General features: G+C 47.1%; 1 protein-coding gene across 1 annotated transcript; it reads left to right on the forward strand.

Annotated features, from left to right (window-relative positions):
- Positions 1-1,562: 1,562 nt before the first annotated feature.
- Positions 1,563-104,063, forward strand: HSF2BP (heat shock transcription factor 2 binding protein; the record flags this gene model as incomplete). Its single annotated transcript, XM_080696193.1, has 8 exons — positions 1,563-1,598; positions 2,761-2,911; positions 17,166-17,269; positions 28,874-29,023; positions 33,205-33,337; positions 41,264-41,381; positions 65,284-65,387; positions 103,855-104,063. 8 exons carry the CDS (start codon positions 1,563-1,565, stop codon positions 104,061-104,063), a joined length of 1,005 nt encoding a protein of 334 aa, XP_080552319.1.
- Positions 104,064-143,317: the final 39,254 nt, after the last annotated feature.

The raw sequence follows: 143,317 nt of genomic DNA on the forward strand, positions 1-143,317 counted from the left end.
GGTCTCGAGTCTCTAAGCGCGCGTCGCAGCGCTCTCGGGTCCCCGCGCACCGCGTTTCTGCGGAGTTAGACGGGAGGGAAGGCTCCGGTGGGGGTGCGCTGACCAGGTGGCAGGGCAGCCCTCCCGGCCGCCGGCTGCCGTCCGCCACTACCCCAGTGCCCAGTGTCCCGATGCAGGATGCGGGGTGCGCAGTGCTGAGCACCCCGGGACCGGCGGAGGGGTGTGCCAGGGCCCGCCCTGTTCCTCCAGCCGCAGGGCTCGGAGACGCGCAGTGTGGCGTGCAGAGGGAACTGCCCCGCCCCCAAGCGTCCTGGAGCATCCGGAGCGGGTACCGGGCGCCCGGGTCCCCAGCATCCCGGGGCATCGGGGCGGGTACCGGGCGCCCGGATCCCCAGCATCATCCCGGGCACCGGGGCGGGTACCGGGCGTCCGGGTCCCCAGCATCCCGGGGCATCGGGGCGGGTACCGGGCGCCCGGATCCCCAGCATCATCCCGGGCACCGGGGCGGGTACCGGGCGTCCGGGTCCCCAGCATCATCCCGGGCACCGGGGTGGGTACCGGGCGTCCAGGTCCCCAGCATCATCCCGGGCACCGGGGCGGGTACCGGGCGTCCGGATCCCCAGCATCCCGGGGCATCGGGGCGGGTACCGGGCACCCGGGTCCCCAGCATCATCCCGGGCACCGGGGCGGGTACCGGGCGTCCGGGTCCCCAGCATCCCGGGGCATCGGGGCGGGTACCGGGCGCCCGGGTCCCCAGCATCATCCCGGGCACCGGGGCGGGTACCGGGCGTCCGGGTCCCCAGCATCATCCCGGGCACCGGGGCGGGTACCGGGCGCCCGGGTCCCCAGCATCATCCCGGGCACCGGGGCGGGTACCGGGCGTCCGGGTCCCCAGCATCCCGGGGCATCGGGGCGGGTACCGGGCGCCCGGGTCCCCAGCATCATCCCGGGCACCGGGGCGGGTACCGGGCGTCCGGGTCCCCAGCATCATCCCGGGCACCGGGGCGGGTACCGGGCGCCCGGGTCCCTAGCATCATCCCGGGCACCGGGGCGGGTACCGGGCGTCCGGGTCCCCAGCATCATCCCGGGCACCGGGGCGGGTACCGGGCGCCCGGGTCCCTAGCATCATCCCGGGCACCGGGGCGGGTACCGGGCGTCCGGGTCCCCAGCATCATCCCGGGCACCGGGGCGGGTACCGGGCGCCCGGGTCCCCGGCATCCCGGGGCAGGCTCAGGTACCCAGGGGCGGGAGCAGGCCTGGCCCCGCAGGCCCTCGAGCCCGCGAAGCCGGTGCACCAGGAGGCCCGGCCGGGAACATCGTGTTGCTTGCTGGTCCCTGCGGGGAGTCTGTGCCACGTGCTGACTTCGACGTCCTCTAAGACCACGCGGCGCGCACGTTGGGAGGAGTTTCTGAAGTAGACATCTCCCCGAACGTCTGCGCGCCGCGGGAGTTCCGAGCCTCGCGCCTCGGGTCGGCCCCGCGGGCGCGTTCCCGCCTTTTCGCGCGCGGGGTCAGAGGGCGCGGCGCAGGCGCACGGAGCCGAGCCGGAGCCAGCCGCGGCCATGGGCGAGGCGGGCGGCGCTGAGGAGGCGGGCCGGGTCCGTGAGGGCGGCTTCCCGGCCCCCGGGGCGGGCGCGGGAGCGCGGCGCGGGCCTGTGCCGGGGGGGCGGCGGCCGTTGCCGAGCCAGCCCCTGCCCCGGGGCGCGGCGGGCGCGGTGGGCGGCGGAGGCCGGGCCGCGCGTCAGGTCGCAGGCTAGGTTCAGGGACGGGGCTCTCGGTGCGGTCTCCCCTTCCTTCAGCGTGCGGCTCCCGGCCCCCAACACTGTTTTGAACCGGCCCCGCTCTGGTGGCCGGGCTGGCTTTGAACTCGCGGGCGCAGCGGACGGCCTCCCTCTGGGCTCGCCGCGCTCGGGCTGTCTCGTCTCCCATCTGAGGGCTGGAGCTTCAGCGCCGGCAGGGGTTTATCTCTGTACACACGTGCACGTGTGTGTGTGTAAAATGGGTGTCTCCAACGCACATGCGTGTGTGCCTTTCTACACACACACATGTTTCTTACACATGGCCATCTACACACATACGTGTGTGTGTAAAATGGATATCCTCAAGTGGTTTATCTCTTGACACATATGCAAAAGTGTGTGTAGAATGGATATTCCTGATCCGGGCGTGGTGGCGCACGCTTGTAATCCCCGCGCTTGGGAGGCTGACACAGGAGGATCCCACAGGTTCGAAGCCAGCCTCAGCTACTTAGTGAGGCTCTCAGCAACTTAGACCGTTTCCAAATAAAGGATAAAATAGGTCTGGGAGGATAGCCCGGAGGTAGAAAGCCCTGGGTTCCACCCCAGTACCACAAAAAAGAATGGATATCCCCAAGTGGTTTATCTCTACACACATGCGTGTGTGTGTGTGTGTGTGTGTGTGTGTGTGTGTGTGTGTGTAAAATGGATATCCCCAAGTGGTTTATCTCTACACACATGCATGTTTGTGTGTGTGTGTGTGTGTGCAAAATGGATATCCCCAAGTGGTTTCTCTACACATATCACATGCGCGCGCGCGTGTGTGTGCGTGTGTGTGTGTGTGTGTGTGTGTGTGTGTGTGTAAAATGGATATCTCCATATTTCTATGAAAAGGCACATTAGGGAAAGACATGCTTTTGAAACAGTTCTGAACGTAAATGTGAAAGAGAAGGGTGACATGCGTTGCTGGTTTAAGTCGTCAGAAGAGAACTATAATACTCTTAAGATTTGCTTGTTCTTTTAGCACATGGAAACTAAAGAAGAATTTGTTAAAGTCAGAAAGAAGGACCTGGAGCGGCTGACAACAGAGGTGATGCAGATACGGGACTTCTTACCTCGAGTCCTCAGTGGGGAGGTGCTGGGAAGCTTCCAGAAGTTAAAGACTGTAGAAAAGAGTGAGTTTCACTTCATTTTTAGCAGTCATTGGTAATGTGACTAATAGTAGTAATTTGTTCCAGCTGATTTACCTTAGGTGAGTAAGTGTAAAGTAATTGCAAGTAAGTTTTTTTTTTTTTTTTTTGGTGGTATTGGGGGTGGAACCCAGAGGCTTTCTACCTCCAGGCTATACTCCCAGACCTATTTTATCCTTTATTTGGAAACAGGGTCTCACTAAGTTGCTGAGAGCCTCAGTAGCTGAGGCTGGCTTCGAACCCGTGCGATCCTCCTATCTCAGCCTCCCAAGCGCGGGGATTACAGGTATGCGCCACCACGCCTGGCTGCAAATAAGTTTTAAGGTGGTGTTGTAGTCCTAATAATTCTATTAGGGCTTGGAGATGCCCTCAATTAGCAACTTGCACAGAGTAGATTTCTGTTGGAAGAAAGGTTGCCAGTTCTTGGGAGCATATATTACTACTCTTTTTCATTCTCTTTCATGGCAGAAGAATTTTATGCTTTTAATATCTGAAAAGCAAGTTCTACTCTAAAAATTAAGGCTTTCCTTGTGTAAGTTAAAGATCCTGCCACGTGGAAGTTTCACATGGTGTTAACGGAGTCTGTAGAGGCAGCTGGGTTTGTGTTCACTTGTGTCTGATTTAAATCCAGGATTTCTAGGGCTCGTCCATTCCGACTTGAGAGCTGAGCTACCGGGTCGAGTACTGGTCTGGCCTCCTGTTAACGTTCTTAGCGGTATTTTGAGATTGAGTCAGCACTTGCCTGACTGAAGCTGAATTACAGTTAAGTCAGCATGTGGTGGTCCAGGCTAATTCCCTATATCACATCTCACTTAGTCATCACAGTGTGGCCTCTGAAAAGATGCGGCTGCTGACCCAGGTAATGTTTCTAGCACTAGTCCCGACAAGAAAGTAGCCCCACTCAAGAAGATAAGCTTCTGGTTTGTGGCAGTGTACCTGGTTGATGGGCCAGCCTATCCCATTAGAAGGGAGAATGCTCATGGTTGCCACTGAGCTCTTCTCTTGGGAGTCCTTAGATCCCTCTTTTCCCCTGCCCTGTGCTGTGCCTGGAAGGTGGATCTCTGCAGACTGGGGGCTGGCAGGGCTCAGTATGAAGGCATTGCTGGGCAGAGAGGAGGATGTTGGGGCATCTCCTCCCCCCTGCCCCATTCTCTGGGGTGACTGCATCCCTCTTCAAGGAGGATACCTGCCTTGAGGCCTCGGTGGTCCAGCTCTCACTGGGCTCCAGTAATGCTGTTGTCTCCTCTGGCCCCTTTAGCTGTCGGTTATTGCTACTCTCTGGTTGTCTCACCCTCATCGCCCCTTGTTGAGTCCCTCTTCCCTGCTCTCATCTCTGTAAGTAGTCCTTTTCCCTTTGGGATCCTGCTGGGTAAGGTCCAGGTTCTTGACTTCCTGGCTTGCTTCATTCTCATCCAGCAGCTCCTGAGAGTAAGCAGTCCTTCCTTGTGCACTTGTCTCCAGGAAAGGAGAATGCCACCTGGTAGCAGAGTATGTCAGCCTGCCGGTTCCTTAGGTTTCACTGGAAAGTCATGAACTGGCATTCTGAAAAACGTTCTCATGAGCCAGTGTTTGGAGTTCAGACCCCTTGCACAAATCAAGCTATGTAGGAGCTACACACAAGTCTGGGTGTCGTGATCAAAGTCGGATTCTGGGAGACCTTAGCTCAGTCCTTTGGCTTTTCTCAGGCTGTTTAGTCAGCTCTTTTTTATTTTCTTCTGGTGCTGGAGACTGAACCCAAGGGCACTCTACCTCCAAGCCACCCCCAGCCCTTTTTAATGTCAAGTAGGGTCTCACTGGATTGCGGAGGGTCTTGCTGAGTTGTTCTACCTCAAACCTATGATCCTTTTGTCTTAGCCTCCCAGGTTGCGAGATCATAGCGTCGGGCCCCTGATCCTGACCTGTGTGGTCATCTCTCTTCCCACTGGTCTTTCTCAGTTTCCTTTGCTCATGTATCCTTTTCTGTGTGGCAGCCTTCAGATAGTGCAGTTGCTTGATACTTAGGCCTGGGCCCCTCTGACCTAGGCAGCCTCACATATACACATAGCTTCAGATTCTGAGGGCCTCACTAAGTTCCTGAGGCTGGCTGCAAATCTGTGATTCTCCTGTGTCAACCTTCCAAATACTGGGATTACAGCGTGCAACACCCTGCCCAGCTTTAGTTACCATCTTTTTTCCCCCCCCAGTCCTGGAGATTGAACCCAGGGGTGTTCTACCTTTGAGCCATACCCCCAGACCTATTTTTTTCTTTCATTTTGAAACAGGGTCTCACTAAGTTGCAGAGGGCCTAAGTAGCTGAGGCTGGCCGAGAACCTGCCGTCCCAGCCTCCCAAGACCTGGGATTACAGGTGTGTGCCACCACGCTCGGCTTTCAGTTAACATTTTGACGCCAGTGGCTGCTGGATTTGTCTCTAGCTCTAACCTCCTCTCCAAGCTGAGGGACCTGAGTCTGATTCATACTATCATTTCTTTCTGCCTGTTTCATGATTACTTCAGATTCTAAATGGATCTCAGCCTAATTAGTCTGAGACCACTGGGAACACGTGTGCAGTCTGCTAAGCCTGCCTTATGGCTCAGGGCAACACAGGAGACCACCTAGCAGAGGAAGTGGGAGGCATCTTGCCAAAGAGAGGAGGGTACAGTTGCTGGAGCACTTGGGAGCAGGTGGGGTTCGGGAGGTGTGGAAAAGCAGCAGTATTTTGATGTTTTAAGGTAACATAGAGCTGTGTATGAAGAGGCAGTGCATGTTGGACTGAAGTGGGTCCAGGTCCCGTTTGCTGAAAAACCGCAAAGTTCAGACGGATGTGGAACCCTGTTTAGAAACCCCTACTTGAGCCGGGCGTGGTGGCGCACGCTTGTAATCCCCGCGCTTGGGAGGCAGAGACAGGAGGATCGCGCAGGTTCGAAGCCAGCCGCGCGCGCTGGCTTAGGAGACCCTGTTTCCAAATAAAAATGTAAAAGTAGGTCTGGGTGTGTAGCCCGGAGATAGAAGGGCTTCCAGGAACCCCAGTACAAAAAAAAAAAAAAAAAAAAGAAACCCCTACTTGAAACTCTGTGGCTGCTAGGGAGTCAAGGCTGCTTCTCTGTGTCACGGTGGCTGAAGGCAAGGGTGGGGTGTCTCCTTCTGACTGAAAGGACTCTGACAGCAACGTTTCTGAGTAGGATTTCTCCAGAGTGACCTTTCTCAGCGAAGAGAAGTTAGCAGTCACTCAAATGGTCATTGTGACAATTCTCATTTCCAGTGTCCTTGGGAGACGCGGTGTTTCCCCTTAGCTTGGCAGCTCGCATTATCTGTGTACGCCATTCCAGCCTGACAAATAGTAGGATGGAGTTTCACTTTCTCAGCCAGGGAAATCCGGTTTCCTCACGTCTGACTCATGGTAACTGTCCACATCCTACACTGGCCCTTCTCGCGCTCCTCCGAGGACCCCAGCCCAGCTGAGACCTCCCTCTTCTCCTCACTGCTAGCCTGAAAGCTGCCCACCAGTGAGTCCTGAACATTTGCCTTGGCGATGCTTTGTGACTTCGCCTGCCTGCTCCCTCTGCACTGTCATACTTTGCCTAAATACCCATGCTTGCTTCTTCCTCACAGTATGGACCCGTCGTCACCTAGTGATTTCTGGCAGTTGAGTGTGCTCACACTAGTCCCCTGCTCACACCTTCAACAGTTGCTCAGACCAACCATCTGGCTCACACCACCACCACACCCCAGAACCTGAACTAGCTCATACCAGGGCTTTATGTTACTGGACAGTGTTGGCCCAAAGTCACTCCACCCTGCCTGCCTGGCAGAGATCCTCCCTGTTGATGTCACAGGCCCCGGTGCTGCTGCTGACTGTGGTTTTGTTGCCATCGTATTGTGGGAGTTGGTGGGAGGGCAGGCCCCCTGGCTTCGTCAGTTGTCTCTGCTGGCCTGCAAATTTGGTCTTGAAGGGTTGCCTTCCCTTCTTCATGGCCCTTTTTCTGAGTTGCAGTATTATGAGGCTCATATATGCTATGGGAAACCTGGTGTTCATCGAACGGCAGGACCAGAGTGGTGTGGGCATTGTAGGAGAGCTCACTGGGAGCTTTCATCTTGAGCTGACTTGAAGGATTTCTACCTTTCTGACCTGAGGCCTGACCCAAAAATGGCCTTCATCTAAGTTACGCTCTTAAGTTCTTACCATTTGGGAAATGTGTGAAGGAACCAGAAATTTCCCCCCTTCTTATAAGGCCTATTGCTAATAGCCCTGGGCCTTCCCACAGGCCTTTTTTCCCAGATGAATGACCCAGAATGTGGCTCTGAGAATGGAGAACCACAAAGGAAACCCAGAGATCACATCGTGTCAACAAGGACAGTTTGGCACATTGACTCTTCCTCTCCCCCATTCCTGTGGCCAGTAGGTTCTTGGGGCTGACTGGTATCTGCTTCTTCTGCTTCTAGAGGTTGGTGTGAGCTTCTGGTCTTCAGCAAGGATGAGGGGGAGCCTGAAGGTGAGGACCAACAAGGCAGGGAGAGGTGGAGGGGAGCCGGAGGCCTGATTTGAGGAGAAGCTCCCTTCATTGTGGAGGTGGGGTTCCCTCTGCATGGCTTGGGTGGGCTTAGGTTGGCGCAGAACTTGCGAGCTGGCGGATCGCTGAGTTGACAGGATGCCAGCTGAGTGGGAGTGGGCCTTGATTTTGGTGCTAGCACAGTACCTGTCTTTGGGAAGCTTGTCAAGGTTAAGGGGTTTGGATAACACTGCTGAGGGGGTTGCCTCAGCATCTTTAGGGACGTAAGGGGCACCGAGGAGAGAGTTGTGATCTTTTAGAAAGAAAAGGGAGGATGTTGAGGCGAGGGCGGTGGCTTGTGTGGAAGTCCCAGGTGGGAGTGAGAGGGTCCTGTGGGTGCATCATTTGGCATTTCTGCTCAGTGAGAAGGATGGGGATTTAGCAGAACTGAGGACAGGTCATGTGAGCAGCTCTAGAAGATCACTACTCATGGGGTTTTTGTGTGTGGGGGGGAGAAACACTTGGAAGTTTCCCCTTATTATAACATCAGAATGGTGACTTGAGTGCCATTTCCAGGGGTCTGGTTTTTGCCGTGAGCATAGGCTAGGTTGGAGGGCTGGGTGAGAGATGGAGGGACGTAGTGATGGAGCGTTCCTCAGGAAGGTCCTGGGCCGTTAGCCTCTCGCTGTGCAGATGGAGCGGCAGAATGTGAGCAGCAGCAGTGACCCTGGTGAACTGAGGATGCGGGTCATGATTTGGGATCATTAGTGGAAATGTGGAGCAGGGGAGCCATCCCTGTCCTCTTGCTGACTGGTACTTGAGTGTTTCCCTGTCTATTAAAAGGGGACAGTGATGCTTACTTCAGAGCATGCAGCCAGGTTAAGATGAGTACAGCTCAGTGCCTGCTCATGGGAGTTCTCAGTAAATGGTGTCTCCCAGCCAGAGTGAAGCCACCTGAGCTCCTGGTACAAAGGAGAGAGCGCAGTCTGATTCACACCTGCCAGCTTCAGAAGGCTCTAACACTGTTGCGTGCTGAGTTTGGGGAAGGTGTTGAGGTTTGAATAAGATACCTAGGTTTGAGTTCTAGCTCTGTCTTTATTGTGTGTAGTCCTCAGCAGGGCTTCTGCCTGTGAAGTGGGGATGCTGGGAGCCCTCACAGGCTCTCCTGAGGATAGAGCCACGACATGTAGGTACTCAGGAACAGTTCACTCCCGCTCCTCTCTCATCCCTTCTCCATCCAGCAGCAGGTGTGAGAATTTTTTTTTTTTTCCGCTTGTAATCCCCGCTCTTGGGAGGCGGAGACAGGAGGATCACGCAGGTTTGAAGCCAGCTGTGCTGGCATAAGAGACCCTGTTTCAAAAATATAAAAAATAGGTCTGGGAGTGTAGCCCGGAGGTAGAAGGGCTTCCAGGAACCCCAGTACCACCAAAAAAAAAAAAAACCACATTTTTTTTTTTGGTGGTACTGGGGGTGGAATCCAGAGGTTTTCTACCTCCAGGCTATACTCCCAGACCTATTTTATATTTTATTTGGAAACAGGGTCTTACTAAGTTGCCGAGAGCCTCACTAAGTAGCTGAGGGTGGTTTCGAACCAGTGTGATCCTCCTATCTCAGCCTCCCAAGCGCGGGGATTATAAGTGTGCGCCACCACACCAGGCTGTTAGAAATGTTTTAAAGCTGTGTGTGGTGGCATATGCCTGTAATCCCAGTGCTAGGGAGGCTGAGACAGGAGGGCTGCAGGTTTGAGGACAGCCTCAGCAATTTAGTGAGACCCTGTTTCAAAAAGAGCTAGGGTATGTGCAGCTTGGATGTACAAATCCTCTGGTTTCAATCCTAAGTACCAAAGGGGAAAAAAAAGAAAGAAAGAAAAAAGAAATTGTAGTGTTATAATAGAAAAGACAGGCTATAGAGATGTTCCAGATAAAGGGGACTAAAGATACATGACAGCTCAGTGCAATATCTAACCCTGCAATGGATTTTGTACTTGAAGGAAGAACTGCTGTTAAGGGCATTGTGGGCCAAGATATATCTTTTTTTTTTTTTTTTTTTTTTTGGTACTTGAGATTTAACCAAGGGGAATTGTACCTCTGAGCTACACCCCCAGCCCTTTTTATTTTTTATTTTGAAACAGGATCTTGCTAAGTTACTGGGGCTGGCCTTGAATCTATAATCTTCCTGTCCCAGCCTCCCAGGTACGAGGATTATAGGCATTTGCCATTTTACCTGGCTTACTATAAAATAGTTGAATGTCAGTGGTAGATTAGATGAAGGTGTCACATTAATATTAACTTTTCTAAAGTCAGTAACTGTATTTTATGGATGTCTAAGCATTTTCCTTAGTTTTGGGAAATTTTTGCTGAAAAATTTAGGAGCAAAAGACCCTAGTATACATAATTAATCCTCAAATGACTCAGGGGGGGGGGAGGAAGCTTTTTTTTGTTTGTTTTGTTTTTTGTTTTTTGTTTGGTGGTACTGGGGTTCCTGGAAACCCTTTTACCTCTGGGCTACACTCCCAGACCGATTTTGTATTTTTTATTTGGAAACAGGGTCTCTTAAGCCAGTGTGGCTGGCTTCGAACCTGCACAATCCTCCTGTCTCAGCCTCCCAAGTACTGGGATTACAAGTGTGTGCCACCACACCCAGTTTAACAATTTGTTTTTAAAAAGTGAATCCTGGGCCTGGTGTGGTGGCACACACTTTTAATCCCAGCATTTGAGAGGCTGAGACAAGAGGATCTTTGTTCGTGGACAGCCTTAGCTACTTAGTGAGGCCCTTTGCGACTCAGATCCTGTTTCAAAATAAAGAATAAAAAATCAGGCTGGGGGTGTTGCTTGGAGGTAGAATGCCCCTGGGTTCCATCTCTAGTACCACACACACACACACACACACAATCCTGGAATATTCTCATTTTTCACTTTTTCAACATTTTTTTTCATGGTACTGGGATTTGACTCAGGGGCATTTAGCTGCTGAGCTTACCCCCAGCCCTATTTTATCTTTTATTTTGAAACAGGGTTTCAGTGGATTTCAGAGGCTGGCTGTGAACCTGTAGTCCTCCTGTCTCAGCCTCCCAAGTACTGGGATTACAAGTACATGCCACCATGCTGGGCTCAGCATTTTTTAAACCTATGAAGAGTATACCAAGGAGTTCATTGAGGCTTACCAGTTGGAAGGTCTGCTTAAATATGAATCAGTTCATGAAAACATCAGTGTCAGTAGTCCTTCAGTAGGTTTAAGTGTCAGGAAGAGAGGTCATTGTGGAGGAAGGCCCTACATCATTGTTTATAGCTTAGATCTCTTAGCTGAGAGTAGGGAAGAGGGGAGGGGAAGGATGCGCAACCATAAGAGGATAGTCCAGGTTAACCAGTCAGACTCCATGGCTTGAAACATCTGGGTTGTTGCAGCAGGAAAGGGAACTTTTGACCTCATCCACATCTGAGCCAGCCTCAGAAAGTAGAGCTCTGGCGAGGCATGGTGGTGCCAGTACTTGGGAGGCCGAGATAGGAAGTCGTATGTTTGAGAACAGCCTCAACAACTTGGTGAGGTTCTCAGCAACCTAGCAAGACTCTGTTTAGAAATAGAAATTACAAAGGGCTGAGGGTATATTCTGGAGATAGCATGCTCTTGGGTTCCATCTCAACTACTGGGGGTGGGGGGTGGGGGTGGGTGGGAGGCAGAGCCCCAAGAGAGGACTTGAAGCAGAGGGAGCCGGGTACCACTAGAGGATGTTGTGAAACTCGGATATAAGATGACCTGTATGATGTCCCTGGGCTTAACCAGACCTCAGCTGGTTGCTTGAAGGAACCTACAAGTATACATGAGAAGATTGGAATTCTTAAGGAACATAGCAGCAGGGAGGGTTAAAACATATCCAAGGAATGGTGATGTAGAAAATCCTATCATAGATGCCACGTGGCTGGAAAAGGCTGTCAATTCAAGGACAGAAAGCTCAAAGGAGGCCATAAGGAGGCTTGGGGTTTGGGAATGGTTACGGGGCAGCCTGGGTAGGAGTGGTTTGTCCACATGAAAAGGGGGGGGACAGCTCTTCATGTATGTTGGGCAATGGAGAATCACTTTGTTGTATGCTGGAGAATGCTGGTTCTGCAGCTCAGAAACAGCCCATTCTGCTGTTGTGGGGTATGTTGGAGTCTTCAGAAGATGCTCATCGTGCGTATTGGAGCTTATGTGATGGCCTTCTAGGGACTTGAATTGTTCCCATAAACCTTGGCATGCATAACAGCCTGGCTTCTAGTTATTTTTAACAAAAATATTCATATTAAAAGAAGACAGTGATTTTTTTGGGGGTGTACAGAGGCCAGATGATAAAGAAAGTGAAAGAAGCCAGGTGTGGTGGTGAATATTTATAATCCCAGTACTTGGGAGGCTGAGAAGGAGGATTACAGGTTTGAGGCTAGCCTCAGCATCTTAGTGAGACCCTGTTTCAAAGCTTAAAATAGCTGGGCATGGTGGCGCACACTTGTAATCCCAGTACTTGCGACTCTGAGACAGCAGGATCATAGGTTCAAAGTCAGCCTCGGCAACCTATTGAGGCCTGTTTCCAAATAGGAAATAAAATCAGGCTGGTGGTGTAGCTCAGAGATAGAATGTTCCTGGGTCCAATCCCCAGCACCAAACAAAAACAAAAACAAAAACAAAAACAAACAAAAAACCCCCACAAAAAACAAACAAAAAAATTAAAAATAGAGCTGGGAGTGTAGCTTGGAGGTAGGATGCCTCTGGGTTCAGTCCCCACTAACACACACACACACACACACACACACACACACACACACACGAGAAATTGATCCCTCTGTATGGTCTTACTTTATTTGATTAGTGTTTAGAAGCCCCGTTTTTCATTTATGACACCTGCTCTCCCCGTGAATAAGTTGAGCAGTAAGAGTTATTTTCATTAAAGCTCTTATCCAGCTGGGAGATGTGTGACTGCCTGTGATGGCAGCTACTTGGGCTGAGGCAGGAGGATTGCAAGTTTGGGACCAGCTTGGGCAACTTAATGAGACCCTGTTTCAAAATAAAAATGAAAGGCGGGGGCTGAGGATGTGGCCCAGTGGCAGACTGCTTGTCTTGTATGCACAAGGCCCTGGTCTCCATCCCCAGTATGCAAGAAACTTAACCTGTATCAAGACAGGCATATAGTTTTAGAGATATGTTGATGTTGAAGTGGTCTGTGGTTTCTCTTTGTTGTAATTCTGTCTAGGCCTTGCCACCCTTCAGTTAACAAAATCTGATTGAAATTTCACCTGGTTTGTGTGGTGTAGGGCATTCTACCTCCAAGGTATACCCCCAGCCCTAATTAAAAAAAATTGAAACAGAATCTTGCTAAGTTGCTGAGGCTTATCTTGAACCTGTGATCCTTCTGCCTCAGTCTCCCAAATATTAGAATTACAGTCCTGTGCCACCATGCCTGGCTAGAATTCACCTTTATTTTATTTATTTATTTATTTTTTTGGTGGTACTGGGGTTCCTGGAAGCCCTTCTACCTCCGGGCTACACTCCCAGACCTATTTTAACATTTTTATTTGGAAACAGGGTCTCCTAAGGCAGCGCACGCGGCTGGCTTCAAACCTGCGCAATCCTCCTGTCTCTGCCTCCCAAGCACGGGGATTACAAGCGTGTGCCACCATGCCCGGCAAGAATTCACCTTTATTTTGAATGCTAAGAACTCACAGTCCAAATACAGTTGAGTCCAGATGGCAGGCCCTTTTCCTAGTTTTAATACCAAGCCTGGGTTAGATAATATTCCCCCCATTTTTTTTCAGTTTTGGAGATTGAACCCAGGGCACATGGGTAAGTGTTCTACCATTTAGCTCCATCTCCGACCCCTTATTTTGGTACTGGAGATCGAATCTGGGGGGCATTCTACCTCCAAGCTACATCCCCATCCCTATTTTTTTTTTTCGGGTCTGGGGATGGAACCCAGGGGCATTCGACCTCTGAGCTACACCCCCTGCCCTATGTTTTATTCTTTATTTTGAAACGGGGTCTCACTAAGTTGCAGAGGGCCTAAGTCGTAGCTGAGGCTGTCTGCGAACCGCAATCCTCCGGTCTCAGCCTTATGCAGGGATTACAAGCATGTGCCACCACGCCCAGCTCCCATCCCTATTTTTGAAATAGGGACTCACTAATTTGCTGGGGCTGGTTTTGAATGTGTAATGCTCCTGTCTCAGTCTCCCAAGTAGCGGGATTATAGATACCAGCCACCTCACTGAGCTATTCTCAACCTGTTTATAAAAAAAAAGTGTGTGTGTGTGTGTGTGTGTGTGTGTGTGTGTATGTGTGTGTGTGTATACTAATATGTATATATATTTTTTCTCAAAATATATTTCCATATATATTTTTTGAGATAGGCTCTTGCTAAGTTGCTCAGGTTGACCTTGAAATTGCAATCTTCCTGCTTCATCCTCCCAAACAGCTAGGATTATAGGCATGTTCCACCATGTCTTGCTAGGGTAATGTCTTAACAGTAATGTGCCATTGACTGCCCTTATTTCTGTCTCTAGGTGTGTGTATGTATGTATGTATGTATGTATGTATGTATGTATGTATGTATGTATTTGTGGTACTAGAGATTGAACCCAGGGAATTCTACCTCCAAGCTATGCTTCCAGCCTTATTTTTTATTCTTTCTTTTGAAACAGGGTCTCACTAAGTAGCTCAGACTGGCTTTGGACCTGTGATCCTCCTGTCTTAGCCTCAAAATACTGGGATTACAAGCATGCACTACCATGCCCGGCTTATCCCTGGGTTTTAAAAAAATTGCAAAAGTGCCGGGCGTGGTGGCGCATGCTTGTAATCCCCGCGCTTGGGAGGCGGAGACAGGAGGGTCGTACAGGTTCGAAGCCCGCAGTGCTGACTTAAGAGACCCTGTTTCCAAATAAAAAAGTATAAAATAGGTCTGGGAGTGTAGCCTGGAGGTAGAAGAGCTTCTAGAAACCCCAGTACCACACACATAAAAAAAAAATTGCAAAAGCAAGCCAGGTGTGGTGGTGCTTGGGCATACTTGGGTACTTGGGAGGAGGAGATAGGAGGACCAACTGCTAGTTTGCAGCCAGCCTCAGCAACTTAGGCCCTCTGCAACTTAGACCCTGTTTCAAAATAAAATAGGTCCGCCGGGCGGGGTGGTGCACGCTTGTAATCCCTGCGCTTGGGAGGTAGAGACAGGAGGATCACGCAGGTTTGAAGCCAGCCATGCGTGGCTGGCTTAGGAAACCCTGTTTCCAAATAAAAATGTAAAAATAGGTCTGGGAGTGTAGCCTGGAGGTAGAAGGGCTTCCAGGAACCCCAGTACCACCAAAATAAATAAATAAATAAAATAAAAAATAAATAAGATAGGGCTGGAGGTGTAGTTCAGAGGTAGAATGCCCCTAGGTTCCATTCTAGTATCATCAAAAAACAAAAAAATTCAAATACTTAAAAAAATTTTTTTAAGCAGTGTATTTCAAATTTAGACATGCATTTTTCTTTGTTCAAGACAAAGAGGAGGAATATGTATAAAGAAGTGAGATTTATCCATATAATAGATATTTAGGTCGTTCTTACTATATTCCATATATTTTCTAGGCAGTTGGGGATTATCTAAACGAAACTTGTAAAAATCCTTGCCCTGTGGTGAGGGTGGTAAGCCTTGGGCCAGGTTGAACACAGGAGGGAAGTAGAAGGGTTAGGTGGCAGCGTCAATGCTCCGTATGGCCACAAGGTGGCAGCCTCACACAGCACAAAGGCCCGGGTGCCTCTGGCCTGGGCCAGTGACCTGGAATTTTGTGGGGTCCATGTTGTAGCGCGGGCCTTTTTTCGCTGTTGCTTTGTGTGTTTATCTACAGTGGGGTCACATACAGCTATATAGAGCAAGAGGTCATGAAGTCATCATAATCAAAGAAGTCCTTTTTTCCTACTGTGTGTGTGTGTTTGTGTGTGTGTGTGTGTGTGTGTGTGTGTGTTGCTGCCTTCAACCCAGGGACTTTCTACCTCTGAAATACACTCCCAGCCATATTTTATTAATCTTTTATTTATTTATTTAATTTATTTTATTATCTTATATTTAGAAAGGGTCTAGCTAGGTTGTATGAGCCTCTTGAGTTGATGAGGCTAGTTTCAAACCTACAATCCTCCTGTTTCAGTTTCCCAAGTACTGGGATTATAGGCATGAGCCACCATGCCTGGCCCTCCTTTTTTTTTTTTTTTAAACAGAGTCTCACTAAGTGGCTGAGGCTGGACTGAGCCTGAGATCATCCTGTCTCAGCCTCCCAAGTGCTAGGATTACAGGTGTGCACCACCATGCCCGGCTGACAATGCAGTTGATTTCTTGGGAGGCCAGAATTACTGGGACAAAATAAAGAATTCCAGTAAAATCATGTCATAGGACCACATATTTTATGAAAGCAGAAAAGCCCAAAGTGATGTCTCCTTAGTCTCTAAGAGACACTTTGAGAGAAGCTTTGTCAGCCGGTTTTATAGTTTCTAGCTGGTGTGCATATTGCCCTTAGCCTCCAGTCTTCCTTCTGTGGTGGGTCTCTAGAGCCTGTGTTTCTTTTCTCTAGAGCTTTGGGGATGCCGTGTGATGTCAGGTGTTCCCCACAGTGTTTTATTTGGGCTTTCTCTTGCCTTCTCAGACCACTCGTTATAAAACCCTGTCCTCCTCCCCCTTTTTATTTGCAGTACTGGGGACTGAACCCAGGAGCACGCTCCCACTGAGCTATACCCCCAGCCCTTTTTGTTTTAATTTGAGAAAGAGTTCCACTAAGTTGCCCAGGCTGGCCTTGCATTTGCCCTCCTCCTGCCTCAGCCTCCTGAGTCACTGGAATTACAGGTGAATGCCACTGCGCCCAACAGCTTGTCCCTTCTCTTTGCCAGAGCTTAGTGAGGTTGTGGGATTCCAAGCGTGTGCCACCATGCCTGGCTTTTGAGTAAAAATTTAAGAAAGGGCTGGGTTGTGGGTCAGTGGTAGAGTGATTGCCTAGTATGCACCAGGTCCTGAGTTCAATCCCTAGCACTGTCTCCCTCTCCCCCAAAACAACACCCCAAAACCAGAAAACATGATTTCTCAGCCCTCGAGATCAAGCTCTTAAAATTGGAATTTCTTGATTTGCCTGAAAGTTGGTGTTTCTGCAGCACAGTAATATTTAAAGTTGCTAATACTTCTGGTCGATGTATTGGCACGGTTGCTTTGGGGGATTGTTGCTGGCCATTTGACTCATCAGCTGAATGAGTACGGTTGAGAGGAAGTGTGACGGAGTTCCCACCCGCTACCGTGTGCTCCTCTGGCTCTCTGTCCTGTCCCCCTCCATTGACTGCTGCTGCAGTTGATCCCATTGAGTCAGCCTGCCAGTTGGCGGGACTGGCTTGTGAATCAGCCTGTGCTGGCACCGTCTACCCACAGAGCTGCCTTCTGCTTTTTATGGAGCAGATGCAAGTCTGAGCCATGAGACAGACAGTCGGGCTTCTCAGCTCCGCCCGCAGTCCTTGAAATAACACTTTCTTGAAACCTTGAGTACATGTCTGGCAGTAAAGTGAGGCCTTAAAAGCACAAAACAGAACAACCAAAGAAGCCCTTGCGCCTCCTGGCTGGGCTGAAGGCCGAGAAGAACTTAGCTGGCTTTGAGCACATCGATTACTCTTCTGGTTGGCAGTGAGGAATGGGAAGATTGTGACTTAGAAACCAGCACAGGCTTTACTGGGGGGATTGGGCAAGTACGTGCTTGGGAGAGGTTGGCGACTGACATGGTTTGAATATTCTTATGTCTCTTTCTTCTAGACCTTGAAAGGAAAGAGCAAGAATTAGAGCAGCTGAAACTGGACTGTGAGCATTTCAAAGCCCGCCTGGAGACCATGCAGGCCAACAGCGGGAGGGAGAAGAAGGTAGGCCTGGGCCGGCTCCCCAGCCTCAGACCCAGATGTGTTGTTACCTGCCCCTTTCGCTCACAGTGAGCAGCGGTTCTTGAGTTTTCTCTCTTAATTCCAAGAGAGGGTATTTATTTATTTATTTATTTATTTTGCAGTACTGGGGATGGAACCCAGGGGCATTCTACCTCTAAGCTACATGCCCAGCCTGATTTTTTATTCTTTACTTTGAAACAGGGTCTCACTGAGTTGCGGAGGTCCTTACTAAGTAGCTGAGTCTGGCTGCAAACTGCGATGCTCCTGTCTCAGCCTCCTGAAGGCTGGGATTACAAGCCTGCTTGTAAAGAACACAAATAAAAAACCCAAGAGTCACAGTTGTCTGTCTTGTGTGTCTCTAAGCATAGGTATATCGGCAAGTACTACTACCTCACAGAAGGTAGCCCAAGGTCATTCTGCCTGTGTGCTAGCCTGTGTTCCATACCACTTCCTGATGCAAAGGAATTCTCGATGTTTGTGGTTGTAATAGAGCTTTCCAAAGCTAATCGATTTTGTCCATATTTTAATAAGAGCAAGCAGAACAAGATAGAAGATTTATTTATTTTGCTTCTGAGCCGTACCCCATGCCCTGTTTTATTTTTTATTTTGAAACAGGGTCTTGCTAAGTTGCTGAAGTTCTCACAACTGCCATCCTCCTGTCTCAGATGCACCACTGTGCCTGGCTAGGAGATATATTTATTTATTTATTTTGGTGGTACTGGGGTTCCTGGAAACCCTTCTGCCTCCGGGCTACACTCCCAGACCTATTTTATATTTTTATTTGGAAACAGGGTCTCTTAAGCCAGTGCGGCTGGCTTCGAACCTGCGTGATCCTCCTGTCTCCGCCTCCCAAGTGCAGGGATTACAAGCGTGCACCACCACGCCCGGCTTTGGCTAGGAGTTTTATTTTTTTTATTTTTATTTTTTTTGGTACTGGGGATTGAACCCAGGGGCATTCTACCTCCGAGCTATACCCTCAGCCCACTTTTTTATTCTTTATTTTGAAACAGAGTCTCACTAAGTTGCAGAGGGCCTCAATAAGTAGCTGAGGCTGGCTATAACCTTGTGATCCTCCTGTCTCAGCCTCCCAAGTACTGGGATTACAAGTGTGCACCACTATGCCCATATTTGAGTTTTATTCTTAAATCTCTACCAGGTTGAATAAGTATCTTATACTTAAAGTTGAGGTTTTGGTTTTGTTGTACTCTGTTAAATAATGATAAACTAAAATGTCATTCAGTCTCAATAACACACACACACACACACACACACACACACACACACACACACACACACATTCATGTTCTGAAATAAGTTGACCAAAAGACAAAGAATTTTATTTATTTAGATACTGGGGATTCAACGAAACAGGGCCATTCTACCTCAGAGCTATACCCCAGCCCTATTTTATTTTGAAACGGGGTCTTGCTAAGTTATTGAAGGTCTCACAAAATTGCTGAGGCTGGCCATCAACCTGTGATCTTCTTGTCTCAGCCTCTCAAGTACTGGGATTACAGACATGTGCCACCATACCCAGTTGAAAGACTTTGATTAAAGTGAAAATTTCAACCCATTGGCTCTATCCTTAAATAGCTGAGATATCTTTGTTGAGGTTGAAACTTACATTGAACAAAATCTTGGATTTCCTTATTTATTTTTGATACTGGGGCAGTCTACCTCTGAGCTATACTTTCAGCCCTTTTTATTATTTATTTTGAAACAGGGTCTTGCTAAGTTGCTGAAGGTCTTGCTAAATTGTTAAGGCTGGTCTTGAACCTGTGATTTTCTATCTCCCAAGGACTAGCATGTTCCACCATATTGGCTTAGCTAGCTAGCTTTCTTTCTTTCTTTCTTTCTTTCTTTCTTTCTTCCTTTCTTTCTTTCTTTTTTGTGGTACCAGGGATGGAACCCAGTGGCATTCTACCTTCAAGCTACACTACCAGTCCTAATTTTTATTCTTTATTTTGAAATTGGGTTTCACCGAGTTGCAAAGGGCCTCACTAAGTAGTAGCTGAGGCTGTCCATGAACTGCGCTCCTCCTGTCTCAGCCTCCCAAATGTTGGGATTACAGGCATGCACCACCATGCCCAGCTTAGATTTCCTTTTTTTGAAAAGTTAAAAAGCATAGGAGAAATGGATTTGTTGCTGGCCATTTAGATGTAATGCTTAAAAATGAGCCATTCCAGTGAATGCCAGTATTGAAGGAAGAAATGACTGTAATAAGGTACTTTCAAATCACCAGGGTATTAATGTTGCCCTGATACTCATGCCTGTTAAATATGGGAACATTTCAGCTTAAAATATTTTCCATTTCTAGTCAAGTTTCTTGTTGACTGGTCCCACTAGTTTAATACTGATGGAAGCCCCTCTAAGTTGGCTATAAAGGCCATTTCTCTTCGGCAGCTGTCTTTTCTGTACACTCGTCTCTGATCCCTGTCCAGGCCTGTACAGATCATGAGGCAGGACTCTGGATACTTATTTTAGAGTTGAGGAACCAGGAAGGAATCCAGGGACTAGGGTCCTAAATTAGATTATTGTCAGTAAGTACCTCAGCATGGGTAAAAGCCATTAGGAAAAGGCAGTATTGTCAGAGTTCAGTATGTAAGGAAAGGTCAGAAACAAAGTCCGGAGTTAGTCCTGCAGAGGTGCCCTGTGAGGGCGGCTCCTGCCCTGGAGGGAGGGGGCTCCTGCCCAGGCTTCGGTGGCAGTGGGGCTCTCCTTTCTACCCTCTCTGCCTCTGTTGCTTGGAGCGGTGCAGCGGGGAGTTGGGCCTGGATCTGTGATGCGTGGCTGCAGTCGCAGCCTTGAACTCTGCGAGGAAAGGCCTTGCCTTGGGGTGCAGGCACACACTGGGGAGCTGAGTTACCTGGCAGACTGGCTTCTCTCAGTGTTTGCTCCAGGAGCCGTCAGCATGGGCCTGGTTCCCCGTGTGACATGATCACAGGTGAAGTGGGGTGCTGTTTCCTCTTTGGGGAGTGCGCACTTGTGGTTCTGGCCTCTCACCTGTTCTTTTTTTTCTTTTTCTTTTTTTGGTGCTGGGGATGAAATTCAGGGGCTTTCTACTTCTGGGTTACACCACTCCCAGACTTATTTTATACTTTATTGGGAAACAGGGTCTCACTAAGTTGCTAAGAGCCTAAGTAGTTGAGGCTGGCTTCAAACCTGTGTGATCCTCCTGTCTCAGCCTCCCAAGTGCAGGGATTATAAGCGTGCGCCACCATGCCTGGCTACACCTGTTCTTTTTGGATGCTGTGCGCCATTCACAGGCTGCAAACCAATTGGGATAGAGCTTTTTGTTATTATTTGTTTGTAGGGAAAGAGTTGCTACTTTTATGATAACAAAAGGGAAGTTCTTGTAAACAGTGTAATGTTTCAACAACCTTTTTTTTTTAATGGTGGTACTGGGGTTCCTGGAAACCCTTCTACCTCTGGGCTACACTCCCAGACATCTATTTTTTAATATTTTTATTTGAAAACAGGGTCTCCTAAGTCAGTGCAGCTGGCTTCAAACCTGTGCCATCCTCCTGTCTCCGCCTCCCAAGCGCGGGGATTACAAGCGTGCACCACCATGCCTGGTTTCAACAAACTTTTTAAAGTAAAAATAACTAATAGTATAGTTGAGCTAAAATCAGAAAATAACTATGAAAATATTTTGAAAGAGCTGGGTGTGATGGTGCACACTTGTAATCCCAGTACTTGGGAAACTGAGACAGGAGGATTGCAGGTTCAAGGACAGCCCTAGTAACTTAGGCAGACTCTCAGCAACCTAGTGAGACCCTGTTTCAAATGAAAATATATATATATATATATAAGAATAAAAAGGGCTGGGGGTGAGCTTGAAGGCAGGATTCCCCTTGACTCATTCCTCAGAAGCATCCCCCAAAGCAATTAAAAAATGTTTTTTTGAGGTATATTTTATATACTGCTGAGTTTGGTTGTAAAAGTATATTGTTTAATAATTTTTAGTAAATTTATATGATTCTACTGCTATTATTTCAATAGAAATTTTGCCTTTTTCTTGTTAAGAAATTTTGGGTCAGCCGGTCGTGGTGGCATACACTTGTAATCCCAGCATTTGGGAGACTGAGACAGGAGTATCCAGGTTCACAGCCAGCCTCAGCTATTTTGTGAGGCCCTCTGCAACTTAGTGATACCCTGTTTCAAAGTAAAGAATAAAAACTAGGGTTGGGTGTGTAGCTTGAAGCTAGAATGTCTCTGGGTTCCATCTCCAGTACTGCAAAAAAATAAAAAAAATTTTTTTGGGTCAGGTGTGGTGGTGCACACTTGTAATCAGAGTACTTGGAAGACTGAGACAGGAGGATTGCAGGTTCACCTCCAGCCTCAGGCTTACTCCCTGTTTTAAAATAAAGAATAAAAATAGGGCTAGGGGGTGTATCTCAAAGGTAGAATGCCTTGTTCAATAATTCCCAGTATTGAACAAATAAAAAAAAAAGAAAGAAATTTTGAGGAATACTAGTGGATTCACAGGCAGTTGCAGAAAGTTCAAGTTCTCTGTACTCTTCATGCAGTCCTTGCATTGACTCATGCATAACTGACAGGTAGATAGCATCGGTACAATCCACGGAGCTTACCCAAGCTCACAAGTTTTACTGGCCTCTGCTTTCCCACTTTTATATTTGTGTGCACACGTGTTCATAGTGCTGCACAATCTTGGACATCTGCAGTTTTGTGACCATCACTGCGCTTGATGTATGACTGCACCTTCATCATGTTCCCCTGGTACTACCCCTTGTAGCTACATCCATTGCTATGCTTTGAATTTGGAGCGTCCCCCAAAAGCTCACATGTTAGGAGAAAGCGGAGCCTTGTTCAGGGGGGAAAAGAGTGAATCATGAGAGTTCTGACCTCATCGGTGGATTAATCCATTGGATGGAGTAATAATTCAAATGGATTTACTGGGAGGTGTTGAAAACTGTAGACAGGCGGCACAGGACTGAAGAGAGTACATCACTGGGGTGTCAGTCTCTCTGTCTCCTTGACTGCAAGCTGAACCCCTCCTATGCCACGCTCTTCCGCCATGGTGTTTCCTGCCTTGGAGCCAGCAGACTGTGGACTGACCTCTGAAACTGCGAGCCCTTATAACCTTTCCTCGGCGAGGTTGTTGCTGTCAGGTTCTCGGTGACAGCAGCACAGAGGTGCCCAGCACACCCGCCCATCCTCTGTGCCCAGACCCCTAGTCACCAGTGCCTTCTCTATCTCTGCTTTTGTCATTTCAAGAATGTCGTGAAAGTGGAGTGATACGGTAGGTAGGGTTTTCACTTACATCATCCATGCAGTGGCATGTATCAGTAGTTTTCTTCTTTTTATTTCTACAGAGTATGCCATGGTATCGATATGTCACAGTTTGCTTAATCATCCCCCAACTGAAGGGCATCCAGGGATTGTTTCCATTTTTTTTGCTATCAATAATAAAGGTGTTATGAAGTCCATCTGTAGTTTTTGTGTGAATGTATGTTTTTATTTCTTTGGATAAATGTCTGAGAGTACAATTGCGGATTGTATGATAGCACATGGATTAGTGTTATAAGAAATGGCCACATTGCTTCCCAGAGTGGCTGCACCATTCCCACCAGTAGTGTATGGATGAGCCACATTTTCTACATTCCCAAGCAGCATTTGGTGCTACCACTGTTTTTTATTTAGTCACTCTGTGTGTGTGTGTGTGAGTATGTGTATGTGATGCTGTGTTACCCCGGGCTGATGTTGGATCCCTGGGTTTAGGATCTTCCTTCCTCAGTCTCCCAGCTAGCTAGGACTATAAACACATGCTACTATACCTGGCTTTTTATATTAGATATAGTGACAAATGTGTGGAGGTTTTAATTTGCATCCCCCTAATGGCAAAAGATACCACATGTTTTTTCATGTGCTTACTACTGTCTGTGTATCCTCTTATGCAAAATGTCTCTTTATGTCTTTTGCTCATTTTTCCCCCCTGTGGTACCAGGGGTTGAGCCCAGGGACATCCTACTTCTGAAATACACCCCTGGCCCTACTTTATTTTTATTTTGAAACAGAGTCTTAATAGGTTGATGGGAGTCTCACTACTTTCTGAAGCCGCCCTTGAACCTGTGATCCTCTTGTTTCAGTCTCCCAACTACTGAGATGATAGGTCTGCACCACACACCTGGCTTTCCAGGTTCTTAATTGGATTTTTTTTTTTTTTAGTTTGAGTTATTTCTTTCTGTCTTTGCAGCACTGAGGACTAAACCCAGGGCTGGAATGTGTTAGGCAGGTGTTCTACCACTTGTAGCAGGCTACACGCCCAGTCCTTTAGTGTTTTTTTTTTTTTGCGGGTCTGGGGCTGGAACTCAGAGGCATTTGACCTCAGAGCTACAACCCCTGCCCAATTTTTTATTCTTTATTTTGAAACAGGGTCTCACTGAGTTGCGAAGGGCCTCACTAAATAGCTGAGGCTGTCCGCGAACCGTGATCCTCCAGTCTCAGCCTCCTGAATGCTGGGATTACAAGCATGCGCCACCACGCCCGGCTAGTTTTTGTTTTGAGATACAGTCTTGCTAAATTGCCCAGGCTGGCCCCCATCTTGCAATCCTCCTGCCTCAGCCTCCCACGTAGTTGAGATTACAGGTGTGTGCCACCACACAGAGCTTGAGTTCTTGATATATTCTTGTGTGTGTGTGTGTGTGTGTGTGTGTGTGTGTGTGTGTGTGTGTGTATGTGTGTTTGGTACTGGGTATGGAACCCAGGGGAATTCTATCTCTGAGATACACCCCCAGCCTTATTTTATTTTATTTTATTTTATTTTTTTGGTGGTGGTACTAGGGATGGAACCCAGGGGCCTTCTACCTCTGGGCTACACTCCCAGACCTATTTTATATTTCATTTGGAAACAGGGTCTCTTAAACCAGCTGAGCCTGGCTTTGAACCTGCGATATCCTCCTGTCTCAGCCTCCCAAGCGCGCAGGGATTACAAGTGTGTGCCACCATACCCGGCTATTTTTTTTTTTTTTTTTTTTTTTTTTTAGAAACAAAGTCTCACTAAGTTGCTGAGGCTGGCCACAAACCTGTCTCAGCCTCCCAAGTACTGGGATTACAGGCCGGCACCAGGCCTGGCTAGTTATTTTTATTTATTTATTTTTTTATGGTACTGGGGTTCCTGGAAACCCTTCTACCTCTGGGCTACACTCTCAGACCTATTTTTTATATTTTTGAGTAGCCAGCCTCAGCAACTTAATGAGGCCAACCGTGAATTAGCAAGACCATGTTTCAAAATAAAAGAATAAAATAAGGGTGGGGGTATAGCTTGGAAATAGAATGCCCCCGGGTTCTATTCACAGTACTACACACACACACACACACACACACACACACACACACACCTGAGACATAAGTACTTGGGAGGCTGAGACAGGAAGGATTGCAGGTTCAGAGCCAGTCTTGGCAATTTAGCAAGGCCCTCTGTAACTTAGTGAGACCCTGTTTCCAAATAAAAAATAAAATCAGGCTGGGGTATAGGTCAGAGGTAGAATGCCGTGGGTTCATTCCCCAGTGCCATATACTCACAGAATAGACAGACATAAATTTTGGTATTTCACTGATTGATACATCTGTCCTAATGCCAACAGCATTCTGGTTCAGTTTCTGTAACTTTATAAATAATAAGCTTTTTAAAAAATCATGCACTGTTAATTCTCTAACATTGTTATTCTTCAAACATTTTCTTTTGAGTATTCTAAATATTTTGCATTTCCATATGAATTTTATTTTATTTTTTTGTGTGGTACTGGGGAATGGAACCCAGGGGCATTCTAACTCTGAGCGAAACCCCCAGCCCTATGTTTTATTCTTTATTTTGAATCAAGGTGTCACTAAGTTGGGGAGAGCCTAAGTAGCTGAGGCTGTCCTTGAACCATGATCTTCCTGTCTCAGCCTTTCAAGTACTGGGATTACAAGTGTACACCACCACACCTGACTTCCATATGAATTTTAGGAGTCAGATTATTATATTGCTTTTTTGCAAAAAAGCTGTTTAAGATTTTGACAGGGACTGACTATATTGGATTTATAGATCAATTTGGGGATAATTGCCATTTTACCAGTACTCAGTCTTCCAAATCCATCGAGTACGTCTCCATTTACTTAGCTCTTCTTTATCTCAGCAATGATTTATAGTTTTTCTTTTTTTGTGGGTGGTATTGGGATTGAACCCAAGGGCATTCTACCTCTGAGCTAAACCCTCATCCCTACTTTTTCATATATATATATGAAAGTATTTATTATAAAAAAGTAAATAATTACTTATGTATTATGTATTTATTTAATTTTTTTGCGGTACTGGGAATGGAACCTTGGGGCATTCTAACTCTGAGAGACATCCCCAGCCCTAATCTGTCTATCCATCCTTCCTTCCTTCCTTCCTTTTTTTGGTGGTACTGGAGATGGTACCCTTCTACCTCCAGGCTATACTCCCAGACCTATTTTATATTTTATTTGGAAACAGGGTCTCTTAAGCCAGTGAGGCTGGCTTCGAACCTGCGCGATCCTCCTGTCTCAGCCTCCCAAGTGTGGGGATGACAAGCGTGCGCCACCACTCCCGGCTTATTTATTTTTCAAACAGGGTCTCACTGAGTTGCAGAGGCCCTCACTAAGTAGCTGAGGCTGTCCGTGAACTGCAATCCTCCACTCTGCCTCCTGAATGCTGGGATTACAAGCGTGCGCCACCACACCCAGCTCTTTTTTTGTATTTTTGAAACAGGGTTCACTCGGTTGCTGAGGCTGGCTGTGAACCTGTGATCTTCAGTCCCCAAGTCTTGAGGTGGCCGCTCTCCACTTCACTGCACACACCCACTTCAGCTCGCTTCTGTTCCCGCTCTTTGGAGTTGCTCTGGATGGATGGTCTTCTCAGAGCCTTTTGCACTTGTCGCACTGTGTGCAGCTCAGTGCTGGGTCGGACTCTAGTGCAACTATCACTGTGGCCTTGGGGACAGCCTTGCCTGGTCATTCTCAGAAGTTCTTTTGTGGTCTTGCAGAAGAACCACCTAGCCAGACTAATTAGAATGCGGACTGCTTTAGATGTGAGAAAAGCTACAATTCTGAAAGGAAATGCTGTGATAGATTTTTTTGCATGTGTCTCTGTGACTTGAATAAGTTCAGCTACACATGCCTGAAGATAAGTCTGAAAGTCCTGACTGCTTTATCATGAAGTCCAACATGAAAATCTCACAGTTTATAAATCATATTAAGCAGTATTACCATGTGTCAGTTTTCACCTAAAATAAAAATACTTAATTGTATGAGTATGTATGAAGCTCCTTATAACAGATGCACGGCCTCAGGGTAAACATGAACGGGCCACCTGTGCGGAGTTGGGATGTCACTGAAGCCTGACCCACAGCTCCAAGGCTCCCTCTTCTCTCTGTGGTGAAAATCTTCTCTCTTTAATTGTCCTGTACTCACTTTGTAAGAGAAAAACCTTAAACATCTAGTATACTTTAACTTCATGATTTGTGTAAATAACTGTATTTGGTATAAATGAATTTTCAGTGTACTTTTCTCTCTTTTTGTTGGGGATTGAACCTAGGGCTCATATATGCTAGGTAGGCATACCACTGAGCTACATCCCTAGCCCAGTTAATTCACCTACCTTCTCTTTTCTTTTGTACTGGGGATTCTACTTCCAAGTTATACCCCAGTCCAATTTTATTTATTTTTATTCTTTTGGTGGTACTGGGGTTCCTGGAAACCCTTCTACCTCCGGGATACACTCCCAGACTCTCTATTTTATACTTTTTTATTTGGAAACAGGGTTTCTTAAGCCAGCGAGGCTGGCTTCGAACCTGTGCGATCCTCCTGTCTCTGCCTCCCAAACGCCAGGATTACAAGCGTGTGCCACCACGCCCGGCCTCAGTTTTATTTTTTATTTGGAAACAGTCTCATTAAGTTGTGGAGGACATTGTTGTTGAGGCTGGCTTCCATACTGTGATCTTCCTGTCTCAGCTTCCCTAGTACTGGGATAATAAATGTGCACCACCATGCCTGGCTTTTCCGTTTATCGAGTCACCTCTTGAATGAATAAAGAAAGTAAGGACCTGGTGCTAGTGGTGGGGAGGGTAGGAAACTTGGTATAGGTTCAGGTTCCTTGTTTACATGTACAGATATATATTTTGTATTTACCAGTACCTTTGACAATATCCTCAAGAGGACTTGAGGACATGTTTTTCTAGAAGGTCTCTCTCTACCCCTGCCCCTTTCTCCTTCTTTCTCCCCTTTCTGGTTATTGAACTCTGAGTTCTATGAACTTGGAGCTATGTCCTTGGTCTTTTTGTTACAGTTGTAATGGCACTGTGGGCTCTTTTTCCTCTCTTCAACTAAGATTGGTTGAATAGGGAAATTAATAGGTGGCTTGGTGCAGCTTTAACAAGTCTTTATTACAAATCAGTAGGAAATAGAGAAGAGAAAAAAAGCAACATGCCTGGGACACGCTGGAGAGCCCGAGAGTGGAGCTCTGCCCCTCTGCATCTCCGTCCTTTACACAGATTTTGTATTGCTATGTTCTGATCAGCGTCACCAAGGCGATGGGCCGGTAACTTATTCCTTAGGCAGGTGGTGCCTCTTTGCCGTGGACAGCGCACTTACTAAGTGCGGGTCAATAATCCACCTTGTTTTCCCGCCATTGTATTGGGCAGCATTGGCTGCTCATCAACTGTGGGTGCTTCAAAGCAGCACACGGAGTTTGCCTTCCTACGCCCAGGCCGGGTCACCGAGCAGAGGAGGAAACCGAGGCACGGATGGCCTCTACGTATTTTTAGGGCCAAAGGCTTCCATTGTCTCTAGGGCTTTAAGGCTGAAGGCCTTAATTTCCTTTACATCCTTACTGTAGGTTAGTCATTAGGACAAGGGGCAGAGAGAGGGGAGCCCTGCGTGGAACAGCTGCCGCCCTCCCTGCCTGGGTGCGTGCCTGCTTTGTACATTTTGTAAATTAATACCGAAGCGGTTCCCCAGTGCTGGCACACTTCTTTTAATTTTGAAACCTCTCCTTAAACGCTGAGCGTCTCTCAGTTGCTCAGGTCGACTTGGGATCTGTGCCTTCCAGCCTCAGCCTCCCAGTCACTGGGAGCACAGGAGCGGAGCGCTGCGCCCCACTAGAAGGCTTGCTACAGTGCTTGTGTTTTCCAAGTCCCGTTGGTGTCTGAGCACCTCAGGTTGCCTTTGGACCCTGGAGTGGACATTTGAAGGCACAGGTGCTCTCGCTGGAAGTGCTGCTCTGCGTGCTAGGGTGCTCCTTTGCTCAGGAGTCCCACTTGCCGCTGTTCAGGGCTTGGGGTTTGAGATGCCTACTGTTTTCACTTTATTTAAAACAGATAATTAAATTTGGGGGTTTATTCATAAATTATAATGGAGTAGTATGTTCTTTTCTAAGACTCTTGAGTTTACTTTTTAGTTACGGATATGGTTCTTAAGGATGTTTTTCATTTGCATCCTTTTTCTCTAATTCTTTATGCTTTTCCTTAATAAGTGTCTTTGTGAAAGTGGAAACATAATAGAGATACTTTGAAGCTGAATGCTAGTGTCTTTTTGTCTGATTTTATCTTGTTGTGAATATAGGAGAAGCTGGCTCTTCGACAACAGCTGAATGAAGCGAAACAACAGCTCCAGCAGCAGGCAGAGTACTGCACGGAGATGGGAGCAGCCGCCTGCACCCTGCTGTGGGGCGTCTCAGGCAGCGAGGACGTCGTCAAAGCCATTCTGGGAGGGGTAGGTGTGGCTAGTGGCTGTCGGGTGTTGCTGATGTTCTGTGTGACTAGGAGGGCGTCAAGCCTGCTGAGACGTTTGGGGACTGAATCCATGTCTTGCTGTCCATTGGCTTTAGCCCGTTCCACCAGCCTCGATACCTACTGTGATGGCACTTGTCACTTGCTGCTCTGGGGATATATCAAGTGGATGAAACACAATCCCTTGTGGATCACCACTGCAGTATTACTACTTATATGTAAAACATTTATCAAGGTTAAAGTGCTTTTATGTATTTTTATCTCATGGGTAATTATAATACTTAAGTTTTTGAATGCTATATGTTATTTAGTGTGTGTGTGTGTGTGTGTGTATGTGTGTGTGTGTGTGTGTGTGAACTTCCTAGAGAGGAGGCCTTTAAAGTGGGCCTTGATGAATAGGTAGAAATGGCAGAAAACGGGGAGGGCAGCTCAAGAAGACAGCCAGTATAATCAGAGGCATGGGTCAGAGTCTGTGTACTTGGGGTAGTGAGGAGGTGAGTTGACAGAGGGAGGGCTCAGGGACAGGAGCCGGAGACAAGGCTTCCAGGGCAGGCTGGGACCTCCCATGGGTAGGAGGACTAGATTCCGTAGTAAAGGGTTTGGTAGGACGGAGCAAGTGAGGCAGGGTCAGAAGATAGGCCTGGGAGGCCAAGCATGGTGGACACGCTTGTAATCCCCGCGCTTGGGAGGCTGAGACAGGAGGATTGCTCAGGTTCGAAGACAGCCGTGCTGGCTTTAAGAGACCCTGTTTCCAAATAAAAATATAAAATAGGCCTGGGATGGTAGTCCAGAGGTAGAAGGGTTCCATCCCCACTTCCACCAAAAAAAAAAAAAGAAAAAAAAAGAAAAAAGAAAATAGGCCCGGGGACTGCACAGGGAGACTGGCCGGCTCTTCATGGGGGGAGGAGAGGAGCCACCACCACCTGGGACTAGCCTTGGGAGACTAGCATGCTCATGGAGGGAACAGAGCTAGCGAGGGCATGCTTGGCAGGAGACCAGCAGACTGTGTTTTAGCACTTAGAAAAATAGTCCTGTTTGACTTTAGGTAGAAAGACTAAATGTATTTTTAAAAGTTTGTTGAGCTTAGCTGGGTGTGGTGGCGCACGCTTGTAATCCCCGCGCTTGGGAGGTGGAGACAGGAGGATCACGCAGGTTCGAAGCCAGCCGTGCTGGTGTAAGAGACCCTGTTTCAAAAATATAAAATAGGTCTGGGAGTGTAGCCCGGAGGTAGAAGGGCTTCCAGGAACCCCAGTACCACCAAACAAAACAAAACAAAACAAAAGTTTGTTGAGCTTTATTGCGGTGTAGTTTCCATACTGTGGTTTGTAACAAATTTCTGGAGGTGTGAAACCATCACCACCATACAGTCTTATGGTAATGGGGATTGATCCCAGGGACATTCTACTTCCAAGCTATACACTTATCTCTTTTTATTTTTTTGTTTTGAAACAGGGTCTTGCTAGGTTGCTGAGCATGGCCTCAAACCTATGATCCTCCTGTCTCAGCCTCACAAGAACTAGGTTTATAGGCTTGTGCCACCACTCCAGGCAGAATATTTCTACTAATCACTTAGGAGGTTCCCTATGCCCTTTGTAAATGTGTACTTTTTTATATTTTACCACTTTTTTCTTTCATGCTAAAACATGCCTTGGTTTTAAAGTTATTCTTCAGAACACTAGTTACCCAAGGAAGTTATGCAGAGGTTATGCAAGTATGGGAAGTTTTTATTTTTTTGCCAGATAATGAGGAGTTAAACTGCAGGATGAGCTGCTCACTGTGTCTGTCTTTCTTACTGAGATTTCGGTTAATACTGTCTTGAAAAAAGTTCTGCTAAAGGTTTGAAAACCTCTGGAACAAACAAACCAACATATTTCTGTCTGTCTGTCTGTCTCTCTCTGTGTGTGTGTGTGTGTGTGTGTGTGTGTGTGTGAGAGAGAGAGAGAGAGAGAGAGAGAGAGAGAGAGAGAGAGAGAGAAGAGTGTGTGTGTGTGTGTGTGTGTGTGTGTGTGTGTGTGCTGGGCAACATGATGACTTCTGTAGGTTCTTGGCTTCTGTGGTGAATATAATTTCAACATGTGTCAGTCAGAGGTAAAGGCAGAGGTTTTATTTCAAGTAAAGTAAGGATACACGTTCAGGGGAAATGCGGGCCATCTTGAAAGCATGAGAGCGGCCCAGGGAGAGAGGGGCAGAGGTGCTAAAGCTGCCTCAGAGCTACCTAAAATGATTCCAAAATGGCTCAGAGTGGCCAAGAGCTCTTCAGAGCTCTCCCTTTTTATAAGGCTCACCCCCAAAGGTGAGAATTCCATAATTCCATTTAAATAAGAATCCCAGAGCCTGGTGAGATGGCCCACACTAGTAATCCCAGCATTTGGGAGGCTGAGACCTGAGGATCAGAGGATCGAGGCTCACGAGGGCCTCAGGCCTAAGCTACTTAGTGAGACCCTCCGCAACTTAGTGAGACCCTGTTTCAAAATTAAGACAAAAAAAATAGGGCAGGGGGTGTAGCTCGGAGGTCAAATGCCCCTGGGTTCCATCCTCAGACCCCCACACACAAAAAATCCCAGGGAGCAGAGACTTGAAGCTCAGGTGGGGTGCCAGGCTAAACAAAAAGTGTAACCTTCTTGAGGATCTTCCTGGAGGGGAACAGAACTTTTGACAAAAGGTAAAGCTCTCAGGCTTATTGCCTCAGGAATTTCCTGGGCCAGCCCATTATAATTTAAAAGCATGGTCCTGGCTTTTTAAAGAATAATCAAGCCTCTGTTAAACTGAAGATTTCAGATTTGATAACCCTATTTTTCCTTTCCTTCCCAATGCATCTCCTTTCTACCTAAAATTTATTTCTGCTACTGGGGATTGAACCTTTGTCCTTGTGCATGGTAGACTTTAATACTTCAATGCTGAGCTACTTTCCAGCCCTTTTATTTTGAGACAAGGCCTTGTAGTGTTGCCCTCCAACTTGTGATCCTCCTGCAGCTTCCTGAGTAGTTGGGGTTCTAGGCACGTGCCACCAAGCCCATCTTCCATTGTGCTTTGGAGTCAGTTCATCTTCGTAGTTCTCCCAGTACTGTGTACATTTGTCCTGTCCATATATATATATATCAGTTTTCAGAGTAATTTTTATTGATCTTACATCACCCAAGCTCTTTTCTCTGATCTTTCAATGGGAACTTTTTTTTTTTTTCTTTTTCAGTACTGGGGGTGGAACCCAGAGACATTCTACTTCCAAGCTATATCTCCAGTCCATTTTTTATTTTTTACTTTGAAACAAGGTCTCACTAAGTTACTGAGGGCCTCACTAAGTAGCTGAGGCTGGCAGAGAACCTGTGATCCTCTGTCTCAGCCTCCCAAGTGCTAGGATTACAAGTGACTACTACTAGGCCTGGCTCAGCCAGGTATGGTGGCACACACTTTTTGTAATCCCAGTAATTGGCTGAGATAGGAGGATCACAGGTTCGAAGCCAGCTCTGGCAACTTAGTGAGAACCTGTTTCCAAATAAGAAATAAAAAGCCAGGTTTGGTGACTCAAGCTTGTAATCCCACTACTTGGGAGGCTGAAGTCCTATACTGCAAAAAAAAAAAAAAAACAAAAAAAAACAAAAACCCAAACTAACTAAACAAAAAACAAACAAATAAAAAATAAAATTGGGCTGAGGGTGTAACTTGGGAATAGACTGCCTCTGGGTTCATTTGTCGGTTACCAAGAAAAAAAAAAGTAATTTCTTTCTTTCTACTGGGGGTGGAACCCAGGGGCATTCTACCTCCAGGCTACATCACTAGCCCCCCTTTTTTTTGTGGTACTGGGGGTGGAACCCAGGGGCTTTCTATCTCCGGGCTACACTCCCAGATCTATTTTATATTTTATTTGGAAACAGGGTCTCACTACGTTGCTGAGCCTCACTAAGTAGCTGAGGCTGGCTACAAGTGTGTGCCACCATGCCCGGCTCATCCCCAGCCCTTTTATTTATTTATTTTTTAAACTTTAAACAAGGTTTCTCTAAGTTGCTAAGGGTCTCACTAGGTTGCCCAGACTGGCCCCCAACATGTGGAACTCCTGTTTCAGCCTCCCAAGTCCTGGGATAACAAGCATACACCACTTTGCCCAGTTTTAAAATGTTTTACACCGATTTGTGAAAAAGTGTGACACTTCTGTTTCCAAATGTTCAGGATAAAGCTTTGAAGTTTTTCCGAATCACTGGCCAAACGATGGAGAGCTTTGTGAGGTCACTGGATGGGGACGTCAAGGAGCTCGATTCGGATGAAAATCAGTTTGTTTTTGCTCTGGCTGGAATTGTGACAAGTAAGTGATTTTCTCAGTCTTAGTGACTCCTATATGGAACAGTGATTACAGTTGGGTGTGTGGAAACATCTCTCAAGGACGTTTTCAGATGCCCTCATTGGGCTTCACCCAGGAGAGCCTGTCCCTGTACCTGGGAGAGACACCAGGTGTGTGTCTCTTGGAAAACCACCCAGGGGGTCTGGTAAGTATCAGTTACTGAGAATGGCGAATCCAAAGGGAAGGAACAGGTTAGTTTGCGTGTTCTGTTTAGTTACGCATATCAAAAAAAGTAAAATAACAAAACTAAATTTAGCTGCTTGTTATTTGGAATCATCATATTAATGTCTGGTTAAAATAAAAGGCTTAAGCTAAGATTGACATGAGCTCTTAAATGAAAGCATTGTGAGAACTTAAATGTTTTTTTTTTTTTTTTTTTGCTTTACTAGGGATAGAACCCAGGAGAATTCTACTTCAAAGCTGCACCCCCAGCCCTTTTTTTTTTTTTTTTTCCGGTACTGGAGATGGAACCCAGGGGCATTCTATCTCCCATCTGCAACCCCAGCCTTATTTTTTATTCTTTATTTTGAAACAGGGTCTCATTGAGTTGCAAAGGGCCTCACTAAGTAGCTGAGGCTGTTTGTGAACAGTGATCCTCCTGTCTCAGCCTCCCGAATGCTGGGATGATAAGTGTGGGCTACCACCCCTGGCTCCCTGAGAGTTTGATACAGCTTCATAGTAGAACTGTGAGAAGCACCAAAGGGCAGGGCCAGGGCATCTTAGTGAAGGAGGAGGAGGCGCCTGTTCTGAGGCCTCTACCTGTGGCGGGGTGTTGCTGGCTTCTTCACATTGGTGTTTTGCATGCTGTATCCCACACTGCTCTCAGGGCAACGTTCTGCCATTAGAGAGGGAACACTGCTTTCTTCATGGCTTTCTTTTTTCTGGAATCCTGACAAGGTGGCCCTTGTAGACTTATTTGTTAATAATCCCTTACAAATCGGTTGCAGTTCTTGTGGGCCTGTGCAGAGATTGTGGTGGTCTCTGGCTGTCCCCACGGGGCTTGGTGCTTTGTGCAGAACAGGCAGCTTTCTGTGTGCTTGGCACAGTCCTGTGCTTGGCCAGGTTGAAGTGCTTCCATTTTTGTTTGAGGCTGCTTTTTATTTTTTACGATATTGAGGATGAAACTGAAAGCTGCCCGGCATTCGGGCTCAACTTGGCTTTGTTTTTCTCTCCTGAGGGTGGCTTGCATCTGAACTCTCGTGAAGAGTTGGAAAGTGGCTTCGATCCTCTGTCTTCCTATCTCAGCCTCCCAAGTTTCAGGCTTCCAGGCATGCGCCGCCACACTGGCATTGTGGGATATAGTATTCACTGCAGTGAGCTTATACAGAGTCGAGTGTTTCCCCGCACTATGGTGGGTGATGCCACCTGGGAAGGGGGTGCTCTTCAGTGTAGAAATGTGATTGTTCACAATAGCGTGGAGGACAGAAAAGACAGTAAATTTTTCAGTCCTGTGAAGAGTAACTTGTTTAGCTTGCAAATGGGAAACTTTTGTTTCTAACTGCTTTTTGGACTCTTTTGGACTGTTTCTGCCTTCTAGCTATAATGGGCCATGCTGCTATGAACATTCATGTCCAAGTGTCTGCATGGGTGTGTTTTCAGTTCTCTTGAGTATGTATCTGGGGTGAAATAGCAAGGCCCTATGGTAACTGGGTTTCGCTTCTTGTGGAACTGCTAGGCTGTTCTGCTCAGCTGTTCTGAGGTGGTGGCACCACCTTTCAACCTTCTGGTTATTTCTGTGTCTTCAGAACAGGCAGCCTTTTTTCAGGCAGAGGGGCATCTTTGTTTTTGTTGGTTCTTTGAACACTCACATAGTTTTCATGGAGCTGGAACTCCAGGGAGATGATCAGGGCCATCAGGGTCTTTGGCACTGTTGTGGATCCTCCTGAAATTGAGGCAGGTTTGCAGAAAGCTAATTTCAGTTTGAACCTGGGTCAGCATGGTTTCCTTCTGTTTTTGTGTTCGAATCTGTTTGACAACAGCTGAGCAGAAGCATTTTAGACTCTATACAACTGGAGGGAGCACGTGCACTGTGAGACGTGGAAAGGAAGGTGCTCTGTAGCCTTGGCCTAGGCAACTTCACGGCTAGCCTGTTGCTGCCCTAAGATGAGGCCCCTCTGCAGACAGCATGACACCAGGTATTGATATGGGAGTTTCCCTTGCAAGGTCTCTTGGGCACACATGCTTGTCGAGCTGAGGAGACCCCTGCGAGGTGCTTTGTCACAGGCAGGTGTGGTGGCACAAGGTGAGGGGCTGCACTGCTATGCTCCCAGGAGACAGGCCAAGAGCAGTAGTTGACCTTCATCAGCTGGCTTGCAGGTACAGGCCTGGGTATTTCCAGTCAGTGTGACCACGCTGCTCACATCGCCATCAGCTCACGAGTGAGCCTAGTGTGTGGACTGAGACTGCGCTGAGCTCAGCCAAGTTGCTGCTGCTCTGATACCAGGGGCTATAGGCCTGTTCTCCTGGGTAAGGGGCCAGGCTCTGGTATGCAGTGGGTCTTCCAGTGTGCCATGTCCTTTAGTGGCTGGTTTCTCCTCAGCACTCTATTTCTCTGTTGTGGGGACTGTTCTGGGCACTGGAGGATGTTTAGCAATACTCTTGGCTTCTACCCATTAGAGGCCAGCAGTAACCTCCAAGTGCAACAGCCCAAAACATCTGCAGCTATTGCTGGAGGCAAAGTCATCCCCACCCCACCCACATCACTTTGAGAAGCATTGCCTAGAGCCTCTCCTCACCTTTCATGAATGCAGATGGAAAAATTAGGATAATCTGGGATCTTAGGGGTGGTTGTTGAGAGACATCTTAAGTTTCCTGAAGACTTTTGGTTTCTCTGTTCCATAGACATAGTTCCATAGACAAGTTGTGATGTTTGATTGAATCCAATCATATACATATTATTGCTAATCAAGAAAATTTTGGCATCTGTTATCTAGGTTTCAGTTAATGACAGAGTTCTCTTGTCTTTCAGTGATGGGCTTGGATAGTTTATAATCTACCCTCAGATAATGCCCTTCTTTCAGTGGACAGAGTGTGGCCTAGCTAATGATCTGCTTGTCCTGTGGAACTGGAGTTTTTCCTTGGGAACTTGTGTCTCCTTTGTATCTTAGTGAAGAGGCAGGTGTAGTCAGTCTTCGAGTTCTCCAGATTAGTGATGTGTCAGAGGAGTTTAGATACATATTGGCTCAGAGTGACCCTGTCGGGCTGTGTGTCTCCTTTACATGGGTACATCCAGCTTAAAGACTTGAGAAAAGGTGTCTTGGAATTTCTGTAAGTCCTGGTGGATGGAACTTTCTGGGAATACTGATTTTTCCAAGTGAAGAAAGGTACATTTCCCATCTTTATAGAATGGAGCATTAAAGATACCTGAGCACCGTGCTGCCCTTGTAAGGAGTTAAGCTTCTGTAGACTGAGAAGAAAATGGCATTTGAGTCAAGTCCTCTAGTGAAATGGGGAATAATGATTTTGTTACTTATTCATAGATCTTGGAAAAATCCATATCCTCAACTATTTTTTAAAATTTTATTTTACTACTGGAGGTTGAACCCAGAGGCATTCTACCTCCAAGCTATACTGCCAGCCCTATTTTTTTAAACTCTGTATTTTGAAATAGAGTCGCACTAAGTTGCGGTAGAACCACACTAAGTAGCTGAGGTTGGCCCCAAACCCGCGATTTTCCTGTCTCAGCCTCTTGAGTACTGAGATTACAGGCCCAGCAACCATTAGGTTTTTTAAGCAGGTAATGTTAGATGATTGCAGGGGCTGGAACAAGGAGTTACCAGTTCTTTAAGCTGGTCAAAATTGGCCTTGTATGCCTTCAGTGCCAGAGGGTATTTGAGAGAGGGTATTTGAGAAGTTCAAATAAAGATCTAGAAGAGCCTATCTGGAGCCAGATGTGGTGGTGCCCACTTGTAATCCCAGCATTTGGGAGGCTGAGACAGGAGGATCACGGTTCATTGACAGCCTCAGCTACTTAGTGAGGCCCTCTACAACTTAGTGAGACCCTGTTTCAAAGTAAAGAATAAAAAATAGGGCAGGGGTGTCACTTGGAGGTAGAATGCCTCTGGGTTTCATCTCCAGTACCACAAAAGAAGAAAAAAAAGAAGATCCCATCTGGACACTTTAGATTTTTGCTTCATTTATTTTTCTCTATGTCTATAGAATGTTTCCCGGTAGGGATTCTGGGGCCATGGATAATTCTTTGGTCATTTCTTCACTCATACTTAATATTCAGATCACCTATACGATGTAGATTTGAGAATCTTTTGAACATTCTGTACTTTTTTTTTTTTTAAGAAGATGCGGGGTATCCCTATGTTAGCAGGCTGGTATTGAATTCCTGGGTTCGAGCAGTCTTCTACTTTGGTCTCCTGCGTGGCTGAGACTAGAGACTATAGGTGCACACCACCACGATGTGCTCTGCAGTACCTTTTTTTTTTTTTTTTTTTTGGTGGTACTGGGGTTCCTGGAAGCCCTTCTACCTCCGGGCTACACTCCCAGACCTATTTTTATATTTTTATTTGGAAAGGAGGCTGGCTTCGAACCTGCACAACCCTCCTGTCTCCGCCTCCCAAAAGCGGGGATTACAAGCGTGCGCCACCACTCCTGGCGTACCCTTTTTTTTGTGTGTGGTACTGGAGATTAAACCCATAATCTCTCTCGCTCTGCATGCCGTCTCAGGGCTTCACCCCTGTCTTCTCTCTTCATCATGGCAGCCCCAAGAGTGCAGGCTCCTAGCAGGAAGCAAGTGCCTAGGGTGCGAACAGGAGCCTCTTCCTGCTTAGTGTTGGTGTCGCTTCTGCTGTTCTGGTGCTTACAAATGAGTCACTGAGAGGGACACCTTGGTCTTCACTTGCAGGACGTGGCTCCCTGCCGAGGACTCCCTGGGGAACTTCCGGAGTCACAGCCAGCTGTTGGTCCTGGTGGGTTCTGGTGGAGGTTTCCAGTGCTTACTCCTGCAAAACATCCTTAGATTTCCTTTCTATGTTTTTTTCTTGTGTGTATGTGTGTGTGTGGGGGGGTCTGGAGATAAAACCAGGGGCATTTGACCTCCATACTACACCCCCTGTCCTATTTTTTATTCTTTATTTGGAAACAGGGTCTCACTAAGTTGCGGAGGGCCTCACTAAGTAGCTGAGGCTGTCCGCGAATCACGAACCTCTGGTCTCAGCCTCCCGAATGCTGGGATTATAAACTTGCGCCACCACGCCTGGCCTTTCTATGTGTTTATGATGCCTAATGTTTAATTGCTTCATTTACCTCTAAAACATTCCTTTCTTTAGTAAAACGGAATGTATCATTTGCTGGAGAATGTAGTTATCAGGTTACAGGTCACTAAATGAGGCAGGTTTGTGTAGAGGACGATGGTCCATCCTCAGTGAAGTTAGAGGTGTCATGAAATTGTGCATCAAACGATACAGTACCAATTCTGAGGCCAAACCCTTGAGATATAGGAGATGTGGGAGTTCATTAGGCTTTGCAGGCGTTAGTAACTTACTTAGTCCATCTCGGCTGGGCTAAAGAAAAACGGGAATGTGGAAGATCCAGTTCCATAAAGTTGTTCTGATAAGTGTCTGATCAGATGTCTAGAGGATCCAGGCCAGACAAGGATTGGGAAGCAACATTTGATTACGACATCAGCAAGCAGACAGGCTGGAACCAAAACGGTGCCACCCTGGAGGATGGGGCGAAAGGTCGGGGAGGGAGGGGAGCCAGTGCTGCGCAGCACAGGCTTATTGAGATAAAACCTGGGGCCAGGGGTCTCCAGCAGAGGACGGAGCCCTCCCCGCTTGCAGGCTGAGGGTTCATCTGGGTTACTTTGGAAGAAGTTCAGATTGTGGCAGGTAGTCCTTAAGGCCGGCAAGGGGTTATCTAACCCTCCCAGTTTGTGCCAGCCGAGGTCTGGGGGCGGTGCGGTAAGCCTCCACAAAAGGGAGCTGCTTTCACTCTGGCTAGCAGCTTAGCAGGTGGGGGGTACTGTTGACAGGGAAGGGTCTGCAAAGCTTGCAAAGACCTCACTAAGCTGGCTTTGTGAAGCCTGAGGGGTCAGTTCCAGGGAAACCAGGTGAGGTCAGCTAGTGAAACTGGGTAGGGTCAGCTTGTGAAACCAGGTGAGGTCAGCTTGTCTCGGCCACTAGGTTATCTTTAGCACAGCACAGCCTCTGCAAAGAAGCAGACCAGAGAGTGGCCAAGGGTAGCTGCCCCGGCGAGGGGTGGGGAGCTGCTGGTCACTGTGACTGGCCTTCACTTGATTGGATTATACTGTCCTAACAGTGAGCATTGATGAAATTTTATATTTTGCAATCAGATTACAATTAACCAAAGGCAGAACAATTTAATATTCATTTTCCATTTTTGATAATCCTTAGTGAACTAAAAATAGAAGAGAAAACTTAAACTGGTAAAGGCTATCTGCCAGAAACAGAGGAGACATCACACTTGGCTGAGGATTCCTGGGGCATTCTGTTTGCTGCTGCCCTGCTGCGCTCAGTGCTACTGTCTGGGTGTGCTTGTTTCACATTGGACTCTTAGGCACTGTGTGTGGGAGTCTGGGGATTGCACTTGGGTGCTCTACACTGAACTGCACCCTCAATGCCTTTTTATTTTGTTTTTATTTATTTATTTATTATTTAGTTATTTATATATTTTTTGGTGGTACTGGGGTTCCTGGAAGCCCTTCTACCTCCGGGCTACCCTCCCAAACCTATTTTATACTTTTAAAAAAAAATTTGGAAACAGGGTTTCTTAAGCCAGCGCAGCTGGCTTCGAACCTGCGCGATCCTTCTGTCTCCGCCTCCCAAGCGTGGGGATTACAAGCGTGCGCCACCACGCCCGGCGTTATTTTGTATTTTTTGAGATATGGTCTCACCTGAATTGCTTGGGCTGGTATCAAACTTTCAATCCTCCTGTTTCAGCCTCCCAAGTACTGGGATTACAGGTGTGTGCCATCATGTCCAGCTAGGACTTCTTTATAGGCATATCTCTCTCTCTCTCTCTCTCTCTCTCTCTCTCTCTCTCTATATATATATATATATATATATATATATATATATATATATATATATATTAATGGTACTTGAATTGAACCCCGAGGCATCCTACCTCTGAGCTATGCTCCTAGCCCTATTTTGTTTTATTTTAAAGCAGGGTCTAAGTTAGGGAGGTTGACTTTGCACTTTCCATCCTCCTGTTTCAGCCTCCCAAGGCCTGGGATTAACTTTCAGGCCTTTGAGTCATGCTTTATTGTTGGAACTAACTGAAGAAAACTTTCACAAACAGGCACTTGCAGTTACTTGGGGCACTGATGTATCTATCCTAAAGGGTATTTGGGGATGTTGAAAAGGCCGGCCGGCATTAGCTGCAGCACCAGCCACTGGGATGTAATGACTTGGTCATGCTGATTTACAGGGCTTTAGGCATGAAGAAACACACTTGCTGATTGCACTAGGAGATAACATTAGAAAAATGTATTTTCAGAATTTTTTGGTACTCTTTGACCTCGTATGATTTTAGTTTCATGTCATAGCTACAAGTTACTAGAGAATACAGTCCAGATGAGGTAGGTCATCAGCCTGTACCTTCTGTTTGGATCTGATGGCCGTTGGACTGGTGCTCTGGGCGCGGTGCTGCAGACAGCTGGGCCTCAGGGCTCTGGTCCATAGCAGAGGTGTTTGCTGTGCACACTGTGCGCACGTACGCCCCGCTTCAGTAGCCTTTGCGGTTATCAGTTCCTCTTCTGGATGGCAGCTCAGTAAACAGCAGTGTTTTTAATGCCTTGTCAGCTATTCTCCTTAGGTGTGGTAGGAGAAAAACAGCCAGATTCTTGTCCTTAGTGGAATCTCCCCGATTTTGAAGTCTCTGTCATCCTGACACTTTGTTTCATCTCTGTTGCAGATGTTGCAGCCATAGCCTGTGGCCGGGAGTTCTTGGTGAATTCCAGCCGGGTGCTCTTGGACACCATGTTGCAGCTGCTGGGGGACTTGAAACCAGGACAGTGCACCAAACTCAAAGTGTACGTGGGTAACGGTGCAGTGCACCCTTCTCCTCCATTACATATCACTTAAAATATGATGATTGAGCCTCTCTCCAAGTAAACACAGTTGATTTGGCAGTATTTCTAAAAAACAAGAAAAAATTGCCTGGAGAATTTAAGGGGTTCACTGTCTCTAAGTGGTGTTTTAGAAAAGTAAGAAAAGGCATGCTCTCACCTTAGAGAAATCAGTGCGTTCCAGATACTCTTGTGTGACATTTTAGAGTTAATGGTTTCAGAATGAACTTCAATAGATGCTTGTTATGGCAGTACCCCACTTCCAGGTACCAAAATCTGCATCTGTTTTCTGTTGTCATGTAACAAATGATGAGAAACCTAATTTGTCATAATTAAGCTTATTTAGCACTAATTAGGCTAAAGTGACACTATCCATTATCTCACAGCTCCGTAGGTCAGAAATCTGAGGGTCTTGGCTGGATTCTCTGCTTGGAGCCTCATGAGGCCAAAGTGCAGGTGGTGCCCGGCTGGGCTCTTCTTGGAGCTGGGGAAGAATCGGTGTGGGCACTGGCAGGCTGCTGGCGGGGTCCCGGCCAGGGAGGGCAGCCTTTTTGTGTGGGGCCCCAGCTTCTGGCCCTGCAGCTCCCTGATCTTCCTGCTGAGTTCCCAGACCACCTCTTCCCCAGGTGATGCTCTCCTTTCATGCACTTACGTGTTTAGTTTGCACATACCTGGATAAACCTCTTTAATTAACTCAGTGCTGATTGGGAACCTTGATACACCTGTAGAATCCTCATTTCCAGGTAGTTTGACATTATCGGGATGTGACATATTCAAATCTGGGGAGGAAGGGGATCTTGGGGCCCTCTTAGGGGTTTGGTCACACCATTCATTCTGACTATGGTCTTTCACCCATTGGACCCCTGCTTTTTTTTTTTTATAACATCTTTAAAGTCTGTTCCAGATACTTCCAGTTCTGTGTCATCATGGCTTTGGTGTCTCTTGTCTTTTTCTCATGTGAGTTGATTCGTGTTTTAGTGTATGCTGAGTAATTTGGGGTTTGTGCTGAGCATTTAGGATTTTATGTTAGGAGACCTGGAGTCTTGTTAAACCTTTTGGAAAATGCAGTCATCCTTGTGGGTCTGAATTGTGAGTTCCAGTGAAAACCTTTTCCGTGTTGTGTGTCATTGTCATTCCTGTTTCCAAAAGCCTTGAACTAGTCATAGCACCCAAACAAATCAGAACAAAGCACCTTTCGGGGGCCCTTGGATTTGCCCTCATGTGTGTTCCAGGAAGACCCAGCTGATGGTCTCTCTTCTCCAGTCCTGAATCTTCTAGGTCCTTTTGATGACGAGATCCACACAAGCACAGCGTGGGGCACGGCCATGAGTTTCCACCTCTGTGAGGTCGACTCCTGAGCCCCTAACCTGGTCAGTGCCCTAAAATGCTGTAGTTCCCAAGAGCTCCATCCTTCAGTCCCCACCTGGGATGCGGGGGCCCGGTGTGCCCTGGAGTTCTGTCCCTTCTGCTGCTGCTGCAGCTGCTTTACCCACAGCCCACCTCTCAGGGGGCTAAGAGGCTAACAGAGCTGGTGCCGCAAGCCTGGAATCCCAGTGCTCCGGAGGCTGAGAAGTAGGATTTCAGGGTCCAGGCCAGCCGCAGTGACCTAGTGACACCCTGTTTCAAAACAAAAAGTAAAATAGGGCTGGGGTGTAGCTTAGTAAGCCCCCCCAAAAGAAAAGAAAAGAAAAGAAAGGCTCATGGACTCCTCGAGGGTGGGGAGAACACTCTCCTACATGGTCTGAGTTTCTTGGGCTTCTCAGGGTCACCACACACTCCTTCCCTCCTTGAGGCTGAGCCAGAGGTCTCTGCTGCCCTCTGTGCAGTGCCACTGCTGGGTTTGGGGCTCAGTCCATGCCAGGGGAGCTGCTGGTTTGGTGGTTCTTAAAATTCTGCCTTTCTCCAGTCTGCCTGCAGTTGTGCCGTTGGAGACCTCAGATAGCTGTCCAGGTGTAGAATTTGTTGCACATTCAGTGCAGCAAATGGGATGTGCTTACACCATCCATCTGGACCAGACTCCAGGCTGTTTTAGTAGCTTGTGTGAAAACATCTATGTACAGGAGTTATATATATATTACAATGTAGTACACACACATATCACACACACATACACGCACACATATCTATAATACATATAGTTTGTTTTGGGTAAAGTTTTACAAATTGCCTATGAATCTAGTTAGTTCATTTAAGTATCTCACATCAAAGCAGATGTGATGTTTGGGTCATTCTTTCCATGACTGATAGGCATTTCAGTTAATTTCAGTTTTTATACCACAAATATAACGCAAGAGTGAACGTTCTTGGCTAACCTGTGTGAGAGTTCTCAGAGGTGGAATGTTGGAGAAATAGTTTTACAAGATAGGCCACAGTGAACACTTCCTCTTGCACGGCGTATTTCCTACATACCTGTTAGCACTTTATTATTACATCATCTATCTGAGACATGGGTCAGAAAGGGAAGACAAAGGGTGGACAGACTCTCAGCCCTCTCATTTATATCTGTTGCTAAAAGGCTTCTCTCTGCCAGGCGTGGTGGCGCACGCTTGTAATCCCCGCGTGTGGGAGGCTGAGACAGAAGGATCACACAGGTTCGAAGCCAGCCTCAGCTACTTAGTGAGGCTCTCAGTAACTTAGTGAGACCCTGTTTCCAAATAAAATATAAAAACAGGTCTGGGAGTATAGCCTGGAGGTAGAAAAGCCCTAGGTTCCATCCCCAGTAACACACAACACACACACACACACACACACACACACACACACACGCACGCACACAAAAGGCTTCTCTCCTCCCTGTTATTGTAATCGTATCACCATAAATACCAGGTATAGGCTGGCATCAGGGGATATCATAAGCTCTTGTTACCCACTAAAATTATTTCACTCCTGGGCTTTAATTCATAATCAATTACCTGGTAAAATCTTTTACTCTCTAGCCTTAATTCATCTTTACCTGCTAAGTCTTTTTCTACTTCCTCACTCTGACAGTGTATAAATTGTACCTTTTTGTATTCTTCCATTCTAAATCAAATCAACCATAAAGACTAGGTGTAGGATGATGCCAAGAGATACTGTAAGAGTCTCTTCCTAAAGAAACCCCTTAGAGAAATTATCGTAGAACTACTGGACCCTTCTAGTCTCAGTCACTCAATGAAAGGCTGGGCCATTCTTGTCGCCCTTGCACTTTAGACTCCTTGTTCCTTCTGAGCTGTCTCCATCACTCCCCCAACCCCAGCTCTGTCTGTATTCGTGCTCACTTGACTTGAAGTTGAACCCCAAGTCAAGAGCTCCCCGCTCCCACACCACGGGATCTGTCGCCTGCCTCCCTCCCTCCCCTCCCCGTGTGGAGTGCCAGTGAGGATGGGGCTCTCTTCACGTGTTGTACTGCTTAGGTTTTCCCAAAGGCTTCTCGTTCCATTCTTTGTCCACTTCTGTTGTGCTGCTTTCACCGAGACATGCTGCCGTTCTTGGTACTGCATGCTAATCTGTGGCCTTTGCTGTGTGGTCACTACAGGGTCAGTGTTTTGGGGCCACCTGAAACTAATCCCCTCCTCCAGCTTGAAGGCGAGGCTTGGTGTGCATGCGGGCTGGGCCTGCATCCCTGAGACCTCTGTGACTTGGGTCCGAGTGCCCTCCTGTCAGCCGTACTGGGGCAGGAGGAGCTGCTGGCAGCCATCCTCTGCTTTCTCACCGGTCTCTCAGTTTTGCATAGACTAAGGCATCTTCCCCACGGTGCTTGACTCCACGCTGCCTCCTCTGCTGCTGGCTTCCAGTGTTGAGCCCTCCCAGGCAGGACCTTTGCTGTGCTGTCATTAAGCCTCTTCTCTTCTTGGCCTCTCCTGCTTGGACGAGCTCTCCTGGTGAGTGTACTTCCCTTCACTTTGCAGCTGGTACCTCACACTGAGATGGAGTTACCTTTTTTCTGGTTCCCTTCTATTCAAGCAAAAGAGAGCAGGAACATGCCAGTTGTTAATTATCTCCACCCCACCCTTCCCATCTCTGGTCACTGCCCTTGTCCGTGAGGCACTCTGGCCTTGCTAAGGACTGGCTGTTGGCTGCCCCTTCCCTGCTTGCCTCTCCAGTGACCTGAACATCGCTGTGCACGATTCACTCGGCAGCCTGATTTCAAGGTCCTTGTCTTCCTTAGCTCCCAGGATTCACTGTGCTGCTCAGTGTGGTAATTGTCTGCGCCGGTGGCCTTCCCTGCCTTGTCTCAGGTGAACTGCCCTGCCCTCTGGTGGCCTATACTCCTGTGTGCTCGGCCTGCCTGGCCAAGTCCAGACACCGTTCAGTCTGCCTGCCTCCCAACCATGCCACCCACCCCACAGCTTCCTGCCTTCTCCTGGGCAGGTGCCATGCTTCTTCCCATGTTTTCCAGCTTGCCATACACTGTCTCCCGGTGTTCTTTGAAGGTTCCCAAATGCAGGGCTCAAGTAACTGCACCCTCTCCCAGTCCTGAGCGCCCCTTGGGGCCTCCTCTGTGTCCCCTCTTTGATTCTGACTCTTGCCAGTGTTGAGGGCAGACTCAGCACTCCAGCGGATCCCCGTCACCCCTGCTGTGCCTTCTCCACTGGTGGGTGCTGACTCCAGGTGGAGAAGGAGGTGTGAGTGTGCTGACTCAGCCCGGTGGCCCTCATTTGTACCCGCCCACCCTCCTCTTCCTCCTCTCCTGTGTGTGTCTTGTCTGTGTGAGTAATCCTCCCACCCTGCTTTTGACTCACTGTCCTCTGGGGTTTGGCTCAGCTGGTTGTCAGCCCTTCTTTCATCATGTTAAATTCTCCTCCTCAGCCTGTTTTCTTCTGGTCGTGCTATGACAGCCCTTCAGCAGGGCCTTGGGGTTCATAGCAAACTATTTGCTAGCCCTACTGGAATTTGAGTGGCCTTGGCCTTACCCTGACTCAACACATTTTCCCAGAATAAAGGGCTAGCTCAGGATGCCCTATTGCTTTTACTTCCCCTTGATGTCTCTGTGGGCCTGGTGGGTTAGTACTGAAACAGACTTGATTCTACATGGAGCCTCATGTCTGTGGGACGTAGTTGGTTCTAGGCCTCTGTGAGTTAGTTCAGTGTCATGGCCTCCCAGGCCATATAACTTCTGGCAAGCCTTAGTTTACTCACTTTGTATTGGAAGACCTTCTTTTTGACTCTGTAAATCTAGAAACTTCCAGCATCTGTTGGCCAGACATACCAGTTGAACCTGGAGCGTTCTGTGAGATGCTTGGTGTCCCCAGCAGGAGAGCTGTCTTAGTGCCCCATCTCTTATGCCTTGACATCCTACCCAGCTGGTAACTTCACAGTCATGTGAGCCTTTCAGGTGTGCACCACAAATGGCCACTCAGTGAAATTGTACGCACCAGCAGGGCATAGTGGTGCATGCCCGCAACCCCAGTACTTGGGAGATTGAGACAGGACGATGGCAAGTTGCAGGTCAGCCTGGGTAACTTCACAAGACCCTGTTTCAAAGTAAAAAATAAAAAGGGCCTGGGGATATATCACAGTGGTGGCAGATGGTCTTACTGAGCTCAGTCCTCAGTCCTCTCAACCCCCACAGAGATTCATGGGACTTGGGCTCTCAGCTATTAACTGCTCTTCTCCATGCCTTCTTAGTCCTTCATGTGTGGAAGGGCAAGCTTTCCCCATCATTGTTCCTTCAGATCTTTCCCTCCATCTCCAGCCACTGGTGACCTAGGCTTGTGTCCACTGTGCCCAGCATGGCTGGGGCTGGGCTGTGTCTGGGGTCCCACTGTGACCTTGAGGTTGTGGGCAGAACCCTGAGCAGAACCTGGTTTTGAGCCAGGCACAGTGTGTCCTGACACTTTGTAGTGGCTCATCTTTTCTCCATTGCTGGAACAGGACACTGGCATTTCTATCTGAACCTTGATAAAAGCCAAGTAACTAGTTTTTTACTTTTCTACATTGTTCTTTATTTTGAAACAGGGTCTCACTAAGTTGCAGAGGGCCTCACAAGTTGCTGAGGCTGGCCATGAATATATGATCCTCCTGTCTCAGCCTCCCAAGTCCTGGGATTACAAGCATGTGCCACCATGCCTGGCATTTTTTCCACATTATACATAAGGATTTATTCTGCCTTTTAAAGGTTTCCCCCTGTTTTTACTTCTTCACTGCATCCAGGTAATGCTTTTCTCAGTGCTTGTGCTTCATATGATTTTACCAGTCCTTGTTGACTAGACCACAGAGGCCTTTTAGCATCTTGTGCTTGCTGCCCCTCAGGTCAGCACTGGGGCCAGACTTGCTGGAGCTGTCACTGAGAGGTTGGCTAAGGGCTGAGTTGACAGTTTGCTGTGGTAAGACATAGAATGTCCTTTGTCAATGCTGAGTCGATGTAATGAAGTCACGAGGGCTCTAACCTCATCAGTGGATACATCCATTGTGATGGGTTTACTGGGCAGTAGCCTAGGCAGGTGGGGTGTGGCTGGAGAAGGCGGGTCCCGGGGGTGAGCCTTGGGGATTGTGCTTTTGTCTTTGAACCCTCTTGCTTGTGTGCTCTCTTGCTTTTGGGCTCCATAACGTGAGAGCAGATCAGTTGCTCTCTTCCCCCTCTGCCTCTCGCCCCATGCCCTGAGCACTACAGACCCAGCTTCGAATGGACCGAACCCTAAAATCTCCAGAAATGTGAGAAAATAAATATTTCTTTCTCTAATTTGTGAGGTGGTCTGGTATATTGGGTCACAGTAGTGAGAATGATGCCCAACACAAGGTGGATCTTTGCCTGGAGGGAGGAGACCCCCAGCAGGTGAGAAATAGGAGAGCCCCAGGGAGGGAGTTATCCACATTACTGAACAGCCACTTGGTTCTTAGTAGAATGTTCTCCTCACATTTGGGATTAGGTTGTAGGCTCTTGGAGGGAAGCAGCTTAGCCTTGTACCAAGCCTAGGTAGCTAGCAGTCCATTTTTACTGTCAGAGGACCTAGGATGAACATATATGCCCCCAGGGAGGGACAGGAAGGGACAGCAGTGGCTCTGCAAGGCCATTTCGAGCTCAGGACTGGAGGGTTATGAAATGATTCTCCGAGTTGGGGCTCTATCTGGTCCTTTCTCCTTGATGTTTCTATTGGTTGATACCCCATGGATGGCTCCCAGGGTCTCCATTGGGGTGGAGTTGGTGGAGGTGCTGCTGCTGGGAAGTCTTCAGGTTCTCTGTGCACTCCACTTCAGAACCAGCTGCGAGCCCACAGGGAAGCCAGCCAGCCCACCTTCAGGAGCCCATGTCTGGACCCTGTGGCCTCCTTGCCACATGGCCCAGACCACAGGCTGGCTCTGTAGACCCGACCCTTCTGCAAGTTCCCATCTTTCAGAGACAGCTTGACTAGGCTATCAGAGCACATAATGTATTTTTTGAAGATGCTTCTAGATGTGTTTCCACAAAATGTCTTAAGACAGTGGCAGTATTTATAGCCAAGCATGGAGAAGGGGCTACAGAGCCCACTCTCACTGTGGGTGCATGGTTCTCAGGCCTGTTGTTCTCAGCAGCACACACCGTCCCAGGCCTGGTCCCAGAGAGTGCTGGGGAAGTGTTATGACTGTGTGAGAGAGACACAGGGGTTTACTTCCTTGGTTGTGATCACCCTCACTTGTAAAAAATCATACCTTAAGCCAGGAGTGGTGACACATGCTTGTAATTCCAGCATTTGGGAGGCTTCAATAGGAGGATCCAGGGTCACGGTAAGCCTCAGCTAATTAGTGAGGCCCTCTGCAACTTAGTGAGGCCCTGTTTCAAAATAAAGAATAAAAAATAAGGCTGGGGGTGCAGGTCGGAGGTAGAATGCCCCTGGGTTCAATCCCCAGTACCCCCCCCCCCCCACACAAATTATACCTTAAAGTGTCACTGTGCCTTTTGGTGGCCTGACTCCTCCTTTATATAAAGATTCTTTTTAATCAACATTAAACTAGTCTTTATGTAAAGGAGGAGCCAGGCCACCAAAAGGCAAATCCTGGCTATTATTCAAATTCTGAAAGTTGAGAGTCCTCAGATTTCTACATATCAACAACTGTCAAACATGCTTCTATAATATCTATCTGGGCCTGTGAACTGATTTGTATTGTTTGTATATACTAGTATGTATGTACATATGTAAGTATCTATATGCATGTATACACACACGCACACACACATTTTCAAGTGGTAGAGCTTTCAACCACTCAGCTGCTTAGCATCACTGTTGGTCTAGTATTAGTGATAAATTGGTAGATGGTGCTGTGAACTTTAGTTTTGTGAAAGGCATTTTAAGGGTTTGGTTATTCTATATGTATTTATAAAACCCTATAACTGTCTGATTTTTCAGCTTTCTCAATAAGAAAAAGGTAAATAATACACAAATAGCAAAAAGTATAGTCAGGCATTTCACAGAAGAAGCAAACAGAAGCATAAGTTTTAAACCTGGGTAAGATTTGTGACTTCCGTAGTAATCAGGGCTATGCGCATGGTGTCATGCCGAGAGGCCTGTTAGTCTGCATCCTGGGAGACAGTCTGAGAGCACCACTTCGGTAAAGCTTGCCCTTCCCACCCTGCTGGGGAGGGCACATGGAGACAGCTGGAGCGTCCACTGCGGAGTGTGTGTCCGAGTGGGAGGCGGTGACTGCCCCTGAAAGTTTATGTAGGAATGCCATGGTGCTGTATAGAAGACATTATTGTAGGACGTGTGATAACATAAACTAGGGAATTACCTAAGTTTCTATGGGCTGGTAAATAGACGAAGAAATTGTAATTAAGCGGTGAGACACATGGGGGAATAGAGCCCAGTTGTAGACTGTTTATCTAGCATGTACAGTGCCTTGCGTTTAGTCCCTACCACTGCAAAAAAAAAAAAAAATCATTTAATGTACCTGTTTTTAGCTGGGTGTGGTAGCACATTCCTGGGAGGCTGAGACAGGAGGATTGCAAGTTTCAGAAATTTATCAAGATGTTCAGCAACTTAGACCCTGTTTCAAAAGATAAAGGACAGGAGGTGTAACTTGGAGGTAGAATGCCCCTGGGTTCAATCCCCAGTACCCCGCTCCCTTACACACATAAAAAAGAACTGTGACACATCATTGACACTAAGTCAGAGATAAACAAGTCAGCATAGGCACGTCTCACCCTGTGTGAAGTTATATGCGGCATTTTGCTATTGATACAGGCATGCAGAGCACAATTAAAAGGTATGTACACAGAGTAGTTAAAATATAAGAAATACTTGTCTAATATAGCTGGGGTTATTACATGTACAGTTGGAGTTCATAAAGTGGATCAGCTATGGTTTAAATATGCATAGAAGCCAGGCGTGGTGGCGCATGCTTGTAATCCCAGCATTAGGGAGGCTGAGACCAGAGAATCAGGGTTCACAGCCAGCCTCAGCTACTTAGTGAGGCCCTCTGCAACTCAGTGAGACTCTTTCAAAATAAAGAATAAAAATATAGGGCTGGGAGCCAGGCATGGCGGTGCATGCTTGTAATCCCAGCATTTGGGAGGTTGAGACAGGAGGATCGTGGTTCAGTGCCAGCCTCAACTACTTGGTGAGGCCCTTTGTAACTCAGTGAGAACCTGTTTCAAAATAAAGAATAAAAAAATAGGGCTGGGGGTATAGCTTGGAGGTAAAATGCCCCTGGGTTCCACACCCCACTACCAAAAAAAAAAAAAAAAAAAAGTATAGAATGACCAAACTAGATAGGGTAGAAACCTTAAAATACCTTTCAGAGAATTGATGTTCCCAACACCATCTACCAATTTATAGCCAGGGAGGTAGCTGTTGTACTCTTATTTATATCTTTGTGAGTGTGTGTGTGTGTGTTTATTTTTAATGTATATAATAGAAAATACACAGATATTTGCTTAGGATTACATATGTTATATACTACAGATTTTTAGGTTCTAATGTAACTGGGGATGATACAAAAATCTGAACAAGCAGGTTAAGTAGTCAATTATTTTACTCCTCATTGAAAATTAGAAGATTTTTTTTTCTGGTACTGGGATTCCTGGAAACCCTTCTACCTCCGGGCTACACTCCCAGACCTATTTTTGTTTTTATTTGGAAACAGGGTCTCTTAAGCCAGTGAGGCTGGCTTTGAACCTGCACGATCCTCCTGTCTCCACCTCCCAAGCACAGTGATTACAAGCCATCTTTTTATGAGGAATTCATTTCTTGTGCCTTAGGGTAACCTGATGGTGTTAACTTGGCAATTTAGGGTTTGGTCATCTTAGGATGCCTGCTTTCTAGTTTTTGTTTCTGGGCAGTGGGTACCACAGTCATTCTGTTTTCTTATTTATTCTTTTTACCGATTTGGTTCAAATACTGGAGATGTTAATTTTTTTTATTTCTAGGTTCAAATTTATTTTAAGATAAAGAACAGCATAAATTATTGCATCACTTTCACTTCCAGGGACTCCCAGTCCAGCCTGTCAGGGAATGCTTTCTGTCCACCTCCCAGGTACTAACTGCTAAGGGAGGAGGAGAGCTTCCTTTTTGTTGCAGGAGAGTTGCTTGGGCAGCATTTCAAGATCACCAGGGTCTTTTTAACCTTTTTTCATTCTTACACTGTAGATGTCAGTTGCATCAAAGGTGACCAGGACAGGAAATTCAGAGGACCATTAGAAGAACTACTTTGAAAACTCATATTCCAATAAGTCAGAAAACCTAGAAGTAATTGAAAAATTTCTAGACTCACACAACCTACCTAAGTTGAACCAAGATGATAGAGAAAACCTAAACAGACCACCACCACCAACAACAACAACAAAGAGATCGAAGAAGTAATAAAAAGCTAAAAAACCTTCCAACAAAGAATAGCGCACGCTTGTAATCCCAGCATTCAGGAGGCCGAGACCAGAGGATCGTGGTTCAGGGACAGCCTCAGCTACTTAGGCCCTCTGCAACTCAGTGATACCCAGTTTCAAAATAAAGAATTAAAAAAAAACACACAAAAAAGCAGGGAGCTGGGCGTGGTGGTGCATGCTTTTAATCCCAGAATTTGGGAGGCTGAGACCAGAGGGTTGCGGTTTGCAGACAGCCTCAGCTACTTAGGCCCTTTGCAACTTAGTGAGACCAGTTTCAAAATAAAGAATAAAAAATAGGGCAGGGGGTGTAGCTCGGAGGTCGAATCCCCCTGGGTTCCATCCCCAGACCTGCAAAAACAAAAACAAAAACAAAAAGAAAAGCAAAAACAAACAAAAACAAACAAACAAAAAAACCAGGGCACAGGGTGTAGCTTGGAGGTCCAATGCCCCTAGGTTCCCTCCCCAGACCTGCAACAGCAACAGAAATCCAGCCGAGTCTTTAAGATTTTTAAAGAGGAACTAAGGCCAGTGTTCCTCAAATTATTTCAGGAAATAGAAGGAGATGTAATACTTCCAAATTTATTCTATGAAGCCAGGATCACCTTGATACCAAATCTATTGAATAAAGAAGGCTTGAGGAAAGAAAATTATAAACCATTATTCTTTTTTTTTCAGTGCATATTTTATTTTATTTTATTTATTTTTTTTCATATTTATTTTTAATTGGTGCACTGTATTCATACATCATAGTGGGATACATACTTTTGTAGACATACATGCACACATTGCCCAGTCAGCCCCCACCCGATCCCCACCCCGTTCTCTCCCTATCCCCCCCTCCTATGCTTGGCTTAGTAGTTGACATCTAGTATTATAGCAATTTATCCAAAATTAAAAATGATAATCTCTCATAACAGTTTCATTTGTCTGATACCAAGCTTTTGATGACTTAAAGATAACATTTCAATATTTCTTTTTGCTTTCTTTCTTACCAGAGAATCTATTTTTTTCTATTTTTTAGGTGAAACTATCATATATTTATATATTTATTTTTCAGAAAAAAAACTATCCTAATATGGAATATGGACTCTAGGTACCCACATCGATCTTGAAAAAGAACAAAGCTAGAAGATATATATTTTCTGATTTCAAACCATATAAAGCTACAATAATTGAAACAGTGTAGTACTATTCTAAAGGCAGATATATAGACCATTGGAGTTAAATAAAAGCCTAGAGCTAAATTCTTCCCTATATTGTCAAGTTATTTTTGACAAGGTTTCCACGAACATTTGGTGGTGGAAATAATAATCTTTTAACTAAATATTGTTGAAACATAATAATTACATGGAAAAGAATAAAATTGGACCCTTACCTAATCCCATATACAAGTATTAACTCAAAATAGATAAAAGACCTAAATATAAATCTTAAGACTATAAACTTTTAGGAGAAAATCTGGGTCATAAAACCTCACAACATTGAAATTGGCAGTGATTTCTTGGTTATGATTTCAATGGCACAGGCAACAGAAGAGTATACAAACTCCCTAAAAAATAAAAAACACATTGTATATCCAAAGACAATGTAAACAGAGTAAAGAGTTACTAATAGAATGGGATAAAATATTTCCAAATGCTATATCTGAAGGTATATTAATATTCCAACTAGAAATCCTAAAAATTAACAACAATAAAGGCAAACAATACCCTTTAGAGATAGGTAACAGACTAACATAAATAATGAATCTCCACAGATAACCAATCTTAGCTGTCTGTTGGATGGAAAATCTTGTTTCTCTAGTTCTGATGTGTGTTACCTATTTCTTCTTTGTAGTTAATCTCTTTGAGTATTTTCTCTAGTGCTGGTTTTGAAGACATAAATTCCTTCAGTTTCTGTTTGTCATGGAAGCTTCTTATTTCTCCATCTAATTTGATAGAAAGTTTTGCTGGGTAGGAAATTTTTGGCTGGAAGTTGTTTTCTTTCAAAATTGGGAATATGTTACTCCAAGCCCTTCTGGCTCTCATAATTTGGTTTGGGAAGTCTGGAGTGATTCTAATTGGTTTGCCTCTGAATGTCACTTGGCCCTTTGCTTTTGTTGCCTTTAAGATTCTCTGCTTGGCTTCCACATTGGTCATTTTGACAATAATGTGGCGTGGGGATCCTCTTCTCCGATCCTGTCTAAAGGGAGTTCTATAAGTTTCCTGGACCTTTGTATCAACCTCTTGCTCTATGTTTGGAAAATTTTCTGCTATTACTTCCTTGAAGAGATTGTTGATCCCTTTAGTTTCACTTTCTTTTCCCTCCTCTATTCCAATTATTCTTAGGTTAGCTCTCTTAAAATGGACCCATATTTCTTCAATATCAGATTCCTGCTGTCGGATATTTTTTCCTAGATTAGAAACTATGCGTTCATTTTTGGAATGATCATCTTCTAAGAGCGAGATTCTGTTCTCCATGTGTTCTAATCGGTTGTTTGTGCTTTGAATTGATGCCTTTACTTCATTAATTGCATCCTTTATCTCTTTTTGGCTCTCTCTGAGTTCTTTTCGAAGCACCTCTATTATTTCTACAGTTATTTTCCTGATTTGATCTTCTAGAAATCTCTGATTTTCTGTTGTATCGGGTTCTGATGTTGTGGGGTTGTGAGCATTAATTGCTCCAGTATTATTCCTCTTTCCCATGATTTCGGAAGTTTGTGCCTTCTCTGGGTTCTTCCCTTGGGTCACTATGACTTCACTTAAGGTGCTCTGGATCTCGAGTCAGTAGTATCTCAGACCCCACTACTCCTTTACTGGGTTTTATCACAGAGTCTCCGACCCAGAGAGTCGATAGAGGCTGCTTTAGACCGTGGGGGGTGCCAGGTTGCACATTCTCCTATGGTGTGATATCACTGCTACCGCCCCTCTCCCACTGGGTCAAGTCCCAGTGAGTACAGTACTGGGATTTCTCCGCTGTGGCCCGCAATTTGACTCACTGTTCTTGAGTACGCAGATGTAGCTGTAGTGAGTTCCGTGCTGCTGCCGCCGGTGGCAATATGGCGCCGCTGCTACGCCCTCGGCTGTTGGGCTGGTGTTTTTTTTTTTTTTCTTGGTTTTGATTTCTACTCTGAATCCCTGCAGCGTGTGCTGAGCTCAGACACTGGGAGCTTTAGATGTCCTCTGCGCCGAGAAATCCCGCCTGGCTGTTCCACAGCGGCTCCCCTCGGCTTGCTGTGGCTGTCCCGTGAATTCGCCGGCAGTATGGAGCTGCTGCCGCGTCTGCCGCGTCCTCGGGCGTGAGGATATCCTCTGTGGCTCTGTTCTCAGTCCGCTTTTTCTCTGGAGCCTGGTGATTTTTTTTGTTTCTCTGGTGATGTTGTTTTCTGGCTTTGAAAGGCGCTGATTTTGTGGTAATGGATATTTGTTGTTAGCGGGGCTCTTAAGCCCCGCTTTTCTCGGTCGCCATCTTCCCGGAAGTCTAAACCATTATTCTTGATGAATACAATTGCAAAGTTCTTAATACTAGCAATTCACATTGAAACCTACGTCACGAAAATCATGTACCACAACCAAGTTGGTTTCATTCCAACATATGATTCAACATATGTAAGTCAATAAATGTAATTCATCACATAAGCAGAACCAGTGACAAAATTTATAAGATCATCTCAATAGATGCGGAGAAAGCACTTTACAAAACCCAGTGCACATTTATGTTAAAAACACAGAAGCTGGGCATGGTGGCGCACGCTTGTAATCCCAGTCTGTGGGGCTGAGACAGGAAGATCACACAGGTTTGAAGCCAGCATCAGCTGGCTTAGTGAGGCTCTCAGCAAGTTAGTGAGACGCTGTTTCCAAATAAAATGTAAAATAGGTCTGGGAATGTAGCGTGGAGGTAGGAAGCCCCTGGGTTCCATCACCAGTACCACAAAAACGACAATAAACACACACACACACACCCCCCGCCAGAGAGAGAGAGAGAGAGAGAGAGAGAGAGAGAGAGAGAGAGAGAGAGAGAGAGGAGAAATTAGGTTAGGAATAGAAGAAATTTACCTTAATGTTATAAAGGCAATTTATGATAAATCCAATGCTGTAATCATCCTGAATGAGAAAACCTGAAAGCATTTCCTCTAAAATCATGAACAAGGAAAGGATGCCCACTATCAACATTATATTTCAATACAGTTCTTGAAATCTTAGCCAGAGCAATTTTTCAAGAGAAGGAAATTAAAGGGGATACAAATAGGGAAAGAGGAAACAAACTTATCTATTTACAGATGATGTGATACTATATTTATTATTTATTTATTTTTGCAGACTGGGGATGGAACCCAGGGACATTCTACCTCCAAGCTATATCCTCAGCCCTATTTTTTATTCTTTATTTTGAAAGAGGGTCTCACTGAGTTGCAAAGGGCCTCACTAAGTAGTAGCTGAGGCTGTCTGCGAACCACAATCCTCCTGTCTCAGCCTCCCAAATGCTGCGATTATGAGTGTACGCCACCATGCCTGGCAGCATGATACTATATTTAGAAGACCCATAAAATCCAAACAATTCTAGAGCTAACACACAAAGTTATCAGAGAACTAGGTACAAAATCAACAAAAATCAATAACTTTTCTATATACTAACCACAAATCCACTGAAAAAGAAATCTGTAAAACCCATTCATAATAGCCTCAAAAAACAAAACAAATAAACAAACAAAAACTTAGGAATAAATCTAACCAAGGAGGTAAATGACTTATACAATAAAAATTATAGAACACTAAAGAAGAAATTGAAGACAACCTTAGAAGATGGAAAGATGTCCCCTGTTATTGAATAGATAGAATAAATATTGTCAAGATGGACATACTACCAAAAGAAATCTACAGATTCAATGCAATCTCTATTAAAATACTAATGTTCTTCACAGAGCTAGAAAATATGGTCCTTAAATTCATATGGAAGGAAAAAAGACATGGAATAGCCAAAGCAATCCTGATCAATAAGAACCATGCAAGAGATATCACAATACCTTACTTCAAATTATACTACAGAGCTATAATAATGAAAATCGCATGGCATTGGCATAAAAACAGACACATAGACCAATGTAATAGAAGATACAGACACAATTCCTTACACTTATAGTAGTTGATTTTTGACAAAAGTACAAAAATATATGCTGGAGGAAAGACAGCCTTTTCAACAAATGGTTTTTGGAAAATTAGATATCCACATGTAAAAAAGTGAAATAAATCCTATCCTGACCATGCATAACAGTCAACTCAAGATGGATCAAAGACATAGAAATTAAACAGAAACTTCACAATTACTAGAAGGCGGCATTGGGCCAACTTTCCAACATATAGGTAACTGTAGGACTGAGACGGACGTGATACCCAGGGCCTGCAGCAAGTTCATTGCAGCCTCCGGGTCCCTGATCTGATTCCAGTAAAGTGAGCATGTCACCTTCGCGCACCGGGCCTTTCATGTTGCGGATGATGGAGCCCCTTGTGTCGTCTATAAATTCCATGCGCACCTGTGTGCGCTGTCCCTGGGAGCCGGTCCTGCCCAGCACCTTGGTGACCCTGGCCAGCTTGACGGGCTGCACACGACTTGTGTCCATGATTGTGGTGTGGCAGCGGCAGTGGCTGCGGCGGCGGAGGGTAGAGACAACAAGACCCCTAAAGCTCACGAAATCAAGAATCAATAACTGGGATGCAGTGAAATTCAAAAGCTCCTGTGTAGAGAAGGATACTATGAAGAGTCTAGAGAGCCTACAGATTGGGAGAAAATCTTTGCCACATACTCTTCTGCTAAAAGACTAATACCTAGAATGTATAAACTAAAAATAATTAACACCAAAAAACCAAATAACCCAGTTAAAAAGTGGGCTATTGAATGAGATACTTCTCAAAAGAAGAAATACAAATGGCCAACTAATATATGAAAAATATTCAATAGCATTAGTAATCAGGGAAATGCAAATAAAAACTACTGTAGGATTTCATTTAATTTCAGAAGAAGAGTACAAACAACAGTAAGTGCTGGTGAGGGTGTGGGGAGTAGGAGCCGCTAGGATTGTAATTTGGTACAACCATTAGTGAGTCGGTTTGGCGGTTCCTCAAAAGACTCTGAGTGGAACCACCATATGACCTAGCCATATTACTCCTTGGTATTTTTCCAGAAGAATTGAAATTAGAATACTATAGTGATACATGCTCACTCAAGTTATAGCAGCATAATTCACCATAGCCAAATTATAGAACCAACCTGGGTGCCCATCAACAGATAAATGGAAAATGGGAATGTGATATGTACATTTTAATTAAGATAATTAAATTTGAATCAGCCAGAAAGAACAGAATTATGTCATTTTTAGAAAAGTGAATGGAACTAGAAAATATTATGCTGAATGAGATCAGCCAGTCTCAGGAAGCCAAGGATCCTTTGTTTTCTCTCATTTAGAAGCCAGAATGAAAATAGGAAGCAAAAATGGCTTTCTAATGAGAGAAACCATAGGGTAGTGGAAGGGGACTGGAGGGAGGAAGGGAGGGGAAAGCAGATTGAGGACGGGAGCAGGTCAGATAAGGCCATGGCCGTACAAGAAGCTTTCAGTGCTGAGCTCGTGTGGAGTGGGGAGGGGCAGGATGTGGAGGGATGTTGAGTGGTGTGTCCATGGTGTTTGTATCACTTTGAGTCACTCTGATATGCATCATACGGATATAATATATATGTTGCAACCATAAACAATTAAAAAAGACCAAGACAGTAGAGACTGGGGAAGTTGCTCTACAGGATTCTGTTAATCCCACTTAAAACATTGTTTTTGCCTGGTTGTGGTAGCAACCAGAAATTGCCTACTCTTTTTGTCATTGGGAGAAAAAGTTTGACTCCCTCGTGTACTAGTTTGAGAGATGACATCTACTTTTAATATCTCAACACTAGAACAGTGAATGGAGTGGCAGTCTCTGTTGACTTTCCAATTGGAAACTTGATGCATTATTTAGGAACAGTTTTTGGTTGAAATAGAAATGTCTAGAGAAAGCAGTCCTTCCAGGTTTGTGTTCTGATAGCTGCTATGTGACCTGGAGGTCAGGGTCTGGGAGGGATGTGTGGTCTCAGGTGACACCATGTTTGCTCTTATTGTTTTTGTTTCATTTTAGCTTCTTGAAGATGACAGATTTTGACCAAATATGAAAATTTAAAGACACTTGTCAATTGTGAGTTGTTTTTGTCTCCTTAAAAAATGGAAATGGAGCCGGGCGTGGTGGCGCACGCTTGTAATCCCAGCATTCGGGAGGCTGAGACCCAGAGGATTGCGGTGCGTGGACAGCCTCAGCTACTTAGTGAGGCCCTCTGCAACTCAGTGAGATCCGGTTTCAAAAATAAAAAGAATAAGAAATAGGGCAGGGGGTGTAGCTCGGAGGTCAAATGCCCCTGGGTTCCATCCCCAGACCCGCAAAAAAAAAAAAAAAAAAAAAAAAGGAAATGGAGAATTTGAATTGAACATACTTTCTGAGGTTTGCTACATATTGTAGTTATTGCCAGATGGTAGCTTTGACTTTGACATCTACAGAAGATTGATGGTCTGTTTCCATACTGTAAAGCAAAAGTGGATACATCTTTTTTCTGTAAATTACTTTGGGCTTTGTGGACTGCATGGTCCCTGTGGCAGTGATTTGGTCCTGCTGCTGTTATGGTGACGTGGACTCTGCACTACCGAGTTGTGATCTGAAGTAGGGACTTTCCCTTGGAATATGAAGAGACCAGGAAATCTAGTCATAGTGCCACATTCTTCTCATGCCACTGTATTTTTTTTTTTTTTTTGATGGTACTTTCTCACTAAGTTGCTGAGAGCTTCACTAAATAGCTGAGGCTGGCTTCAAACCTGTGTGATCCTCCTGTCTCAGCCTCTACAAGCGTGCGCCACCACGCCCTGCTCATGCCACTGTATTTGAGCAGCCCTTAATGCTGCATTGAGTGGATTACTAGGAATAGGTATAAAATTTGCTGGTGAAACTTGAAAGCACCTGTTTGGAGGCTGAGAGTCATAATTGGAGGATTGGGAATCCCCGCCCTTGAGGGCACTGCTGTAGCTTTGTCTTCTCTGGTTCCATGACATTGCCATTGACTTTGAAAATGGAAACCTGGGGGAAAAGGGAGACCTTGTCTACGCATTGCATGATTTTCTGTCTGATACATGCTGGGCATTTCTATTTTTTGAGATGGTAAAGACAAGGCAAAGTGCTTGCTTCTGATACTAAGTTTAGTGGGGAAACCAGATATGTTAGCACAACAAAACAAAACAAAAACCTTAAGTTTTCTGTGGCATGCATGTGTGATGTCCTGTAGTTTGCTTAATTAGTCTCTTACTAATGAACTGGAACAATATTACTGATTTCCTTTTGCCTAAGGCTCCAGTATGTCTTGGCAGCATGTTACCAATTCCATCTTTATTTAAAATTTTGTAATACTACTTATTTTGGAATTTGTGTATTAATTTCTATTTAAACTATTGAATTATATTTTAAAAATTATGGCCAATTCAACATGTTATTTATTTATTTATTTATTTATTTATTTATTTATTTATTTATTGGTGGTACTGGGGTTCCTGGAAACCCTTCTACCTCCAGGCTACACTCCCAGACCTATTTTTTATATTTTAATTTGTAAATAGGGTTTCTTAAGCCAGTGAGACTGGCTTCGAACCTGCGCGATCCTTCTGTCTCCGCCTCCCAAGTGCTGGGATTACAAGTGTGCGCCACCACGCCTGGCTTTATTTATTTATTTATGTTTGCAGAACTGGGTGTTGAACTGAGGGGCATTTTACCTCTGAGCTATACCCTCAGTCCTATTTTTCATTCTTTATTTTGAAATTGGGTCTCACTGAGTAGCTGAGGCGGACTGTGAACCTGTGATCCTCCTGTCTCAGTCTCCTAATACTGGAATTATAAGCGTACACCAGCACACCTGGCCTTCAGTCCTTTAATTTTTTTTTGCATAGTATAGGGATTGAACTCAGGAGCATTCTGCCTCCGAGCTATACCCCCAGTCCTATTTTATTCTTTATTTTGAAACAGGGTCTCACTAAGTTGCTGAGGGCCTCACTAAGTAGCTGAGGCTGGCTGTGAACCTGTGATCCTCTTGTCTCAGCCTCCCAATACTGTTATTACAAGCATACACCAGCATACCCAGCCTTCAGTCTTTTAAATTTGTGCCCAAAGAAAGTGCCTTCCTCGCTACATCCTAGCCATCACTGTCAGTTAAATATCTGATGGTCTGTGTATTGGACATGCAGAAGGTTTGTGGTGGGGACACTGGGCTCTGTCATCTTTTCCTGAAGGTACTGATGCTTGCCTAGTGGGCCACTGGATTTGCCTGGCTCCTGCCAACTCCTGCTCCCTGGGGTGGTCCGCAGCGGTTCCTGAGCCTTGCGTGTCAGTGTGCAGCTCTCCCTCCCGCTGTCAGTGCCGAGCACAGCCTCATGCTTCTGCGGCTCTGAGGCCAGCCAAAGACCCAGGGCTGCCCCTGTGCTGAGCCCTCCTTTCTGGTCCTCTTCCCTCCTGGCACTGTGGGAGCCCGGCTCCACCTTCTTGCCCAGGGGCCTGCCGGAGCCTGGCCAGGGTTGTCCTCTATGGTGACTGACCTTCTCTCCTTGCGGCGCCGCTCTCCAGGTTCCACTGGCCTGTGGCCGCTCGCCAGTCTTCTTAAGTGGGTTCCTTTATTTTGTCCAGCGATTATCACTGTCAGTGGGAGGGTTAGTCTGATGCAGGTTACTCCCAACTACTGTAGCTCATTACTTTTTTAGACATTTTCCCTAAAATAAGCACTTAAGGCTATATGTAATGTGTGCTTTACTTTACACATTTTATATAACATTTATTTAAAAATTTTAAATATTGTCTAATTTTCATCATAATTTCTTATTATATTTCATCATAATTTCTCATTTCTTAGCTTTTTATAGAGAGGTGTGTGTGAGCATACGCATGTGTGTGGCTGGAGATCACACCCAGGGACTCATGCATGCTAGACATGTGCCCTCCCACTGAGCTAAACTCCCATCTTGGAGAGCTGTGCTTTCAGTTTTCCAAATGTTGCTTGGAGGTTAAAAACTTATTTTAAAAATGAAATTTAACTTAGTTGCACAGAGGGTGAAGCACTGTGAAAGAAGTCTTGAAACCCGCCATTATGGTGGGCCGGTCTCCTTTGGGTTCTGTTAGCTTGCTCTGCGTATCTTGAGGCGTAGTATTCGCGCGCTGTGTGGAAGAACGTCAGGCGGCTGCGCTGCTGCCCACCAGGCTCGCCTCTCTGTGCCCACAGCGTCCCTCCGCCTTCCTCCTTCCAGCTCAGAGTTCCTAGGGATCATTTTCCTTGCTTCTCAAGTCTGTCCTTCAAATTCTTTTATTCAGGTTTGTTTGTGGAGAAATCTCTGAGGTTTTCCTTGAAATACTTGTACTTAATTGAAAACATTTTTGGTGGGTTAATATTCTGAGTCCCGTTGTCTCCTCTGGCCGTGGAAGGCGTGCTTTCTCTGTCTTGCGCTCCGGCCCCTTTGTGGGTGATGTGTCTTCTCTGGCTGCTTATAAAATTATCCTTCTGCCTTTGGTGGATTATGATGTGTTAGGTGTGTGTTTGTGTTTGCTTTTCTTGAGCTGTTGTGTGTCTCCTGGACCTGAGGGTTGTATTTCCTCCTTTCTGGATGTGCCTTAGCCTTTGTCTCTTTGAAACACACTTTCCCCCATTCTTTCAGCTCTTTCTTTATGGAATCCGAACTGGCTTTCTTACTCTGGGCTCTCTCATTCTTTTTTTTTTTGCGGGTCTGGGGATGGAACCCAGGGGCATTTGACCCCTAAGCTACACCCCCTGCCCTATATTTTATTCTTTATTTTGAAACCGGGTCTCACTGAGTTGCAGAGGGCCCCACTAAGTAGCTGAGGCTGTCTGCGAACCGCGATCTTTTGATCTCAGCCTCCCGAATGCTGGGATTACAAGTGTGTGCCACCACGCCCGGCTCTCATTCATTTTTGTTTGTTTCATTTTCTGTTCAGTATTTCTCTTTTTCCATGTGTCCAGTTACCCTTGAGTTTTACATATTGGTTATTATCGCTTTCCTTCTTGTGAGTTCTGTTATTTTGCATTGCCGGTCATTAATAATAGTAGCCTGGCTTCCCGGCTGCATTTTGATCTCCCGTTGCGCTCACCTGTTGGGCACGGCTGCCTTCTCTTCTGTGGCTGCTGCTCTGGTGCCTGAGAACAGCTCTGGTTCTGGCTCCATCCCCAGTCTCTTATGCCTACTACTTATACGCTCTTGTTTTTTACTATTTATTTTTGTGGTACTGGGGATGGAACTCCAGGGCATTCTACCTCCAAGCTACACTATTTTTTATTCTTTCTTTTGAAACAGGGTCTCACTAAGTTGCACAGGGCCTCACTAAGTAGCTGAGGCTGTCTGAGAACCTGCGGTCCTCCTGCCTCAGCCTCCAGAGTACTAGCATTACAGACATGCACCACCACACCTGGCTACGCTCTTGATTTTTTTCCTACGAGTTTTACCGTGGTCCTGTTATGAACTCACATTTGTTAGTACTGTATCTGCGGGGATTCTTTGAAGACTGAGAGGAGGATTCTTCCTTTCGGCTTGCAGGAAGCCGGGGAGCCCCAGTCCACTCTGCTTTAGAGTTGAGCTGCTGGCTGTGGGCTCCTCAGGCCTGCCGCAGCTGGACTCAGGCCACGCGTGAGCGTTCACGCTCTTCCTGCTCTCCTGCAGGGCCTGTGGTGAGGTGCTTCTCTGCTGCTCCACGTGCAGCCACTCTGATGGAAGCTGCAGGCTTTGGAACCTGTCACCCTCTGCACTCGCCTCGGGCTTTGTTCCTGGTCAGGGATGTTGCCTTTAGTTTCTTGCAAGGTTTCACAAAATACTTGTCTAGCTTTTTTTTTCCTTTTCTTTGTGGTATGAGGGGCCTGGGATCTCTGAATTCTGCAGCATATTCAGAAATAGAAGTCCTGGAGTTTCCAGCTTCTATTGGTTTCTGCATTGCCTGTTGTATTGCCATTTCCTCAGTGTGTGGAATCTGTGCTGGGGGCCGGGGTGGTAGCTCATGCCTATAATCCTGGTACTTGGGAAGCTGAGACAGGAGGATTGCAGGTTTGAGGCCAGCAATATAGGAAGACTCTGAGCAACCTAGTGTGACCCTGCCTCAAATTAAGACATTTTTTTAAAAAAGGTCTAGGGTGTAGCTCAGTGGAACAATGTCCTTGAGTTCAGTCTCCAGTACTGAAAAAATTTTTCCCGTTTCAGAGGATGCCGCTTTGTTGTTTGGGGTAGTGGGGGTAGTGGGGGTTGTGGTAGTTGTATCTTTGTGGCTGTAGGTTAAGCAGTCTTGTATGGCCTGATTCATATATCACATTCATTGAACAAAAAGGTGCCAGTAGATTCTGGATTGCTACACGGGACTTTGAAAGCACAGTCCACTTATGAACTGAGGGTTTATATGTATATACATGTTTATAATTTATATATAATGAATATGATATATATGTATATAAATGCAGACGGTACTACAGAATATGACTAATCAATAAATACAGTGAATACAGTGTGTGAGCTTTCCTGTGGGACACTTTATATCTTTATGTCTTGATTATATAAGTCTATAAAAGGTGGCATTGGTGCCAGGTGTGGTTGCAAACATCTGTAATCCCAGTATTTGGGAAGCTGAGTCAGGAGGATTGAAGGTTCAAGGACAGGTTTAGCAAGTAGTGAGACTCTAATCAATCCAGAGAGACCCTGTTTCAAAAATAAAAATAAAATAAAAATAAAAAGGGCTTGGAGGTAGAGTTTCTGGGCCCAATCCCCAGTACCACACAAACACAAAAAAGGTGGCATCCTAATGCCATTGGTGAAGTTTCTTTTCTGTTCTTTGTAGCCTCACACAGATGCACACTGCTTTCACGTGCCTTTTGCATAATCTGTGTCCTGTTGAGCTGGCAGAGTTGGATGTCAGATGGGAGGAGGCCTCTAGATGCAGTTAGCATCCTTCAGGGTAGGCATGGAGATAGGGTAAAACACAGTAGGTGGCCTGTGTGTCAGCACCGTTTTCTTTTGTATTTCAGGTTAATGCTGATGTCCCTGTACAACGTGAGCATCAATTTGAAAGGCTTGAAGTACATCAGCGAGAGCCCTGGGTTCATCCCGTTGCTCTGGTGGCTTTTGAGCGGTAAGGGCTACACAGCTGTGCACGGTGCCTCTCAGGAGGAGGAAGTGTTGATGTATTAGGAAATAGAGTGGTCAGCTCACGATACCAGTCTTTAAAAAGTAACTTCAAATTGAGACAGTTCATCGCTATGCTAAGTGGTTCTGATCCTCAAGAATTGTCCCCCCCTTTTTTGTGATAGTAAGGAACAGACTCAGGAGCATTCTACCTCTGAGCTACAGCCCCAGCCCTTTTCCGTTTTTTGTTTTGAATCAGGTTCCCGCAAGGTTACTGAGAGTCTTGCTATGTTGCTAAGGCCGACTCGCAATCTGCATTCCTCCGTCTCAGCCTCCAAAGTCCTGGGACTGCAGACTTTATACCCCACACCTGGCAAGTATCTTTTGATTTATTTATGATTTACAGTGAGCTACGACATAGAAAAGGCTGTGGAAGGGCATCAAGCTGGGCATGGTGGTGCATGCCTATTGTCCTAGTTCTAGGGAGGTTGAGATGGGAGGGTCTCAGGTATGAGGCCAGGCTCAGCAACTGAGGGAGACTCAGCAACGTAGACCTGTTTCAGAATAAGCAAAACAGGGTGTGGCTCGGAGGTAGAAGGCCCTGGTCTCAACTCCTACAACACACACACACTCACAAAACAGCATCACCTGACCATTCCCTGTAATACAACAGTACTGTATGCTGGATATGTAAGAGAAGAACCATCATTAAGATTTTGGGTAAAAATTTGGAGGAAATTGTAGTTCTGAAGTTATATCTGTGTGTGTGTGTGTGTGTGTGTGTTTGTGTGTGTGTGTTTTAAAAATTTCATTTAAAAATTTTCATTTTTTTATGGTACTGGGGATTGAACTCATGGGGATTCTACTTCCGAGCTATACCCTCAGTTCTATTTTCTTTCTTTCTTTCTTTCTTTCTTTCTTTCTTTCTTTCTTTCTTTCTTTCTATCTATCTATCTATCTATCTATCTATCTATTTTTGTGTTACTGGGGATGGAACCCAGGGGCATTCTATAACCTCCAAGCTACACCCCCAGCCCTATTTTTTTATTCTTTATTTTGAAACAGGTCTCACTGAGTTGCAAAGGGCCTCACTAAGTAGTAGTTGAGTCTGTCTGCGAATAGCGATTCTTCTGTCTCAGCCTCCCAAATGCTGGGTTATTATTTATTTTGAAACAGATCTCACTAAGTAGCTGAGGCTGGCAGTGAGCCTGCAACCCTCCTGTCTCAGCCTCCCAAGTATTGGGATTGCAAGCGTGTGCCCCCATGCATAGCTAAAAAGAAAGAAAGAAAGAAAGAAAGAAAGAAAGAAAGAAAGAAAGAAAGAAAGAAGTTAAAACAAAAATTCATCTTAGCCGGGAGTAGTGGCACACGCTTGTAATCCCAGCATTTGGAAAGCTGAGATTGGAGGATCACTTTGGACAGCCTCATGTACATAGCGAGGCCCTTTGCAATTCAGTGAGACCCTGTTTCAAAAGTAAGAAGACTAAAAAATAGGGCTGAGGGTGTAGCTCAGAGGTACAGTGCCCCTGGGTTCCATCCCCAGTACTGCAAAAGAAAAAAAAAAATTTTTACTACCTCTGTTCCACTTTCTCCTTATTATCAACTAGCCTAAAATTTCATCCCAATTTCAAATGTGCAAAGAATTTGATTTGCCTTGTTTTTCAGATTTCGAGTCTCTACTTTTGAGCTTCAGTTTTACTTGGTGGTGTGAATACTTATGTTTCTAGTAGTTTTGTCAAGATATGATTGATATGTAAAAAGCTGCATATGTTAATATAAAAATGAGAAAGCTTTGATAGAAATATCTACATGACTAGGATAATAAATCCATTATTTTGTAACTCCTCTGTGGTCCCCCTCCTACTCTCTCATCCCTGCTTTCCAGAGAGCTATTTGTTTCCTTTTGAACTATAGTTTTGTTTTTATTTTCTATAAATTTATTTATTTATTTATTTATTTATTTATTTATTTATTGGTGGTACTGGGGATGGAACCCAGAGGCTTTGTACCTCCAGGCTATACTCCCAGACCTATTTTATACTTTACTTGGAAACAGGGTCTCACTAAGTTGCTGAGAGCCTCACTAAGTAGCTGAGGCTGGCTTCGAACCTGTGCGATCCTCCTGTCTTGGCCTCCCAAGCGCTGGGATTACAAGCGTGCACCACCACGCCCGGCTTATTTTCTACAATTTTAAATAAATAGAACTGTACAGTTTGTGTTCTTTGCACTTAACATAATTATTTTGAGATCACATTGTTGTATATATTAGTAGTTCATTACTTTTTGCTAAACAGTACTTCGTTATGGGGATGTACCTCAATTGGTGTGTTTGTTGGACCTTTGAGCTACCTCCAGCTTTGGGCTTTCACAGATATGGCTGCTGTGAGCATGCTTGTGTGGGGTCTTTGCATGGATGCATGCTTCCATTTCTCTTGGGAGTGGAGCAGCTGGGTTGTATGGTAGGTGTATATTGGTGTTTTTGTTTTGTTGTTTGCAGTGCTAGGGATTGAACCCAGGGCCAAGTGCATGAGAGGTAGGCACTCTGCCGCTGAGCTTCAGCCCCAGTCCTCTACATTAGTACGAAACTCCCAACTGTCTCCCAGAGTGGCTAACCTGTTCCATTTGTGGCATATCCTTGCTGGTGCTTGGTCCATCATTCTCTTTGGTTTTATACATTCTAGGAGGAAGGTAGTGGCACCACACTGTGGTTTAATTTGCTTTTTTTGTTATTACTAATGGTGTCAAGCATTCTTATGTGCTTGTTTGCCATCTAGATATCATCACTGATGAAATCTCTTATCTTTTGCTCTTATGAAGTATTGGGTTATTTCTTTCTTTGTTATTGAGAGTTCTTGTGTTCTGTATGAGTCCTGAGTCAGATACGTGGGAAAAACCATTTTCTCCCAGTTTGCGGCCTGTCTTTTGTTCTCTTAAGAGCATCTCTAAAACTCACAAGAGCTTGACTTTGGTAAAGTTTAATTTATACTTCTTTCTCTTCTCTGAGTCATGCTTTCTATTTAGAGTTCTTTGACGAAATCAAGGTCACAGGGTTTTCTAGTGCATCTTCTCCTAATTGTTTTATGGATTTGCAGTTTGCTTTTAGGCATAGGGTCCATTTGGAGTTGAGGCGTCTTGGTTCCTTTTGGATTAGGCTGTCCAGCTGGCCCAGTGCCGTTGGTTTGAGACTCTTCTTCTCTCTGGTGAACTGCGTTGGCTCCTGTGTTGACAATCCACTGTTAACCTACATGAAGGCTAATTGTGGATTCAGTTCTGTTTCACTGATCTAGTTTCAGATCATTATGCCAATACCATAGTGGATATCTTTTTTCTTGGTATTGGGTGTTGAACCCAAGGGCACTCTACCACTGAGGTACATCCCTGGTCCTGTATTTTTAAATTTTGAGACAGGATCTCACTAAGTTTCCTAGGCTGGCCTCACACCTACAATCCTCCTTCCTCGGCCTCCCAGTGACTTGGATTACAGGTGCATGCCAGCATGCCTGGCTCATCTTCATAGTCTTACTCAGATGTGTAAGCCCTCAGGTTTCTTTTTATTTCTCAAAGTTGTTTTGGCTGCGTATGCCCTTGGTCTTTTCATATGAATTTGAGAGTCAGCTTGTCATGTTCTATAAAAAAAAATTCCTGTTGGAATTGTAAATGGGATTCTGTTGAGCCAATAGTTTAGAGGAGAATTGACATTTTAGCTATATATAATTTTCCAGTCCACCAGCCCTAGTGTACATCCTTATTTATTCAGCTGCTGCTGGGACACAGAGGTCTCTTCTGTGTCCCTGTGTCCTAGAAGCAGAGGAAGGAACCTCCTCAGTGTCTCTTTTCAGGGCTGTGTATAGAGTGAACACCCTTGGATGTAGCGGTATTGTCTCCCCCTCCCCAGGAAAGGATGGGCTTGCTTATACTTTGGTGATAAAGATACCGTCTCCCTCCAGGGCACAGGCCATTATAAGGGATTTGGCCTCCCTGTGCGTAGTCCTCTGCTGTGCTGCAGCTGTGGCATGTGTGTGCCCTGTGGCACCGGGTCTTGAACAGGCACAAATGCTCACAGGCCATGGCTGTGAGTAAAAAGACTCTTTGTCGCAGACTAAAGAGCTCGCATCTTCTGCCAGCATCCACCAAACGTGTTTAGCTTACAAGTAGACCTTCCATCACTTAAGGGCTGGTGAGGGCTTTGTGTGTGGTCTGATGATGCTCCCCTGCCAGGGCTGAGTGCTTGACCAAACGTGTTTTCTCTTGGGAATCATGCAGTCAGAGGTGGTTCCTGGACCTGACCTACAAGGTGGTCAGGCAGCTGGTGCCAATTGGTGGGGGGCAGCGGAGGAGAGAACAGTTAAATTATAAGACCTTACTCAAGCACCAGGCACTGGTTCAGGGTCATGGTACGTGCTCACGGGACCCTGTGAGGTGTTTTTGTTTCTGTGTTATAGACGAGGAGGCCGAGCACGTGGAAGTGACTGTTAGCTTGCACGAGGTTAGTACCTATGTAGTCTTGGAGCTAGAGTTTGAACCCTGACTGCTTATTCACCCCTCCCCCTAACTATACTGTGGGCTGCTGCTCAGTGGGCAGTATCCAGGGATGGAACTCCTAATTCTGGGTGACAGTGCATCTTAGTTGCCATTATGCAGGAACAGTTGCCCTAAAACCATACACCAACTCTTTTTAGGCTAGCTTGTAGCCAGCGATCCCTTGGCCTTCCTCAGGTTATTTACAAGAGGAAGGGCTCAGGTAAATGTTCTCTGTGGCCCCTCTATGGTGAGAGAAAACTCAAATGCATGCAGCTTTGTCAACAGCAAGCGGCTCAGGTGTGTGAGTTCCTGAACTCATCAGGTCCTGTTCTGTGAGGAGTGGGTACTTCCTGCTCACATCTGGGGTCACAGACAATGCAGGGTGGTGGCTGTCTTCATGCAGCGCTTTGCTTCTGGGGCATGCCGGACTTTCTTACCCACAAATACAATGACCAGTTCCTTCAACACAGTGAGTATTCCTATACCCTCAAATCCATCGCAAGGTCCTCTTACTCGTATCTTTAGAATCCTTCTTCCTAAAGTCAAACAAAGCAAAGTCTGCTCAAGTTCAAGATGTATGACCACTGAGTTAGGTGGAATTACTTTAAAATTTAAATTTGTTTCAGAATTTGGCTTGTATTTTAGAACGGTAAATATGTATTTTATTATAGAAAACAGCTCCCTGAAGAATACTGTGTGCTTCTCTGTGCTTGGTGGTAATGCTTCTGTCTTCAGAGCGAGACCCGGAGGGTGGCTTAGGACTAACAGAGAATGTGGAATGTGCTTCCTTCCCTCCTTTGCTTTTAGGGAGGTCTGGTTATGAATATCTGCCAGACAAAGAACCCATTCTCAGTTTCTAAAGGTCTGGAGAAAAAGGTCTCATCACCCCTCTCAGTAGTCAGTTTCTATATCAGTATCTCCTGTTAGGGAATTTGATATATTTAAAGAATGCAGGCTTTAGACTCATTAAACTCAGATTTGAATCATAGCTTTCCTACTTGTGAAATTACTAACCTTTTAGAATCTGCTTTTTCTGATTTGTAAAGTAGGAATTTCTATCTCTAAAGTCTTAACACTTAATATAGTAGATATTAAATAGGTGTTAGTTTTTCTCATTCTAATCTAAATATCTCATGCTGCTGTGGAAGCTCATTTCCTTTTATTTTGTTTGATCTAGATGAGTTTCTTTTGATCATGTAGCCCTCTCTGATTCAGGGAACAAGGCCAGCTGTTAATCATCCTGACGGACCGTCTCATTCCTACTACCCTTCGCTGCGTTTCACTTCCTTCCTTATTCTTCTACGTGGCTGGCTTTTCCCAGGCTTGGTACAGATTCTTCACATTCCTCTTAAGCCACAGAACTGGCATAGAGCACTAGCAAATAGCTGGTGGGGACAGAGTGTATTAGGATGGTGACCATATGTTATGTAACTGCTAATGCATACTAGTGTTATAATCCACTTACAGCTGGTGCTGTCACAGGGAGGAAATGACTGTGAGTTGGGTCCAGGAGTGCTCACAGAGAGTGAGAGAAGAACTTAACTCGGGACCGGTGGGGCCATGGCTTAAGTGACAGAAGAGAATTGGGTCAGAGATTATTTCAGAAAGCAAGGGGGAACACATTGAAGGGAGAATGTGAGCCATCTCAAGAGAGATGCCTTTGGATAAAGCAAGGCGTGTGCCTTCCAGGGAGAATGAGGGCTACCTCCAGAGTGAGAGGTGTACATTGGGGGCCCAGATCTTCTTTGAAAGAAGGCCGGGCTGGCTGAGTATGAGGATAGGCAGGTGCATGAGGATGCCGTCTGCCTGGGGTCCCATGACGGCTCATGGTGTATGCTCATTTCCTGGACCCTGGACAGGCCTCCGCTTTCTGATGTGTAGATATGCTGGACAGTCACGATAGCATAGCTCTCTTGCTTACACTGTTTGTGGGTGGGATAATTAGCAGGCACAAGGTAGTTATCATAAGTGAGTGAATTTCCAGTAACTCCAAGGTTGTGAGTGGAGCTGTGTAGATTTCCCAGGAATTTGAAACTGCTTGGCAGGGAAGGTGCAAGGAACTTTAGTGCAAGGCCTTCACACAGAGCTTTGTTGTCACTGCCTTCCATGTGTCTCCTTTCTACTTCTTGCTTTGATTTCTTCTGTCCTGCGTCTGCTCATTTCTTGCCTCTGTTTATGGACTGGACGGCATGGGCACTCCCGCTCCATCTTCCACCTCCTTGGCCTCTCTGAATGATGGCAAGCATTGGCCAGACTTGTGCCTGTGGCCCACGCCTCTGTCCAGCTCCCTGTGTGCACATGCTGCTCTCACTTGACATCTCCAAGTGGACGTCTAGTGGACATGAACTGTGTTCGGACTAGTCCTCCCCACACCAACTTTTCCCTAATCTTCCCAGTGTCTGTTGATTGCAACTCTAGTTTTCTAATTTCTCAGGCCATTAAATACCTGCCAGTGACATTGTTGTTGTTGTTTGTGGTTCTGGGGATTGAACCCAAGGTCATTCACATCTCAGTTCTACCCCCAGCCCTTTTTATTTTGGAACAGCATCTCACTAAGTTGCAGAGGGTCCTGCTAAGTGCTGAGGCTGGCGGTGATCGCGCAGTCCCCCTCCTCAGCCCTCAAGGGCCTCCAGTGGCTCTTGACGGCTCTTTTCTTTCCTTCTCTCCCTCCCTCCCTCCCTTCCTTTCTTTTTTCTTTTTCTTTTTGTGGTACTCGGGATTGAACTCAGGGAATTCTACTTCCGAGCTACACTGTCGGCCCTTTCTTATTTTTTGTTTTGAAACAGGGTCTGGCTGAGTCACCAAGAGTCTTGGTGTGTTGCTGAGGTAGTCTTTGAACCTGTGATCCTCCTGTCTCAGCCTCTCAAGTACTGTGATTACAGGCTAGTGCCACTATACCTGGCTCTGAGTTCACATCTTAAAATCCTAAAGGCATGGCCAAACAGTATCAGAAAAGGCAAGAACAATAATAGGTTTGCATCATCAGACCTGAAGAAGGTTTTAGAAATGAGGATTAGTAGGCCACTATAAAATAAGCAGGCTTCAGATAATGAAATAACATGGGCTGGGTGCAGCTCAAGGTAGAGTGCTTGTCTAGCACCTCTTAGGCCCTGGTACCATTCTCAGCACCCAGGGGAGCCAGATACCTAGAGTAGATTAACATGAATAAAGAGCAGAGGTTATAGAAATGACTGGGCAGGTCTGAGAAAGATCAAAGGGTTATCATGGGTTAGTCGTGATTATACATTTTATTTTTATTTATTTATTTTTGGTGGTACTGGGGATGGAACCCAGGGGCCTTCTATCTCTGGGCTATACTCCCAGACCTCTTTTATATTTTATTTGGAAACAGGGTCCCACTAAGTAGCTGAGGCTGGCTTTGAACCTGCATGATCCTCCTGTCTCAGCCTCCCAAGCGTGGAGATTACAAGCGGGCGCCACCACGCCCGGCTTCTTTGGTCTTTTTGATATGTCAGTTACTGCCTCAGGAATGTTAAAATCTCCCTAATCGTGGGGGATTTGTGAATATTTTCTTATACTTAAGTTTTTCTCTTTTATTTTGAGACTATGTTAGGAGGTATATATACCAGCCCTACTTTATTTTTTTATTTTGAAACAGGGTCTCATTGAGTTGTGGAAGGCCTCACTAAGTTGCTGGGGCTGGCTGTAAACCTGCAATCCTCCTGTATCAGCCTCCCAGATACGAGGATTAAAGAAATACACCACCACACCCAGCAAATTCCTGGTATTTTAAGACTACTATATATAACTACTATATATATTGTCATTCTAGAAAGTTACTTTTTTTGTGTGTGTGTGTGTGGTTCTGAGGATGGAACCCAGGAGCATTCTCCCTCCGAGCTACACTCCCAGCCCTATTTTTTTATTCTTTATTTTGAAACAGGGTCTCACTGAGTTGCAAAGGGCCTCACTAAGTAGCTGAGGCTGCCCTTGAACTGTGATCCTTCTATCTCAGCCTCCCAAACACACAGCTCTGGTTGATTTTAATATAGGTCACAAATACATAATAGTTGTAATAATAATTCTGTCTTATGAATTCTACATTATTCTTTAAGGATAGTTATCACTGAGTGTTTTTTATTGACTCACTGATGAAAGATCTGGATGCTTGGGGTTATTGTCCTGTGTAAGGTTACTAAACTTTAGCTAATTAAATTTTTCATATGATTTGTAAGCCTGCCAGCTGTGAACACAGTCTACTGATGGCAATCTTAGTTATGTAACATCTTGGAAAACATTTTTTTTTTTTTTTTGGTGGTACTGGGGGTGGAACCCAGAGGCTTTCTACCTCCGGGCTATACTCCCAGACCCATTTTATATTTTATTTGGAAACAGGGTCTCACTAAGTTGCTGAGAATCTCACTAAGTAGCTGAGGCTGGCTTCGAACCTGTGTGATCCTCCTGTCTCAGCCTCCCAAGCGCGGGGATTACAAGTGTGCGCCACCACGCCTGGCTTGGAAAACATTTCTATTCAGATGTCATAAAACACTTTACAAAGGGGAAAATTCGGGAGTTAGTGTATATGAAATATTTGTTGGGAATTTCTCTTGGATATCAATATACTATTTTAAGTATTAAAGCTAGAGAAAAATGTGTCCTGAGGCCATGTGGTTCCAGAGGAGGTTCAAGTTAGAACTAGAAAGTACATAGCTGGAGCATCCCCCCTTTCTGTCACAAACTGAATGTCCTGCCAGGCCACAAAGACTCGGGTCAAGCAGAAGCTGCCAGGGCCCACGCCGGGGAGGCACCCCACCCATGTGGTCTTGGTCTGGGAGGTTGCAGGAGAGTTCTGCTGTTACGTTAGCGCTGCAGGGCTCTTCAAAGCCTTCTGAATAGTTGCTTCACACCGTGACACTCACACTGTGGACCCCACTTTGTGTGACCTGGGAGCACATTAGAGTGGAGAAGCAGTACAGTTCTTGGGCCTGTTGTGGCCTGTACTAGGCTCACAGTGCCTTGCTGCCGTGGTGTATGGGGTTGCCCCTGTGGGATGGATACTGCAGTGGCGAATCCAGCATCCTCTCTCCTCTTCCTCTGTTCTGACAGGACTCAGCTGTATTCAGGATTGGTGGGTGAGGAGGAAAAGTGGAGGGAGAAAAAAAGACACACACACACACACACACACACACACACACACCCACCCACCTGTGCCCTGGTATTTATGGTGAGGTCTCCATCCCTATGTCTGGGGTTTAATTGGTCTGGCATGGAGCCCAGGACTCAGAGTATTCTCAAATGTGAGGTAGGTTTGAGAATGAGCAGTTTGAGCTAGCCACGGCAGTCCTGGTACTACACCAGTGATTGGTGGGGGTTTAAGGTATAATCTGGTCAGTGCATGGCATTCCTCTGTAGAAACCAGAGGTGGGCACATGTCCAGAGCTAGGCACGTGTCCTTGGTCACATGTACATGAGGTGGATGTGAAACAGATGAGTTAGACTTGAGTTGCATACATCATGTGTAAAATTCCAGAATCTGAAAGAATCTGAAATCTAAAACACTTCTGGGTCCCAGCATTTCAGATGAAGGGTACTGTGCCTGGGTGCTTTGCAGACTCACTGATTTTAAGTCCCGGGTGCCCCGTGTTGTGTTTGTGTGGTGAACAGTGATGGAAGCACACGTGGATGCCCACTGCTCAGGTATCACACAGTATCACTGGACGAAAGCCTTCCTTCCTGCATCTCATTTAACCTTCACAATAGCTAGAGACACTGAGGCTTGTAGCAGTGCGGAGGCCTCCAAGGCAAGTGGTGGAGCTTTAGCAGGCATGACCTAAATGCATAGTTATGGGCAAGTTGATGCTGTGGACAGCCAGGAAGCTGCAAAACAAATGGCTGCCAGCTTCTTTTCCACTTGGGAATTTAAGTCACTGTGTTCTGGTCCCAGGAGGGTGGTCTCACATCTGATACTGATATCCTAACCTGCTGTTGGAGAGGGAGATTTGAAAATACTTTTGAGCTATAGTTTAAATATCATTAGGCCTACTGCCGACTTTCAGTCTGCCCTAATCTTGGCTGCTATTTTAACTGTAGTAGGATGACAGATGTCTTTAGGAATTGTCTGAGTTCATAGCAGGATCCCAACACTAGCTCACTCTCTTGTCCTGTTGAGTCTATTAAGATGTACTTCCTATGTATTTGGCAGGGTTACTTGACAGCAGTGTGTTTTGTGCTTTTGTGTGTGTGTGTGGGGGGGTTAAAGAGATCTTCCCTCAATAAAAATGTAGTAATGTGCATGAAAGCTCTAAGTAGAAAATTGCTTGTCAGATATAAGTTATTTTCACCATCTCCTTCTGGAAGGAATCAGGCCATCCAAGGGTGGCCGGGCCTGCAGTCTGTCCCTCAGGAGTTAGGCGTCAGTTCTTGCCTTCTTGCAGCTGGAGAGAGAGGAGGGAGCCTGGCAGCTTGAGTGAAAGGTGTAATTCTCGGTGGCAGGTTTCTGGCTTCTTCTGTGGAAATGTGCAGGCTTTGAAATGAATTGCCTTATTCTCAGCATGAAGAGACAGTGGCGCGGTACCCTGAAAGATGAGCATGCTCCTGCACCCGGAGGAGGCAGAGTGCCTCCACATTGGACCTCACGGTAGACCCAATACCCTGTTATCAGAACTGTGGTGTAGATGCCCTATAGCATTTGAGAAAGACCACGTGTGGTGTTCACATACTAGCCCACTCTTACCAAGCTTGTGTCTCTTCCCCCGTGCCATACTGGATTTCTAAGTGAATCCTGCATTTAACTTGAAATGTAAAAATGTGTACGGCCTCCATTTAAATAGATGACTTGTGACTCTGAGGGTTCTGTTTGCCTGCGGTATTTCTGTTACGGTTCCTGACATCTGCATGCGTGAATGTGTTTTGACATGTGTTGAAGTGGGACGACTCTGGTTGCAATGCAGGCTCTGCACATCCATCAGGGCTGACCCATCTGCCACGGCAGTTGTGCTTTAGAAAAGGCGCAAACCCCTCATTGGGCTGAGTAGCACCCTTTCACTTCCCTCTGTGATCTGCCATCTACAGTATCATTTTGAAAAGTCGAGAAGTGATTTTGGAAGGGGAAGTGAGGAGTCGTTGCTAGAGTGAAATTCAGAAACAGATGAGCCTGTGGAAGAAGCCAAGAGGCTACAATCCATTACAAGAGGGTTGTAGTTTTATATAAAGGTGGAAGAAATAGTGTCTTTTTTGGATTTTGGAAAGAAAAAACTAGAAATATAAGTAGTCTACTATAGAAAGTTATTCTAGTCCATCTGCTATCTATCTAAATGGTTAGATGTGTTCCTAGACCTTCCGAATCCAACTTGCAGCTGCTTTCAAGGGAGCCTTCCCAAGTTCCCATCCTGGTGTCTGAGTAGCCCTCCTTCACGTGCCATCCATAGTGCATGCATGGTACAGAGGAGTCAGCTTTGCACTGCTGATGGCCACTTGTCAGCCTCGCACGTTGTGCTGGAGGTACCGACTAGTGGGAGGACTGGCACAGAGTCCTGTTCTTTTGTATTCCTCAGAGCTCACAGCTGGAGCTCTGTGTCCTCTCTGCACTCTGCTGCCTAGGAGGGCACTTCACCTGCCCCATGGGTGGAGGGCCAGGGAAGGGCCTCAGCAGGCCAGGACCCAGGAAGAAGCTGGCCTTGTTCACTTCTTGCATGGTGTGAGCAGGCCCTGAGATTTTGACTCTTGGCTGGAAAGATAAGGGGAGCCAGGAGAGGTGGCCAGAAGGACTCTCCAGGTCAGATCCACCTGCAAGGACTTGGCTGGCACTGGCACTCAGAGCTGAGTAGGCTGTGGTCAGAGCTCATTCTGTCTTTATGTAAGTGGGAGGACCAGGGCAGCAGCAGCTGAGATGCGGCATGTGGCTGGATCAAGGTACTTTTAAAAGGAGAGGGAACTGGGCGGGGGGTCTTATGCTCAAGATCTAGAGATTTGTAGGGAAGGCAAGACTGAAGTGAGCTGGATTTGGATAGAACAGAGCACAAGGTGAGAGGTACAGCAGCTGCCATGGTTTTGGTGTGTCCTCTGTGCTGAGCCCCACTTTGTGCACCTCTGCCTTGTTGCAGTTCTGAGCCACCTAGGGCGAATGCCGGGGAGAAGGGACACCAGTAAGGACCGAATGCACAGCAGGTGTGCTAAAGAGTAGCAGGGGGTCCCCGTGAGTATGGCCTGGGGATTATATATGGTTGGCTGTAAGCATGGAACTGGTTTCTCCAGAGGGGCTTTCCTAAGTCCTTCTTTTTCTTTTTCCTCCCTCCTCCCTTGTTTATCCTTCTCTCTGTTTTAAAAACAGTTCTTAAATGAGGACAGTGTACTTAGAAATACAAAATAATATAAATGAAGCTCAGAGAGTGATCTTGAAGGACAATTAGTTAACAGCCTCACATGCTGGGATTTGCTGCAGCCAGAAACCCCGTGCTTCTCCCTCCCTCCCCCACTGCATGGCGTATTGGAGCATTACATAGCAAAGTGAGCTTGGCGTGCTGTTCAGGAGGCCCACCTTGCTGTGTGCAGTGCCATCGTTCATGCTTGTCGCCATGTTAGAAAGGTTCTTAGCACATTGGTGTTTGAGGCCTGACCATTCTTTGTTGTGGGCTGTCTTATGGATTGTAGGGTGTTGAGCAGCACGCTACGCACACTTGGTGCCAGTAGCACTTTCTCATTCGTGAGGGCTAAAAATATCCCCTGAGCAGCAAATCCTGCCCCGGGGGAGAGCCAGTGCTCTGTGGTGCTCCAGGTGCCGCGGTGTGAACAGTTTGCTTACCATGCATGTGTGGATGCAGTTAGAATTGTTCCTAGGTTTGGGCTATTACAGATCATCTTGCTCCACACATTTCTGTAGCTCCTTTTGGTAAACCTGTCCATACTTGCCCTTTGAGCATATCTTTAAGAAGGGACATTTTGGATTTGTGGAATTGCATGTCTTCCACTGTAGAAGCTTATGCTAGGCCATTTCTCAGAATGACTGTATAAAGTGTAAACTTTTACCATTTCTTGTCATTCTCACAAACACCTGGTACTGCCATTTTTCTTCACCACAGCCAGTGTGATGTGGTGGAGTGTTATTTGGTTTTAATTTACATTTCTTTGATGAGTTCTGTAATTGAGCACCTTTTTCCCTGTGTTTTCTGGTCATTTGAATGTCTTCTTTTGTCAAGTTGTGTTTAAACCTTGTGTCTGTTTTTGTTAGGTTGTCCAAATTTTAAAATTTGAATACTGGCTGGGCGTGGTGGCACACGCTTGTAATCCCCGCGCTTGGGAGGCAGAGACAGGAGGATCGCGCAGGTTCGAAGCCAGCCACGCGCGCTGGCTTAGGAGACCCTGTTTCCAAATAAAAATGTAAAAACAGGTCTGGGAGTGTAGTCCGGAGGTAGAAGGGTTTCCAGGAACCCCAGTACCACCCCCCCAAAAAAAATTTTGAGTACTGGATTTTTAATTTTATTAAAATTGCAAATGTATTTGGCCACTCCATGTCTTGTTATGTATCTTTTAGTCAGCACTGTCCCTGCTATGACCCAATAAGCCTGACACACACAATTTAGAGAAGGAAGATTTATTTGCTCACAGTTCTTGAGATTTCAGAGCTTCAGTCCATCTCAGGCCAGGTCTGCAGAGCTCAGGGCATGGTGGTGGGAGGCAGAGGGGAGACAGTAAGGGCTCTGCTCTCACACCATGGACCATGGAGGTTATAAGCAAGAGAGGGAGCAAGGGAGGAGGGACTACATAAACCCAAGGCCCCACCCCAGGGACCCTCCTCATCCAAGCCCACCTCCAACATGGTTGCCTCATTGCCATGAGGCACGGGGGGCATTCTAAATTCAAACTATACAACACCCCACTTCTGGTTCCCAAACCTCACAGCCATCTTACAATGTAAAATACTATCTCCAAGTTTTCCATAATATTTTTTTGTGTGTGTGGTATTGGGGGTGGAACCCGGGGGCATTCCACCTCCGAGCTACACCCCTACCCCTATTTTTTCTTCTCTATTTTGAAACAAGGTCTCGCTGAGTTACAAAGGGCCTAAGTAGCAGAGGCTATCTGCAAAACCCGATCCTCCTGTCTCAGCCTCCTGAATGCTGGGATTATAAACATGCACTACCATGCCTAACCACAGTCTTAATAGTTCTAGCATTGCTTAGAATCCCAAGTCCAAAGTCTCCTCTGAGATTCAAGGTAAACTCTTGACTGTGAATCCCTGTAAAATAAAAAAAAAACAAGTTACATGCCGGGCGTGGTGGCGCACGCTTGTAATCCCAGCACTTGGGAGGCTGAGAAAGGAGGATCGCACAGGTTCGAAGCCAGCCTCAGCTACTTAGTGAGGCTCTCAGCAACTTAGTGAGATCCTGTTTCCAAATAAAGTATAAAAAAATAGGTCTGGGAGTATAGCCCGGAGGTAGAAAGTCTCTGGGTTCCACTTTCAGTACCACAAAAAACTAAAAGCAAGCGAGGTGCACCTAGAGTACAGTGGTGCAGAGTAGTATACATTTGCATTCCAAGCAGGAGGAGCAGGGCCGTAAGAAAAAGGAATGGAACCAAAATAGGATCAAAGCCAGTGGGCGGGCACCTAACCCTGCAGCCTGGGCACCCAGGGCATGTGGTGGTGAAACGGAGTCTCCAGAGGGTTTGGCCGCCTGCCCTGTGGCCTGGTTACTGCAGTCGGCAGCACACTGGCTCTCCTGCCTGTCTCCATGACTCACGGCCCGCAGCCTTTCCTCGTGGTTGTTCCACATTTCTGACATTTCTAAATCTCAGGGGTTTTCCTTATGACATTGGGTTCACCGTAGCTTCGCAAATTGCTTGCTTTGGGCCTGCTTGCAGCGATTACGACCCTGCTACACATTGCATGGCTTCCTAGGCCTTCCTTTGAAACCTGGGGGAAAGATGCCATGATCCCTTTTTCTCAGCAAAGTCAGTGTTTATGAGCACCAAGTCAGCTGCAAGCAGGAATGGTACTTACTGTTGCTGGGCTCTCTTCACTCAGCCGCCACCAGGCTGCCTCACTCATGGCCACCACTGGGCCTCTGCATCACAGCCACCACTGGCTCTTGGTTTTCAGGGATCTGAACTCAGGCTTGAACTTCCCCAACCACATTGCTTTCTTTTTTCCTGTGCAAAACATTTGACCTCCCTTTAGCCATTTCATTGTATTCCTTAACACCATCTCTCTGGGGCTTAGCTTTAAACATATCAATATCCATAATGCAGTCTGGACACTCACTTTTGAGATTTTCTCTGACAGCTTAGTCAGTCCATCATCCTTTAAATTTGACTTTACACAAAGTCTCAGATCAGCTGAGGGTGAGTTCTTTGCCAGAATATAACACAGGTGGAACCTGCTTCATTCTCCTATGGGTTCTCTTTGCTTTCTGAAATCTCCTGAGCCCAATCTCTGTCACCCATCTTTTTAGTCACATTCTGGCCCTTCCAACTCTCCCTTGCAACATAGTCCCAAAGACTCAAAAAATGGTCTTACTTAGAGTAATGACACCACTCCTTTGATACTAACTTCTGTTTTAGTCAGCATTTCACTGCTGTAAGCCTGACCACACACAAGAAGGGAGAAGAAGGGAGATTACTTGTTTACAGTTCTGGAGATTTCAGGGTTCAGTCCGTGTCAGCCTGGTCTGTGGAGCTCAGGGCTTGGCAGTGGGCAACAGAGAAGGGTAAGAGCAAGGGCTCTGCTCTCACACCACAGAGGCCGGACGCAGGAGAGAAAGCACGGGGAGGGGCCGTGTGTAGTTTCCAGCCCCACCCCAGGGCCCTCGTCAACCACGCCACACCTTCAGCCTGGCTGCCTTGTTCCCTTGAAGGGTTGGGACGTTCTAAATTCACACCACAACACCATCCTAATGGTAGGTTCGTCTTCTGTGACTAGGCCCTCCCCACTTCAGTGTAGTCGGGTGCTTTACTGTATCCTGTTCAGGAAGTATCTGCTGGCTTCAAGGTCATGAATGTACTCACCTTATTCTTTGAGCAGGCGTCACATTTGCCATTTGTTTTAGGAGCAGCCTTCCTGCTCTGTGTGCATGCGTGTGGCAGGGTCAAGGCAACTGTTTTCCCCGGTGACATCCTTGCTAGTGCCATTGCTGAGAGGCCGTCCTTCCCACTGCTCAGCAGTGGCCTCTGACGGCTGCCCATATGCCAGGGGAGGATTTCTGGGCTCTCCAGCCGTTCCTCTTGTTTCCGTCCTCCTCTAACACACACAGTTGGTATCCAAAATGGGCCTTGTTTTTCTTGAAGGTAGCTCTCACTGTTGCTGTCTTTCTGCCATCGATTGACATGTTAATCTGTCCGTCACATCCCACAGAGGAAGCTGTCTCAGTTTTTATTGAAATTGCCTTGAATTGTAGGCTGACATCTTTATGAAGCCTTGAGACGTCTAGTACATGACATGATAACGTCTCTTCACTATCTGGGCTGTCTGTCTTTCTTTTAACAGGTACTGTGTTCCCTGCAGAGGGGTCTTAAATGTCTTTAATCAAGTTTACTCCTAGTAAGTAGCAGTCTTCCTCCTTTCCAGTGACATAATTAGAAATGAGCCTTTCACCAGACTCTGTCAGTCACTTAGCACATCTACGAGTGTCTGCCCCCCTCTGGGCCAGGGCCTGTGGTAGGCACTGGGGAGGACATTAGCAGCCAAGAATGCCCACGTCTGCCTTCATGGAGAAAGATGGCAGAGACAATAAATCCATGAAATATACCATGCGTCCTGTGATACTTAATGCCATTGAAAAGGTGAGGAAGGAGGTGGGAGGCTGGCTCTTGTGTTTTAATTTTAAGGTGGTCATGAGAAGCCACCAGGACCTGCAGAAAGACCTGGAAAGAGGAGCTTGTTCGCTCGCAGGATGTCTAAGGAGGTGAACTCTGGCGAGGCCTATGCAGGCAGCCTGAGGCAGGCTGTGTCCTGGACTAGAGGCCTGCGAAGCAGACATGGCCCAGGTGGGGAAAGGGGAAGGGCTGTTCTATGCCATTTGAGAGTTACTAGTCATGATTTATGGATATCAACTATGAATCATGTGTGTGTGCACAGGAGGGGATTGGAGACTGCTCAGCTCGATCTCTGAGCTGTACCCCAGCCTATTTTTTAAAGTTTTGAAGCAGTGTCTCACTGGCCTTGAACCTGTGATTCTCCTTTCTCAGCCTGCCGCATTTTGTTAGACACCCTTCCTCATTTAGTCTTTACGATAGTGATGTAGATCACTTTATTACTTTATTTATTTATTTTTGCGGTACTGGAGATGGAACCCAGAGCATTCTACCCCCAGCATATACCCCTAGCCTTTATTTTATTCTTTACTTGAAAACATGGTCTCACTAAATTGCTGAGGCTGGCTTCGAACCTGTATGAGCCTCCTGTCTCAGCCTCCCAAGTATGGGATCACCAGTGTGTGCCACCATGCCTGGTTGCTATTTTTTATTCTTTATTTTGAAACAGGATCTCACTAAGTTGCAGAAGGCCTCACTGAGTATTTAGGCTGTCTGTGAACTGCAGTCCTCCTGTCTTCAGCCTCCCAAGTGCTAGGGTTACGGGCATGTGCTCCCATGCCCAGCTTGTGATGTAGGTAATTTAAATCTTCAGTTTATAGAAGAAAAACAAAGGCCTAGCATGGCGAGATGACTCCGGTGAGGCGATGTTGGTAAGAGGCCCCAGTGATAGCTCTGCAGATGCTGCTGCTCCCAGCCACATAACACACTCACTGGGCCTCTTTCTTCAGTTCATACATTTAAGTGTGGGTTTTAAGAGAATGAGGACTTACCAGATGAAGACAGATTTGCTTGTTGTCATAGGTACACTTGAAAACAGAGCCCTCCCCCAGCACACACTGAGCAGCTAGCATGTTGCTGGGCCAGCTTTTGGCCGAGTTGTGGAGTTCTTGGTGTCAGCGCATGTGCCTGCATCTGAGCAGTGTGACCCCAGGAATCAGTGCCCATGGTGGGAGCTGTTACCAGGCGAGTGGCGTTGGGGTGTTGGTGCCATGTCCTTTCCTTTGGTCCTTGGCTCGCCGTAGCTACGTTTCTGGTGCTGTTTTGCCATTCCTCCCTTCCTCTTCACAGTGGGGCGAGTGTGAGGGTGAGTGGAAACCCTCTTCAGGAATGAGTGGCCCAAGGGAGCCAGCCTGGGCACCGTGGCCTAGCTCAGTGGTGACAGCGAGTCCTTGGGGAACAGACAGGAGCAGTGAAGAGGAGCCGGGGCCTGGAGGTTGAAAGACCTCCCTCCTGTCAGACTGCATGCACACAGAGCTTCCTGAGGAACCTGCCTCAGCTGCACAGGCCTAGGGTGAGACATTTCAGTCAGCCACTCAGAAAAAAAAGGATTGTTAGCCAGGCGTGTGGCGCATGCCTGTAACCCAGGACTAGGGAGGCCGAGACAGGAGGATCATGGTGTGAAGCCAGCCTCAGCAACTTAGCGAGACCCTCTTTCAGAATTAAAAAGGAACAAAGAAAAGGGCTGGGAGTGTTGCTTGGAGGGAGAGAACACCCCTGAGTTCAATCCCCACTACCAAATTGTTAAAAAAAAAAAGAAAGAAAAGGAGTGTTAAAGTTCCTAGTCACTGGTTACAATCACCATTGTTGGCCAGTAGCAAACCCACCATGGAAGAGCTGCACGTCCTCAGGCCAGAGGCCACCGCTGGGCGCAGCAGACACCACTGCCCAGGCCCGAGCTGTGGAGGACATGGGCTTGGGGCCCCGATGGCCAGGCCACCTGTCAGCAGGGCATCAGCCGTGGGTGCGCCTAGTCACACTTGCTTTCCCACAGTGTTGGCACCAGTTCTGTGCCCGCGCCCTGCCCCTGCTATAGAGAACTTAGTGGAAGGCCAGAGGAGCCCGCCTAGCATTGGGAGGAAGGAAGCGCGGGGAGGTGCAGGGCTGCGCCTGCCCAGGCCTCAAAGGATGGAGGAGAAACCCCAGAGTGTCAAAAGGAGCCCACGTCGTTGTGGCCACGCTTGCTATCTCAGTCCTTGGGAGGCTGAGACAGGAGGATCGCAGGTTCACGGCCAGCCTCAGCTGCTTAGTGAGGCCCTCTGCAACTTAGTGAGACCCTGTTTCAAAATAAAGAATAAAAAATAGGGCTGGGGGTGTAGATCGGAGATAGAATGCCCCAGGGTTCCATCCCCAGTACTGCAAACAAAACAAAACAAAAAGTTGGAAGGAAACTAAATTGAGAAATTGTAGGAAAAAACAAGCAGAATGGTATTCATTTTGATTTGTTTGAAATTTAGTAATAAAATAGTTTTGTGTGTGTCTGTATGTGTTTCGGTGTTGCTCCATTTATATGATTTTCAAGAGCAGGCAGAACTTACTTATGGCAGCAAACTTGAGGCCTTTGGTTGCACTGCTGGAGGGGAAGAGCGTGCGGGACCATGTGAAGGACAAGCTGTGTGCATCTGGCAAAAGCCAGCCACTCCGCACACAGGGTTCACTCAGGTTACTCTATGCAAATTTTAACTCTATATTTTTGTGGTACTGGGGATTGAACCTAGGGGCATTCTACCTCCAAGCTACATCCCAGCCCTGTTTTAGTTTTATTTGGAAACAGGATCTCACTAAGTTTCTGAGAGCCTTGCAGAGTTGCTGAGGCTGGCTTTGAACCTGTGACCCTCCTGTCTCCACTTCCCAAGTACTGAGATTACAGACGTGCACCACCACACCTGGCTATACATTTATTTTGATGAGAACATCTAAAGAAAATGTTTTTATTTGTGGAAATTTGCAGTATACTCACATAGTGAATCCCTATACTTAGAGACAGCTTGAGTGAAGTATAGAAGCGTTGCTTCCTTTTTGCCTTTTGCATTTGTAGAGATCTGCCCTGATTTTTACTCTTTCCCTTATTTGTACTTCCTTGCTGATGTTCAAAGATTGCTTTTATTACTTCCTTTCTGTTCTCTTTTAGAGTTACAGAAAAGTTAAACATTGTGGAGAGAGTTAACCAAGTTCCTCTTATATTAATACCACACAGCCATAGAGTAGTTACAAAATGAAGACACCAGCACTGGTACAATATTACTACCTAATCTTCAGCCCTAAGTAGAGGTTTGCCATTCTTCCCATTGATGTCCTTGCACTCAGCCTGGTTCCAAGGTTCATTGCTGTTGTGGCAGGTATCAGGAATTCATTCTTTTTATGGCTGAATAAATAATCATTTGATGGACATAAGGGTTGTTTCCATTTTGGGACAATTATGTGGTTTTTTTTTTTTTTGGTGTACTGGGGGTGGAACTCAGGGGCTTTTCTGCCTCTGGGCTATACTCCCAGACCTATTTTATACTTTATTTGGAAAGAGGGTCTCACTAAGTAGCTGAGGCTGGCTTCAAACCTGTGTGTCCCCTGTCTCAGCCTCCCATGCATGGGGATTAGAAGCGTGCCCACCACGCCCAGCTCCATTTTGGGACAATTATGAATCATGTTTTCACAAGTTTTTGTGTGGTCTCCTCATTCTTTTAGAACAAGTTTGTTGGTAATAAATTCTCTTAACTTTTCCTCATAGGAGAATGACTTGAATTCCCCTGCAGTTTAGAATATTTTCCCTGAATATAGATTTCTGGAGTGAACATTTATTTTCTTTCAACACATAAAACACATGTCATTCCTTTTTGGGCCCAGTGGTTCCTGGTGAGAAACCCATTATTACTGAGTTTTCCGACAGGCGAGGGGCCATTTTTCTCTTGCTGCTATTTGTGTATGTGTGGTACTGGGGACTGAACACAGGAGCATTCTACCTCCCAACTACACCTCCAGCCCTATTTTATTTTATTTTGAAACAGGGTCTCGCTAGGTTAATGGCAGTCTCACTATTTGCTGAGGCTGTCTTCAAACCTGCAGTCCTCCTTTCTCAGCCTCCCAGGTACTGGGATTACTAGCTTGTTCACACCTGGTTTCTCTTGCTGCTTTTGATACTAGTTTTCAGGAGTTTGGCTACACTGTGTCTTGGTGTAGAGTTTCTTTAGGTTTGGTATGACTGATCTTTTGCCAAATAAGGTGAGCTTTGAGTCATTCCTGGACTGTTTTTCAGCCCTGCCCATTTCCTCTGCCTCCTGGGCTGCAGGGCACGGTGCTGGGGCCCTTCTGTCGCCCCCACGGGGCTCTTCATCTTCACTTTAGGCGCCTTCTCTGGGTCCTCAGATCGGCCAGTTTCTGTTGTTCACAGACGTTCTTCTGGCCCTCCAGCTCCTTCCCAAGCCTTTATTTGTTACTGTACTTCTCACTCCTAACTTTTCTTTTTTTGTGCTTACATGTATTTGCTGAGATTAGTTTTAAATTTGCTTCTAGCATAGAAATTTAAAAAAATAAAGAATTTTTATGGTTGTTGCTTTAAAATTCTTGTATTTGTTTTTTGTTGTCACAGTGGAATACCGGAATCAGACTCTTGTATAAAGACAGTGTGTCCATTTGATTCAGAGCTCTGGAAGTCCAGGGTCCCAGCAGCATGGCAAGGATTCTGGCGATGGCCCCTGGCGGCGCCACGCCATGGCAGGGGCTGTGTCTCTGCGTCTCCATGAAACCGAGATTCAGCCCCAGGTCTCTATCCTAATGACCTAAGCACTGCCCAAAGGCCTCACCTCTAAACACTGTAGTTGGCTGAGTTTCCACTCTCTTACTGTCATTGACTTACGACTTTGGGATTTCAGCTCGAGGGTGCGTTTGCTGGGGGCATATCGTGAAACGTCGTCTGATAACCCTAATGTCTGTGCTGTCTTGGTGCTGGTGTCAGGTGGGAGGTTCGAGAGCATTTCCCAGCTACGGGCTTCCCGGGCTTCCCGAGGGCACGCCCGCTCACCTCACTCTCCTCTCCCCGTCCTCCTGGGCCAGGCGCAGCTCGCATCAGGGTAACGATCAAGTTACATGACTGTGACTGTCGTTATTCAGAGCTGGGCCGTAAACAGTTTCCTTTCCTTGCAGCTTTTTGTTTCTCTCAGTTAATCTTTTCACGTTTGTCTGTATGTGTTTGTTACCCATTGCACCCTAAGTGCCCTCCCAGTGGTCCAGGTCTGCCCCCTTGGGGTGTTAGTTTATACCAGGTGCATCACAGCGTGCCTTCCTGAGCAGGCCCTGCAGCCCTGGCCCTCCGCCCTCTGTGCGCGGTTCTGCCGGCCTCAGCTGGGCCTCAGCAGCCACGGCTGGGGCCTGTGTGCCTTCTCCCCTGGAAGGCTTCCTCCTCCGTCTTTTTCTGTTCTGCTTCCTCTCTTGCTCCTTAGGTGGTGTGTGTCCTCTGCAGAGGGTGTGTGGGAGGTGAACTTGTGAGAGATCTGGGGTCTGAAATGCTTTATTTTACTGTCGCCTGTGATGTGCATGGATTGGCTGAGCATAGTACCCCTGGTTGGAATTTACTTGTTTATGTATTTTGAAACACCATTCCTTTATTTTCTACTGTTGAGTTTTGGTTCCAGACTCTTTGTATGTGATCTGCTTTTATAATCTGGTAGAGACTTCTCTGCTTCACATTGATATGCCCGGGTGTTATTACACTTATCTTGTGTGCATTTGACTGGGAGCTGAAATGCCCTTTCAGTTTGCAAACTTAGGCCTTTTGTTTCTGGGCACGATCTTTAATCATTCTGAGGTATCAAGATCCTGGCAGTGGCCCCTTGTCTTTGCTGCCTGGCTGTTCTTTGGGTGTGGACTCCTTGTTCCTGACTTCTCTTCCTCCTGTTTTCTATCTCTCTTGTATCTTTTATCTTTTAGCACTGTTTTCCAGAGATTTTTCAACTCTATTTTCTATTCTTCCTTTTTTTGTGTGTGCTGGTACTGGGGATTGAACCTAAGGACATTCTACCTATACAAGCTACACTGCCTGCTCTTTATTATTTTTTTAATTTTTAATTTTGTCTTGAAAAGGAGTCTCAGTAGGTTGCTGAGAGTGTCACTATATTGCCGAAGCTGACCTTGAACCTGTGATCCTCCTGAAGCTGACCTTGAACCTGTGACCCTCCTGTCTCAGCCTCCCAAGTACTGGGGTTACAGATATGCACCATCATGCCTGGCTCCATTCTTCTGTTGAAGTCTTCATCTCTGCTATCATACTTTAATTTCTAAGACTGCTGGGTTTGGGGGAATGTCTTTAAAAATAACATCCCATTCTTAAATGGGCGGTAGCGCCTCTTAGCTCTTTGAGGAGATGAGTAATAGTTTTTAAAGTTTTCTTCTCACCACAGTCGCTTTTTTTAAAAAAAATTTTTATTGGTGCACTGTATTCATACATCATAGTGGGATACAAAAAAACTTTTGTAGACATACATGCACACATCGCCCAGTCAGCCCCCACCCGATCCCCACCCCATTCCCTCCCCCATCCCTCCTTCTCATGCTTGGCTTAGTGGTTGAAATCTATTATTATAGCAATTTATCCAGAATTAAAAATGATATTCTCACATAACAGTTTCATTTGTCTGATACCAAGCTTTTGATAACTTAAAGATAAAATTTCAACATTTCTTTTTGCTTTCTTTCTTACCAGAGAATATTTTTAAAAATTTTATTTTAGGTGAAACTATCATATATTTATATATTTATTTTTCAGAAAAATCTATTCTAATATGGAATATGGACTCTAGATACCCAAAACGATCTCAAAAAAGAACAAAGCTAGTAGATATATATTTTCTGATTTCAAACCATATAAAGCTACAATAATTGAAACAGTGTAGTACTGTTCTCAAGGCAGATATATAAACCATTGGAGTTAAATAAAAGCCTAGAGCTAAATTCTTCCATATATTGTCAAGTTATTTTTGACAAGGTTTCCACAAACATTTGGTGGAGGAAATAATAATCTTTTAACTAAATATTGTTGAAAAATAATAGTTACATGAAAAAGAATAAAATTGGACCCTTACCTAATCCCATATACAAATATTAACTCAAAATAGATAAAAGACCTAAATATAAATCTTAAGACTATAAACTTTTAGAAGAAAATCTGGGTCATAAAACCTCACAACATTGAAATTGGCAGTGATTTCTTGGATATGATTTCAATGGCACAGGCTACAGAAGAGTATACAAACTCCCTAAAAAATAAAAACATATTGTATATCCAAAGACAATGTAAACAGAGTTAAAAGTTACTGATAGAATGGGATAAAATATTTCCAAATGCTATATCTGAAGGTATATTAATATTCCAACTAGAAATCCTAAAAATTAACAACAATCAAAGCAAACAATACCCTTTATAGATAGGTAAAAGACTAACATAAATAATGAATCTCCACAGATAATTAATCTTAGTTGTCTGTTGGATGGAAAATCTTGTTTCTCTGGTTCTGGTGTGTGTTACCTATTTCTTCTTTGTAGTTAATCTCTTTTGAATATTTTTCTCTAGCGCTGGTTTTGAAGACATAAATTCCTTCAGTTTCTGTTTGTCATGGAAGCTTCTTATTTCTCCATCTAATTTGATAGAAAGTTTTACTGGGTAGGAAATCTTTGGCTGAAAGTTGTTTTCTTTCAGAGTTTGGAATATGTTACTCCAAGCCCTTCTGGCTCTCATGACTTGGTTTGGGAAGTCTGGAGTGATTCTAATTGGTTTGCCTCTGAATGTCACTTGGCCCTTTGTTTTTGTTGCCTTTAAGATTCTCTGCTTGGCTTCTACATTGGTCATTTTGACAATTATGTGGCGTGGGGATCCTCTTCTCCGATCCTGTCTAAAGGGAGTTCTATAAGTTTCCTGGACCTGTTTATCGACCTCTTGCTCTATGTTTGGAAATTTTTCTGCTATTACTTCCTTGAAGAGATTATTGATCCCTTTGGTTTCACTTTCTTTTCCCTCCTCTATTCCAATTATTCTTAGGTTAGCTCTCTTAAAATGGGCTCATATTTCTTCAATGTCAGATTCCTGCTGTTGGATATTTTTTTCTAGATTAGAAACTATGCGTTCATTTTTGGATTGCTCATCTTCTAAGAGCGAGATTCTGTTCTCCATGTGTTCTAATCGGTTGTTTGTGCTTTGAATTGAGGCCTTTACTTCATTAATTGCATCCTTTATCTCTTTTTGGCTCTCTCTGAATTCTTTTTGAAACACCTCTATTATTTCTATAGTTATTTTCCTGATTTGATCTTCTAGAAATCTCTGAATTTCTGTTTTATCAGGTTCTGATGTTGTGGGGTTGTGGGCATTCATTGCTCCATTGTTATTCCTCTTTCCCATGATTTCGGAAGTTTGTGCCTTCTCTGGGTTCTTCCCTTGGGTCACTATGACTTCACTTAAGGTGCTCTGGATCTCGAGTCTGTGGTATCTCAGACCCCACTACTCCTTTACTGGGTTGTATCACAGAGTCTCCGACCCAGGGAGTCGATAGAGGCTGCTTTAGACTATGGGGGGTGCCAGGTTGGGCGTTCTCCTATGGTGTGATATCTCTGCCACCGCCACTCCCCCACTGGGTCAAGTCCCTGGGAGTGCAGTACTGGGATTTCTCCTCCGGGGCCCTCTATTTGACTCACTGTTGTTGAGTACGCAGATGGAGCTGTAGTGGACTCGGTGAATTCGCTGCTGCCGCCGCCGGTGGCAATATGGGGCTGCTGCCATGCCCTCGGCCATGAGGCTGGCGTATTTCTTCTCTGGTTTTGAGCTCCGCTCTGAGTCCCTGCAGCATGTGCTGAGCTCAGCCACTGGGAGCTTTAGATGCTCCCTGCGCCGAAAAATCTGCCGAATCCCACCCGGCTGTTCCGCAGCCACTCACGATGGCTCGCTGTCTGCTGCTCCTCTCTGGAGCCTGGTGGGCTGTTGAGTGCGTTGGTCTGTAGCCGTAGCTGTCCAGTAAACTTGCTGCTGCCGCCGGCAATAAAGTGCTGCTGCCGCGTCCTCGGCTGTGCGGCTGGCATATCTCCTCTGTGGCTCTGAACTCCGTTCTGAGTCCCCCTCCTCTCTGGGCTGGTGCTGCAAGGAAAGATGGCACCCGCCGCTCTGCCACGGCTCCGGCCGCAGCACTGCAGTCTGGTTTCTTTTTGGTGTCCCGTTTTTCCAGCCCTCTTTTTCTCTGTCCCTTGTAATTACATTTTTTTTGTTTCTCTGGTGATGGTGTTTTCTGGCTATGAAAAGCGCTGATTTTGTGGTAATAGAGATTGGTTGTTAGCGGGGCTCTTAAGCCCCGCTTTTCTTGGTCGCCATCTTCCCGGAAGTCCTCCGTAGTCTCTTTACTTCACCCTCCTTTTGTTATTTTTTGCTGTGTGTCTTCCCTCAGGCATCTGGTGGTGTGTGGCTGTCTGCTCATGTTTAAAGGTGGGCTTTCTGCTGCTGCTGAACAGCACTGAGTGTGTTGTGCCTGGGCCTCGGCCTTGCCTCAGTGTGCTTGTGCAGTGGGTGCTGGGGACCCACAGGTCAGGGCCTTTTAGTGTGTCCTGGGGCCACCCAGATGATCCAGGGAGGTCTCTGCAGTGGGAATGTGGAGCAGGGAAAGGGGGCTGTTTTAGAATTTATAGACTTGTGTTTACTTAACCTAGTGTTAGCCAGACAGAATCTCCATCCTCAATTTTTTTTTTTGTAGTACTGGGGATGGAACCCAGGGGCATTCTAACTCTGAGCGACACCCCCAGCCCTACTTTTTATTCTTTAATTTGAAACAGGGTCTCACTGAGTTGCAAAGGGACTCACTAAGTAGTAGCTAAGGCTGGCTGCGAACCATGATCCTCCTGTCTCAGGTTCCTAAATGCTGAGATTACAAGTGTGCGCCACCACGCCCAGCTTTTGTTCCAGATTCTTTAGAAAATAAAATTTCAATCTATCTAGGGGTGGGATAGTTGTCTAGGCTTAGGGAATAGGAAACGCTTCGGTCCAGGGATCAACTTGCTGGTCAGCATAGAGTGAAATTAATTCATAGTTAGCAGATGAGATACCATGTAACTCTACCATATTAAGACACAGGAGAGCTAAGCCACTTGGCAACTCCTTTGAAGTCAGCCCTCCTCTAACCCACAGGCCTTGGCACCCACTGACCTGTTTTCTGCTTGTGTGGTTCTGCCATTTCTGGAGTGGCATGTGGTTTGACTCTGTAGTATGTAGACTTGCAGTTCTGTCTCTTTTCTTAATGTGATGAGTCACTGGGGATTTATCTTGTTTGATTCTTTTCTTTTTTCATATTTCATACTGAGGATTGAACTCAGAGTGGTGTGGGGGTTTCTACCTCTGAGATACACCCCAACCCTGTTTTTTTTTTTTTGTGGTACTGGGGTTACTGGAAGCCCTTCTACCTCCAGGCTACACTCCCAGACCTATTTTAATATTTTTATTTGGAAACGGTCTTTTAAGCCAACGCAGCTGGCTTCAAACCAGTGCGATCCCCTTGTCTCTGCCTCCCAAGCGCGGGGATTGCAAGCATGCGCCACCACGCCTGGCTTTTTTTTTTTTTTTTTAAGAGATTCTCATTAAGTTGTTGATGATCTCACTAAGTTGCTGAGGCTGGCCTTGAACCTGTGATCCTTCTGCCTCAGCCTCCCAAGCACTGGGATTGCGGGCCCGCGCCACTTGTCTGTTGCTGTTTGTAATAACTGTTTCTTGTCATTGCCAAGTACTTGCCCTTTTTGTGGTGTTATCACAGTCTGTTTACTCACCATTTGAAGGATGTTTAGACTGTTTCCAGCTTTTGACATTTATGATTAAACATTTGTGTACAGGTATTTTTGTAAATATGAGTTTGTATTTATCGTGGTTAAATTCCAGAATTTGAATCATTGGGTTGTATGGTAAGTATATGCTTAGATTTATTAGAAACTCTTAATTGGTTTTCCCACAAGTGCTGTTTTGTTTTAAATTTCCACCAGTAATGCATGAGTTTTAGTTGCTTCTGACATTCTTGCCAACAGTTGGTTTTATCAAATTATTTTATTTTAGGTATGCAGTAGTAGTATCTCATTGTGGATTTAATTTACCTTATCTAAATAACCAGTGATACTGAGCATCTTTTTTCTGTGATTGCCACTTATACATCTTCTCTGGTGAAATGTCTTTTCACATATTTTACCCATTTTTATAAGATATTGATTTTGTTACTGAGTTTCCAGAGATATGCATGTTTAGGTCATTTATCAGATGCAGTGTATGATTTGCAAATATTTTCTTTTAGTCTAATGTCTTGTATTTTCATTATCTTCACTGTTTTTTTTTTTTTTTCCAGTACTGGGGATTATACCTGGGCAGGGTCTCATGCATACTAGGCAAGCACTCTGCCACCAAGCTACATCGCCATCCCTTTTAAATTTTATTTTGAAACAAGGTTTTGCCAAATTGCTGAGACTGGCCTCGAACTTGAGACCCTCTTGCCTCAACCTCCTGAGTAGCCAGGATTACGGGCATGCCCCACCACTTTAACTTCACTGTGCTTTTTGAAGAGTAGACGTTTAGGATTTTGATGGGACTTAGAAAGTTTATTTTTTCTGGCACTATGGTGCTTTTGATTTTGTATCACAATAAATCTTTTCCTAACTTGAGGTCATAAAGATTTTCTTCTAAAAGATTTATAACTTTGGGTTTTATACTTAGGTCTGTTATTTTTGTGTAGTTTTTGTATATGTAGCAAGGTATGGGTTGAAGTTCTTACTTTTAGCATAGGGATATTCAGTTCTTCCTACATGATTTGTGGAAAGGTTCTTTCTTGATTAAATTGCATTTGTACTTTTGAGAGAATTAGGAAGCGGAGGGTCTGCTTCTTTAATTCTGCTTCGTTTGTCTCTGTCGCTTCACTAGTACCATACTGTCTTGATAACTGTAAATCTTGGAATGTAGAACTGTGAGTTCCCACACATTTTTCTCTTGCTAATTTTTTTTTTTTTTGGGCTGGCTTAGTTCTGTTGCTTTTCCAAATAAATTTGAAAATCAGCTTGTTGATTTCTTAAAAAAATGTATGCTGGCATGTTGGTTGGGGATTACAAGGAGTATATGAAATTGGAAAGAGTTGACATTTAACACTATTGAGTCTTCTTATCTATAAACATCATCTTCATTTATTTGAATTGCTTTTGATTTTTTTTTTGTGTGTGTGTGTATACCCCAGGGGTGTTGTACCTCTGAGCTCCACCCAGCCCTATTTTATTTTTTATTATGAAATATGTTGTTCCTAAGATACTGCATGCTGGCCTCAAAACTGTGATCATCCTGTCTTAGCCTCCCAAGGACTGGGATTTTGGGTGTGTGTGCCTCACCTGGATGTCTTTGAATTTTTTTTTTTTTTTTTTTTTTTTTTTTTTTTTTTTTTTTTGCGGGTCTGGGGATGGAAACCAGAGGCATTGACCTCCGAGCTACATCCCCTGACCAATTTTTTATTCTTTATTTTGAAACAGGGTCTCACTGAGTTGCAGAGGGCTTCACTAAGTAGCTGAGGCTGTCCACGAACCGTGATCCTCCTGTCTCAGCCTTCCAAATGCTGGGATGATAAGCGTGTGTCTCCACGCCCGGCATCTTTGGATTCTTATATCAGTGTTCTGTGGTTTTCAGCATTTGAATCTTGTACTTTCTTTTATAAGATTTTTCTTAAATTCTAAAATGTCTCATGTCTTTGGTGCTATTATAAATGGTCTACTTAAAATTTTTGCTTTCAACTTTACTTTTTTTGTGTATGGTACTAGGGATTGAACCCAGGGGCATTCTATCTCTGAGCTACATCCTCAGCCCTTTTGATTTATTTATTTTTTATTTGGAAGCAGGATCTTGCTAGGTTGCTGAAACCTTGCTATGTTGCCAAGGCTGTCTTTGAAACAGTGATCTTTCTGTCTCTGTCTCCCAAGTACTGGGATCACAAACATGTGCCACCAAGCCTGGCTGGTTTCAATTTTCACTACTAGTATGTTATACAATTGATCTTTGTCTGTTGACCTTGTATCATGCAACCTTGCAAGACTCAATTTGTTCTAGTGCCTTTTTATGTAGATTCTTTGTGGTTTTCTTGATAGGCAACCATGTCATCTGCAGATAGAGACATTTTATTTCTTCCTTTCCAACTTACAAACCTTTTATTTCCTCTCTTACTGCACAGCAGGTCAGATGCACAAGAATTATTTGGATAGAGTGGTAAGGTTAGACATCCTGCATCCTAAGGAAAAACATTCTGTCATTAGGTGTGTTGGCTGTACCTTGTTTAGATGCTATGAAGCTGGTCCAGGGTGTTTCTTTCTACTCTTAGTTTGTTGAGAGTTCTTAGTAGGAGCAAGCATTACATCTTGTCAAAGGGATTTTCTGCATTATGGAAAAGGTAATTTATTTTTCTTCTTTAATCCATTGTTTTGGTGAATAACATTGATTGGCTTACAAATGTTAAACCAACCTTGCATTCTTAGAGTAGATACGTATTGGTTTAGAAGTATCGTTTGTATATATTTATGGATTATTTGTTACTATTTTGTTTAGATTTTTTGTCTATGTTTATGAGGGATATGGGTCTGTCCTTTTATTGTAGTATTCTGTCTGGGTTTGATGTCAGGATAATTCTGGCCTCATTAAGAAAGTCCAGCCTTGTTCTCTCATTTTTGTTGTCTTGAAGACTCTCATGGAATCACTGTTATTCCTTCTTCAACTGTGTGGTGGAAGTGGCACACAAGGGCCCTCTGGGACTGGTTTTTTTTTTAATTGTGAAAACATTTTAAACTGCAAACCCAATATCTTTAATAGCCATGGACTATGGTTACTGTTTTGTTGGGGGGGCACTGGGGATTGAACTCAGAGGCATTCTACCTTTGAGCTACACCCTCAGCCCTATTTTATTTTTTATTTGAAACAGGGTCTAAGTTATGGAGGGCCTCAGATTGCTGAGGCTGGCCTGAATCTGCAATTTTTCTGTTGCAGCCTACTAAGTACTGGGATTACAAGTGTGTGCCACCACATCTAGCCTGGTTATCTGTTTTGCTTTTTTTAAATTTTGAGCCTGATGTGGTGGTGCACACCTGTAAACTTACTACTAGGGAGGCTGAGACAAGAGGATTTCAGGTTCAAGACCAGCCTCAGGGATGTATCAAGACTCTCAGCAACTTAACGACTATTTCAAAAACAAAAATAAAAAGGGCTGGGGATATCACCTGGAGGTAGAAGGCTTCTGGGCTCAGTCCCTAGTACCACACACACACACACACACATACACACACACAAAACAATTTAGTAGACTTTGTTAGGTTGTGCCTTCCAAAAAATATGTCTGTTTGGTTCGAGTTGTAAAATTTATGGGCACAAGGATGTTCATAATAGTTCTTAATCTCCTCTTATTATCTGTTGGATTTTTTAATTATGTTCCCTCTTTTATTCCTGATATTTTTAATTTCTGTCTGTCCCCTTATTCTTCCCTCCTTCTCCATTGGTCTCGCTAGAGTTTGACCAATTTTTGTAGATTGTTTAAACAAACAAAATATTTTGATTTTAATAATTTTTTTATCCTGACTTTCTGGTTGTTTTTATTTGTATTGAGTTTTGCTTTTTTTTTTTTCCTTTTGTATGTTTGACTTGCTCTTTTCCTAATTTTTTAAAGCTGAAAACAAAGAAACTTGCGATTTTTGTTCCTTTTCAGTATACATTTTTTTAATAAATTTTTGTTGGTGCATTGTAGTCACACTTCTTAATAGGATAAAAAAAACTTGAGATATAAATGCACACATCACCCAATCAGCCCTTACCCAATCCCTAACCCCTCCCCTCCCCCTCCTTCCTTCCCATGCTTGGTTTCCTGATTAACTTTGATATGTATGTTTAAGTACATCATTTGCTTTAAAGAATTTCCCTCTTCCCCCCTCCCATCCCCTCAGATAGGTCACTTTAATTGCTCCTCTATAGGATCTCTTCTTCACCTAGAGTTCTTCCTGTTACCCATTTCCCCCTAGTTTTTGCATATTAGGGAAAGCAGCTGATTTCTTATTTTTGTGACATTTCACTGTGAATGCCATAATTTTGTTCTCCTTTATGGCTGGGCAAATTCCATTGTGTACACATCCCAGAGTTTTGTAATCCACTCATCTGTTGAAGGACATCTTGGCTGGTCCCACGGTTTGGCAATGGTGAACTGTGCATCTATGAACATGGTTGCTCACGTATTAGTTTGGTATTTTGGTTTTCATTCTTTTTGGTAGATCCCCAGAGGTGGTGTTGCTGGGTCATATGGTAAGTTTGTTTTCCTTCTTCTGAGGATCTTCCATACTGTTTTCCAAAGTGATTGCATTAATTTTTTCTTTTTGGTGTTCAATTCCAACTTTCTTCTTTTTTTTACTTTATTTTATTTTATTTTTTATACATTTACTTATTTATTTTCAGAAAAAATCTATCCTGACATGAAATATGAACTCTAAACACCCAAAACAATCTCGAAAAAGAACACAGCTAGAAGATGTACAATTTCTGATTTCAAACCTTATAAGCAACAATAATCAAAACAGTGTAGTACTGGTATAAAGGCAGATATATAAACCAGTGGAATAAAATAAAAAGCCTAGAAATAAATTCTTCCATTTATGGTCAAGTTATTTTTGACAAGGTTTCCAAGAACATTTGGTTAAGGAAATAATAATCTTTTCTCTAAATATTGTTGAAAAATAACAATTACATGAAAAGGCATAAAATTGGACCCTTACCTAACACCATATACAAATATTAACTCAAAATAGATAAAAGACCCAAATGTAAATCTTAAGACTATAAACTTTTATAAGAAAACCTGCGTCATAAAACTTCACAACATTGAAATTGGCAGTGATTTCTTAAATATGATTCCAAAGGCACAGGCAACAAAAGAATAAACAAACTTCATAAAAAATAAAAAAAATTTACATCCAAAGACAATGCAAACAGAATTAAAAGTTACTGATAGAATGGGATAAAATATTTCCAAATGCTATATCTGAAGGTATATTAATATTACAAATAGAAATCCTAAAAATTAGCATCAATAAAAGCAAACAATACAATATAGAAATAGGTAAAAGACTAAAATAGGTAATGAATCGCCAAAGATTTTTATATGACCAATAAACACATGAATATCACTCATCATTATCATAATATAACTAATCATTAAGGAAATACAAATAAAAACTATAGTGAAATACTACTTCACATTTGTTAGGATGGCCTCTTAACATGAATTGCCTTGCACCAGCCCTTTACCTTGAGTTTGTTCCTATCTTTACTTATAAAGTGTGTTTCTTGTAAGCAGCAGATGGATGGATTCTGGTTTTTAATCCATTTTGCCACTTTATGTCTTTTTATTGGGGAATTGAGGCCATTTACATTCAGTGTGATTATTGAGAGATAATTTTTAATTCCTAACATGTTAAGATTTTATTGCTATTGGAGATACTGTTTATTCTTCTTTGCTTAGTTGTCTGCTGCATGGGAAATCTTGTTTCTCTGGTTCTGGTGTGTTATTACCTATTTCTTTTTTGTAGTTAATCTCCTTGAGTGTTTTCTCTAGCGCTGGTTTTGAAGACATAAATTCCTTCAGTTTCTGTTTGTCATGGAAGCTTCTTATTTCCCCATCTAATTTGATAGATAGTTATGCTGGGTAGGAAATTTTTGGCTGGAAGTTGTTTTCTTTCAGAGTTTGGAATATGTTACTCCAAGTCATGACTTGGTTTGGGAAGTCTGGAGTGATTCTAATTGGTTTGCCTCTGAATGTCACTTGGCCTTTTGTTTTTGTTGCCTTTAAGATTCTCTGCTTGGCTTCCACATTGGTCATTTTGACAATTATGTGGCGTGGGGAACCTTTTCTCTGATCCTGTCTAAAGGGAGTTCTATAAATTTCCTGGACCTGTGTATCGACCTCTTGCTCTATGTTTGGAAAATTTTCTGCTATTATTTCTTTGAAGAGATTATTGATCCCTTTGTTTTCACCTTCTTTTCCCTCCTCTATTCCAATTATTCTTAGGTTAGCTCTCTTAAAATGGGCCCATATTTCTTCAATGTCAGATTCCTGCTGTCTGATTTTTTTCTAAGTTATAAATTATGCATTCATTTTTAGAGTGATCATCTTCTAGGAGCGAGATTCTATTCTCCATGTAGTCTAATAGATTGCTTATAGTTTGAATTGATGCCTTTACTTCAGTGATTGCATCCTTTATTTCTTTTATTTATTTATTTATTTATTTATTTCGGGTCTGGGGGTGGAACCCAGGGGCATTCGACCTCTGAGCTACACCCTCTGCCCTATTTTTTATTCTTTATTTTGAAACCGAGTCTCACTGAGTTGCAGAGGGCCTCACTAGGTAGCTGAGGCTGTCCATGAACCGCAATCCTCTGGTCTCAGCCTTCCAAATGCTGGGATTACAAGTGTGCGCCACCACGCCTGGCTTCTTATTTCTTTTAGACTCTCTCTAAATTCTTTTCAAAAGTCCTGTATTATTTCTATAGTTATATTACTGATTTGATCTTCTGGAGATCTCTGAATTTCTGTGTTATCAGGTTCTGATGTTGTGGGGTTGTGGGCGTTCATTGCTCCATTGTTATTCCTCTTTCTCATGATTTCAGAAGTTTGTGCCTTCTCTGGGTTCTTCCCCGGATCACCACGACTTCACTTAGGGTGCTCTGAACCTGGAGTTTGTGGTAATCTCAGCTGCCACTACTCCTTTACTGGGTTGTATTGTAAAGTCTCAGACCCAGGGAGTTAATCGAGGCTGCACGAGACCATGGGGGTGCTGGGCTGGGTGTTTTCCCACGGGGAGCTGCAACTAGGGTGTGGTATCTCTGCCACGACTACTCCTTCACTGGGTTGGTCTGTAAAATTTCAGACCCAGGGAGATTATCAAAGCTGCGCAAGTCCCTGGGCATGCATTTCTCCTGTAGTGGCCGCTATTTCACTTATGGTTATTGTGCACGCCGATCTGGAACAGTTGTGGGGCTGGTGAACTCGCCTCCTCTGTTGGCAATATGGAGCTACTGCTATGCCCTCAGCCGTGAGGCTGACGTATTTCTTTTCTGGTATGAGCTCTGTTCTGAGTCCCTGGAAGGTGTGATGATCTTGTCCACTGGAAGTTTTAGACGTTCTTTGCGCTGGAAGAACTGCTGAATTACACCCGAATGATCCACAGCTGCTCACTTCAGCTCCTTGATTACCTTTCTTCTCTGGAGCTTAGTGCTATGAGGGAAGATGGCGCTGGTGTGGCTCTGCCGCTGCATTGCAGGCTGGTTTCTTTTCTGGTCTCTGGTTGTTGTTCTAGACTTCTTTTTCTGTGTCCCTTGTGTTTACATTTTTTATTTCTGTACTGATAGTGTTTTCTGGCTATGAAAAGTGCTGATTTTGTGGCAATAGAGATCGAGTGTTAGCAGGACTCATAAATGCTGCTTTTCTCAGTTGCCATCTTCCTGGAAGTCCTCAGTATAAAAATTTAATACAATAAGCCAGGCGTGGTGGCGCACGCTTGTAATCCCCGCGCTTGGGAGGCTGAGGCAGGAGGATTGCACAGGTTCGAAGCCAACCTCAGCTAATGAGTGAGGCTTTCAGCAACTTAGTGAGACCCTGTTTCCAAATAAAATATAAAAAAAAAGGTCTGGGAGGATAGCCCGGAGGTAGAAAGCCTCTGGGTTCCACCCCCAGTACCACTAAAAACTTAATACTATAAATTGCCTCCATATACGCTGACTTAACTGCATACACGATTTTTTTTTTTTTCAGTACTGGGGATGGAACTCAGGGGCATCCTACCTCCCAGCTACAACTCCAGATTTATTTTTTTATTCTTTATTTTGAACCAGGGTCTCACTGAGTTGCAAAGGACCTCACTAAATAGCTAGGTTGGCTGTGAACTGAGATCCTCCTTTCTCAGCCTCCTGAGTGCTAGAATTAGAAGTGTGTGCCACCACACCCGGCTTCACAAATTTTTAATGTTGTATTTTCATTCATGTTATTTCCTAGTTTCTGTTCTGGCTCCCATTTGAATCCATATATTATTTAGAAGTATGTATTTGCTGGGCGTGGTGGTGCATGCTTGTAATCCCCACACTTGGGAGGCAGAGACAGGAGAATCACACAGGTTTGAAGCCAGCTGTGCTGGCTTAAGAGACCCTGTTTCCAAATAAAAAAATATAAAAATAGGTCTGGGACGGAGTGTAGCCCAGAGGTAGAAGGGTTCCATCCCCAGTACCAAAAAAAAAAAAAAAAGTATGTATTTATAAATGGGATTTTAAGATGTTTTGAAGTTACTGTTTGCTATTTATTGCATGTTTCTGGTTTATCCCTTGTGAGCACAGAAGCGCGCTTTGGGACCTGTGGACATCTGGAGATTTCTCCTGTGGCCCTGGGCACTGGGAGGAAGCTGGCTGGCTCGTGGTGGTGGATGGCTCTGCACATGCCAGGGCAGGGTGGGCGGTAGCACTGTGCAGGTATTCTGCCTCCTGACTGGTCCTCTTTATTCCTTTTTAAAAAGCAATAATAGAAATACGAATGTTATAGTTTTCGCTCTAGTGGGGAATATATTTGCCCTGGAATTCCATCCTATATTGCCTGTGTCTTTAAGGTGTTTTTAGGCACAAATATAATTGAGACTTCGTGTCTTTGAGTCCACTGACCTCTGCATATCTACTCTGCCTCTCTGTTTCTGCAGAAGTCCTTGTTCTGAAACCTTTGTCTGCTGTGCAGCCGGGGAAGAGAAGGGGCAGCGAGCTCTCAGTTGCTTTGGTTCTGCCCATGTGCAGGTGCCAGGATGGTGGGTCTTCCCTGGTGTGCCGACCTCCTCTTGTGGCAGTCACCCTGCCCTGTGTCTTGGCAGGTGTTGGCCTAGAGGAGGTTTCCCATCCCTCTCCCAGAAGAGGACTCCTGTGTTCTGGGCTTGGGCGACTCCCTGCCCCTCTCCCAGAGAGGAGCAGGCTTTTCTTCTGTCTGTTACTAGCTACATCTCCTCCCCTCCTGTTCTGCAAGGAGAAGCCTCTGGTCAGGGTGAGGAGTCCAGCATCTCCCACTTAGGATTGCTCCATGCTAGCTTCTTGGGAGATGCTCTGAGTAGCCATAGTGCTAAGAAAGAGGTGCTGGTTTTGAGCATGGTTGCAGTTCCAGTACCTGGTGGAGAAGAGGATGCTCAGCTACTAGAGCCTGGCAAGGAGAGCTGGTGTGACGCCACAGTGTGGCCGCCGTGTGACGCACGGTCCTGCAGAGAAGCTCTCCCTTGTGCTGCCAGTGAGGGCCTTGCTGCAGGTGGAGTGAAAGTGAAGTGAAACCTTTTAAAACAACTGTGTAAGTGGGCAGAATTATAGCAGCAACATGGAAACGCCTCGTGCTAGTCAGCTCTTCATTACTGTGATAAAACACTTCATCAGCAACTTAAAGGAGGAAAGGTTTATTTTGGACAGGTTTCAGAGGCTTTGGGCTGTGGTGAGGCAGTACATTGCAGTGGGAGCACGAGGCAGAGGCGGCCTGTGCATCTCATGGTCACTGGGAAGCAAAGAAAGAGAGAGGAAGGGCCAGGGCCCTGATAACTCCTTTAAAACCACTTCCGCACCAGGCCCATCTCCACAGGTCCCACCACCTCCCAGAGTGCTGTGGCTGGGCACCACACCTTCCACATGTGGACCTGTGGGAGACAGTTCCAGGCCTCCATAGCAGCCCTTATATTTCTAGTTTAGCATTTTTAAATTGTGTGATTATCGTTTGAGGTCAGCCTCAGCAACTTAGCGAGGCCCTCCACAACTAATCAAGACTCTGTTTCAAAAAAAAAAAAAAAAAAAGATAGGGCTGGGGGTATAGCTCAGAGGTAGAATGCCCCTGGGTTCAATCCCTGGTGTGTGCGTGTGTGTGTTTGTGTGTGTGTGTGTACGCTTGTGTTGGTGTAAATACATAAAATAAAATTGTATGCTTGTCATAGTTGAAGGTGGACAGCACATTCTAAATAGCGATGGGGTTTATCTCACTGCTTGATGATTTAGCTTTCATATAAACAAGTGACTCTGTTTCTAGATTAGCCTGGAATTTTTTCAGCTGCCATTCCTACTATCCAGAAAGAACCCTTGAAGAGTAGCTTCCTAAAGAAGGTTTTACTTTAACCAGAAGCACCACCTCTTTCCTTAGATCCAGATGCAGAGGTGTGTCTTCATGTACTGCGGCTAGTCCAGTCTGTGGTTCTGGAGCCAGAAGTCTTCTCCAAGTCGGCCGCAGAATTCCGGAGCTCCCTGCCCCTCCAGCGCATTCTGGCAATGTCTAAGAGCCGCAACTCCAACCTGCAGACTGCCGCCAAGGAACTCTTGGAAGACCTCCGCGCTCTGAAGCATGACGTGTAGGTGTGCCTGGCCACTAAGGGCCTTGGTGAGAGTGCCAGTGTCCCTACCCTTCCCTTTGTTCAGAATTATCACCAGGAGCCACGTATTAGAGATGGCAAACTGGCTGACTAGAGATGGTGCGAATGCATGTGTATTCCCCACCTGTGCTGCCTGGGAGAGGGCTTCCTGAAGCGGCTCCTTGCTGGCCTCTCGGGTCCCCTGGCCTGGGAGGTTAGCTAACCATCCACCTCATGGTCAGCACTTTCTTCATATGTTTCTTTGAAAAAATAATTCATTCTCTCTAGTAATTATAATGACTCCCCCTCAAATGCAGGCTTACCTTTGTAACCTTTTAGTGAGCTTGCTATTTCAGATGACATTGGACATTTTAAAAGCTCTATATTTTTTGTGCCTCTCGTATTTTTGAATAAAGAAAGCTAGATGAGTCGATGTGTTACAACTATTACATTCTGAAATACAGACCTGGTATTAGGAAGTCGGTCTCTGTGTTTTACAGTGCACACACTCACTTGGTAGAGCAGACTTTCCTCACAGCGTTCTGGCTCTTGGGTTCTTAGCTAAGATGTCCAGTTTTTCTTACAAGTATGGCAGATGGCCTCCGAGGGTGGAGACTCCCTGAGGGTGGAGCCCGTGCCGTTAGCTGAGGTTCTTCCCTTGGTCTCCATCCCTCTGTGTCCTCTGCACTGGCACGCTGTCCAGCTTGTGCTCTCGGCCCTGGCAGAGGACAAAGGAGGACACCGTGGTGTGGGAGAGAGCTGTGAGTGGGCTCACAGCCACAGGGGAACCCTCGCCTCCTTTCTGGAAGCCTCCTCCTTCAGAGTGTGTTACTGCAGGACACTGGGGTCTGGGCCTCCTGTAAGAGGGGACCGTGCAGCCGTCCCCTTGCAGGGGCAGCCCGACACGCATAAGCCGTTCCTGCTGTGCACGGCATTGTAGAGTGACTCCGTTGTCTTTACGTGGATTTTTTAGGCAATGTGAAGTTTATGTCTGAGCCCAACTGCAGATTGTAGAAGGCACATGCTTGAATTTCATGAGCCAACATACTGTGGTACACTGGCTTGCCAGAGCCAGGGAGATGGAAGCACAGTTAAGATTCACGGGGCAGACATGGAGCCATCTGTGCTGTGTGGTTCTGTAGGCCCTGACTGTTGCCAAATAAAAGCAAGGGTGCTGTGTCTTTGTATGTATTGTAGCATGGTATCATCAGCGTTTTGGTTACTGCTTGCTTACTAAGGTAACGGGATAGACCAGAGTGATGAGTTCATGCTGCCTCTGGAGCTCAGGGCTGTTCTTGCCAGGGATGGGGCTGGCAGTGTGTGGAGTGCTGGAGCCCGCCAGCCTGTGGCTGCGGCCCGGGGGTGGTGAGCCATGGCTTGAGTGAGAAGGATTGTCCTTGCCTCCTGAGTCTGTGGTGCCCAGGGTGGCAAGCGTGCTCAGGAGGAGATGTGGGGCAGGAGGGCCACGGGGAATGTGCTGGAGGCCAGCCTCAAGGAACAGCGCCTTAGGGTCCCTGCTCCTCACTGTGAGGCTGAAGGAAAGCAGCCGTCTCAGTTGTGCACCTAGTAACCCTAGCAAGGCCTGCTCAGTTAAAGAACATACACAGAAGCATGTGCTCGCAGCATTTGAACGCCTGTGGATTTAAAAACTGGAAACAACAGCAGGACATTAGTGGATATATATTTTTAATTTAACATTTAAAGAACTTCTCTTGTCTTTGTTAAGGCGCTCACTGCAAGCCTGGCAGGCCAGCAGTCTCCACCCACCCATACCTTCTCTGGCTCCCCTTCTCCCACCTGGGTCCCAGTGGGGCTCTGGTGCCTGTTGCTTGTTAGCCATCCCCCTGCCTTCGGTCAAGTCTGAAAGCTGAGCACCTCATTAAGGTGCAGTCACTGTGGACCTGCTGCCTGATGACATAGCCTAGGATGTGCCTGACACCCTGGAGTTCCTTCCAGTTGCACGGTTAGATGGCCCTGGCGCCTTCATTTGTTCCAGAGGATTCTCCTCCCTTACTACTGGGGATGAAGCCCAGGGACACTTTACCACTGAGCTAGTTCCTCAGCCTTTTTAATGGAGTGGGGTTAGGGTACTGGGGATTAAACCATGGGAGTTCTACCTTGAAGCTATACCTCCAGCCTTATTTTACTTACTTATTTATTTATTTATTTATTTATTTATTTATGATGGTACTGGGGGTGGAACCAAGGGCCTTTCTACCTCTGGGCTATACTCCTACTTTATATTTTATTTGGAAACAGGATTTTACTAAATTACTGAGAGTCTGGCTTCGAACCTATGCAGTCCTCCTGTCTCAGCCTCTCAAGCGTGGGGTTTACAAGTGTGTGTCATCACCCCTGGCGTATTCTTTTATTTTAAAATAGGGTTCTCAGTAAGTTATGGAAGGCCTTACAAGTTGCTGAGGATGGCTGTGAACCTGTGATCCTCTTGTCTTAGCCTCCCAAGTGCTGTGATTATAGGCGTGCATCCCACACCCTGTATTCTACTGCCTCAGCCTCTAAATACTGGGATTAAAGTGTGCACTACCACACCCATCTACTTAAAAAAAACTGAAAGAGTCCCACTAAGTTTCCCAGGCTGGCTTCAAACTTGCAGTCCTTCTGCCCCAACCTCCCGAGTAGCTGGGATTATAGTCGTATGCCACCACAACCAGTTATTTCAGAAGATTTCTAAGTTAATTAAAGTACCAAGCTTAGGGTCATTAGTCTATTGCCTGAAGAAATTCAGACTAAGACTGGAAGTCAGGTCAGTGCTAAGGAGGGACTGTAAGAAAAGTTATAAGTGCTCACTACACCAAATTCTGCAAGGACTGACATTAGCTACTTGCTATGATGTTAATAGAATGGAAAAATTTTGATTTTTTTTCTGAGAAGTCCTGAAGTTGAAGTGTGTTCTTTTTTTCCTCCTCATGGTGTGAATGCTTAGAATGTCTTAGAATAACTTCTCTGACCAATGTAGAATGTTGGGCAGAGACCTTAATATAGTGCAGGGCACAGTGTCGGGTCCTGCATTTTGCAGGGCAGTGTGCAAGCTCAGAAGGTGGTATGAACCCCTGAAAGGTCTTTGTCAACTTCTCAGACCCAGGTCCACCGTCTCCATCTTCACAAGGACTCATCTTTAAGACCCTCACCTGTCTGTCTCCTCTGAGAGTATGCACATTTATTTGTCTCAGATGTAGAATAAGGAATCAGAGTCCTTTGCATGTGCTAGTTACAAGATGAAAAATGCTTTCATACTTTTTATTCATTAACTATTTTTTGGTGGTATTGGTGATGGAACCCAGGGGCTTTCTACCTCCAGGCTACACTCCCAGACTTATTTTTTATTTTTATTTTGGAAACAAGGTCTCACTAAATTGACGAGAGCCTCACCAAGTAACTGAGGCTGGCTTCAAACCTGCATGATTCTCCTGTCTCAGCCTCCCAAGTGCTGGGAGTGTGTGCCATCACATCTGGCTTGAACTGAATTTTTATGATGTTATATCTAACAGATATTTATCATTTCAACTATTATTAAGTGTAGATTTAACTCCCCGTTAAGCCTTCCTCGACCCCTGGTGTTCTCCGTTCTGTGTCTGTTGCAATGAAGTTGACTGTTGAGGCATCTCAGCCATAAAGCACCTGTCTTTCTGGACCTGCACATTTCCTTTGGCTGGTGCCCTCGAGTTCACCCAGGCTGCAGCACACTGGGCTGCTGCTTCTTAGTCAGAAGTCCATTCGCTCTGTGGCCCTGCAGCCACTGTGTGTACACTCAGGGTGTTTATCCATTCTCCTCTTATGGACACTTGGGTTGTTTCCACCTTTTGGCTGTTGGGAACAGTGCTGCCAAGATCACGTGTGTATAGATCTCTGTGTGAGGTTTGCTATAATGTTAATAGAATGGAAAAATTGATTTTTTTCTGAGAAGTCTTGAAATTGAAGTGTGTTCTTTTTTCCACCATGGTGTGAATACTTAGGATGTCTCAGAAGAACTTCTCTGACCAATGTAGAATGTTGAGCAGAGACCTTAATATAATGCAGGGCACAGTGTCAGGTCCTGCATTCTACAGGGCAGTGTGCAAGCTCAGAAGGTGGTGTGAACCTTTGGGTGTGTACTCAGTGAATTGCTGAGTCACATGGTGACTGCTTAACTTTCTGAGGAGCCATCAAACTGTTTCCCACAGCTGCTGGCCACACAGTTTTACATCCCACTGGCAGTAGTTCTCGAGGATTTCAGTTTCTCTGCATCCTCAATGACGCTTTTGTTTTCTGGCTTTTGTGTGTATGTGATACTGGGGATTGAACCCAGGGACATTCTACCTCTGAACTACACCCCCAGCCCTATTTTTTAGTTCTTTATTTTGAAACAGAGTCTCACTAAGTTGCGGAGGGCCTCACTAAGTAGCTGAAGCTGGCTGGTAACCTCTGATCTTCCTGTCTCAGCCTCCCAAGTATTGGGATTACAAGCATGCACCACCATGGCGGCTTGGAAAGAATCTTAAAAGCAGTGAGAACAAAAGAACAGGTAACATTCAGGGGCAAAACAATAAGAATTACTTTAGACTTTATAACCCAAGTCATGGAGAGACTGGTATGATGTGATCCAGATCCTGGAAGAAAACAACTTCCAACCAAAACGGCTATATCCAGCAAGGTTACTGTTCAAAACTGATGGAGAAATAAAAGTGTCTTAAGATGAGCAGAACTTCAAAATATTCATGAATACTTAGCCAGCACTAGAGAAAATACTTAAGAAACAAATCATAAAGAAGAAAAAGAAGCAAATTTCAGACTCAGAGAAGAGATGAATTTGATCAGCAGGGCAATAAGCAAAGAAGAAATAACATTATATCAAACAATATAGAACACAAAATGACAGGAAACAAAAATCATATCAATAATAACACTGAATGTTGAATTAACTCACCAATTAAAGGCATAGACTGGAAATGTGGATTAAAAAACATAATCCAAATATATGCTGCTTGCAAGAAACATACCTTACAGCCAAAGATATTCCTAGGCTAAAAGTGATAGGATGGGAAAAGATATATCATGCTAATGGAGACCAAAAATGAGCAGGGGTAACAATGCTGATAGCCAGTAAAACAGACTGTAAGCTAAGACACGTCAGAATAGAGAAAGCAGGGCACCTCCTTTTATTTTTATTTATATATGTATTTATTTATTTATTTATTTATTTATTTATTTATTTATTTATTTGCAGTACTGGGGATGGAACCCAGGGGCATTCTACCTCCAAGCTACACTCCTACCCCTATTTTTTAGTTTTTTTGTTTTTATATTTTTGAAACAGGGTCTCACTGAGTTGCAAATGGCCTCGCTAAGTAGCTGAGGCTGCCACAAACTGCCGTTCTCCGTTCTGGTCTCTGCCTTCCGAATGCTGGGATTACAAGCATGCACCACCATGCCTAGCAGCACCTGTTTTATTAAAGGGAACAATTCAGCAAGAAGATATAATGATAGTCAATGTTTATGCCCCAAATGTGGGTGTACCTACATTTATAAAACAAACCCTTCAGGACATCAGATCTCAAATAGACCCAAATGCAGTAATATTGGGAGACTTCGACACACCACTCATGCCACTAGATCGATATTCAAGGTGAAAGATGAGTAAAGACCTCAGAACTAAAGAAAACTATAAACCAAATGGGCCTAATAGACAAATAAAGAATATTTCAACCTGGAACAGCAGAATACACATTCTTCTAAGCTGCCCATGGAACCTCCTCCAAAATAGACCACATCCTGGGTCACAAAGTAAGCACCAGCAAATTCAAAAGATACAAAATAATTCCCTACATCTTTTTAGATTGTAATGGAATGAAAGTAGAAATCAACAGGAAGACCAAAATAAACTATTTAAATACATGGAGCTTGAATGATGCACTATTGAATGAGGGGTGGGTAATATCAGAAATAAGGGGAGAAATAAAGAAATTCCAAGAATTAAATTAAAATAGAGACACAACATATCAAAATCTATGGGACACTTTGAAGGCAGTGTTAAGAGGAAAGTTTATAGCATTGAGTGCCCACATAAGAAGAACAGAGAGTCATCAAGTACAACTTAATGACACGTGTCAGGGACCTAGAAAACAGCAACAGTCTAATCCCAAAGCTAGCAGAAGGCAGGAAATCATTAAAAGCAGAGCAGAAATAAATGAAATAGAGAATAAAAACAATACAAAGGATCAACAGCAAAAAGCTGGTTAGTTGAAAAGATGAATGAGATTGACAAACCCCTGGCCAACCTAACCAAAAGAAAGAATCAACTCAAATCATTAAAATCAGAAATGAAAAAGGAGACATTACCACAGACAGTGGGAAATTCAAAGGATTATCAGAAACTATTTTAAAAATTTATACTCCAAAAGACTGGAAGACATGGAAGAAATCGATAGATTTCTAAGCACATATAACCTACCTAAACTGAACCAACAGGACATGGCAAGCCTAAACCAACCAATAGCAAGCAAAGAAATAGAAACAGCAAGAAAAGTTCTGCCATCAAAGAAAAGCCCAGGTCCAGGTGGATTTCCAGCTGAATTCTACAAAACTTTCAGAGAAGAACTAATCCCAATCCTTAAAGCAGCGTGGTATTAGTACAATAACAGGCACACAAACCAGTGGAACAGAAGATACAGCAACAAACCTACACACTTTTAGCCAATTGATCTTTGACAAAGGGGCCAAATACACACGCTGGAGAAAAGACAGCCTTTTCAACAAATGGTACTGGGAGAACTGGCTATCCATTTGTAGAAAGATGGAATTAAATCCTTACCTCTCACCGTGCACAAGAATCAACTTGAGATGGATAAAGACCTGGAAATAAGACCAGAGACTGAAACTTTTAGAAGAGGGCATAGGCTCAACACTCCCAACATAGGTACAGGTAGTAACTCTCTCAACAAGACCTCCAAAGTGCAGGAAATTAAATCAAGAATTAACAAGTGGGTTGGCATAAAACTAAAAAGTTCCTGTTTATCAAAGCAAACCATCAAGAATCTAGAGAGAAAGCCTACAGAATGGGAGATCTTTACCAGTTACCACTCTTATAGAGGGCTAATATCCAGAATATACAAAGAGCTCAAAAGACTCTATACTAGCAAAACAAAGAACCCAATTAAGAAATGGGCAACTGAATTAAATAGACACTTCACAAAAGAAGGGACACAAATGGCCAATGGATACATGAAAATGTTCAACAACATTAGCCATCAGGGAGATGCAAATAAAAACTACACTGAGATTCCATCTAACCCCAATCAGAGTGTCAAGCATAAAGAAGTCAAATAACGACAAATGCTGAGAAGGATATTGGGAAATAGGAACTCTTTTACACTGTTCGTGGGAGTGCAAACTAGTTCAGCCGCTATAAAGAAAAAAAAAAATGCTCTGGCTATACCACTCCTGGGTATCTTTTCAAAGGGGTTGAAATCAGAGGCCTACAGTAACATATGTATACCCATGTTCATAGCAGCACAATTCGTAATAGCCAAAATATGGAACCAAGCTAGGTCTCCATCAGCAGATGGAGAAGAATGGATTGCAAAATGTATTTGTGTGTATTTATGGGAAATACACACAATGAAATTCTACTCAGCACAAAAGAACAAAATCATGTCATTCACAAGAAGATGGAAAGACCTGGAGAGCATTATGTTAAGTGGGATTAGCCAAGTACAGAAAGAGAAGGAACATGGGCTCAAGCTAGGCAGTATTAGGGATACCAGAGAGACTCCATATAATGGAGGGGAAGCCTCAGCAAAGCCAGAAAGGAAGGGTAGGGGAGGAAGAAGGCTGAGGTTTACTAATGGAAAAGCTGCCTATGACTATGTGTATACCTGTGAGTATAACATTGTTAACCTGGATACTCACTAGTGGGAGGAAGGGAAAAGGGGAAGGGGGGGGGCACCAGGTACTGTGTGAATGTATGCCATTGTCAATAGGATCCACATTATGATGTGAGACTGTAGTGCACCAATAAGATAAAAAAATAAAAGTAAGAGAACCACAAAAAAAATAAACTATGGTATATAAAAATAAAATAAAAATGTCTTTACAAGCCACGCATGGTGGCACATGCTTGTAATCCCAGCATTTGGGAGACTGAGACAGGAGGATCACAGTTCTAGAAGAGCCTTGGCTACTTAGTGAGACCCTTTGCAATTCAGTAAGACCCTGGATTTTTTTTTTTTTTTTGGTGGTACTGGGGTTCCTGGAAACCCTTCTATCTCCAGGCTACACTCCCAGACCTATTTTATACATTTTATTTGGAAATAGGGTCTCTTAAACCAGCACGGCTGACTTCGAACCTGCTCGATCCTTCTGTCTCTGCCTTCCAAGCGCGGGGATTATAAGCGCATGCCACCATGCCTGACTAAGACCCTGTTTTAAAATAAACACTAAACAATAGGGCTGAAGGTGTAGCTCAGAGGTAGAAGGCCCCTGGGTTCCACCCCTAGTACTCCCCCAAAAATAGATAAAACGTCTTTACAAATGTGATTTTCAGAACTCACAAAATCAGGTATAATATGCTCACTGAATTTTAAAAATACCTCGTTTCTTGATTAGCTTTTGGTACAGGAATTGGTGCTTATCCTCCCAATGAAGGTTCTCTTGATGTTCTCAGAACGAGTCTACATAAACTGTCAGAAAAGTCATGTCCACTAATAAATGCTATTGTATTTTTATTTGAAGGCTATTTGAAAGCTCTGGTTTTAAAAATTAATCAATTAATTAATAATTGATTTTGTGGTACCGGGGATGGAACCCAGGGGCATTCTACCTCCAAGCGACACCCCCAGTCTTATTTTTTGTTTTTTGAAAAAGGGTTTCGGTGAGTTGCAAAGAGCCTCACTAAGTAGCTGAGACTGTCTTTGCCCTCCGCAGTCCTCCTGTCTCAGCCTCCCAAATGCTGGGATTACAAGTGTGCGCCACCACGACTGGCTCAAGCTCTGGTTTTAAAGGCTACTAAGCCGGGCGTGGTGGTGCATGCTTGAAATCCCCATGCTTGGGAGGCTGAGACAGGAGGATTGCTCAGGTTAGAAGCCAGCTTCAGCTGGTTTAAGAGACCCTGTTTCCAAATAAAATATAAAATGTCTGGGAGTGTAGCCTGGAGGTAGAAGGCCCCTGGGTTCCATCCCCAGTACCACCAAAAATAAATAAATAAATTAAGTAAATAAAATACAAGCAAGCAACTCTATGCAGAGGATTTCTGTGAAGGCCATGAGGAGCAGCCTGGCAGCAGGAAGAGGTACAGAGCCCTGCGAGCCCTCCTGTGGGCTGTGTCGCAAGGCCAAGGGAGGGCATGTTCCCAGATGGCCTGTGGACTCCTGCCGCCTCTTCTGTGGTGGTGGCTTGCTGGAGGGTGAGGCAGGGGCAACTTGATTTACATTTTTGAATGTAAGAGAAGTTGGTTCCAGCCTTAGGATCACTAGATGAGCACACTGCCTGCCTGTGCTCACGGGGCCTCCCTGCCTCAGGAGGCAGGACCCAGGATGCCAGGCTGGTGGATGAGCTGGTCCCCAGTCAGGATGCCCTGGGGTGGAGCCTTGGTGATCCCCTCCAAAGCTGGCGTGGGCTCCAGCTGGGTGCTGCCTTCCTCAGCAGCTGTGCTGAAGAGCGTTTTGCACAGTGACACCGGCACAGCGGTCACAGGCAGTGGGGAGGTGCTGCACGCACACCTGCCTGCCCGGGAGGAAAGTGCCTCGTTGGGCCCTTCCCTCAGTTGCTAGCACCAGCCACCAGCTGTGCCCTGCATCTGCTCTGTCTTTGATTAGAACAGTGGTTCTTAGCTCTTATGGAATCACAGACCACTTTGAGAATCTGAGCAGTCCCCTTTACACAGAAATGTACATAAGCAGGAAGCCACCATGTCAAATACAATTTCTGGGGATGTGTAGGATCCCAGGATCACTAGCTCTCTTGGTGAGCAGTCCTTTACTCTCTACTTGAAAACCATATCTGTTAAATTTGTGGCCTGGTGCCAATCATGACGTGTATCGTGAGGCGCTTTAGCATCGGAAGCATTTAATAATGCCATGATGTCTGTGACGTGGAAGTGTTCCCGTGTGACTGTCGGTGCCGAGGGTCTTCGCTTGCTTTGCTGTGGCTGACTCGGTAGTCATGGCCGTGCTGGGGGATGAACACCTCAGCCATGCTGCGGTGAGCACTCTGGGGTACGAGTGGTGGCTTCAGGTTGCACCAGCACTCTCGCTGGTCACGTTGGTGTCACCTGCCCCCTCGTTGGCCTGTGTTCTCCGTCACAGTGTCCCTGGCTTCCAGGCCCGTGTCTGTCTGTCTGGCTCCTGACATTTGTGTTCTGGCCAGGAGCAGGTTAGCCCCTCCGCAGCAGGCCATAGGCTGGTGAGGGAGGGAAGGAGGTGAGCGCAGGCCGGATTCAGAAGCATGCGATGATCCACGACAGGCTGCCCTGGCTCCCTGGACACACAGCAACATTTAGAAAGGATGGGGACGATTAATGATCCAAACTAAAAGCAGGTTTTAAAAGGTTCTGTTCAGTGTCTGCAGGCCAGCTTATAAAATTAACATCTATTCCTCAGTGAGCTGCTTGCTCAGGGACTGTTGCAGCCTGTCTTACCTTTGTAGAGTCATCAGACAGGCCTCTCACTGTTCTGTTGAGATTCCCCAGAGCTGAGACAAGCAGGCCAGGAGTAGGCCGGAGTGCTCCGAGGGTCTGGGAGCCTCCCCTGCCGGCCATGCAGGCTTGCCTAGGACACCCCTGGCTCCAGGGAGCAGAGGCTGGGTGGCCCTGCCTGTTGCAGCAGCTGCTCTCTCCTTCTCGTGCTAAAGGAGGGACAGAGGGACAGCTGAGGTTCAAGAGAGATTGTGCAAGGCCGATGGGGCATAAAACGTATAAAGGTAGCTGAGGCTTGGTTCTGAGCAGCAGCGAGCACCTGAACATCTAAGTTCATCTCTGGTCCTTCCCAGAGCAGCAGCCTCTGGAGGTGTGTGCATGCGAGTGTGTGCCCTGCTGGAGGAGGTGGCCATGCAGGGGGCTGAGGCCTGCTGTTCTCCCAGCAGGTCTTCCTAGTCTGGGAAAGGTGTCCTTCAGAATTGTTTGGGAGTTGGCAGGCCCTTACCTGTGCTCTGCTTTTCAGAGCACTGTCCTGTGTCTGATTTACCTTGGGAAGAAGAGTCAATACCCAGTCTGGTTTGAACCCTGCTGACACCCCACTGGCACCTTTGGGGCTGCCCTCACCACCAGCATAATGACCCACTAGGGTCCTTGCTCCCGGAGAGCCAAGGAGAGAGAGGCCTTTTCCAGGCTCTGTCCTGCCCTCTAGGCCTCTGTGGCTGCAGGGCTGCCCCTGGGCCTCCCAACATGAGCTCCCCCACCCCGGGTCTCCCCAAAGCTCCTAACCACATCCTCCAACACTTTTTGCCTGAATCAGGTAGGAAGCAGTTCAGGTCTTTTTAATGAATCATCCAGACTTCCTGTGTGGGTTTGTACCAGAGAGAGAGAGAGAGAGACGAGAGAGAGAGAGAGAGAGACGAGAGAGAGAGAGAGAGAGAGAGAGAGAGAGATTAACTGATTCTGTGTGTCTTTGTGTGTGCACTGTCACACCTCCACTCACATGTTAAACATACTTGTGTCTTAGGTTACTCTGTTATACCTGTTCCCCAATCCCATGAAACCCTACTGGGAGTTTGGTCACAATAAGAAAACCCAAGCCTATGTATAGATTTCTCTCTAGGAGTGAAGGAAAGCCCATATAGAAAGGTTCAGAAGAGCCATCATCCGGGGAGACTGTCTTTCCGAGAGGCAGGGCCTCCAGGGATGTGTTTTGCTTGAGGCTATGACCTGTGCTTGTGTCCTTAAGGGAGAGCCGGCTGCTGAGCACCAGCGCACGGCCCGCGCTGCAGTGCTGCCTGCAGCTCAGCAGCCCACCCATGAAGGGACGGTTCCGAGCCGCTATCACAGGTCAGAGTCCTCTGTGTGGCATTCAGGAGCACCACACCAAGGCTTCCGGGGCTAGAGCTAGGGTGCAGGCAGGCATCGCCCTGCCCATTTCCCCTCACCTATGCCCCTGTGCCTGGTGGGGCCAGAGGGCGCAGCGGTTACTGGCCCATGGGCCTGAAGACCAGGCTGTGTTTCTGGGTCACATTATCTATCTGCTGGGCTCCTTTGCATAGTTGTGCCTGCTCAGGTGCGGGTCAGGTCTGCAGAGATGTGGCAGATGGCAAGGCTGTCTCTGAGCCCTGTGGGGTAAGCCCGAAGGCCCTACTCCCAGGCGTCCAGCTGCGCATCGGCCGCCTCAGTGTAGCCAGCTCTGCTCCTGGGTGTCCTGTGGCCTAAAGCCCTCTTCGTCCTGTTTTCTCTGACGCCGGCAATAACCATTTCTGAAGTCACTAGAATGAAAGCTCTGTGTTCAGGTTAAAGGCGCTAGAATCAAAAGGGAAAGTAACAAGCCCTGGTCCTGGGCCAGAGGGCCAGCTTGGGGTGAGAGGTCCAGCCTCTGCAGCTCACACTCTGCTGAGCAGCCCCCCTCTGTACCCTGCCCAGCTGCAGGGCACCGTCTTGCATGCAGTTAACGTCATCAGCACGAGAGACTGAGTAAGGAGCAGAACTGCCTATACCCCTGGGCTCTGGTGCTGCCGTCTTGTCTCATAGGAAGCCCTGGCCGAGGCCCGGGCAGGGGAAAGCCTTCCTGTTTGTCCTGTTAGTCCACTCGCTTCTGGGCCACGCTCTGTCCTTGGCGCCCATCCCAGCCTGGAGGGCACGCTGCAGCAGGCTGGCTTACACAGCCCGCACTCCAGACCGCGGCACGGCTGTCTTCCCTGTGGTCAGCAACTCCTGCGATCACTCAGCGCACACGTCCTCATTTCTATGTCCTTCCAGAACATTCTGACCTGGACTACAGCTTGTGCTGTTCTGGAGAGGACACTCGAGAGTCCTCTGCTGGGAGGGCTTGGCCTCCTTCCAGGGCTGCTGCTCAGGCTCGGGCTCCAGCCTCCATGCTCCCAGGTAGGGGCAGCACCCTGGCCTTTCCTTGTCCAGAGCAGACAGCTCTGGGCCTCATGAGCCCAGGCTCCTCTGCCAGTGGAGTAGCCTCATCACCAATGAACGTGGCAAGGGCTGGGCAGGGAGTGCTTCCGTAAGAAACATGCACTTCAAGATCAGCAAGCAGAGTTCAGCTTACTCCTGTTCCTCGCAAGTCTCGTGCAGCCTCTTTCAGGGAAGGGGTTAAGTGATTGCACCAGGCTCTGCACAGTGTGCTGTGTGAGCTGCAGTGTTTCTCAAGGCTCCCGGCTGCCCCTGCCCCAGCACCAGCCCTGGGCATCACAGCTGTCCCCAGGCACCCAGCTCAGGACTCGGCCTCACAGGCGAGACGTGGCGGGCTCCTGCCTGCGGTGCACGACCAAAGTCCTCTCCAGAGCAGACCATGGGCAGGGGTTGTGGGGCGGTGGGTTTGTACCTCCTTGAAGAGGAGGAGCCCATGTTTCCACAGCATCTCCAGTCACCATGGCCTGCCTCCTCCAGGTGTGATGGCTTGTCTTTTTTTTTTTTTTTTTTTGTGGGTCTGGGGATGGAACCCAGGGGCATTCAACCTCTGAGCTATACCCCCTGCCCTATTTTTTTTATTCTTTATTTTGAAACCGGGTCTCACTAAGTTGCGGAGGGCCTCACTAAGTAGCTCAAGCTGTCCGCCAACCGCGATCCTCCGGTCTCAGCCTTCCGAATGCTGAGATTACAAGTGTGCGCCACCACGCCCAGCTATGACGGTTTTTCATATGGAGGGCAACTTCAAGGGCTGCATTTGAGTGCCAGTCCATGCCTGAGTTCATGTCTGACCTCGGAACTTGACAGTTGTGCCGCCCCCTCCAGTTGCGTTTAGTTTGGGGTCCTGTTACGACAGGTCTGTGTGTCCTTGGCGAGCACAAGAGTGGTTGGAAGGGACTCCAGCCGGGGCCCTGGCTGCACTTGCAGATGGCACACAGGTGGAGAGAGTGGCCCACCCAGGACCAAAAGGGCACTGGGGCGTGCACTGCTGCCCCTCGGGCCTGTCGGAGTTCACTGGGCCCTCTGAGGTGCAAGGTCTTGGCCTGTTCTGCAGGTGTCTCTGCCATCTAACCTTAGTCCTCCACAGAGTGCTGATTGGTTGATGGCCTGGCACCCTAAAAGCTTTGACCCCCGAGGGCCTCTCCCTTTGACTTGAAGCAGCCCTGTCTCAGGGAAGCTGGGCCGAGCCCTGACACTCCCGACGCTCACGTCTGTCACAGCCATCTTTACTCCAGCGCCGTAAGCTGGAGAGGCTGCTCCTGGGCTTGAGATGAGGCAGGATGGGCCACCAGGGCCTGCCAGGCCAGCACTCCACAGACAGGCTCAGGTTCTTTTTTTTAAATTTTTTTATTAGTCCATTATATTCATACATCATATTGGGGCAAAAGACTTGTGTGTACATACATGTACACATCACCAATTTAACCCCTACTCAATTCCCACCTCATTCTCTCCCCATCCCTCCTTCCCTTGCTTGGCTTAGTGGTTGACTTCGATATATTTAAGTACATTGTGTGTTTTAGAGAATTTCCTTCCTTCCCCCTCCCATCCCCTCATTTAGGTTGTCTTGTTTGCTCCTCTATAGGATCTCCTTTTTCATCTAGAGTTCCTCCTATGATCCATTTCTCCTTAGCTCTCACATATTAGGGAAAGCATCTGATTTTTATTTTTTGTGACTGACTAATCTCACTTAGCATAATGTCCTCCAGTTCCATCCATTTCCCTGAAAATGATGTAATTGAGGTTTTTTTCAATGGCTGAGTAAAATTCCATTGTGTACATATCCCACAGTTTTGTAATCCATTCATCTGTTGATGGACATCTTGGCTGGTTCCATAGTTTGGCTATGGTGAATTGTGCAGCTATGAACATAGATAAACATGCATTAGTTAGGTAGTTTGGTTTCTTTTCTTTTGGGTAGATACCCAAAAGTGGTATTGCTGTATCAAATGGTAGATTTGTTCCCATTCTTCTGAGGATTCTCCATACTATTTTCCAGAGTGGTTGCACTAATTTGCAATCCCACCAACAATGTTTTAGAGTTCCCACTTCTCCACTTCTCCACATCCTTGCCAGCATCTGTTGTTGTCTTTTGAATGATTGCCATTCTAGTTGGAGTTAGGTGAAATCTCAGGGTAGTTTTGATTTGCATCTCTCTGATTGCCAGTGATGTTGAGCATTTGTTCATGCATTTATTGGCCATTTGAATTTCTTCTTTTGTGAAGTGTCTATTTAGTTCATTTGCCCATTTTGTTATTGGATGCTTGGTTTTCTTAGTGTTGAGTTTCGTGAGTTCTCTGTATATTCTAGATATTAGTCCTCTATCAGAGGGGTAGGTGGCAAAAATCTTCTCCCATTCTGTTGGCTCTCGATTGAGGTTCTTGACAGTTTCCTTTGCTGAACAGAAGCTCTTCAGTTTCATGCAATCCCATGTATTGATTCGCCTTTTAATTTGTTGTGCCTTTGGGGTCTTGTTGAGAAAGTGTTTATCTGTGCCTATGTGTTGCAGTGTTGGACCTATGCCCTCTTCAAGGAGCTTCAAGGTCTCTGGTTTAATTTCCAAGTCTTTGAACCATCTTGAATTGACTTTTGTGCAGGGTGAGAAAGTGGGATTAATTTCCAATTTTCTGCATATGGTTACCAGTTTTGCCAACACCATTTGTTGAACAGGCTTTTTTCCAGTGTATGTTTTTGGCCCCTTTGTCAAAAATCAATTGACTGAAAGTGTGTGGACTTGTTTCTGGGTATTCTATTCTGCTCCATTGGTCTATGTATCTGTTTTTGTGCCAGTACCATGCTGTTTTTATTACAATGGCTTCGTAGTATAGTTTAAAGTCAGGTATTGTGATTCCTCCTGTGTGATTTTTGTTGCTGAGAACTACCTTGGCTATTCTGGGCTTTTTGTTATTCCAGATAAATTTAAGGACTGATTTTTCTATGTCTGTGAGGAATGATCTTGGTAGTTTAATGGGCATTGCATTAAATCTGTAGATCACTTTTGGAAGGATGGCCATTTTAATGATATTTATTCTGCCAATCCATGAACATGGAAGATCCTTCCATCTTCTAAGATCTTCTTCTATTTCTTTTTTCAGTGTTTTATAATTTTCTTTGTAGAGATCTTTTACCTCCTTGGTCAAGGTTATTCCTAAGTATTTTATTTTTTTGTGGGAGATTCTGAGTGGAAGTGTTTTCTGAATTTCTTTTTCAGTGGATTTATGGTTGGTGTACAGGAAAGCTTCTGATTTTTTAAGATTGATTTTGTATCCAGATACTTTGCTGAATTTGTTGATCAGTTCTATAAGCCTTTTGGTTGAGTTTGTTGGGTTTTCTAAATATAGTATCATATCATCTGCAAATAGTAAAAGTTTGAGTTCTTCTTTTCCTATTTGTACTCCTTTGATTTCCTTTTCTTGCCTTATTGCTTTGGCTAGAGTCTCTAGTACTATTTTGAAGAGAAGTGGTGATAATGGACATCTTTGTCTCATTCCTGTTTTTAGGGGGAATTCTTGAAGCTTTTCCCCATTTAATATGAAGTTGGCGGTGGGCTTATTGTAGATTGCCTTTATGATGTTGAGATATGTTCCTTCTATTCCAATTCTCCACAGTGTTTTTTTTTTTATCATAAATGGATGTTGGATTTTATCAAATGCTTTTTCAGTGTCTATTGAAATGATCATGTGATTTTTGTCCTTAGTTCTGTTTATATGGTGAATTACATGGATTGATTTTCATATGTTGAACCAGTCTTGCATCACTGGGATAAATCCTACCTAGTCATAGTGTATGATTTTCTTGATGTGGTTTTGAATGCGTGTTGCTAGTATTTTGTTTAATAGTTTTGCATCCAAGTTCATCAGAGATATAGGCCTGTAGTTTTCCTTCCTTGAACTGTCTTTATTCGGTTTGGGTATTAGTGTGATGTTAGCTTCATAGAATGTATGTGGGAGAATCCCAGTTTTTTCTATTTCACAAAATAGTTTGAGGAGTATTGGGGTTAGCTCTTCCATAAAGGTTTTATAGAATTCACTTGGGAAACCATCTGGTCCTGAGCTTTTCTTTGATGGTACGCTCTTTATTGGTGTTTCAATCTCTTTGATTGTTATTGGTTGGTTTAAGTGTTCTATATCTTCTTGACTCCTTTTAGGAAGGTTGTTTTATCTAGGAGGTTGTCAATTTCCTTCAGATTTTCCATTTTGTTGGAGTATAGTTTTTCAAAGTAGTTTCTGATAATCCTCTGGATTTCTGTCAGTAGTAATGTCTCCTTTTTCATATCTTATCTTCATAATTTGGTTTGATTCTCTTTTTTTTTTAGTTAGGTTGGCTAGTGGTTTATCTATCTTGTTAATTTTTTCGAGAAACCAGCTTTTGGTTTTTTCATTTTCTGTATTGTTTTTTATTCTCTGTTTCGTTAATTTCTGCTCTAATTTTAATAATTTTCTTTCTTCTACTGGCCTTGGGGTTCCATTGTTCCTGCTTTTCAAGGGCTTTGAGGTGTGTCGTTAGGTTATTTATTTGAAGATTTTCTGCTTTTCGTATGTGAGCACTCAGTGCTATAAATTTTCCTCTTAATACTGCCTTTAAAGTGTCCCAGAGGTTTTGATATATTGTATCTTTATTTTCATTTGTTTCTAGAAATTTCTTGATTTCACCTCTTACATCTTCTATGACCCATTCTTCATTCAGAAGTGTTGTGTTCAGTCTCCACATGTTTATGTTGTTTCTCTGGGTCTTCTTTTTTTAAATTTTTAAAAATTTTTAATTTTTATTTATTTATTTTTAATTTTTTTATTGGTGCATTGTAATCATACATGACATTGGAATACAAGATTTCTGAGGATATACAAGCACACATCATCCAATTGGCCCTCATCCAATCCCCATCCCATTCCCTCCCCCTCCCTCGATACCATGTTTGATTGGTGGTTATTTTCGGTACATTTGTTTATGTACCTCCTGAGTTTTAAAGAGGTTCTATCCTCCCCCATCTCATCCCCTCTGACTGGTCACCTTAATTGCTTCTCTTTAGGGCCCTTTCTGCAACTTGACTTCCTCCTGTTACTCCTTTCCTCCTAGATTTTGCTAGCTAGGGGAAGCATCTAGTTTTTACTTTCTGTGATATTTCTCTGTGCATGCCTCATTGCAAGTTCTAATCCCACTCTTGACATCCCCAGTAGAGGCCTGGCCACCCGAAGGACTCTGATCCTGACCTCGCTGGCTCCAGCACCGGCCTTGCCTCATGGGAGGCCCCGATCCTGGTCTCACTGGCCCCCGCACCAGCTTAACCTCTCAGCTGGCTCCGATCCCAGCCTCGGAGGCCCCAGCACCAGCCTTGCCTCACGTCAGGCTCCGATCTCGGCCTTGCTGACCCTGGCCACTGGCTTAAACCCTCAGCAGGCTCCTATCCTGGTCTCGGAGGCCCCAGCATCGGCCTAAACCCTCGGCAGGCTCCTATCCTAGCCTCGGAGGCCCCAGCATCGGCCTTGCCTCATGGCAGGCTCTGATCCTGGTCTTGCTGTCCCGGCACCAGCCTAACCCCTCGGCAGGCTCTTATTCCGGCCTTGGAGGCCCCAGCACAGGCCTTGCCTCACAGCTGGCTCTGATTCTGGCCTCGCTGACCCCAGCACTGGCCTAACCCCTTGGCATGCTCCGATCCCAGCCTTAGAGGCCTCAGTAGCAGCCTTGCCTCACGACAGGCTCAGATCCCGGCCTCGCTGGCCCTGGCACCAGCCTTACCCCTGGGCAGGCTCCAATCCAGGCCTCGGAGGCCCCAGCACTGGCCTTGCCTCATGGCAGCCTCCAATCCCGGCCTCAGAGGCCTCAGTAGTGGCCTTGCCTCACAGCAGGCTCCGATCCTGGTCTCGCTGGCACCGGCCATACCCCTTGGCAGGCTCCAATCCCGGCCTCGGAGGCCCCAGCACCAACCTTGCCTTGTGGCAGGCTCCGATACCAGCCTCGCTGGCCCCAGAACCGGCCTAACCAATTGGCAGGCTCCAATCCAGACCTTGAAGGCCCCAGCACCGGCCTTGCCTCACAGCAGGCTCCAATCCCAGCCTCACTGGCCCTGGCACTGGCCTTAACCCTCGGCAGGCTCCGATCCCGGCCTTGGAGGCCCCAGCACTGGCCTTTTTAAATTTTTTTTATTGGTACACTGTATTCATACATTGTAATGGGATAAAAAACTTCTGTAGACATACATGTACACATCGCCCAGTTAACCTCTACCCAATCCCCACCCCATTCCCTCCCCATCCCTCCTTCCCATGCCTGGCTTAGTGGTTGACATCTAATATCATAGAAATTTATCCAAAATTAACAATGATAATCTCACATAACAGATTCATTTGTCTGACATCAAGCTTTTGATCACTTAGAGATAACATTTCAATATTTCTTTTTGTTTTCTTTCTTACCAGAGGATATTTTTTTCTTTTTTTTAAGGTGAAACTATCATACATATATTTATTTATTTTTCAGAAAAAATCTATCCTAACATGAAATATGAACACTAAATACCCAAAACAATCTCAAAAAAGAACAAAGCTAGAAGATGTACATTTTCTGATTTCAAACCTTGTAAAGTTACAATAATTGAAACAGTGTAGTACTGCCTTTGAAATCATATCCAAGAAATCACTGCCAGTTTCAATGTTGTGAAGTTTTATGACCCAGGTTTTCTTCTAAAGGTTTATAGTCTTAAGATTTACATTTAGGTCTTTCATCTACTTTGAGTTAATATTTGTATATGGTGTTAGGTAAGGGTCCAATTTTATTCTTTTTAATGTAATTATTATTTTTCAATAATATTTAGTGAAAAGATTATTATTTCTCTGGGTCTTCTTATAGCTGATTTCTAGTTTCATTCCATTATGGTCTGAAATGACACAGGGAAGTATGTAACAGTTTTTAAAATTTGCTAGTGCTCATTTTGTGTCCCAGGATGCGATCTATTTTGGAGAAGGTTCTGTGAGCAGCTGAGAAAAATGTAAACTCCGCAGTAGTTGGGTGAAATATTCTATATGTGTCCAATAGGTCCATTTGATTAATGGTGTTCTTTAGTTCTGAGGCATCTTTATTGACCTTTTGTCTGAAAGATCAGTCTAATGTTGTGAGAGGCGTGTTGAAGTCTCCCAGTATTATTGTATTGGGATTTATGTGTGACTTCATGTCACAAAGGATTTGATTTATGAAAGTAGCTGCATCTATGTTTGGGGCATAGATGTTGATTATTGTTATTTCCTCTTGCTGGATTATTCCTTTTACCAGTAAAATATGACCTTCTTTGTCTCTTCTAATAAGTTTGGGTTTGCAGTCTAACTTGTCTGATATCATAATTGCTACTCCTGCTTGCCTCCGAGTTCCATTAGCATGGATTACCTTACTCATCCCTTTACCTTGAGTTTGTTCCTATCTTTACTTGTAAGGTGTGTTTCTTGTAAGCAGCAGATGGATAAATTCTGGTTTTTAATCCATTTTGCCACTTTATGTCTTCTTATTGAGGAATTGAGGCCATTTACATTCAGTGTGATTATTGAGAGATAATTTTTAATTCCTAACATGTTAAGATTTTATTGCTATTGGAGATAGTTTATTCTTCTTTGCTTAGTTGTCTGCTGCATGGGAAATCTCGTTTCTTTGGTTCTGGCGTGTATTACCTATTTCTTCTTCGTAGTTAATCTCTTTGAGTATTTTCTCTAGCGCTGGTTTTGAAGACATAAATTCCTTCAGTTTCTGTTTGTCATGGAAGCTTCTTATTTTCCCATCTAATTTGATAGATAGTTTTGCTGGGTAGGAAATTTTTGGCTGGAAGTTGTTTTCTTTCAGAGTTTGGAATATGTTACTCCAAGCCCTTCTGGCTTTAATGACTTGGTTTGGGAAGTCTGGAGTGATTCTATTGGTTTGCCTCTGAATGTCACTTGGCCTTTTGTTTTTGTTGCCTTTAAGATTTTCTGCTTGGCTTCCACATTGGTCATTTTGACAATTATATGGCATGGGGAACCTTTTCTCTGATCCTGTCTAAAGGGAGTTCCATAAGTCCTGGACCTGTGTATAGACCTCTTGCTCTGTGTTTGGAAATTTTTCTGCTATTGCTTCCTTGAAGAGAATATTGATCCCTTTGTTTTCACCTTCTTTTCCCTCCTCTATTCCAATTATTCTTAGGTTAGCTCTCTTAAAATGGGCCCATATTTCTTCAATGTCAAATTCCTGCTGTTGGATTTTTTCTTTTCTGAATTATAAACTATGCATTCATTTTTGGAGTGATCATCTTCTAGGAGCAAGATTCTATTCTCCATGTGGTCTAATCGATTGTTTATACTTTGAATTGAGGCCTTTACCTCAATGATTGCTTCCTTATCTCTTTTAGACTCTCTCTGAAATCTTTTCGAAGGTCCTGTATTATTTCTACAGTTATTTTCCTGATTTTATCTTCTGGAGATCTCTGAATTTCTGTGTTATCAGGTTCTGATGTTGTGGGGTTGTGGGCATTCATTGCTCCATTGTTATTCCTCTTTCCCATGATTTCAGAAGTTTGTGCCTTCTCTGGGTTCTTCCCTGGGTCTCTGTGACTTCACTTAAGGTGCTCTGGATCTCGAGTCTGTGGTAATCTCAGTCACCACTACTCCTTTACTGGTTTGTATCACAAAGTCTCAGACCCAGGGAGTTAATCGAGGCTGCGTGGGACCATGGGGGTGCCAGGCTGGGTGTTTTCCCACGGGGAGCTGCAACTAGGGTGTGGTATCTCTGACACCGCTACTCCTTCACTGGGTTGGTCTGTAAAATTTCAGACCCAGGGAGATTATCAAACCTGCGCAAGTCCCTGGGGGTGCAGTACTGGGATTTCTCTTTTAGGAGACACAATTTTACTCACAGTTGTTGAGTGTGCTGATCTGGAGCTTTCGTGGACTTGGTGAACTCGCTGCCACCGCTGCTAGCAATATGGCGTTGCTGCTGCGCCCTCAGCTGCGAGGCTGGTGTATTTCTTTTCTGGTTTTGAGCTCCACTCTGAGTCCCTGGAGGGCATCCAGGCTCAGGTTCTTGACAGCAGTGGGCAGGTAGAGCTGAGGCCTGGGGCAGCCCCAGCGGCACACCTTTGGGGTGGCCTCCCCTTCTCTTTGCTCCCAGCCGCTTTCCTGGGTTGCCTAAACGCAACAGCACCTCCTGCAGAGGAACCTGTTTAGGGCTGTGCTTTGAGGAGCCTGGGTGCTTTGGGAGAGAATCCTGCGTTCCTGCCCAGTGCAAGCCACGGTGTGTCCTCATCATGCAGCACCTGCTGTGTAATTTATGTTGAAGATAGGAAAAAGCATAAGTGAATGCCAAGAAGTAAAGTGTGCGCAACCCAGCCCTCTGGGCCTCCTCCTCCTCAGACAAGCTGTCTAAAATGTGGGCATAGTTAAGGGCGACACCCCGCTTCAGGGCCTCTGTGCTCCCAACTTGGGCCAGACCCCAAGGACTTGGGAACTTGGAAACCAAGGGCTCAGGCTCAGTCCAGTCACCAGAATGCCCAGCACCTGTTGTTCTTGAGGAGCAGAGCATGTGTGCTGTCGTGTTTATGCTACCTGGATGGTCTTGTGCAAGTCCCCCACAGTACACATGCATGTACATGCACACAGGTTGAGGTGAGTCCTACTGCACTACTGAGGCTGTCTGTCCTGGAGCCTGTGCCCTTCCTGTCTCAGGCTCCAGGTACTGGGATTGCAGTTGTTTGTCATCATGCCCAGCCTGAAACTGAGGTTTTGAGGTTAAGTTCTAGAAAGAGTGGTCTAGAATTTGTATTGGGCAGTTGGGTGGTAGATTCTTGTCATAAAGAGAGAATTTGGGGGCTTTGCAGGGGTGCAGATGAGGAAGGGACAACCTCTGGGAAGGTCTGGCGGTGAGGTGGGTCTGAGCTGGACGCTGAGGGCACACAGGGTCGGTCAGGTAGGTGGGGCATGGGTCTGGTGGGGAGGAGGGCCCCTCCAGCAAGGTGCGCTGGAAGGGCACAGTGTGACTGTGTTTTTCTGCGCCCTCATGGGGCGGACATCGGCATCCCACATCTCTCTCCTAAGCATCCTGTCCAATAAAAGTTGCTAAGTTGTGGTACAGGCTGCTTCCTGGGAGGCGGTTCTGGAGGGAGGCCTTACCCTGGGCTCAGCCTCAGTCTCTTCTGCCAGGCCTACTTTTCCTTTCTGTCCTGCCTTTGGAATACGGAGATACCTTCGGTGATGGACAGGCAGACACGCTGTCCTGGCGAGGCTGCAGTTTGGCCTCCGCTGGTCACCCATTGTGAGTGACTCACCGTGCTGGAAGAAGGATTGTGTGTTCTGGGTCATTGGGCCAGAGAAGGGAGAGGAGCGAGGTCGCGGAGCTCTCCCTCCAGAAGTTCAAGAATGCCTGGACGGGCGTCCCACCCCGGCTCCTCCTGTGCTGCTGCCTGGGAAGCTGGGTCATCACACAGTCACACAGGAAGGACACAGAGGGCCCACCATTGCTTGCTTGCTGGCAAAGCTCTCCTTGGCATGAATGCTTTTGATATGGCTGAGTTTGAAGGCAGGTGACCCTAGCCTGAGTGTGGGAGGGGTGGGCCTGCTGGTGGTGGACAGGGGCTTTTTAGGAGGGGTGGGCAGAGCTGGGTGGCTGAAGGTCGCTGATACTAGAAGCAGCCTGTGTGGGGGTCAGTACTATCTTGATGTAGAGGGCACCAGAATATTTTAGAATTCCAGTTCACCAATTACAGAAATATATATATATATATAATTTTTTTTTTTGGTGGTACTGTGGTTCCTGGAAACCCTTCTACATCCAGGCTACACTCCCAGACCTATTTTAAAAATATTTTTTTATTTAGAAACAGGGTCTCTTAAGCCAGTGAGGCTGGCTTTGAACCTGTGCAGTCCTCCTGTCTGCGCCTCCCAAGCGCGGAGATTACAAGCATGTCCACCACGCCTGGCCCAGAAAGAAATATTTTAAAGAGAAAAGAAGAAAAATAAAAGAACATTCTAGCATTGCACCACAAGTCTTCCTGGCTGTGGACAGGCCCCTTCCTAGTGACTGGCCCTGCATCTCAGCTCCAGAGACATCATGTCACCGAGACCTGCTCTTCCTAGAAAGCTTGTCCTTAGAATTCTCCGGAAGGCTTGATGCCTTCTTGGGAAACAGGAGGGCTGACTGTGCCTCTGCCTCAGCCCCAGCTTGCCGCTTGGATCTGCGCTTGTCTCCAGGGCTGCGGGCCATCTGCGTTGGCAACATTTCAAGGTGCTTGTTCTCATCTGCTGTGTCCTGACCCCCTTTGCTCCCCCGGCTCAGAGCTGGAGGGAGCTAGGGAGGCCACCTGGAGGGGCCCAGGCGCCTGGAGAGAGCACTGTGATGTGCGAGTGTGTGTGTGTGTGTGTGTGTGTGTGTGTGTGTGTGTGATTGCACGTGGCTGTGTGTGCCTGTGTAGTGTGTGTGCATACATGTGTGGGTGTGCACCATGTGTTTGTGGACTGGGACTCCACAGGAAGGGCCAGCTCTGGCCTGGCAGCGCCCTCCTCAGGAGTCTCCCCCACTGCTTGTGGGTCTCTGAAGTGGGGGCTGCCCCCAGGTGGGCCTGGGGGTACGCTGTGCAGCTTGCCCACCCTGCACACAGCTCTGGCCTTGGTCTCTGTGCCATTAGCTGAGCGGTGATGGCTGGGGAGGAACCATCACTGTCCCTCCCCATGGCCAGGACAGCCAGCCCCTGGCCTGCAGCCTCTCAAAGACCCTCAGGCAGGGCTCTCGGACTGTCCCAGCAGGCCTGCCCCGTCAGCCCCCCAGGCCTCACTGTGGCTCTCGGAGGGCAGAGTCACTCGCTCACAAAGGCCTGGAGTGTGTCGCTGTCTCTGCTGGCAGGCTTGCCTGGCAGCGCTCCACCCTGGCGTTCTGCAGCCTGGCCCCTGGGGAGCTGAACCATGGCTGGGGATGGCTGCTCCTTCTCAGGGAACGTCGGCAGCCCTGGCACACATCCCCTGCCACCCCACTCTGCTCTTCAGATCCCAGCACCCTCCAGCTCCCTTGGCACACGTGTGCTCTAGACAGAGCCCCTCCCCCAGCACGGGGTGGGGGTTCAGAGGCAGAGTGAGGTGGCCTTGGGCCCCTCAGTCTGTCTCTGCTTCCTGGTGGCGTGAGGCGGGCGGTGCATTTCTCCTCCAGCATGCCCTGAGGCCTGCTGATGTGGCCTCTGCCCTGGAGCCTGCTGACCATGGACTGACCTCTGCACCTGTGGGCTTCAAGTAAATATTTTTTTCTAAGTAGTGCTTCCAGGTATTTTGGTCAGAGCAGTGCAGTGACAGGAAAGCTGACTTAAACAGAACCCTTTCCTGCTGCACTGGCCAGTGTCTCCGCACCGTGTCCATGCTTACGTTCTAAGATGTTTGATTCTGCGGCTCAACCAGCCTAGAAGCCCTGAGGCTCTCAGGGAGCCACATAGATGCCCAGTCACTGCTCAGGGCGAGCCCTGATAGAGATGCCCATTCCCCTGTGTGGACTGGTGTGGCCCAGGTCTCTGTCCACAGGGCCATCCAGCCCAGCTCTCCCCGCTCCATGGAGCATGACTTGGAGATCACTGGGCTGGGCGAGGGGGCGGCTGTCGGGGGTTGATAAGGCTGCCGCTGAGTGGTGTCCACAGACCTCGAAGCAGCCAGTGTTTGTGTCCAGGGGACGGTGCAGAGCTGCAAGGGGACAGTGTGACCGGGAGCCACTGGTCCAAGACCTCTCTGGCGAGAGCACCAGCTCGCCCGGCCTGCTGTTTGTGGTAAGGTCTTAGGAGCTGGGCCCTCGCGGGAGCTGCAGCACGCCTTCCTCTCCTGTGACCAGGGTCCGGCGGTCCCTCAGCTGCAGAGCGTCCAGGGCTCTCCCTCACCTTGGCAGTCTGTCCTGCCTATGAGCGCAGTGGCCACCATTGCCTCCGTTGTCCCCACCAACCATGACCTTTGAGCTCAGTGGCCACCATTGCCTCCGTTGTCCCCACCAACCATGAGACACAGAGGAGGGCCTTTCTAGAAGGCGACCCTCCCGGAGGGCGTGCTGTCCCTGAACCCAGGGCATGGCTCTGGCCAGCAGGGTCTGGTGGATAGAGAAGATGTACATATGAGCACTTGGCCTGGCCCGGGCCCTGCCCTCTCACACAGCCTGTTCTGGGTAGCCATGTGAGGCCACAGGGGGGCGGCTCACAGGAGGGACTTGACAATCATGGGAGGGTGCTCTGGCCCATGTCACGGGACCCTCCTGGCAGGCCGCAGCCCTGTTCCTTCCCTCCTAGAACTGTAGCTGCTGCCAGCCTCTGACCTGTGCTGGTCCCTGGCAGTCTCCTTTAAACCCACTGAACTCGCTGGTCTCAGGGGCCCCTGGCATGCTCCTGCAGAGGGTGGTGGTTGGGTGACAAAGGGGTGGGGAGCTGGCTCTTTTAGGAAGTAAAACTGTTCCTGTAGGCCCATGCCACAGCAGCACGGTGACCCCAGACACCGCTGGACACTGGGCCTGGCCTGCTGTATACACTGCTATTCTTAGCCTGCTGGGTGCTCCGGTGCCCAGGGACAGGCCTGGGAGCTGAGTGCCTCCTAGGATGTGGTGGAGTGGGCAGGAGGGTGGGTGGAGGCCTGGCTCACAGTGAGGAGGGTTCCCACCAGCCACCCACGTGGCACCAAGACGTGCCCGGGGAGCCAGGTGGAACACTGCATTCAGCCTGCAGAATGGGCGGAGCGTTAGTCACCGAGCCTGTCACCCTCTCCGAGAGGCCGGGGAGGAGGCAGAGAGTAAGAATGGTCGCCACAGCAGTGACTGGGCGTGGGATCCAGAAGAAGCTGCACTCTGCTCCCTGTAGCTCTGCTGGCGTTGCCACGCGGCACCGGCACCGTGGCGGGGAAGGGGTTGGCAGGGGTTCCAAGGTGGGTCAGAACAGGAGGCAGCTTGTGGGCGGAGCTGCATCCTGGAAGTTCCTCTGGCCCCCAGAGGCCCGGGAGTGGGCGGAGACGCGGAGCAGGCCGTGTGTGCCAGGTGGCAGATGCTGCCTGTCCATGGACCGCACCCACCCCCAGGGGTGCGGGAAGGCTGTGTCCTGTGGGCCCGTGTCCTTCCGCAGTGCCGGAACCAGGTCTGCTCTTCATCAGAGAAGCCTATAGTGCCTTCGGGTCATCCCTCGTGGGCTGGGCCCGGGGCCTGGGTGAAAGGCAAGGCTCTCAAGCATTGGGAGTGAGAGCCAGGCAGCACGCCCACCATGTCGGCCTGTTGTCCCCTCTCGTGGGTTCCAGGCAAGTGGTGTTGATGGTTCCCGAGCCTCACTCACAGGGGATGGTCTCTCTCCTTTCCTAACTGGAACACATTGGTTTGTGATGTGCAGTGGAGTCAGGTGGGCCCCGCGAGGGCAGCAGCGTTCTAGTGGCACCAGCAGGCTAAGGACCTCCCAGCTCCCGGGAGTAGGCCCCCATTGCTGCCATGTTTATTCTGTGCCAAGGCGTTCAGTGTGTGCCACGTGACTTGTGGCAGGAGGCCCTGTCGCCCCTTCGGTGGGGTTCGTGGCTCTTCTGCCTGGGCTGTGGTCACGTGCAGCCTGCCTTCAGGAGCCAGGGCCACGCAGGTTTGGGGTGAACAGTGGCCAGCCTGGGCTCCCCTCCTATCTGAGACCACTCCACAGCTTTCTTCCTCCTCCTTGAGAGCCTGCGTACTGGATGCCATGCTCCAGGGCTCTGAGGACAGCGCAGAAGAAAAGTAGCCACCCAGCACGTCTCTGGCCACCCAGGTGCACACATGTCCACACACACCCGTGCCACCCAGGGGTGTCTCTTCAGCCCCTCCCACCACAACTCTGCTGGGCCCTCCCCTTCCCTTTTGACAGAGAAACCCGACTCTCCAGAGCACCTCCTCCGTTGGGAGCCACTGTCTTTGAGGAGGTGGAGTATCTCCCAGCCATGGGTCCTGCTGGCCCGGGCTGGCAGCGGAGGGGAGAACCGCCAAGAGTGAAGGGGCAGCTGCTGCGGAGGGCTGTCATCAGACCACAGCACACGAGCAGGACCTGGCTTGACCCAGCTGCGATGGGGGCGCTGGTCAGCAGTGAGTGGAGCGCTGACCAGGCAGACTCTGAGGACAGTGCTCAGTCAGTGCTCAGGGGACCTCCCTCTGCAGCCAGGGGACAGAACACCGGCCCAGGACGGTGTCACTGCCAGGGCAGCCCCCGCAGGGACAGGAAGGACCGGCCAGGCCAGGCAGAGCCCCGTGAGGGAGGCCTGTGCCACCACCGCAGGCTCCTTGCAGGGGCAGCCTGGGAGCTCCCAGCCCCTGCCAGCCCTTAACCCTGCTCTGGGGTGACCCAGGGTGACCCCAGGCTACTGTCACTTGGTATCCTGGGTGGAGGGTAAACAGCACGCAGTTCCTGCCCCGGCTGGTTCCTCCTGAGCCTTTCATGTCTCCCCTGTGGCTTGGCAGGGCTGCCCTCTGTGTCTTTGTCCTGATCTTCTTATGAGAACATAGTCGTGTTGGATTAGGGCCACCCCATGCCCGCGTTTCGCCTTAATCAACTCTGTAAATACTTTATCTCCGAATAAGGTCACATTCCCAGGTGCTAGGTGTTGGGCCTCGCACGGGAATCAGGTGCTCACAATTTGGCCCATGACACCAGTGTTTTTGGAAATCTCAGACCAAGCACTACTCTATATACAACAAGTGTGTTCTGTTTATTTTTCTTACATCTCTGGGAAGTGCCTTTATTAGCTGCACAGGTTCACAGTTGGGAAACTTGAGGCTGATACGTGAGGGCCATGTCCGGAGACCACAGAATGTCGTAGAGGACAGAGTGGGCTGTGAATGGCAGGGCCTCACCAGTGCCATGGGACTGAGCAGGGCCGACTAGTCCACAAGAGGTGCCGTGTTCTGGCCCAGCCCTGGCCACAGGCACATGGCTCTCCGGCCCTCCCCAGACCTGGGCTCTGCACCAGAGGGACCGTCTCCTTACCTGGCCCAGAGGGGAGAGGGAGCAGTGGCCAGCTCTCAGGCCGTGGGAAGCAGAGCTGCCCGGTGCCCTGGTGGGCTGGAACCGCTCAGGATCTGTCTAGCTGGGTGGTCTGTGGTCGTCTGCGGGAGCCGCATCTCCAGGCAAACCCTGGCCTGCACCCTCAGCTGTTGTTTCCAGTGGCTGTGACTGTGCGGCCGTTTGCCTCACTTCATCACCAAGCAGGCTGTATGCCCACGGGTGCTGCAAAGGGGCCATGGGGTGTCTCGGGGGCGCTGCATCCTGGCGCAGCCGCTGCCTGTGCTTCTAGAGTCCTGAGGCCGCGCTCTGCTGGCCACCAACCCGCAGACAGGGCTGGCCCTCCCTCCCCCTGCGAGGCAGCCTGGAGCCAGGGCCTCACGGCCACACCTGTGCCTTGCGCCACTGCCTGGCCAGCGCTGTCCCTTGGAGCTCATGGTCTGCCATGAAGCCATGAGTGGGAGTCAGGACATCCTCCAGGGAACAGGCTGCTAGAACTGTGTCCTCTTCTGAGAGAAGGGGGGTCTAAAGAGGGAAGGGGCTGCCTACCCATGGCGAGGTGCCCCAAGCACGGTATATTCTCAAGTGCAGCCCAGGAGCCTAGCATAGAGGAAAGAACCCATAAAGCCAAAGACTGACCAGTTAGAAATGCAGGTTTAAAGCCAGGTGTGGTGGCACACGCTTGTCATTCCAGCATTTGGGAGGCTGAGACAGGAGGATCCTGCTTTGCATCCAGCCTCAGCTACTTACTGAGGCCCTCTGCAACTCACTGAGACCCTGTTATAAATAAAAATTAGGGCTGTGGGTATAGCCCCTGGGTTCCTTCCCTAATACTGCAAAAAGAAAGAAAGAGGAAAAGAGAGGAAGGAAGGGAGGGAGGGAAAGAGGGAGATGGACGGATGCAGGGCTGGGCGGAGGCTGGTGGGGTGCTCTGCTCCGTCTTGCCGCTCTCGCGGTCCTTGCCGTGCTCTGAAAAGTGAGTGGAGTGCAAAGCAAGAGCCACCTCTCTCCTCCGTTATGCTAGAGATGAGCGTGCCCGGCCCCGTCCCTTCTGCGCCTCTCAGTCCCCTAAAGAAAGGGGAAGAGCCCAGAGGCAGGAGCAGGGAGAGCCCAGGAAGCAGCAGCAGCCTCCGCGCTCCCAGTGCCTCTGCCGCGTCTCTGAGCAGGAGGCCAGCAGTCCGTGAGTGAGGCCCAAGGCCTCCACGCCTCCTGGCTGAGTGGACACCAGCTCCTGCTGGAGCCTGCCGGCTGGCCTCAAACTGCAGCACTGCAACCTGCCCCGCTGTGTGCTGAGCACTGCCTGCACGAGAGGCGCCAGCCACTGCCCCCACCCTCAGAGCAACTTGGGGACGCTGCCACCCTGCCACACACAGCCAGGGAGCTGGGGCCAGGCATGGCCTGGACCCCCAGGGCCCTTCCCTGCGGGGGGCACTGGCCTCTGTGATGGCGGGGTCCCCTCAGGCACACTTATCTGGGGTCCCACCTTCCTCGGTTCTCTGCACCTGAGTATGCGAGAGGAGCAAGCTTTTCTTGAAGCTCTTGTGGATGCCATTATTGTTTTATGCTAGGTTTTATTTTCATTTTGATAAGATCTGTATAAACTGTGCCATCGTGACCATGGCAAGCGCACAGCTTGTGGACGGCAGGCACACACGCACTGTCGCACCCCCACCGCCCCCACCCGCTCCAGCACTCTCTTCATCTTGCAAAACCAGAACTGTCCCTGTTAAACAGTAGCTCCCTGATCCGGAGGTTTATGATTCAGAAAGCGTTTGGACTTTGTTTGACATCCGGTTGTTCATTCCCAAGGATCAAAGATACTAAAGACTGAGGTGTTAGAACTCTCATCTGGTTGGGGTGTCGCCTGTGACGAGCGCTCGTTGAGGTGAGTGGGCAGGTGGCCCCGGCGCCTAGGGAGGTGGCCTCGGGCTCCTGGACCCCTGGCCCCACTCCCTTCCAGGATGGGGGGGCAAATGGTGGGCACAGTGGCCTTGGTGCAAGAAGCACTTGGAAGACAGCCAGAAAACATGCAAAGAAGGAATGCAAGTGCGCAGGCCGAGCCCGGCGGGGCCGACCGCATGGTTAATTCATTCAACAAAGCTGCCGAGCAGTGGGGTCCGTGGCCAGGTGGGGAGGTTGTGGGGAGAGTAGGGAGCTACCAACAGTCTGGAGCCAGTGGGGCGGGGTGGCACAGCTTGGACTGGGTGCCCTATGGCCAGCCATGCGATGCTGGCAGTCGGGGCTCCGATGGCCAGGTCAGGGGTGCCTCCAAGGCCAGGCAGGAAGGCTGGGCTCCTTCAGCCTCCGCCACTCACAGCACCTGTGGCCTAACAAGTTCTGGGCTCAGTTCTGGCCCCACAGAGGCCCTCAGCTGCTGTCCTCAGCCTGCTGGTCCTGAGGTCGAAGTAGAGGCCTCTGTGTCCACCTGTGGGTGGCTGTGGCAGGAGGAGGAGCAGGCAGGGCAAAGGTGTACGGGGGCTAGCCTGGGGCACCAAGGCAGAAGGACCCCAGGTGGCCCTTCACTGGCCCCACCTCTGCCCCTGGTGGGCCTCAGGCCGAGAGCAAGAACTGCTTTCCAGCCCTCTCCGAGGTCCAGCCCATACTTGGAGGAGGAGTGGACACTGTGCCGGTTCAGTCCCCTGTGAGCTGGGACGGGGAGTGACCATAATGGGCCTTGGCGTCCACAGCCACCGGGGAGGGGCCTGCAGCAGGAGGTGCCTGATACCTTGGTCTGGGTCTCAAGGGGTCCATACCCCTTGGACTGGGGACAGAGGTGCCCCGTGAGGGGTAGGGTGGGCCCAGTGTATGCTCACCTGTAGGTATGGTAGAAACTTCTGGGAAGCCTTACCAGTGCTTGTGCTAGGTTCACCCTTGAGGCCCATAGTGGTCCCTTCGAAAGCCCAGTGAGGTTCCGGTGCAGTCAGCGGGGAGACACGACTGACAGGGTTCACAAGCTCCTGGCCTGTTCTCTCTGGAAGGTTCTGGGCCTGAGGATGGGGCTAGGGATGCTGCCTCTGGGGCTTGGCAAGGGCAGGGTCTCGGTGAGAAGACTTGGCCCTGCTGGGCGTGGGGGACAGGCCTGGAAGCTGGGTCTCCTCCCTGCAGCCCGGGCTCAGTAGGCCATTACCTCATCTCCGGTCTGCGCTCTGCTCCTGGGCTTCTGGGAACAAAGGAGGAGGCTCTCTGACTCTTGAGGGCCATGTCTCCAGAAACCAACTGCATGCTGGAGGAAACCTGGGCAGCCTGGCCTGGGCTCCTGGGCTGTGACCTTGTGGAGCAGGGGCAGTGGCACGAGGATTGGCCGGGCCAGCTGCGTCCCCGTCCCCAGGGAGCCACCCGGGAGCAGCTTCCGTCAATACTTAGGCTGCTGACCTGGCTTCCTGGAACTGGCCCAGGGAGGGGGCTCGGCCCGGGCCCAGGGTCAGGCCAAAGCTGTGGGCAGCCAGCCCTGTCTATCCCCCATAAGAGGTGTTTGGTCTTCCAGAAACTCCCAGTGACCATGGTGTACTGATCCATTGATTTCAAAAGCAGGGCTGGAATTCAGGCTCCGGCTGGTCGGAGAGGGTCCGGTTCCTGCAGGCTCCCTGCCAGCCTTGGGTCAATAGATCAATTGCCTCTCCGGAAGGGCTGGAGTGGGCTGTGGGGGGGTCAGAAACAGGACTTCTCGCCCTGTCTCTCGCTGGCCTTTGTCTCAATCTGTGAAATGAGGTGGAGTCTCTGGGGTCCCTTTACCAGGCGGCTCCCGTGCAGAGAGACGCTGGGGAGCAGCCCCCATACCCTGTGGCCTTCTGCCTGGATGGTGCCCTGTTTAGGTCCTGGGCTGTGTGCACCAGACAGGAGCAGCTTCCCTCCTCCACAGGCTGCTGGGTGCTATAGCCCCTAGGGGCCCTGTTCTGGGCACTGTGGGGGGCACTCAGCAGGATGAGGGTTGGCCAAGGGACGCTTGGCCGCTGGGTTTCCATGAGCCAAGCAGTAGAGAAGAGAACTGGGCTGTGAGGGAGTTGGGGGAACCTGGACTGACCAATGTCGGCCTGAAGAGGGGTAGGCTGTGGGGCTGGGCCACGAGGGCCCCCAAACGCAGGGCCTGCCGCACCTGGGCCTGTGGGTGCCCCCCAGCTCACCCGACGGCGGCCACACCTGCGGGCAGCTGCATGGGGCCTTGGCGTGGGCTGCGGGGTGAGGACTGTGCTACTGTTGGGTTCTAGAGCGGTTTCCCGGCTGCCTCTCTTCTCCCATCGTCTCCATGTGCCAGCGCCAGGGTGGCACAGGCAAGAGCAGATGGGGACAGAGATGGTGAGTGAATGGACCGCCCCGTCACACGCTCTGGCCAGGGAGGGGAGAGTGCCTTCCTGGGACAGGCTCAGGGAGGGCAAGGCACTGGACGGCTGGAGGGCTTGGCTGCCTGCAGGGGCCACTCTCGCTGGGCTGGGCTGGAGCTTACCACTGCGCTTGCCGCTACCAGGCAGGTGGTCAGCAGCAGATGGGGGTTGATGACCACCTCTGTCCCAGCCACTCCCCAGGCCCATGATTGGCAGGTGCTGACCAAAGGCCCAAATGTTTCTAGTGGCAGGTGGAGGCAGCCTCTCCACCCCACTTCTCCAGTGGGGAAACTGTCCCGGGTCACAGAGGCCCCTCCCTCCTGACCGCAGCGTCAGGAACGGGAGGGGGCGGTGAGGTGCAGCTCTCCAGGGGCTCAGAGGTCCTGAGTCTGGGGGTTATAAATGGACAAGAACAGCTGTCGCCACAGTGTCCAGAGTGATGGCGCCAAGGAGCCCCCACGGCCCCCGCCCACCCTCCTGGGAACCGCGAGGCTGGACAGCCGGGCCTTTTAAGGGCATCTCTGGCCGGCACCTCCATTACCGGTCCCACTGGTTGAAATGTGAGCCTGGCGGGAGCCCGAGCCTCTCATGTGGAGGAAGTTCTTCCTGGCTGGGCAGACGGCCGGCCCTGCCTGTCTACCACGCAGCACTCCCATTTAGAGCAGGGAGACCGGCTGCCTGGGGACACTGCTGCAGATGCAGGGGCCGGCGTGGCCACATAAGACCCAAGAGAAGCTGTGCTGGGAGAAGGGCTCTTTGGGCCGGGTAGGCTCCGGCAGACACCCTGTGGCCCTCTGTGCATGTCTTGCTGGTTTTAGGACCTCATCCCCTCCTTCCCCTGGATTTGGGCTCTTTGCAAAGCCAGGATGTCACTTTGCAGGAGGCTGTAGGCCTAGGTCTCTGCAGTCGGGTCTGAGTGATCAGGGACCCAGCAGGGGCTGGGGCTGGGTGGTCAGGCTCTGGGAGAGAGCTCTCAGTCCCAAGCTCCTCCAGTGTCCCTCAGATCCCCAGGGCCAGGGTGGGGGGCGTGCCTGGCACAGCAGCCCCTTGAGGTGGGATCAGTCTGAGTCCTCACCCAGCCAGAGGGTGCTGGGCTGCGCTGTGTGGGCAGTATGGCTGTGCCCAAGGTGGACGGTGGTCCGGCCCAGGACCCTCTCTGTGGGCTTCATAGCTGGCTCCGAGGCAGAGCAGGCTCCACCAGCGTCCCCACCACCACGAGCGTGCCGGACACGGATGGGTGAGCGCCTGGGAATGCAGCCGCTCAGCAAGCCCGGATCTGCTGAGTGGACCCAGCAGCCTAGGCACCTTTTTATGTTAAAGGAACTGAATGTTATCAAGAACGAGAAAAGCCCGCAGCGGCGCATAGTCCACGGAGGAGGGGACCTCATCACAGCAGCCTGCAGAGAAGGGGCAGCTTAAATCAGGTCTGGAAACTGGCGTCTGAGGTGGGGGTGGGCAGGGCTGGCGCCCAGGGGTCTGGGGACAGCTCTGCTCCAGGCCACTCCTGCTTTATCGTGTTGCTGACCAGCTTGGGCTTGTGCAAGCATTGTGTTGATGAGGTAGGATAGAAGAAATAAAATTTTAGGTAGAAAGGAGACATTGTGAAGGAAAGGAAAATATGGTTTTAAAATCGGAAATCTTCAGTTTAACAGAGCTTGGTTATTCTTAAAAAGCCAGCCCCATCCTTTTAACTCATAACGGACTGGCCCAGGAAGTTCCTGTGGCGATTAAGCCTGAGAGCTTCACTTTTGTCAAAGGTCCCTGTTTGCCTCCAGAAAGATCCCTGCCCCGGCTTCCTGTCAGGATATCTCTGAACCTGTATCTTTATTTCACTTGAATTAAAACCTCTGCCTTTATCTGTGACTGGCACGTGTTGACATTCTTTTCTCCAGGGAAGCCAAGAACCCACAGGAGCTCTCGCGCTGACCCGCGACCGTCTGACCTCGGACCATCTTCGCAGTCTTCTCTCTCCATGTAGATCTCTTTCTCTTCTTTATAAGAAAACCAGTCATACTGGACCTGGGCCACCCTCCTCTCAGCTGCTGGCACCCACAGTGGTTTCTGAATAGGCTCCCTTCACAAGCCCGAGGCTGGGACCGCAGTGTGCATTTTTAGGACTACACTTAGAGCACTCCTGCGATCAGGATCAAGTCAAGGAAATCTGTCCTGGTCACGCCGACTCCAGCTCACTCTGGGTCCTGCCTTGTGCCATAGCAAGAAAGCGAAAGGAGAAGCATGGGGCTGGGGGAGGAAGTCCTGTTGCCTCGATGGTCGGACGACATTGTCAACAGGTAGGGTCCTGTGTGAACGTCTAGAGAAACTCCTAGACTAGTAGGTATAGCAAGGCTAATGCAAGACCGACACGCACAGACAAATCACACTCAGCCGGGCGTGGTGGCAACAACTGTAATCCAGGACTTGGGTGGCTGAGACAGGAGGATTTCAGGTTCAAGGTCAGCCTCAGCAACTCAGTGAGGCCCTCAGCTTTAGCAATAAAACAAGAGCCTGTTTCAAAATAACAAAAATAAAAAAGGGCTGGGTATAGCTCAGACGTAGAACATCCTTGGGTAGCAAATAATTATTAGTAGCAAATAATTCAAAATTGAAATGAAAATGTCCTCAACAAATATGAAATATTTAGGGATAAATCTTTTTTTAAAATATCTAAGTCCTGAGCTGAAAATTCTAGAACATTGCTGAGAGAATTTAAAGATGAATTAAATCAACAGAAAGACAGAGAGACAGACAGACAGACAGACAGACACTGTGTTCATGGATTAGAAAATACAATACTATTGAAGGTCAGTTCTCTCCAGGTTAGTGGGCCTGTCCAAAGCAACCCGATTAAAATCTTATTGGGTTCTTTGTAGATGTTAACAATATGGTTCTCAGATTCATAGGAAATAAAAAGGGCCAATAAAATCAGATACAGAAGCACAGCTTTGGAGGATATGTATTATCTAACTTCAGGGCTTGTTATTCAGCTACCACCACTATAACAGTGGGCAAACAGTACCTCAGCAGAACGGAAAACACCCACAAATGAAGGCACAGGCTTCGCGTGGGTAGAGGGTGGGCCTTTCAACAAAGGGTGGGGGCCCATCGGGTGCCCATGGCCCCGAGTGGAACTCAGATGGACACATCTCACTATGTACGAGACAGCAGCTCGGGAGAGGTCCTGGACCCAAGTATATAACCTGATACCAAGAGAGCGCTGCTCCCGCCTGCAGGGGGCGCTGCGGGGACCCTGCTCCCTAGGGTGCCTTTGCTTTCTTCTACCCACGCCCGCCTCTACACACCCTGCACAGAGAGTGCAAGGAGCCGGGTGCAGACTCAGGGCACTGGCCAGAGCCAGCTTCAAACCCTGACCTGCTTGAGCCACGGTGACATGCACACGTGCACGGGTGCGCGTGCGCGCGCGCGCGCGCGCGCGCACACACACACACACACACACACACGTGCACTTTGCTCAAAACGCCACAGGTCTGCTCAGTGGAGGGCAGAGGGTGTGTCCCAGCGGGAGCTCCGTGCTCGCCCGCCACCTTAGCCCAGTTTCCCAGCTCGGCAGTGTGTGGGACACCTCCTCTTTCTGGGTGCGCCTCACATCCCTGCGACCACATTTCCCACAGCAGGCTCCCTGGGGACAGTGGGAGGCCACGCGGGCATTTCCTGGATGTTCATAAACAGGGGTTGTGGAAGGGAGCGGCAGTGGGGTGGGGGAGCAAAGCCCCGTCGCCCGGCAGCTGCAGGGCCTGCAGCAGGTGTCTTCCATTGCAGTGTCCCAGGGTCCTGGCCGACGCAGGACCTGTGGTCAGGGGGCTTCCCAGCTGGAGGGGCTGTCTCCCGGCGGCCTGCTCACTCTGTGCCACCACCCCAGGCTTCCTGATCGCTATGAGCACACCCTGGTGCTGGCTTCCCTGCGCCACATCACGGAGGCATCGTGACGCAAGACAAAGCTGACTTTTGTTCCACGCATTTTCTGTAAATGACCCTGTGGCCACCAAGGCCAACACTGAGCTCTGGCTGAACCTGCTGAGTCACACGGGGGGCGGGGTGAGAACACCACTCGGCGCTGTGTCTCCTCTGGAGGGTCCCTGCTATGTCTGCTGGGGGCATGATCTGGGGAGGGGGTGCACCGGGAGGCCCTGCCCCTGCTGTCCAGCTGGCCAGGGGTTCATCTCAGCAACTAGAGCCCTGTGCGAGGCCACAGAAGCAGGACAAACAGCTGCTGCCCATTCGAGGCAGCAAGGAGTGAAGTACTGAGTCCTGAGGAGCTGTGTCCAGAGTCAGAAAGCCAGGCGTGGTGGCGCACACCTGTAATCCCAGTACTCAGGAGGCCGAGGCAGGGGAGCGCAGGTTTGAGGACAGCCTCAGCAATGTAGTAAGACTCTCAGCAACCCAGTGAAACGTGAGACCCTGTGTCAAAACAACAGTAACAACAACAACAACAACAACAACAACAACAACAACAACAACAACAAATGGGGCTGGGATGTAGTTCAGAGGTGGAGTGCTGCCAGAGTTCAATCCCCAGTACCAAAAAAAAAAGAGTTTCAGAAGCCAGTCTTGGTGGGAAGTGACAGTCTTCTGATAACAGCACATTATTAATATTTTTAAAAGTTGCCTTGGTGAATTCCCATATTTCTCTCCAAAGCACTTACCGCCATTTGAAGTAACATTCGCTTGGGAAGTTACCTACTTATCCCAGGTTGAATCGCCCCCACCCCTCAGACACTGAAGTCCCAAGTACCTTTGAGTGGTCCTGTCTGGAAGGAGGGTCTTTGTGGATGGAACCAAATTAAGACAGGCTCATACCCGAGCAGGGTGGGCCCTGCCCCACATGCCCGAAGTCCCCATGCGAGGGGACGCTGGGGCTGACCCCAACGCGAGGGAGCCCCACGCCTCCAGAGGCCTCAGCATCAGAGCCCTGCAGACCCCACCTTCTCGCCTAGCGAGCGCGTCTCTATGGCAGCCTGTGACAGTGGCCGCGCTGACGCCAGCCTCTCTCCCCTGGAGGGTCCCTGCAGACAGTGGCCCAGTCCATCCAGCCACCCAGAGCCCTGAGCCTGGCCCGGGCCGCCCAGGAGGCGCCATGAGCGTGTGCAGGCTGTGGAAGGACCCTGGATCGGCCACGGCGGGTTGGAGGGCCTCTCGGCCATGGCTTCCCCTGGGGGCTTGGTGCAGAGGCCCCTCTGGCTGGGCTGCTGCTGGGTGGTGGGCTGTAGACTGGGGGGCTGCTCCAGCCCTGGAGTTTTGTTTGCTGCATACTGTCTGCTGTGGAATGGCATCTGATATTGGTGTTGCTGCCATGGGGGGCTGAGCACAGGGTCCCTGGGCAGGCGGGTCCTCCGGCCACTGGCAGGGCCTCCACCCTGCGAGCCAGCCCGAGAGCCACCTGACCTCTGAGCCTGCCCCTCGTGGGTGTGGGTGGGGTCTGCGGCGCAGGGGGTTGGTTGTTCCTGGGCTCTGCTCTTTGTACTGTCTTGATAGCACCAGATGGGGGCCTGGAGACCCCCGGGGAGGGGGCAGGGGGACCCCTGAAGGCCAGCGAGGGTGTGGGGAAGGCTCCACCTCCAGGTTGGGCCCACAGAGAAGAGCAGAGGCCGCGCCCTGTCTTCCTCGCTGCGTTCACTGCTGCCCCCACTGCCTGCAGCTGCTTGCGGAGACCCAGGTTCACTGCGTCTCCCACAGGAAACTGCCCTCCATCTAACACTGCTCCAGCAAAGACGCAGCTCCACGTTTCCTAGAGACAGGCCAAGCAGTCCTCTGCAGAGTGAGGCCGCCCGGGCTGGACAGCGGCCCTGCTGGGGCTCCCACCTCTCCGTGCAGCCCTGGGCGGGATCTGGTGCGGTGGCCCTGGCCATGTGGCGAGGGCCCTCTGGTTGTCCAGTAGTCACAGGCGGGGGCAAGGCTGGGAACCAGGGTGAGTG

This window comes from Muscardinus avellanarius (assembly GCF_963383645.1).
Source record: "Muscardinus avellanarius genome assembly, chromosome: 5".
Lineage (NCBI taxonomy): Eukaryota > Metazoa > Chordata > Mammalia > Rodentia > Gliridae > Muscardinus > Muscardinus avellanarius.